Here is a 139,892-nt window from a genome sequence, read left to right as displayed (position 1 = left end):
TTTACCTGGCTGAGGAGGAGACAGGCACCCATCAGTTAACATAACACTCTGTGATAACCAGCCAGTTATTTTAAGTAGCCTATGACACATTAGACTAATGCAGCAAGCTTTTTTCAGGTGTCAAATCCACACTGACAAAACCCTGTAGATAGTTTTGTTGTGAGGTAAGTATGGTTCATGAATGCGCACACATTCTTGAATTTGTTAAGCTCTTCTCAGATGAAGCGCGGTATTTTTAAAGATGAGCAAGTCATCAGATCCTGTGTTATGGATGATGTGAAATGTGCTCACAACAGTTCGAATATGATATTTCAGTCTGCTTCTCTCAAGTCTTATTCTGCAAAATGGTAAGCACCTGTTCATATCAACTCAGCTGTGTTTGATCCTGATGGTTCTTTTGCTTGAGAGTGAAAAATAGGAACACCTGAAACAAATTCTCTTACAAAAATTGTATCAAAGTTTGACCTTGTGACTGCATCGTGATTCTCTCTGAGAAAACGTTCCTCTGCTAGCTAGTCAAATAAGTTCAAACTTCACAAACATAGTAACTTTCAGTTACAGCTGTACAGCTGTTATTCGCATGGCTTTTTAGACAAAGCTGACATTTTATTAAATAGCATTTTGAATCTAATTGAAACGCCCATGAAGATGACATATGACTCAATATATTTAATTTAACAAAAGAATATGACAAGTTTGGGGGTTTAGAGTGGGAAGTGGTGTGAAATGGTGTATTGTGGATTGTCTACTACAGCTGGCCTTCATTCTGCTAAACCCCCTTCAGATTGAGGAGAAATTGGAGCATGTTAATTTGTTCTGTGTTTGTTTATATGCCTTACCCGCATTTTCTTCTTGATTGGACTCAATGTCAGAAACCATCTTTCCAGTCTGGCTTGGTAGATAGTATTTTTTGTTATTCTTTCCTTTCCCCCATCTATACAGCTACATAGTATTGAGATCCTTCCACTTCTTTTTCTGTGGACCTGTCTCTTCGCATAACTTCAGCCAAATCTCATTTGAGCTTTTATTGTACCATGTGTTGCTTTTCAGCTCTTGCAGCATGCTCTTTGCAAGTGTCACAGAGACACATTCTTTCCCCCCAATACAGGTGTTAAATTCAAACTCTGCTTTTATTTCTCTGATCATGCTAATTCTCACTTCAGATCTCAGAGCTGGCTTCTGTGTAGCATCATATTCAATTTAGGACTCTAGTTTCTTCAACACAAGGACACAAATTACTGTCCCTTTTTAAACTTTAAATTTTGATGGTTTGAATTCTAAAGTTAGGGTTTACTATTAAACGTTATTTTTGGTTTGCAACAAAAAGGAGAGGTGTAAAAAACAACCCGAAGATGGCTTGCAATAAAATTTTTCAGAACCAGTAGACCAAGAGATGAGAAAGTTACTGATTTCTGAGGTATATCTGAGTTCAGGGTGGCAAAGTAATGATTTCCTGTGAATCAACAATATTGTAAAATTTGAACATCCAAAATGTACTTATGCTATAATCTTTGTCCATGAGCCCATCTCAGCCTCCTGTCTTCTCCCACTTTATCCCATCACATCTAAAGTTAGACTGTTAGCACTGGAGGAAGAAACCACACCTTTCCCATATCTTTTTTTTTTTTAAGAGCTTAGCCTATTTTTGCTTGCTCTATAAATAAATAATAGCCAGTGTGGTGCCAGGGAGGAAAGGAAAAAGCTACATTAGATCAAAAGGCAAAATAAGAAATCAACAAAAATAAATATTTTCCTTATAAAATGCAACTACTCTTGGGAGAAATCAACGCATTCGGTGTTCTGTCAATGAAATTAATCTCTTTGCTGTAGCACCCCTGTTCCTGACTAAAGAGACTGCTATGATGTGCAAGGACACTTGGGACACCTAAATGACGAAGCAAGCCAGCACTATGGGATGTTCACTGAGCATCACCTTGTGAGGTGTTGGCAGGCAGTGGCTGCAGGTCTAAGGCTGGAGATGCTCCCTGGGCTGCCAGAACTCCAGGCAGGGATCAGCACTGACACCTACCTTCAGCTACTTGTTGCTGTGGTGCCCTTTCCTTGTGCTGAGTTTTGGAAGCAGGATTTGAGCCCCTACGGACTCTGCCAGGGAGAGGGTCGTCACAAGAGGAAAGGGAGGAGCAGAGGAGAGGAGGAGCGGTGGGGCCAGGCTCTGCCCACATCAGCATGACTTTCTGCTTAACATCAGTGTGGTAAGTAGTGGTTGAGCGTCTGTTTGTCTCCAGTGTTAGCCTAAAGTAAACATGTCACCAATATGGTTTTAAAAAACCATTAGTATTCCTTTCCCTTAAGGTATTGGGATTTTCAGCCCATAATCTTGCCTCATGTTTCTAAGCATTCATCTAAGTGTTAGCCGTGCCGCAACGAGTTGTAAAACAACTATTTTTATTTTAATGATGTGCTATCAAATCAACTTGCCTGTTGAGTTTTCACCATGCCTCTTTCCTTCCCATTTAATATCTCCTTTAGCTCCTTTTTGCGGTGTCATATTAACCTTGCCTAAGATTCAATTCTGCTTTTCATTTGGATTATAGTTTTTTTTACAAGGGTTTGAGAAAGCTGGAACACGGTTCTCCATCCGGGATGGATGCTATCTTATTGTGTAAAGGTGTAGATTTCTTGTCTTATCAGTAACAAAATATAGATAAGGAACATGAAGTATGTTGGACTCCTAAGAGAAATATAGGGAGTGAGGAAGTTAAACACCATCTCATGAGATCAGAAGGGAGCGTTGTCATAAATGCCTTTCTTAAATCAAAATGTATGGTGACTTCAGGTACAGCAAGACTCTGTGTATGAGTGTTCTTGGAGCTCCAAAATGCTTTTGCTAGCCTTCTGAGTGGGAAAGGCCAAGAAATGCCGGTCAGTCTCGAGTAACTAAAGGAAGGAACCCACAAGAGAAGTTATGTTTCAGAATCGAGGAGATTTGGAAGCGCAGTGCCAAAACTGTCCGTTGTTTCTGCTGCAGTCATGATTACCAGACATGTTGGACTGTAGTTAATCATTTCTACATCTGTACTCTCAGGATACATTTGGCAGCCAACAGCACTTTTTATCCTATCACAGATTACTGTGCTATATTCACACCAGAGCCATCTCAAAGAGCTTGAGGGACTCTTTCTACCTCTACTGGCATTGGCAGCATCCTGGTATTTCAGTTTTGTGTGGATACCATCAGTGAATCATCCACTTGGACCCTTAGATTCTTCTTTAAGACTTGCTTCTTCACATACAGCAGTAATATTTGCTCAAAGAGGACTCTAAGCAGTCAGTTCATCTTTCTCCAAGCCTTTTCTCACCACAAATTAAGACCGCACCCAAAATGTGTATCTCGTAGCTATGCCAGGTAGTAGCCTTTCTTTTTTTACAGAGTAAAGGACTCTAGAAGTTATGTAACACAGCTGCCTTCTCGCTTCCTTTCTACCCAGACAGATGCAGCTGTTTGTGGTTTTCCTCCCCTCCCAAGTGTGTTAATCTGGTAACACTCCACAAATGCACCTGGTAGGTGTTTCTGAGACTGAGGAGCAAATAGCACTGAACGTGCTCACTGCACTCGTTGAGAAAGAGCACCTGATGTTACTTCAAAATAGCATCTGAAAGTGGCAAAGGCAAATAACCATTCCTGCAACTACAAGTCAAGTTGAAGTCTCTTCTAATTTAACCTAGCTCTGGAGATTTTAGTGGAATCTGTCCCCTAACAGATCCAAGCAGATGGAAGACCTAGCGATCTATGACATCTCTTAACTTTTCAGCAAATACAGCTATTCTGAGCTGCCTATGGACTATACTTTCCTATTAATAATTAAATACACATGTAAAAAAGTGATTTGCTTTCTTGATGCAGAGGACACTGAAGGTTTCTCAGAGTTTCAGACATGATGCATACACAGCACCAGGAGACCCTCCCAGCAAAAGAAAGCCCATGTGTGAGATGGCAGCATGTCAGAGGTGGTGGCTGGAAGCTGCTGAAATGTCAGCTTGAATTTGGCTTCATCTCACAGAGCTTTGCCTTTAGCTCAGGGAGGACTCCTGTTCATAAACTGTGAGTGGTCTTGCATTGGAAGGATATTGTTTTAGAGCGTTAAAAGGTGTTTAGTTATTGCCATTGACCAGGCAGGGCACAGCACAAGAATAACCTGCCTACGTTATTGTAATGTTCTGAGAAATGTGTAATCTAGTGCCCTAATAAGATGACGGGGAGGCCAGTGTCACTGTCACATTTCTTATGCTGGCCTTAAGCAACTGCTGTGGTTCCCTAGTTTCCCCTTGAGCCTGCAAGAAGGAGAGATAAAACCTCAAATGTCTACCTAACCTCTGAAGAGATGAGATCCCCAATGTCAGGACTGCATTTACAGGGTGCTCTTGAAAATGCCCTTTGTAGGTAGGTCAGGGCTGTGTTCTCCTCCCAGGCTGTGTCATGGGGCAGAAGGGAGTAAGGGAATAAGGCTGAGAGGAGCAAGGGAGAAGAAGCTACTTTGAGTTTTCTGCAGGTGTTCTTCTGGGACACTGCTGCAGAGTTCTGCCACTGATAGAGCTTTTATTAGGTCATCCTGTGATTCAAGATACCAGCTTTATCCTTCACCTTGCTTTCCCCAGTGTGTAAAGGGAGAGAATGCTTTTTGCACCTCTTGAAGTGGCTTTTGATAATTAACATTTGAAAATGTATTAAAGATTAAAAATAATTGCAAGAAAGATTTTTAGTTACTAATTACTTTTTTTCTTTACAGAAATAAACTTCTATGGCCAGTGCTTTGCTCCCTTGAATATTAACATAACTGTGGTATATTTCAATATAGTTATATAACTATGTAAGTAGATAAATATTGAGATATATATATCAACATACCTGAAGAATTGTTCTGCAGAAGTCCATTAAATGAGATATTCTAGGTGCCTAATAATTAAAAATGTTCCATTAATTTAAATTCATGCACTTGTCTGAAAAATTTTAATTAATGTATAACCAACTGATTGAAGTTCCGTGTGACCTTCTCTACTCTTCGCCAGTGTCATTTGCAAATTTTGCCACTTTAGAATTCTTTTTTCCAGGCCATTAATTTAAAAGTCCTGTCTGAAAGCTTTGCAATCTTAACTCAATCCAGCTATCCATGTTTTACTGGTAGTTTGGATTGGTTTTTACAGTTTGTAATAGCACGTAAGGCTCCAGCTGTGGAGCATGTCACATCTGTGCCCTGTGCTGAATGTATGCAGAAGCATAGGAAGATGCCTTTGTTGACAGCTCCTCTCTGCAGACTGGTGTGGCTTTGAGGTTTTTTCCATCTCTCTGTTGATTTCTGATTCAAGACAACATTTTTCTTCTTTGTCTGTTGGTGGCTAGTGTCTTCCATAGTCCATTGAGAGCACTTTCTGTCAAAGTCTTTTTCAAAATCCAAGTACATTTTATGAACTAATTCCTTTCTCCTTTTTCTCCCTGTTTCTTTGACAATGTTAGAAAATTGTTGCTCCATCTGACCTTTCTACCTACTGTTTAGTGATGGTTGGGGACTGGAAACGCAATGTCTCAAGGTACCTGGTGTATCAGAGAGGTCCCTTGTAAGAATAGTTATAATCACACAATATTGCACAGTATTACCATGTAAAATGGATAGTTTACACCCTAAGACAAGGTCCATTTTCTTCAGTGGGCCTCCGGGCATGTCAATATGAAAAATGTGGTATGTAAATCCTTATCTTCTCCTTCACAATGTCTCATTTTGGACAGCCTCTGAAGATGTAAGCAGGTAGAGGCAGTGTGGTACCTCTAAAGATGGGAATGACACAAAGCCCTTGATTTCAGTGTACCCTCCAACTTTGTACAAGTTTGAATAAGCACCTTGAGTTTATGACTCAGGTTCCAATCAGTAGTAACTGTAGTAATTGTAGTCCAACAGTAGTAACTGCTATGTTAGAGTGACTCATGGTAATAAAGCCAATGATGTGTATTGACTTACAGAGCTGTATCGAGGAACTACACTTCCTTCTTCTGGTATCTGAACTTTACCAGCAAACAGTCCCAAGCCAGATGTCACTGTGACAACAAATGTTAATCTTCATAACAGATATTACAAAGCTTATTTTTCAGCATGATTTCTCATAATTATACATTTTTAATCCATGTTTTGATCTTTCCCTGCACAATAGGGATGTACAAATAGAGTTGTGTGACAGCTGTAACCTCACTACTTTGAGTGAATGTGTTATATGGAACAGGAAACAAAAAACCTAAAGAAAGAATAAAGCAAAAGTTAATGATATGCTAAAAGTTGTTCCTATATATGCTAGCTGGAGTGCTCAGTAGAACGTATTTCCTATTTATATCTTTTTTCCAAAGTAATTTGCATGCATTCGAAAATTAATCTTCACATCACAATATAAATTTATTTTCCAGGGGGCAACTGAGCCAGGAAAGCAAAAGTACAGACTTGTCACCGTACAGTGACTCATCAGAAAGATTTTGTGTTTATTGTGTCTTTCCAAACCTGGTAGCACAAGAGTCTTCAGTTTGGATGCTTCGGCTGATGACAGCAGAAGTAGCACTGGGAGAGCTGGAGGCTCAAGTCAGCTGCCTGTCAGTCATATGCTGGCAATAAAAGATGCACTTGAAAAGCAGGTTCTTCCATTAAAAAATAACTTCCATTGCTAAATAAGCTCTACGTACACAGCCTTATCTAGAGAACCCTATATTGCCTACACTTTGAGATAACAAAGAAAGAAACTGTAGCCAGGACCACATCTCATGGATAAAACAAGTGCCCTTGTCACAGGTGCTGCACACTCAAGGAGGATCTGCTGTGCATCAAACAGGATCCAGAGCCTGTAAACATGCAGGATGGATAGCTTGTGCGTTCCCTGACATACAGGCAAAATGTCTTTCTGTTCTTCTGGTACTTAGCCCAACCTGCTGGTACTGTGGTCAAAACAGTTGTTTCAGGCAGCTTTCGTCTCCATTCACATATGGAGGAAAAAGGTGGTTTCAATGATTGTTTTATGCCCTTTCATTTTAATGCTGTTAATTCGAAGTCTGACATTCCTTTTTTGCTGAAAGCTTCTGCAGGTCCTAGAACCAGGTATATAGGAAGGCACTCACATGTGTCTAAGCAGAAATATTCCTTGGCACATAAGTCTGAATGGTGGATGTTCATAATTTCTTTCTGGTTGTTTTCCCCATAATACATTAAAGCATGAGTACTTTGTAGGCAAGAGACCCAATTCTGTTCTCTGCTTATTTCAAATTTACACTAGAATTGGAACACATTATATGCAGAATGGATTCATTATATCGGAACTGTCACACTGACTAAATGTGGAGTGAACAAGTGCTGCAACTTAACCCTGGGTTTCCTCTTTCTCCTGTCATCCTCTACATGCTTAGCCCTTGCCTGTTGTTGTCCTAATGTTTGTGGAGGGCAGTGTAGAACTCCCAAGATACTGTTTCAAAATTGAGTCAGCCTTCTCAAAGAATTTAATGTTTCTTGAAGTAATTTGGATAAAATGTATATCCATTTTACAGGGCTTCTTGCTACTGTGAGAGGAAAGGTACTTTCCTTTTTTCCTTGAGGGTGACACACATGTCCGGTTTACACTGCCTCGTTTGCCCTGTGCTAGCAGGAATGACTGTTAGATGCCTACATTGTATTGCTGGTTTAACGATATGATCTGCTTGCCATCACAGACTCCACGTAGTGCTTTGTACACACAAAAAGAAAGTAGTTATGGCTCAGTTTCTGTTGTTCACAGAGGTTGAGAGTTCTTTAGTATAAAACAAAGTCAGACCCTGAGCCAGTTGCTGGTCTTGAGTACATGAAATCACCAATCAGTATAAATAATGCAAGTTCAGTAAGCAATATATGAGGATAAATAAAGTTTTAATATACAAACAGACTAAGATTCTCCTCTTCCCCCTTCTCAAGCAGGAAAATGAGTAGCAGAATACAGAAAGGCACTTTATTTACCTGGAATTTTTGTAGAGAATGAAGCTTCCTTCAGGGGGGTGTTTGCTGGTGATTGACTGCCTTTAAGAGGAATATTATGACCTGCAACAGAGCATGAGCAACTGACAATAGCCCCTGATGAAGGGTTTTCAGTTAAGACTGGGCTTAATAGAAACAGGAATTTTGGTGGTTTATGCCACTGACCAAATGTTCCCAGGCTACCCTTGGTACCTCCCTGTTTCATTATCAAATTACATGTTCTTCTGCATGAGATAAAGGAATAAAATAGATTGAACTCTTTAAAGGTTGGTGGTATGATGTTCTGAGCCATCAGTGACTGCTGCTGCTCCAGCCTCTTTGCGAGCTACTGTGGTTTTCCTGCAGGATGCCACACTGGAATCTATATGCCTTAGTTACAACTTTAGTGTTATGCCCAGAAAACTGATTGTCTTTCCTTCATTTTCAGAATATTTCTCTTCTCTCTTGAGAAGGAATTCATTGGCATAGATTGTTCTGGGAAGAGGAGAACAAGATACCTATGAAATGCTAGAGTAGCTGCCCTTGTGTGGTTGGCTGCTTAAGAGTTTCTATAAAAAGTAAATTGTTCAAAATGTATTGAACTATAACTGCCTAATTATAAGATTTTTCATTTTATACATGTAGAGCTTTAACAAATTGTGTTTGAGCACATACCAAGGAAAAACATTTGATTTAATACTTTTTAGTAGTAGGCACACATGCGGTCTATATATCTTGGCAAGATGACAATTAAGGAAGGGTTTGTTTTTTGTCACATAGACTAAGCCTTCACAGAAAAACTAGCATGTTTAGTTTTGTTAAACTATTTGAGGTACCTGAGCTTTTCATTGAGAACATCAGCATGGAAAATTAATTTCTCCCTGGCTTAATGCCTAAAGCTACAGCCACTGATTTAGTCTTATTTACCCAAGGATTATATCAAGTACCTAATACTTTTCTAGCACACTAAATGCACTAGAAAGACACTCACGTTTCATGAGATAAGATTAAATTCTGTCTACAAAAAGAGAAACTTTTCTCATTGAGAATGATGTTTCCAAAATCTCTGAGGGCTAAAGCAGTTTAGAGCAAACTGAAATGGCAAGGACACAGTAACTACTCCTAAAACAGAATTCTCTGCTTGGGAACCACTTGGACACATAAGGAGAATGATAGAAAAGCTGATGAAAGTATGTTGGCTATAGGTGTCCAAAACAAACTCCAAAGATCCTACCACCGCCCTTCTTGTGAAGGGATAGTGGTAACAAATTTGTTGAACGCAGTGCTTAACATGCATGATGTTTTGACATCTGTCTCCATCAAGCAGGAGTTAAACAGATCACTCAGGGTGAGCTAGAAAAAGCTAATTTGGCTAAATCATTGTCTAGACAAATTAGTTATGTTTTAATCACTGTTATCTACAGTCCTCGCACTTTTTGTCTCTCTTCAGAATTACAGTTATACCCATTACCAAAGATTTGCTAGACAACTCTCTGTGTTCATGGGAATGATGGAATGCTTCTCTGCTAGCTTTGGCCTCCTTGATGACTTAATCTTGTTTGAAGATTTGTCTTTTCTTGGGTTTTATGATATTATTATTTCCTGTTTCCTGCCTCCTTTGTCCATGACTGCTCTCCTTTCCCTTCCCTTGGTTTCTAGGGAAATGTCCCACCATGTTCTGTCTTTGGCCTTCTCACCGTACAGCTAAATGCTTCCTGAGCACTTAGTGCTGTTGCCTCCTGAGCACCATTCTTTACTGTCTAGGTTATGATGTGATCCCTTGATGTGATCCCCCCTTTTAAAGTGCATGACTTTGTATTTGGCTTTGATAAAATGTCCAGCTTGCCAAGGAATTCACATCCTCTAAAATGTGAATTTGCTGCTCTGATGACCTTTGCCTTACTCGTGAGTATAACTATCAACAAAAAAAGTGTGAGTATTGACAGCCCTTTCTGAGACCTCCTCTCACTGCAGATAGGCTGATCCCCAGCAAGTAATGTTTTGCAGTGCAGAGCGTGGTGTGCCCTGTGGTCCCCAATTCACGCAGCAGACTCGGGTGAGATCTCCCAGCCAGGGTAATTTACAGCTGCTGTCATGCTCTTAGGTGTTGTAGGTGAACACTTGGCCTCCAGTTGGTTGACAGATTAAGAACAAGAGACCTGGACAGGCACTTTCTCTCCTGCAATATACCCTAGGTCCTACAGCAGGTACACACAAGTTGCTGGACTCGGGTACCTTCTTTTAGATTGCTTCTCCCTTTGTCTGTATGGATAGACATCCTGGCTCCCTCAAGCCACATGCATGTCTTTGTGCCTTTCTATCTTGGATGTTTCTTCTCTTCCTCTCACAAATTCTTGTGATCTACTGCAGACGTGCCTGGTTACCATTCTTCACGTCTTACCCTGCTGCTTCAACCTTACCTATTTTACAAATTATTTTCCTTAATTGTCTTCAGAATTCCTTCCTACCAGTGTTGTGCTGTTCCTCCGGTGGTGTGTAGTAAAGATCTGTCTGTATACCTATTCCTTTTGTGAATCTAAAGGAACCGTGACCAGTAGGTTATTTTTCTGTGTGTCTTGAATGTGCATGAAATAGAATGGGGGTGGAATGTTAGCCTGATTTAGAAAGAAACACAATGAGTATTTAACATTTTTTTTTATATTTCTTTCATTTTTTACATGATATCTAGATAATTAATTTTATAATCCATAGAATATATAGTGTAATACAGCAATTTCTCAATTAATATGCTTCCATAGCAAAAGAAGGGAAATACTGAGAAGTACAGGGATAAAGATGTAAGACAAAGCAGTAAGATGAAGAGAAAGAAGTTCTTGTATCATCAGTGCAAAACTGTAGATTGTAGGGACAGAAGAGCAAAATTTGAAGGGAGAGAAGTGCACATAAGGAAGGCATTTGTGTTTGTCCTAATCAACTAACTTCCATTTAAAAGGATGGCTATTTGCTTTATTCTTGAATCTCTGCACATTCCTCTTTGCTTCTGTGAAACCATAAATACTGCATTTGACATCAGCTGTTACAGGGAAAAGAAGTTCATTAGTGCTTCAAAACATCCAAATTAGATTATGTGACATACTGAAAGTATAAAACAAACATTAAGTAATGGCAGCCCTGTCAGTTAGAATTACAGTCCTCCATAGTTTTGGGTCTTCTTTTCTAAAGAGATGTGATGTTGCAGTTCAGAAGAGAAAAATGAAGGGAAAAAAATTGCTCTTATTGGTCCCTTACATTGCAGCTGGCTTTGAAAGAGCAACATCAGAGTCCAACTTTTATTTGTGTGAATATTGCAGTACGCTGGTTATGAGCCACCAGGAGGGTACAGGGCAGATCAGGGAGAAAGTGCTGATTAAAAAATAATTAAAAACAGTTTTCTTGCTATGCAGCATGTGGAGTTGGCCAGAAACTATGAGTGAGTAACTGTCTACCCAAGTGTGTTTTGGTTTATTTTTTCCTAATCTTCATACACCTTCTGAATGTCTCAGGACATTTTAAAATTCTACTCATGACTGAAGCCCCTGTTTCTTGAACTTCAGGTTGGTTTTATTTAGGGTATGTGGAGAAATCACAGGGGCTCTGTAATGTATCAGATATCACAATGGACCAGCATTTGTACTGGCAGATAAAAGCAGCTGCAGGTTACTTAAGAGGGTGTGTGCAGTGTAATGGAAGAGAATTCAACCATGGAAAAAAATAGCCTACAATATTCCATCATTAAGAGGAACACATTAAAACAGCTGCAGAATTAATAGACAGGAAATTCTTTCTTTATGATCCATGAAATCTTCAATCTGTATTATCCTATTCTTCCTAACAACTTCTAATTGCGTAACTGAATTTCCCTGTTTATTAATTTTGCAGCATAGCAACTTACAATTGAGAGTAAATTGCCTGAAAGCAAAATTCTGTTTCATTTGACTGAACCATGAGAATTGGAGGACCATGGAGTGAGTAGCATTTCCAGCAATTCTATATTCCTTTCTTGCAGCCAATGGAGAGAGCAGCTATTGAAACCAATGTTTGTGGCCACGGTGGTCAGAGTCCCACAGAGATAGTGGTCGGTTGACACAATGAGCATGCATTTCCTTCAGAACGAAGAGCGCTCACTTGCCATGAGATTGCTCTTTCCTCACTGCTGTGCCATTTTCTAGGCTGTCAGACTCATAACATTTTGTGGGTGGCAAAATGATGTCATTTTACTCAACAGCTTGTAGTAATTTCCACTCCTAACTCTTCATGAGAGGTACAAATTACCAAAGAAAAAGGGCTATAAGCTTACAGATGGCAGTATCTCTTTTCTTTTCCATTGAGATCACAATATCCTTCTTTCTAGCTGAATGACAATTGTGCTGTCACTAAAATTACATAATGCTATGCCCCCTGAGGGGTTATAGTTTGGGATTCAGAGGACAGCTGTCAAAATACAACTTGCTCTATTCTGAGCTTTAAAAGTCTCTTAGGGGGTCGTACATATGAGTTTGTCTTTTTGTGTGTGTGTGGATTATAGATAAACAGTGGAATGTGAGAAAATTCTGTTTACATGGCAAGTTACGTGATACACCTGAGATACAAAAGACATGCTAAAATAACTAGTGTTTGCTGTAAATCATGGGGACCAAAACCAAGGCTAACACAAACAACAGCACTATACTGACTCAGTGGAATTTGGTAGCCTACGGTAAAGCTGCCTTTTCCTTTTATTTTGTTTACTATCACACCATATAATGTGTAGTAAAAGCTGCTCTGATTTTCTGGGTTTTGTCTAATGTCTTGAAGTCAGCTGTGCTCTAATAGCCTCCACTGTTGTACACTGGCTCCAAGTGCCTGCCAGTTACTACGAACAAGCATTAAATCAGAGAGTCTCAGGGCAGTCTTTGAATGTGATTGGAAGGGAAAAACTCATGTAGTTTTAGAAGATTTCCCAAAACAAGAACAAACAAAAAAAAAAAAGAGGAAAAAGGTTGGAAAAAGATTCTTGGTTTGGGTAAGTGTATCCCAGTGGGCAGCTGAGCCCCACACAACTTCTTGCCCACTCCCTTCTAGTGGGTTGGGGGAGAAAATCAGAAGTGTAGAAGTGAGAAAACTGAGGGGTTGAGATAAAGACAGTTTAATGGGTAAAGCAAAAGATGTGTCCACAAACAAAGCAAAATAAGGAATTCATTCACTACTTGCCATTGGCAGGAAGACGTTCAGCCATCTTCAGGAAAATTGGTTTCCATCTTGCGTAAAGATGATTTGGGAAGACAAATGCTATAACTCTGAATGTCCCCTCTTCTTCTTTCTCCAAGCTCTTATTGATGAGTGCAACATCATATGGTGCGTCATATTTCTCTGATCAGTTGGGGTTAGCTGTTCCCAGTGATGTTCCCCTCCCAACCTCTTGTGCACCACCCATCTGCTTGTTGGCAGAGAAGTGTGAGAAGCAGAAAAGGCCTTGACACTGTCTAAATACTGCTCAGCAATAGCTAAAACATCCCTGTGTTACTATAATAACATTGTTTTGGTCACAGAACCAAAACATAGCACCTTAGGAGCTATTATGAAGAAAATTATCTCCATCTCAGCCAAAACCAGTACAATAAGTCAATTATGTATCCATGTTTATATTTGAAGGAATGGAATGGAATGGAGCAATTTTTATGGGGACCACAGCAACTCCTGAAACATTATTTTTATTCTGTCTAAAACTGAGGATAGCAAAGTAGTGTGTACATGCCCTTTTCACAAGGTGAAAAAGATTTAGTTAAAACACTTCTAAATGACAGAAGGCAGCAAAGCTCAACATGGTCAATGCAGGTCTTAGAACAGTAAATCTGGAGACTCAGCTTTTCCTGCTCAAATCACCATGTTAGCTGGGCTAGATGACGTGTCTTGTATTTCTTCCCTGAGGGTCTTGAGCAGCTTCTTGTTTTCCCTTGCTGCTTTCAGATATTAGCAGCCTCTGTTGACACAACTTCAGCTGCTGTTGTAAAATATGTATCAGAAACAGGAAGCTCTTAAGAAAACAAGCCTGGCTCTAGCAAAGTCTTTGAAACAGGGGAAAATGTAAGTGAGGAATGGGAAGCCAAGAAAGACCCAAAGTCCTGCACATGGGTCAAGGCAATCCCAGGCACAAATACAGCCTGGTCAATGAGTGGATTGAGAACAGCCCTGTGGAGAAGGACTTGGGGGTATTGGTGGATGAAAAACTGACTATGAACCAGCAATGTGTGCTCACAGCCCAGAAAGCCAACTGTACCCTGGGTGGCATCAAGAGAAGTGTGGCCAGTAGGTCGAGGGAGGGGATTCTCCCCCTCTACTCTGCTCTGGTGACACCTCACCTGCAGTGCTGTGTCCAGGTCTAGGGCCCCCACCCTTAAGAAGGACATGGGCCTGCTCAAGCAAGGAGTCCAGAGGAGGCCACGCAGATGATCAGGGGCTGGAGAACCTGCCCTGTGAGGACAGGCTGAGAGAGTTGGGGTTGTTCGGCCCAGAGAAGAGAGGGCTCCAGAGATAGTGGCCTTCCAGGCATTAAAGGGGGCCTATAGAAAAGGTGGGGAGCGACTCTTTATTGAGGGAGTATAGTAATAGAAAGAGAGGTAATGGTTTTAAACAGAAAGAGGGTAGATTTATATTAGACATAAGAAAGAAATTCTTCACTGTGAGGGTGGTGGGACACTGGAACAGGTTTCCCAGAGCAGCTGTGCCTGCCCCCTCCCTGGCAGTGTTCAAGGCCAGGTTGGACGGGGCTTTGAGCAACCTGGGCTAGTGGGAGGTGTCCCTGCCCATGGCAGGGGGGCTGGAACTGGATGATCCATCCCAAACCATTCTATGATTCTATGAAAAGTAGAGCAACAAAGCTGCTTCTGAGGGGTCATTTTCCCCACCTGCAAATAGTCCGGTATTACTTGAATAGTATAGAAGAGAAAAAAGTGTGTCACAGCGGTGTTTGTAGAGCACCTATTTCTGGACTCTGTCAAGCAAGGCAGTCACTTGCTGTAGGTTGCTTTGGTTGCCAGTAAGCAAATCACAGTTCAAAAAAAAAAAAAAAACCCGCAAAGAAAATGAATGTGTACATAATATCATCTTTTCACATCAGGGCCACAGAAGGGAAGTAGTTGTCTGTGACATGAATGGAAAGGGAAACATCTGCAAAATAGTCAGACTCTTAGATAAGATGCTAATCCTGTTTTAGGGATGCATTTAACATCAAGGATAAGGCAACTAAGAAGTACAGGCATTAAAACGCATTTGATACTCAGCTGCGTGTGAATGGATGAGAGGATGATTGATTGTTTTTATTTGCCAGTCTGGTTTGCACAGAAGATTTGTGGGATGATACTTGTGAATGAATGGGAGCTGTTGGCTTGCTTAGTCTAGGAGAACAAAAGCCAAGAAGGGATGCCACTGCTACCTCTAAATGCTGTCAGAGCGAAGAGTATTTCATATAAAGGACAATGCTGGCACAGGAATGCTCTGGTATGAATGAGTTATAAATAAATATAGGCTGACTATAAAAAAAGTTCATAATCCTAGGCAAGGACCTAACTTTCAGGGTAGTGTAGACAAAAAGAAAACCCAAAAAAACAACACTTGTTTTAAAATAAAGCTACAGCGGTTTACAAATAAGACTGGCAGAACAAGGACTAAACTCTGTGACCTCTGAGGTCCTTTCCAGTCCTAGGCTCCCTTGGTCCTACATAAGGTTTACATGAGGCCTATGCAATGCACAGCCTCCCTGAGCACACACTGCCCACCAACGACTTTATTTGGCCAAGCATAACATGGGGATAAATAACTTGGTTGCACTGTTTCAGGTCTGCAGGGCAAAGCATCTGCCAGGAATGAGCTGGTGCCTCAGCCAGCTGGAGCTGGTTGCCCAGGGAGTTAAGAGGCAGTGGGCTGGGTTTGGGGTATTGAGATTATTCCTCTGCAAAGATTTTGAGATTAATTGTGCTTCCAGAACTGAGGTCAAGAGCATGGAGGACCTTGGGAGATGCTGTACATGTACAGGGACTACAGGATTCACTTGGAGCCATAATCAGCAGTGACTGTTAACATCTAAGGATGAGACCCTCTTGCTGATAAACAATGTGGGTTAACTGCTGTGCATTGGCAGTTTTCTCTGGAGTACCGTGGTGGTGCTTACCCTGGGACAGGCACCTGGGAAGTTCAGCTCCTGGCTGTCAGTCACTTGTGGCTGGGAGGGAACTGCTACTGACAAGCAAGGACTGATTATCCTTGGGAAAGCATCTGGGGCACAGGAGGCAGAGGCTGGATGGCTGGAGAAGCAGGAGGCCAGGTGAGGTTGGCGTGCTGCATTGGGGGATAGTACGGGTGCAGAAGAAGGGTAAGAGGATTACAAGGTGGAAAATTATAGCGAGAGAAAGGGAATAGGTAAACTGGTGACAGGTTTGGAGTATCACCCCTTATCTGACATGCCTTCACCTTGTGTGACATGAGTACAGCTTGGGTTGTGTGAAACCTCTGTGGGTGTTCTTTGAAGTAAACTTTGAGAGACAGCAGTTGCCACCAGGCTACCTGCGAAGCTACTTCAACTGTGCTTCTCATCCTTGCTGTGTTCCCAGTGCAGTTAATAGAAATAGGAGGATGAGAACTAAAAAGAAAGTTTATCAGCTCCAGAGGCAGAGCGGGCAGGGAACTGGAGTGGGGTGGTGGACAGAGTAATTGAATTTTAGTCAAGATCCAAATCAGCAAGCAGGAAACACTAATTTACATAAGCAATATTAATCTTATTAGCATTTTATGTAGAGGAAAGAGGTATTCTCAGAGAAAGATTTATCCTTATTGGCAGTTCCGACCTAGCAGTACTTCTTGCTAATTGATGAGAGCTTAACTGTAATATGTGACTGTTCATTTTGGGAACGTCGAACCATGATACTCACGTTCCTAATGAAAGTGATGCTGTATTTCTGCCATTTTTATGGTCTGTATCTTAGATGGAAACTTTAAATTCACACATTTATTAAAAAAGATTTCAAAATAGCTTTTAATTAGTCTTTTTTTAATTAATGTAAGAGGATCATTCATTTAATTAAAAAGTCTATTTTAAAATGGTTTAGATGTACAGAGAAAAAAGCAGACCAAAATTACACTTGTATGGAAAAGAAACCAGTTTGCTTAACCGGAGGTATTTTCTGTGGTTAGACAACTCACCTGGTTGTATCGGGATGCTGTTCTTCGAGGTCTGAGAATCATTCTCCTCCTCCCTGATGCTGCCTTTTTCTTTAAGGGGGTTTGTTGGTATTTTTTCGTATGCTGAAGGGAGGAAATAATCTGCTCTTCTTTCTTTTTTTTTTTTCTTTTTTCCATTTGAATTCATGATTAATCTTAATTTGAAGAGCATAGAAATAAACCTTGTTCAAAGAAAAGGCTACTGCTTTGTACTTAAGGTTATTGATGTGTACTTAAATTCTGATTCTGATGATTATCTACTCTTCTGGACAATCTAGGTTTGTCTTTTCCTCTAGCTTGGCAAGAAATGTAGTTTGAGTCTTCTGTAATTGTTTCATAAATGCATAGCAGGGATTTTTGAAAGCCGAGTTTTGAGGTGGATAGTATCTTTCCAGAGTAATTTAAAATTTTCAGAAAAAAGATATCTCTAATTTTTATTTTTGTTTTTATTTTTAAATAAGTGATTCCTGTTGGCTCTAATGATGGCCCTGGCAAAGATGCCTTAGCACAAAAGTGAGCTGAGCAAACAGGCCCAGCATTGGCTGGCTCCTTCCTGGCACTGGTCCTGTGGAAGAGGTAATGTTAGAGGGAAGTGTTCAGAGGTCAGATGATGTGGGGAAGGAGTCTGGAAGACACAGCATGAAGAGAACTGTACCTGTCTGGCCACATTAGTGCACTGGGCTGTTAGCCATGGCTTGTCAGAGACGAACGGTGCCAGGCTGAGCCTGTCTTGCTGGGCGCAAGGCCTGATGTTACAGGAGCACGGATCTCTGCAGAGGTGGACGTGCGAGGTACGAAGGCCACCCTTGCGTGCCTGTGTCTGCGAGTACGTGTGTGTGTGCCGAGTTATTTGGTCGCCCGGCGTTTTCATCAAAATGCACTTTCCTGTTAAATTAGGTGAGCCACTGATTTCTACCCGCTATCCTGACCTCAAGGACTTGCCGTTAAAATCCGAACTGAAACGAGTTAAACTTGGAACACTTACAGGAATACAACCCCCTCTCCCCTGTTAGGTCAGCTTGCAGCTATCTCGTACTGGTTATCTTGTAGTATTATTTGCTACTACTATTTATTGTTATTACTATTTACTGGTTATTGCTCCACCGCTGCGACTCGAGCACCCCCCGTAGTGTGCCAGCCGCCGTCCCGCGGGGCCGCAGAGCCGAGGGACGGGGCCCTGCTCCCGGGTGGGCGCGGGGCGGGACCCCGGGGCGGCGGGGGGCCTCCTCCCGGCGGCACGGCACCGCGGTTAACCGGGCGGGGGCCACCCTGCCTGCCTTGTCATCGATGTAATTCGGGAAAAGCTTCATCGTAGCCTGTGTGTACATGTGTAAACACATACAAGCTATTAATTTTGTAAATTTTAAGTATAAATTGATATGTTAACATAATTAATATATAAGTTTAGATAGTATATGTTATATATCAAGAAAATAAAACATATACTTTATTTATTATTATATATTATTTGATTTTTAGACAAGAACTTTTATTTTTCAGAAGGGAGGGTGCCGGGGGTGCCCGTGTGTGCCGGGGGTGCCCGGGGAAGGGGGGCGGGGAGGCGGGCGGCAGGAGGGGGCGGGGGCCGGGGCCGGGGCCGGAGCCGGCCCGGGCGGGGCGGGGAGGGGCGGGAGGCGGCAGCAGCCGCCCGGGGCTTTGGCCGCTCGCTCTCTCGGCGCTACGATGGCTCCGTTCCGCTCCGGCCCGGCCTGGTGGCGCCTCCTCTCCCTGGCCGTGCTGGGCCCCGTCCTCTGCGGCCGGCCGGGGCGGGCTGAGCCGGAGCCGGGCCCGGACGCGGCCCCGGCGGCGGAGGCGGACCCGGACCCGCACGGGCGGCACCTCTACAGCGCGGAGATGCTGCGGCACGGCGCCGCCGCCGCCCCCCACTTCGTCATGTTCTTCGCCCCGTGGTGGGTATCCGGAGCGGCGGAGCACGGCCCGGCGCGGCGCGGCGCCCTCCTGCCCGCCTCTTCCCCCGTTGACGTGGCGGCGGGAGGCGGCCGAGCCGGGCCGGCGGCCGGGGAGGCCTCGGGGTCGCGCCGCCCTGAGCCCCAACAGCCGGGGCCGGGCCGGGCGCCTTCCCCGGGGGCGGCGCGGGGGGGACACGCGTGAAATGGCAGCCGGGGGCTGCGGAACGCCGGGCCGGGCCGGGCTGGGGGAGCCGGAGCCTCAGCCTCGCGTGTGCCCGGCCCGGGCCTCCGCCGCCGTGCTGGCCGCGTCGGGGGCTTCAGCCGGCCCGCGGTGGCCGCCCCCTTCTCCGAGGGCCCGCGGCAGCGGCACCGAAGCGGCCCCGTGGGCGTGGGCACCTGGCGGGCGAAGTCGCTCCGCCAGGCGGTGGGGAGACGAGCCGGGGCAGCCCCGGCCCCCGGCGGCTCTCCCGGTTCCTCCCCGGGTTCACGTCGTTCCTCAGAGAGACCGAGAGCCACGTGTGGCCCCTGCCAGTGGCAGTGGTTGCAGTTTGGCGGCCGTGTCCCCCCGTGTCCCCCAGTCTCGCAGATACTTTACGTTTGCTTTGCAATCACAAAACGTAAAGATAATTTTGCAGTGAAAGCAGTATAACGGCCGTGCCGTGTCCCCGAGGCTGCAGGTAGCTGTAGCAGAGCTGGAGAGTTCTCAGATTGTAAGAGACCTGCCACGCTATTGTCCTGGACCCGTGCGTTTGACACAAGAATGGTTGAGAGCAGTGGGAGAACAGGGCTGTGCTGGATGGTACAGCTGTCAAGAGGGCAGTACTTCTCATCTCTGGGCCTTTCTAGTGGTTGTTCGTATTCTCCTCGTTCCTTCGCCTCTTCCCCCACCCCTTTTTATCTGACTTACGTATACCCAGTAGAGGTTATTGAAAGTTTTGTTGTTAGGGTTGTTTGTTTGGGGTTTTTTGTTTGTTTTTTTTCTCAAAGTTTTCTTAAATTGAGGTAAAATAAGGGAACAATGTGCAAAAGTCGTGCTTTGATCCTAAGGTATCCATTGGCACACGGTGCCATTTAGGCATACGTGAGTCATGACGCTCTTTGAAATCAACAGCAGCAAAGGATTTCCTTTCAAAACTGAGGAACTACTACTTTTTTTGTTATTAACATCAACTTGTTTATGCAATATGAAAATGTTAAGCAAAAGCTTGAAAGAGCAGATGCCTTCCTTTGTTCTCTGAAGTTCGCAAAGTGGAGGACGCCTCACTTGCTGGTGAAGGGCCTTTGCCTGAGAGTGCTGTAAGGCCTAAGGAATGCCTGTGCAGAGCAAGAGTGCTTCTGCTCTGTTCTGTTTTCAGGTGATAATACCGTGTCTGTTCAAGCTTTGCCTGACTGTTTCACAGGCATCCCTAAAACCAGATGAGCTTTTATCTTGGCACGCTGTTTGTAGGAGACCCTGTGCCAAATGGGCTGTTGCAGAGTCCAGCGTATGTTGCACATCCTCAGCGTGCATCAAAGAGAGCACTGGCCTTGCAAACATGGACCATGCTGTACCCTAGGGAGGGCTGAGGATCTCTGCCCAACTCGAGCGTGAAGGAGCTGCGTCGTTTCCCAAACTTGTTGCAGGTTCTCAAGATGTTCTTCTCGCCTCCTTCAGATCTCTGGGTCTCAGCTTCAGGATCCTTGGCCTGGATTTCTGGCTCCTGACAGGCAGCAACAGGGCCAGGTTCCACGTCCAAAGGGAAAGACAAAAGGAACATCCAGGTGTTTGAGATGCATATATATACCAGTTATTTTATTGTCAATGGTATCAGAATGGCAACCTGACAGCTCAGGAGTCTATATTATAGCCCCTTGCCCTATTGATGTTAATGTGCTAATCTCCTGTTGCTTTTCACAGAGGCATGCGTTTTGGCACTGCTCCCTGTAGTTATAATGGAGAAGCCTAGCAAACAACGCAATGTTCAGCTGGGATCATCTTTCAGATTGGTATGGATGCTGCTGATGTTACAGCATCAATGCTAGCAGTAAGGGTTGGGTTAGAGCCAACACAACTCTTCTTTTCCAGATTCTTGAAACAAATGATGCTAGGGTCTCACTCCCAGACAGCAGCAGTACACGTGAGGTTCTGCATTTGTTTCAGATATTGTGGGCTACTCCAAAAAGAGAGAATTCCAAGTCATTTGCCATCAAATGTCTCAGGTTTTCAGTCATCAGGGGGTCCCCCTTGGTAGCTGCACTTGGCAAAGGACGGAAGCATGATATTCTTAAGATGTTGGCACTGTCAGTTGCGTGTCTACAGAGGAACGAGGTTCCCCTGGTGCTTTAGTTGGAAGGAATCTCAAATAAGTGGTTTCATTGCATTATTTTGACCATTACAGATCTTTTCAATGTATGTGTTCTCTTGGTAAACCTCTGGAAGTCCGTTTGTTGCTGTTGAACTGAACTCTGTTGAGTGGATCGTACGTTAGCTGGATTCTTTTGTCCAGAGCAAGACTGGTCATGTGCTGCTTTTGCCATTATACCTGTCTATCCCAGGGTCTACCAACTTTTTTAACTGGATAGTGATATGTGCTGTATCTTGCTGTGGTGCTGGCCTTGTTAGCTGCAGAGCTCAAGCTCCACTGGTGGCCTCCAGAAGTGTCTGTTCCTTGCTGACTGCAGAGGGCTTGTCAGTACCTGTAGTTTTGACATATATAGCCCTTATGTACCTTTACATCCCTTCTTGTCATGGCCCAGCAAGTCTGCCATCCAGTTTTGTAGATGAGAAGTGCTGATACTGTGGCAGGAGCACTGACTTGTCAGTGTGAGGTAGAGCAACCTGGTACACTATAGATAACTGCCACAGCAAAATAACCTCCAGGCACATAACGTTATTTATGTTAAAGTAAATCTCAGGGGTTTTTGTTTTTTTTGTGGTTTGTTTTTTTTTCTTAATGATATCAGGATACCCAGAAAGGTGTGAATCCATGCAGCTATTCTACAAGTGGACTCAAAACCAGTTGTATAAGTGAAACTGTTTTAAATGGGAGCAACTTCCTTCAAAGTCCTAATGGTGGTTTAATTGTTACTTACAAAGTAGAGTGTCTAGGTCATGCCAAGGGCAATAACAGCTTTCATACTGTCAGGTTGAGAATGTTTTCTGTTAATCCAATTATGTATTTTTAGATGTCTTGGAGGGTTGTCAAAAACAGCCATTAAAGAGAAATGAAAATCCCTTCCTTAAAATTTTTCATCATAGTTACAGGAATAGGATATTGCTATAGACTTGAAAGACTAGGAAAACAGTGAGAAGAATAATAGCCATTTTCTGCTTCTGGGAAGCTGCTGTTATCGCAACTGTATGAGGCCAGTTTTCTGTGTATATGCAGATATAGTTAGTTGATGGTGTGCTGCTGGGGCAAAGCATAGTATGGGAGGATTTTGAAAAACCCTGTTCAGAAATCAGTCCTGATGTGTTTCATGACTTGCAAGTTACAATTCCTGTGACATACACAAGCACAAGTGGCCTTGCAAAAAGGCTAGAAACTGTTATCTTCTTACCGGTTGCTAAAATATACAGTATTTTGAAATGTTAGAGTGGAAAGAAAGCTAGACAGCCTTGCAGGATTTTTCTAGAAAGATGGAAGACTGAGAGTGCTTTTCTTAATAGCCTCACTAAGTTCAGGGGCATTCAGTAGCCTTTGTAATGTAAAAGGGTAGTAGCAAGCAGTTCTCATATCCGGATGATTTTTATGTGAGATGTGTTTGCAGTGTCCTACAGTTCTTAATAGTATTCACTGTTGCTTAGTGTAACAGTGCTCGAGTTTTTGACTTAACTATTTTTAAATTTATTAAAATCTCTGACCGTTCTGCATATGACTTTTCCATAGATTTATTCCCCTCTAAACCTGAGCAACTATTAAGCAAATATCTTGTTCCTTCTCTCGCAGGTGTGGACACTGTCAGCGTCTCCAGCCAACTTGGAACGATTTGGGAGATAAATACAACAACATGGAAAACCCACAGGTCTATGTTGTTAAAGTGGATTGTACTACAGATACTCCACTGTGCTCTGAATTTGGCGTCCGAGGATACCCTACGTAAGTATAAACGGATGTCTGATCCTGTTCTTTCTTTTTTAGTTTTCCATGATCCTCTGCCAATTTGTTGAAACTGACTTCTAAGCTATATTTTTTCGGTGGGTTTCTTTGTAGCCCTTTGGGTCTCAATATGTTCATTTTAAGCCTTTTTATCATGTTGCCAAGTATCATGTGATACATACTACTCTTAGTATTTTTATTTTTTTTTTAAAGAAACTGGTTTATGCTTGGAAGATGTCTGTGTTTAAATGAAGTCCGGAATTGTCCTTTTCTCTGAGAGTATCTCTTTCTCAAGCAACAGTACATTATGCAGCCATGAGATGCGTGATAGAGCTGGTCTCTGGTAACAATGCTTTTAGAAATAACTTGTCACAAGTTTGTCGGTACACTGCACCATTCATAATTAATTTATAGGTGATCGCTTAAATTTTTGCATTAACTTGGTCCTCATAAAATGATAAGTTAATAATATCACTTTGCATAGCAGTGGTAATGTACAGAACTTCAGATTTATTTGGAGTTTAAAGTTGTTAAATTTAGTATGCCTTACTACTTCAGCTTTGACAGATACTCTAGATCATGTTCTGCCTATGAGGTCAGCCTGGATAGTGCTTTTGGGTTAGATACACGTGCTCCCTTTTTAGATGCCAAAAAGGAGCAAGGGGATTTTTTTCACTTGTGTCGTCTTTCAAGCTTCTTGCAAAAATGTATGGGATCATTTCAGCTGCTTTACTGATTACTCATAAGTGGAGAATGTAATCATCTGTACCCCTTCCACAGCCTGTATTTTTCAGTTTCCTTCCCTTTGCTCACTTTGTCTAGCATTACTGCGGACCCAAGCAACAGCCTGAACTTGACATGAGCTCCTGGCTGCACCCGCTTTGACGCAGATGACTGTGACTGAGTAGAAGTTGAGAGTTATAAATAGTAAAGTCCTTGTTGAAATAGCAGTTGTCCTTAAGGGCAGTTTGTGGCTTAGTTCCACTAGAAATACCGAGAGACAATGAATATTACAACTTGTTTTAATATCCCCAAAAGTGAGCATTGATTGTCTTTGCGTATTTGAGCATATTGTGGTGCTGTTCCTTGTAAAATAGAAAGAGTGGCAGAGATTTTGAATAAGGAAAACATGAATGGATGCATAATTGCTTCCCCTGCCTCCCCTTTAAGTCGTTGAATATCTAGGAATAGTTAGTGCTCACTTTCATCTACTTGAAAAGTATAAATGATAAGGCAGTCATCTCCTAGTTAAAGAAATGTAGAGATAAAGAGGAATTCATAATATCAATTCTCTTCCTGTCTGAGTCAGTTTTTAACTAGCCTGTTTTTAAAAACCTCCAGCAAGGGAAATTTCGCTGCTTCCTCAGGCACAGAGGGATTGTTGCAAGTCCAGGATGTGCTGGTCCCTACTCTGCTTTTCCAAACACCCGTCAAAGGAAAGGCTGCATCCCCTTTCCATCCCCCTGAGAGTAAAACTGGCTGAGCAGGTCTCTGCGCTCCTTAGTACCGGTTGTCTCAGGATTATTCGGTGCTGCAAAATACTCTCTCAACTGAAGTAGAGAAAACTTACCCTCATTTGAAGAAAATAAAGGTGCAGATGGCTCTTTAAACTGATACCATTTTTTTTTTTTCTAGTTACTCTTCAAAAGTTTTGCCATGAGGTGCATTTTTGGTGTTCTTCTGTTTCTTTGTTGTTATTTTTTTCTTATTACAAAGTTGCTGGGGTTTTTTCACTCAGAAAAATGTTGACTTTCTATTATCACAAAAAACATTCTAGAATACCTTAAATAGAAAAGACGGTGGGAGCTCTTATCTCTTTTGAATGTATTTGCATTATGTGTTTTTTCAACACTTTCATATGTTCTTTTTTTCCCCTACTGTGGAGCAAGAAGAGAGAGAAAAACATTTAAAGAAAAAGGAAGTACAAAATGACAGCTTGGCAAGGGGAATTGAGGGCTAGGTGACAGTAGTAACTGAAACTAAGATTTGCTTTAAAAAGATAAGACTGGGTCAGAAGTTGATATTGCCCCTTTACCAAATATATTTCCAATTTTAATTTAAATATTTAATAGTAGAAACTTTAGGTAGTTTATGGAAAAGTTTTGATAGCAATTGTTAGATGTTATAATCAATGAAGTCTGGAATCCTTACAAGCAGTCAGTTATCTCCTTGTCCTATTGACTTGTTTTAGCATGTTTTTAATCAGTTTAATACCACGTGAAAAGTCCTACATTCCAAGAGCAGTCAGGGAATGAAATGTGAGAAAGAAATTCCTGGGAAAATAAGCATTGGATGTTTTTCCTTTGGTGATGGAGGGAGGCGAGCAAAACCAAACTGATGCTTTTTGACAAACTGTAGGATTCATAGGCATAATGAATGTCTTACCTTAGAACTGAATGCTGTGATATTTTATTTGCTCTTGCTTATTGATCAAAGTAATATTAGGCTATGTTAATTTTTAACATGGTATTTCTTTTTGCTATTTTAAAAATCTCCTTTAAAAGCTTACATGGGAATGAAGAAGTGTTGTAAGTTCTAGCCGTGACCCTTTAAACTGAAGGAGATGCCTGATGCTAATAGTAAAGAATGCTGTCAATGCAGCTTCAGCTGCATTGCTGTGGATTGGCAAAGCATGTTAGCTTTCCAAGGATGCTTCCTGTGTGAAAATTTTTGCCTCACTCTTTTGTACTTTTTGATCCTTTAGCCTAAAGCTTCTTAAACCAGGACAAGAACCTCTGAAATACCAAGGCCCTAGGGACTTCCAGGCACTGGAAAACTGGATGTTGGAGAAATTAAATGAGGAGCCATCTGTAAGTGAAAAAGAAATATTCCCTCCTGCAGACTTGCTTATCTATCATTTCTATAGGTTAGGTTTCATTTTCCAGGAGGAGATCTGCTCCTGAGAATAAAGGTCAGGTGGCAGTAACAATATGGAACAGCTTCCACATAACTCAGAATGTTAATTAAAGCTGTCAGCCTGTGACCTGCCCTTTGTTTCCTGTATTTATTACTACAGTACATAAAGCAGTTTTTAATGTTTAGCATTTTGACATTTTAAGATACAGTTCTTAGTGTCAATTCAGTTGACACCTGTAGGCCGTAATGTTTCTAGAAAAAGAAAAGCAATTTAGCTATAATACGTTATAAATTGCATTTGTGTTGAGTTTAATTACCTCTTAAAACATGGATGCCATCTTTAGCTCAGTTACTATCTGATAATGTTATAGCCCAAAGAAGGGGTTTAAAATAATCAGTTAGGTAAGTTAAGCTAATACCATCACTATGAAAACCCTTGAGTTTAGGGGTAGACTTACATATAGGAGTCAAGCCTTGCATAAAATTAAATTTGTGATTGCTGTTTCTAATCCAGATAAAGATTTAGTGATTGCTGAACCACAGTTAGAACATGTTATGTTTAAGCAAGCATGGTATTTTTAATAATTAAATGTTAAACTATTTTAAGAAATGTACTTTGAGGTTTTAAAAAAATTCTTTCCAGCTCTGACCTTAGTATCTAGAAAGTAGCTGCTTGCTTTTGCTTAAGTGCCAGTGGGGTTGCTGCAAGTTATAGCTATAAAGTGTTTGCTCTTTTCCCACTGTTGCTGCCTTCATGGAGCCATTAGGTCCCTCTTTCTTGCTTTAGGGGAGCAGAAAATAGCTTTTTCACTAGCTATTTTTAAATAGCCTGAAGACCACTGAAACTGGTGTGATGGCAGATGTGGCTGATGCGTGATGCTATGGAGGAACTGTTATGTAATCTAAGTGTATTAATATACATGGTGATGCGATGAATGCCATAACAGCTACTGTGCTCTGTGACTGTAGTACAGCGTGGTGGAAAACTGTTATTCCCATGACTGATACCTCTTTTCTGTGTGGTAGTCTTTTTCACATTTGGCTTTCAAGTAATTGTTTGTTTGGAAACATTAGATACCTGAATCAAGCTAAATAAGGACATTGCTTTAGGAATTTAAAATTTCAGAGTACAGAATGATGGGATACAGGAATCAAGTATTGTGTATTTACTGTACAAGACAAATAAAAGTTAATTTTTCTCATTAATAGGATCCAGAATCTGATGTGGAACCACCAAAAGCTCCTGAACCTAAGCAGGGAATGTATGAGCTCTCAGCAGATAATTTTAAGATGCACATAGCAGAAGGTAACTGTTTTTTTCATAAGCAAGAGATACTTGCTTAGAGACATCAGTATTGGGGAGTCTGCAACAGAAGTGTTCGTTTTCAAGGTACCTCCCTCCCAATTTCATTTTCCAGTAACTCCTAGTGAAAGAGGATGAAACTATAGACTGTGTAAAAAATGCAGTAGTTTAATTACCTATGGCACACCATATAAGAATGTTTAAGAATGGCCCTCCACTCAGAAAGCAGTAAAACTAAAGCCCCCAATCAAGTAGAAAAAGCTAGTGGGACTTGCGCAACCAAACTACCTTTTTCCCGGAGTTCCTTGCTCAGTCACAGCCTTACTACTCACTTTATGTTTTTGCAAGTCCTGTTTCCTCTTTCCCTAGGTGCTGGTTTGTTCTTACTCCCAGGCTCCTGTTCCTCCTGCTTCCTCCTTACAGCCCCCATCCCACTCCAGTCTGGCCCATTATTTGATGTTGTTTTGCTTCCTTCCTCCAGAATTTAATGTGGGCAAAACACTTTACCTGTTTGTCCATTTTTAAAAATACTTTGTCTGGAAGCTTTAAAATTAATGCCAGGAGTGATACGTAACGTGGGAAATTTCACCCCCTACATGGTGGGGGTTTTTTTAGAGAATGAGCAAAATCTTACATACAGACTTTGGGCTGCCTTAAGAACAGATGATCCTACCATCTCTATCAGTTTTCCTAAAAACAAAGGCTGGAATAAAAACTGTCTGTGCCCATGTGATACCACCAGTGATGTAGATACTGGAGTTTCTCAAAGTAACCATTAACTGATCAGAAATATTTCCAAGTGTAAAAGAGCATTTTGTGCAGCTAACAAAATTTCCCAGCCTCTGTGGCTTAATTCTTCATGGATTCTTCTCTAAGCCATCAGGTAGATGCCAAGCATTAAAAAACTTCACAGCCTGAGAAGATAAGTTAATTTTGTGTATGAGTAAATGTTTTAATATTTTTATTGTAATGTTTTTATTGTGTATCCATTGGCATTCATAGAGGAGACATTCTCATGGTGGTATTCAATGGTTGAGCAGGTTTATGATCATCTGTAAAGCTGTTGCCCTCTTTTGACTTCAGTTACAAGAAGTTCAGTGCTTAAATTCAGCAGGAGATTTAGCAATTCCAGCTGGAAGGTTGACTTTTGTTCTTAAAAATTCTCCCTCTACTTTTTTGGTCCTCTAGGGCAAAAAGAATTTTCTTTTTTTTTCTATCAGGGAGGAGAATACATCAGAGTATGTGGTATAGAATAGCTGATTTTGACTAGATGTTCTTATTCCTTCATGAGAAATTTCAGTTTCCAGTTTACTTGACCAAAGCAAAGCACGTCATATCAGTTTGAAAGTCTTTCATGTGCAGACGAGGCAAGTTAGAGTACATCACTACTCCAGTTTATATTTCTTAGTTATTTTGTGATGTCTTTCTTCTGACCTCCTTTTATGAACAAGCCCTCAAACTAGAAATGAATTCTAGTAATATTAGCTTCAAAGAAGTCTTCAAAGGATTATGAATAATTCTGTTTAAAAGAGCTTTTCTCCAGTTGCTGGCATTTCCCTCAAATTAATTTGATTTTTTTTTTCCTTGTTTTAAGTTCATTTTTATTTTGTATTAACAGAGCCTTGCCTTGATGTGTGCAAAAGCATGCAGCATCTTGAATTAATAGTAATTTAATTGAAGAAAATTACATATCTGATCCTCTGCAAATAAGATTATTCTTTTAAACTAAACATTAGTAGGAGATAGTACAGAGATTCTCCACTATAAAACACAGCAAAAATCTAAAGGCAGCTATTTCTGTATAGTTGACATGAAAATATAAAGAGCAAGGCAGAAGGAGAATGGAAAGCTGAACAAAATTATTTAGGTAGTTCATGGACTTAGTGTAGTGGTGTTTCCTAAGAAATGTTTAAGTTGAAGTCTTAATACTTTCATTTATGCTGTTATAAATACATGTTCCTTGGTGGTTCTTTCTGTTCTGTAATAGGGCAAGTGATTGACATTGTAGAATTAGACATTGTAGCAAATGGATAGGTTAAAAATACCAGTTTTAATATCTGATTTGTTGGCTTGAGTTTGTGAAACTGGATTTTCAGGGAAGTTGGCAACACTGTGGGACTGCACACGGTATTGACAACCTAATTGCTGAAGTGTTCTGTCCTGGCCTTTGATTCACAGCATTTCCTATCTTTAACTCAGGAAATACTGTGATAAATTTGTGGTCTGAAATTAGTACCTACTCTAGTTGCAGCCAAATTCATTCCAAATGAGTTAATTTTTTTTTTTTTTTATTATTTGACTTAAAAGGTAATCACTTTATCAAATTCTTTGCCCCTTGGTGTGGTCATTGCAAGGCTTTGGCCCCGACCTGGGAACAGCTGGCTCAAGCCTTCGAGCATTCGGAAGCTGTTAAGATTGGCAAGGTAGGTGAAGTGCTCTTAGTCTGAAAATGTGTTTTGTGCGAATGAATGTTTCAGCCAAGTATCATGATTTTTGTGCTGTGATTTGCAAATAATTTTGTCACCTGTTAAATCCTTTTATAGTCATAATTTCTATGTTAATTTTGGAATGGTTATTTTTTTTCTCACACATCCAGAGTTGACAGTACACCCTCATTTTAAGAAAGGACTTGTTTAAAACAGATCTAGCTCCCCGTGTTTCAGAGAGAGCTGGGAATAAGTCTAATACTTCAGATGCAGGGAATAATATTTTGAGATTTGTTTTTTATTATGCTTCCCCTTTGACAGAACTTGATAGACTTCAGTATTTATTTTGAGTGGGAATGTGACTTCTAATTTGCTCTTTAGAGCATTGGATTCTTTAGCAAGCTTTAGACCTGCAGGGCTCCTTATGATGAATTATTTCTTGGCTGGTTGTCTTCACCTTAAAAACTGATATCTTGTCTTGCTTCACTGTTTCCCTTAGGGTTGATAACCAGTTTCTGTGGTGTATTTACCATGGGAGCTTGTTAATTGTACGGGGAGTGACTCCTGTGCTGAGGTATGGAGCTGGTCTGGCACTTGCAGTTAGTGACTTTATTTGCTGACCCATACCTCAGTCCAGGTGGCTCATGATGTGAATCCTTCTGTATTTGCCAGTGGTGGAAAACTGGCCAGGCTCGACTTCCATGTCCTTAAGCATTCAGAGTGGTTCCACTGATCTGAAAGACTGCAAAGTTAGCAGTGTTGTCAGCCCTGCAGAGGGACAAAATCTCAGCTATCTCTCCTGCCTCTGCCCTCATAGCACTTTCAGCTGTTACTAGAGGTGATGAGCTTGGCTTCTTTTTAAAAAAAAAAAAAAAAAAAATTTAATGCTTTTAAAAATCTTCTAATTCAGGTACACTGCAGATGTACAGAGCAGGTCAACATAGTTGAACTTTAGAGAAGACATATATATTTATAAATAGCAAATTATGAGACCTGGTGGATATAAAATTAGATTCCTCTGAGAATAAAATATCGGAGGCTATTGCTCCTTTGATGCTGTCAGTACCAAATTTGCATCTGCTGATCTACTTTTTGAGAACCCTGCTTGCTGTCTGATAAAATCTTTGTTTAGCTTAAGTATCTTCTTGAAGTTATCATTCTCTGATACTGAAATGCTGGGGTTTCAACCCCAAGCCCCAAATTAAGGTTGACATATGGGGGATTCCCACAGCCCTTCACAAAGGGGGGGTGAGTTTTCCTTTAGGCTTCCCTCCAGGGTGCAGCGGCCTGGCAGGGAGAGCCATTGGGTAAATGAGCCCCAGATGTCCCACATTAAGTAAACAAGGGTCAGGTGTCCCACTTGGGGATAAGAGCTGGGACCACTTGCAGGCAGGGGCAGTGTCTGTCTGTGAGGTGGATGCCCTGTGCAGAGTTTTCTGTTGGGGAAGGACCTCCTGTCTCCCTGGGACTGGGCTCTAGTCAGGTCTGGCCTTTCGAAACGTGGGCTGTGTAGAGATTCAGTGTGTGGCTTCCTTGGTCTTATGTGTTTGGCTTGTTGACTCAGTTGTCTCCCATCCCTTCTATGGGAGACTGCATTTCACCATTTATTCCACCCGTTGTTGGTCGTGTGGTGTTGTTGTTGGGGTCAGTGGGATTGATATCGATTATGTATAATCTGACTGACTTGTTTGTACCCCCAGCACTCACCCATATGCTGACCCTTTTGTATCAATTACAGTTTGGTTATTGGTTCATCTTTATGCTGGCTGTGTCCTTTATGCTAGGCCTAATAATTGGCAAAACAGACACCTAGCGAAAAATAAATTTAGTGAAATGTGTTTTATTCATTCATCTGTCTTGTTCGTGTTTACTATAACTGATAGTAAGTTGCTAAGATTTGTCCTGATGCCTAGTTAATTTTGTGTAACTCTTTACCTTGTGAAACTATTTGAGAAGTGTCTTGGCTAAGATTCTAAGTCTATAAGTAAACAGGAAACGCAACTGTTTCTAAGAAGGTTGAACCATAACCTTTCCGTAATCTGGGGCAATAGCTTTTAACAGCAATGATACCTACTGGCAGGATGGTGTTTAATCTTTAGAATTGATCTTCAGTGATCTGGAGCAAAGTGTTTCTAATGTAAAATTCAAAATCCAAGGGCTGTGTCGAGCAAAGGCTCCAATGTTTTAAGTGATCCTTTTTTTTTCTTCTTCAAAAAAGATTATAAACCAATAACTTCACAAATTGGTTTATGACATATTAGAATTGAAAGTTGCTATGTACTTGGAGCTTCCTTGAGAGTAAGGAAGCTAGCTCCCGACATGTCTTCTGAAGTCTTTGAAGAGTACCCTTTTAAAAAAAGGATGAGCCAATCACTTGTGTCTTCACTTTAAAGCTCTCTCACGTTAGCGTTTTGTGCCTTACTATCCACGCAGTGGTTTTATTCACTGAGAATACCATGTACTTTTAAATTGGAATATTTAATTATGTCTTTATTGTTCTTTGTAGCTGTTACTACTTCCTTCTATCTGTACCTTCCTCTCCAATACCTCCTAAAAAAAAAATCACTCGCACAGAACCTCCTAATTGTACAACTAAACCACTGTTTGGAAGGCAGACATAATCATTCTAAAGACAGCACTTAGTACTGAGTCTTGCCAAGCCATTTATTGCTTGTTCCTGTATTTTTCTGAGATTTTAAACATAAGGGAGGGTATGATGCTTGTATATTTATGCACTGAATGGCTTATATTTTTTTGGAAAATGTAGGTTGACTGTACCCAGCATTATGAAATCTGCTCCGAAACCCAAGTTCGTGGCTATCCTACACTCCTCTGGTTTAGGAATGGTGAAAAGGTGAGTCTGCAAACTCAGCAAAAGAGCAAACCATTTGTTTCTGAATACTTGGACTGTGCTTGCATCCTGGGAAAAAAAAGATCAAGTGGGCATATGCAAAAGTCTGCTTGAGAGAGCAGTGGGGTACTGCAAGAGCTATACTTCATCCACAGATGAAAGTAGAGTTTTTTGCTCTTTGTGCTCTGCAAAAAAACTGGTATGATGTTCATAAATCTGTAAGCAGCATCTGCAATTATGCTAGTGTTTAATTTATTTTAATCCCTTACCTCCTTTGGAACACAAAAACATAGATGAAATAGAAATAATAAAAAAGTATGTAATTTTCACAGTGTGTATCAGAAGGTTCTCATCTGCAAGAGGTCCCAATTTGATGAGTGATAAGCAATGCAAATTTTCCTTCTTAGAAATCTGAACACTTCATATGACACTGTGAGAGTCCTGTGGGCCCAGCTGACATTTTTCCTTGTAGCAATTCAAGGAATTAAAATATTCCAAAGTTGTTGGGAAGTAAAATATTTATAAATACCATGTACATTCACAGCTGCAAATAAACATATTATAAATAGTAGTGTTACTTATTGTATGTTTCACACTTTCGAGATAAATTAAATGAATATTAAAAATAGGTCTGCAAGCAGAGAACCCAGGACTCCTTTCAGCTCTTACCCACTAAGTATTTGAGGGCTTTGGGATTTTGCTGCATTCAGCTTTCATTCCTTTTTGAATATCTACAGAGATACAAGTTTTGCTACTTGGTCCAGTTTAGTGGCTGTTGCCTTGTCTGCCGCTCTAAAGAGAAGGTGGCCATGAGAATATACCAGTTCAGGTGAGGTTTGGTATAAGCACCCCTATAAGATCAGACACTTCAGGGAATTTAAATGAAGCAGCACCTGGATGTTTGAATCCCAGCCTGATTCACACAGAAAATACCCTGTTACTGCTTGAGCAGCGGTGCCTACCACGTGTCAGAAGCAGAACTGGAAGTTGAGGGAATGCTCAAATCAAATGTGGCGGCATGTCCAAGGTTAGAGGTGTTTTCACTTAATTAAACTTTTGTCTCTATATGGCATGAGTCTGAAGAACAGGGAGTGTTCTGCTGTTTCTCCAGAATGGTTTTCCACTTGCTTGATTTTTATTTTTCAGATAGCTACAGATGGCAAGATACCTTGCCAGAACCATACTATCTTGATCTAGAAAAGTTAGCTGTGCTTTTTCTTGACAAGACAGATTTTTTTTTGACCCTTTATAATTATTGACTTTTGAGTTGCTCAGAGTTACTTGAATCGAGAATGCGATGGATGAAAAAGTCAGATCGCTGCTGTTGTGTTTGGTGAAGCTGAATCTCAGCTGTTAGCCTGAACAATGTATTTTTGTTGACGTCACAATGGCTTTTCTCCATTGGCACTGTGGTATTCCTTGGTGGCATACTGGTACAGAATCGCATGTTCCTTTGTGGGCTGGCACAATATATTTTCAAAAAACACAAAACAACCCCAACAACTTTCCAATAATCTGACCCAGAAATTCCTGGAAATCCTTCTGGTTGTTATTAACCGTTCAGTAAGGGGGGGGGGGGGGGGGGGGAAGAGGAGGACTGCTTCAGCCATCCAGCCTTGTCCATAATAACATCATTGCCTTTGTCACAACTGAAGTCTGGCATCACACCATCCCTCTTGGTTAGATGCAGCAGAAACCCTGGGAGAAATGAATGGGCACTGACCTTGCCCTGCTGAAATGGCTATAAACAAGCAGGTACAGGCTTCTTGCATCACCTTAGATTAATTCCTTTGTGACTTTAGACCCAGTGTGGGGAAAGCGGCTATATATTAGCATTATCAATGACAAAAGCAAAATGTGTAGAAAGAGTTCCAAAGATGTAGGAAAGAGTCGAAGGTGTCTATTCTTCCTTCCAACGTATGGAAGATTATATGCTGTTTCTTGAAGAGTATTCCTCTTCTATGAGAGGAGATATGTCTTGTAGCCCACACCTCATGGGACAAAACTTAAGAATTCTATCCAAAATGTTTATGTCATGTCTGGAAGAGATGACCTCTCTTTTGAACAGAGAATTTTTGCAGGGAGTGGTGAGGGCAGTCGCACAAGAGCCAGTTTAGAGATGGCCAACAGTGGATTTGAGAGTAGGAGCTGCTTAGGGTGCTCTGATTTCTTGTTCTCTGTAGAGTTGTGAAAGTACCTGAGATATGGGGAAGCATCTAAGGCAAACTGTGGCTTCTTGAAGATCTAGCTGTCTGAGGGCTTTATGTGCAGGTTCAAAAATGTGACTTAACTTTTGTGAGCATAGTGCTGTTGGAAATCCTGCCCCACAGCAGGCAGCTTGTCTCTTGCTCCCAGGTGAACTTGGGTGCCCAGAGAGCATTGCCTTACTGTTTGGGTTTTCTGAGGATGTGTGACAAGTGCGTGGGCCAGAGGAGTGACACTGTAGTCAAGCAGCATTTTGTCTTTCAGTCCTGTCAAAGCACTGGACGGAGTAACACAGACCACCACCAAACAGCGATGGGTATTTTACTGTTCCTCGCTTTAGGTTCAAAAAAATGAAACCTTGAAAAAGCTGACTAGGGTGCAAGATAAAGTTAAGATTGGAAAAGTTTCTAAAATTTGCTTTTACATTTCTAGAATACCTTTCATTTCAAGGAAATTTTAGATTGTTCCGTTCTGGTACAGAAGAATCTATGGCAAATGCTGAAGACATGGGGTGAATGGAATGCCATGGAGAGGTTTAAAGAATAGATAGATAATCATATTTATTATGAATATACTTACGCTTGGCAATCTTATGTTTTTCTGGTATTTATTTGTTAATTATTTATTTGCATATAAACACTTGCACGAACTATTTCATAATTGTAGGGTGACCAGTACAAAGGGAAGAGGGATTTTGATTCTTTAAAAGAATATGTGGATTCCCAGCTGCAGAGCTCTGGAAAAGAGCCACCAGCAGATGAACCTGCCAAAACCCCGCAGCCACCTGCAGAGCCTACTCATGTTGAGGTAAGTGCTCCTGCACTCTGCAGTGATATTAAAAGAGTTCAAACTGTTTCAGCAGCCTCTCTGAGTCTTCCGTGGGTTTCTCTGATAGCTTGACAATTTCTAGATGTAAACTGTACCGAATACTTTCCAGGTTATTTTTTTAGTAATTGATGAGTGGAATCAGACCATAAGTCCTAGTGATATTTTTACTAACCTGATGAATTGGAGAAAGAAAAAGAAAACCTGGCTCCTTCTTTATGGTTGCAATAAATTGTTTAGATAGAATGGCATGAATGTGGTCTTTTTTGATCTGTGGAACTGCTGGCACCTCAGTCTCTATGACAGTGTATTTCATTGCTATGGAGAGGAATGTTTCTTGCAAGATTCTCACTTGAACCCAGGAGGATAGCACACACTGCTAAGCCCATAAAAAAAAGCCAGGGTCCTATACTTACAGACTATCTGCAGAAACAACAAACAAACAAACATTATGAAGAATGATCTACATATGGCAAGGTAACAAGAAAACACCTTGGGTTTGGAGGCTTATGCTAATCCTGCTTGTAGGAGCTACAGGGGTTATGAATGTTGGCAGGAATAACTTTATCACCTTTCATAGTTGTACTTCATGTCATTTAGTTTTCTGTCTCTTTTAATCACTTCAGCATTTCATCTGCCATTTTTCTTGTAGCTGAATATAAAATTGAGACATTAAGGATGGTTTTCAAGAATACTTTTTCATGAAATGTGGAAAACATACTTCTGCCTAGAAAAGGGATGGTGATTTATACTCCCTTGTGATATAGAATGAACTTAATTAAAAAGCATCAATATTATTAATATAAATATGGTTTATATGTAGATTCTCACAGGAGAGTATTACCTTTCCCAGTTGACTTTTCCAGCAGTATTACTTATCTTGCATAAATTGGCTTACAAAAACATTATAGACAACATAGATTTGCAGTTTTCATACCCCTCAAATTTATTTTTTAAATTGACCTCATATTTGGAAGATCCTAACAAGCTGGTGTTAGTACAATGCAGAAAATAATTAGTTGTCATTCTATTTTTATAGAAATAACACAAACCACATGTGATGCAAATTCCCACTTATGCCTTGCATGCACCAGCACACATACAAACAGGAAAGGATTGTGCAGGGATATTTCTGCCAAATAATAGTAGACACAGTGTAGGACTCAACATGTCTTTGCAGCTTTACATTGCAGCTTTGGATGTTGCCATTTCTTGTTCATTCATCTTCAGACACCATGGTTCTGGTTTTGTTTTTATGAATTTTGAAACAAGGAGCTGGCCCATGTAGCCAGCAAATTCTGACTGTATTTACCTTCAGCAGTCCACAGCTGGTACCACAGGCAGCAGAAGCAGTGAGTTCTGACTCCAAATTTGTGTCTCAGTGTTTAGTCCCTACGTGGATTACCCCATGTCTTACATGGGCCAAGTACTTGCCAGCCCTTTCTCAGAAGCTGTGCTTTTATGTCCATGAGACTTCTGTCCTGGTAGACATGGCTAAAATTACTCAGATGGATTAAGGTAGAGTGACCAGCAGACGCTCAGATTATGTAATTGCTTAAGATGTCTTTTCTTAAGAAACCAAGCTACAGTTGAGGTCTCTGATACTACAATTTTTTTGTTCACATTGCTATTCTGATAGTTATCTACAGATCTTTAAAATTTGTTTTACTGTGTGGATCGTGGAGAGCATGTTATTTATGGGGTTTTAAGATCCCCGTATCTTAGATTGTAAATGATGTTTGAAACATCTGTTTTAGATATCCATGTAGGAAATCCAGAATAGAAGAATACATACTTACTGCTCATTTTTTCCTCCATTTAATTATTTAATAAGAGAAAGTATAATTTCTAATTTCTAAATAATTCTTTAGAGATAATAACACTTCAACTTAATGAAATAATTTCATGAACTAGCAGTTGTTTACAGAAATGTTTAAAAGTACTGGATAATTTGTCATTTCAAGTTTCTTTTTGACTCCTCTTCATAAAACTCTTACTGGGTTTAAAGTAGAGTGGGTAATACTGTCAGTTGCACCCTTGTTCTTCTTTTGCTTTCATTTGAATTTGAAGCTTTTATAGGCATGAGATTTTTTTTATTTTTAATCCCTCCCACCCTCAAAGGTCTTGCACAAAAAATAAAGTTTGTTACGGTTCTGTGCTCTCATATGAGACTGTCTGTAAGCAATGTGCTATCCTCCCATCACTCCCATGCCATTGCTCCTGATGTTATCAGGAGTAAAAATTCTTCCTGGCATCTGTACAAGCATGGTGTGGTTATGTCCTCTTGACAGGCAAATACGTGTTTTGGGTAACAGTTTTTTCTGTGTATACAATACAGGGATATAGCAGAGGGAGAACAGCTGTCAAGACATCGCTAATATGCTTTAAATACCTCATTAAACTCTCAGATGGCCATGACATGCTTTAAGCCTACTCTTCTCAGAGTTGTTCCTTGAAACATTTGCTTCACAGTCTGTTAAAATGAAGGTGATTTTTTTTTTTTTTCCCAACAACTAAAAATTTGGTTACAGGCAAATCCTCTGAAAATAGTGATGTTTTGTTTCTCCAATTATGGATGAGATTTAGCGTGAAGTGTGCACTTCTCTACATCTCTCTAGGGGAGGAAAGTAGCCAAGGGATAAAAGTGAGATGTTCTGCTGCTACTCTTGCTTATATTATCAATAAATTATCTTTTCCAGCTTGAGTTTCCCTTTCAGGTAGCTAAAAGCTCATTTGCCTGATGTTATATATTCAAAAAGTTTTGATTTTTTTTTTTCTTTTTTAACAGGCTGCAGTTCTCTCTCTCTCTGAAAAAGACTTTGATGCAACCATTGCCAGGGGGATCACCTTTATTAAATTCTATGCTCCGTGGTAAGAAGTTCGCACCTGTTGTCCTGTTGTTGTTCAGGATTATTGATGGTCTAAACTGTCAATGCACTGGTTCCTGTAGGTCTTTTGAGTTGTGTGTACTACTGTAGTCTGGATCTAAAATGTGAATTAACTGAAGAATGTGTGTGTTAGCAAGAGTTACAGCAAAACCAATCTGTTTTAGCTTTTTTGGGATGCCTCTCTCTGGAAAGGCTGACAGAGAAGCTTTACTGTGTCAGCCTCTAGGTAATGTTGGGGAACAAAGAGAGTGAAGCCTTTGCAGGCTTAGCGCGCTTCTGTCCCTTGACTGGGGTAAGGTGGGGGGAGCGTATCACCAGTGCTGAGAAAGGAGAGCATGCTGGCCTTTGGGCCCTATCCTGTCACAACCAGCCTCTCTTGGAAGCCTTATTTGGACACCTGGGAATTGTACAGACTGTAGAGCTATGGATAATTGGCTGTTACTCTTCAAGTAACTGACAAAAAAATAATTTGCACAAGTGACAATTTTGAGATATTCTTAAGAGCATATTCCATGTTATACATTCTTATAGTGACCCCAGGTAGAAATCTCCAGTGCAGATGGTGTAGGTGTAGACACCCAATGGAGAGCACTGGGTGGGGGGGAAAAGTAATGTCCTATCTGGCATCTAATATTACTGGCATATCCAGCAGAGCCTGGGACCCAAGCTGCAGTAAGACTTCAGTGTTACACACTTGTAGAGCAAGTATTTTTTCTTACTATTCCCTTTCTGAGACAAAAAAAGTTTTGTTTCTCTCTCTGGTTTATAGACTTCATCTTATTTGTGCCTGGACTGAATTTTATGAAACTTATATGCCATCTTTCTCATCCACTGCCCGGTCTCTTAGCCAATAAAAGGAAGTCTAGTTTAGGGGGAGAGATTAAAATTAAGCTGTATTTCACTGTATGAAAGATAACACATTTCTGCTTTCATCACTAGCCATCCCATTAACGCAGTATATAAAATATAAAAGTATCTTATTTTGGGGGTGTTAAAAGGTCACCATTACAAAGCAACATAGGCAAATGCAACCCATATTTAAATGTGCTCAGGAGTATCAAAATAATGCAGCTTAACTTTGACAGTAGATAGGAATGTGTTTCTTATTGTAGGCAAGAAGTACCAGGGAGTTTTGTTTTATGTAATCTCAATGATGCAGTCTTTGCCAGTGTTGTCACCCTTTTTACTGCAGTGTGGTTTGCTGCTTGAGAGCCGCTTCTGTGCTCTCCTATGTCTGAAAATATGTGCTTCTGGATGTGGGCAAGTATCTGCCACCACTGTGTTAAGAAATACCCTGCCCGTACACACACATCCCCTTTCACTCCCTTTATCCTCTCTGTTCACTGAGATTGCATCTGTGCCTGTGCTGCTGCTATGCCATCAGCAGAACTGGCTGGTAGATTCAGTTTACACTTGTGTGCAAATCAGCTTCTAGTCTGATTTCTGAACCCAGGGCTTGTTGGCATATGTAGGAGGTCATTATCTGACAAACTTTTTCTGGAAAAGTTTGAGATAAAGAAATGCTGCCTTTTTAATTAACTTTTCTTAATAATACTGCACTTCAACCATCTCCTTATCTTGCGAGATTCTAATGGGGTGCTGCTGGATCTCACAGATGGCACGATCAGTGTTGGATGGCAGGCTGAGCAATGGTGGTTCAGGATGCAGAGAGTCAAGTTCTTCAACCAGTGTGTGCTCCCTGGCTCCAATATTCAGAAAGCCACCGTTGAGGAAAATACTTCCTATATTTATGTAGTTTTATCTCTGAAAGTCAAGTTTATGTATACAGTTGTAGTGCTCTGCATATAAATGACCTTTTTCTCTTCCAAGTGGATTAACTTATGTGGGGCTCAGCAAACACTATTATGTTGCTTGCTAGGTCGGTCTTTCAGTTAGTTTTGGATAAATATTAATGTTGTATAGTAAGCATAAAATCATCCTGTTCTAGTAGGTTTTGTGCATGATCAGAAATGCTTTTGTACTGTCACTGTGTATTAACAAGGTGGTTTAAGTACACACTGGCTTGCATTAAGAAAACTTCTGCAGAGACATCTTTCATTATTTTTGTAAATGCTGTGATCCAGCCTCAAGGCAATTACAGGGCTGTTTTAATAACCCAATTAAGGTGCAGCTGGGTTAGAGTAGAATGAGCAATGCAGCTCTAAAGTCTAAAGTGCTTTGGGAATTCTTCTTGAAGGCAGTAAGAAGTTCAAAATACAAACAAAATTAATACTTCACTGTAGTTCCTGCCATTTTACAGTATCATTTTCTCTCTTGACACTGGTGTTTCATTGTGTGTACTCTGTGGACTGCATTCTCACATTTCTGTAGAGACATAAGGGAATAAAATAGAAACAGGCTTTTTGGTGTTACTGATAATATAACAGGAATGATTCTCTATTTAATGCAAAACAGAATAGGGCCTGATTTTTAAATTTTTTTTTTTTTCCATCTGCTGTTTGACTATCAAGCAATTCCACTGCAGATCCACCTGAAAGTACAGTGGTAATGGTTAAACTTCAGAGTACTTTCAGTGAAAAAGTGCCTTGAACTACTGGGGTGTTTCATAAAAAACAGAATCTGTGTTGACAAATGCCACTATTAAAACTGGGTTTCTAGCATTGGGCGATGCTACATTGGTCAGGGAGGCCATTAAGAACTGGAAGAAATTTAATGTGGAAATAAAAGTCTTATTTAAATAATTAAACTCAGGCTATGTATCTTTAGAATAACTGGCGTATGCTACCTGAAAATGTAATTTCTTCTACAGACATTCTGTGCTTACTTAAAACATGTTTGTTTCTAAGTGATCTTTTTTTTTTTTTTCCCCCCCCATTTAAATATTCTCTGTGCTCATCTTTATTTGGCTTCATATTCCTCTGTAGGGTAAAATGTTAATGCTCTGACATCCAGAATACTATTCCAGCTGAGACTAACAAAGGCCAGAAACTACTTCAGTGCTTAACTAACTTACATAAAATCACTCATTTTCTTTAGCTCATTTACTGACATAATAGTGCAAGGAAGCTGGAGGGCCAAATCATTAGGGGATAGGAAACGCCGCTACTTAAGCTTACAGCTTTTGCAGCAAGACAGTAGAGATAAACTGGAAGGTATATCTGCTAAATAAATCTCTCTCTTTTGTTTCTAGGTGTGGTCACTGTAAGAACTTGGCTCCAACTTGGGAGAACCTTGCCAAAGAGCAATTTCCAGGTTTGACTGATGTCAAAATAGCAGAAGTAGACTGCACTGTGGAACGTAACGTCTGCAACAGATTTTCTGTAAGTGTGGAAGAGCTGAAATGAAGGGGACGGTATTGTGTACCAAATGTTAGTGGCTCCAGCGTGCAGCCAAGCCGGCTGCTGCACTGCGGGTGCCTGGTGACTGTGCAGCTGTGTTCTCCGTTAGCCAAAAAAAAAAAAAAAAGAGGTAGTTCAGAACAGCACCTGGTGACACTGTTTCTTTCATGGACTGTTTGTTGAGGCTTGGCTTTTCTCATTGTTGGATAAAGCTGAAGAAGTCCCCAATTTAAGAAGCCTCCCTCAGTGAAAGCACCAAAGCAGTCTTGTGGTAGCCAATGCTAAGTGCTGTTTGTAGGAGAAAAAAGTCTTTTGGTGCTGGTAGGCAGGCAACCAGAGCCAGAGCTGCCATTCCAAGAGCGTAGAGGAACATGTATTATCCCATTCACTTACAAATGTTCAGAAACTGCAGGTTGGCATTGGAAGTTCTGGTGTGGTGTTTGAATTTGTAATTTGTTGGGTTTTTTTAATTAAAATGGCTTATTGTTTTAGAGGCATTTGGTGGCTTTTCAGAGTCAGGTAAATACAAGTGAAGGATACCAGTGAGTTTGGACATTAGTAACGTTTATTTTTTGTGTGTGTGTGTCTTTTGAAGGTACGTGGCTATCCTACGCTTCTGCTTTTTCGAGGTGGAAAGAAAGTCAGTGAACACAATGGAACAAGAGACCTTGAATCACTGCATAGCTTTGTCTTGCGTCAGGCAAGGGATGAATTGTAATAAAAGTCCAGATGCTCTGTCCCTGGCTGTCTTTGTACAGTAGCTGAGGGATTTCAATCATTGCTAATTTTCAGATAGTGTATGTGGGGGTGGGGGTGGGGATTGGGGCATTTTTTGTTTGTTTTTAGGAAACTGAATGTACTAAGCATTGGTATCTTCCCTGTGTGTGTGTGTGCGCGTGTGTGTTAAAGACATGCTACCCTGTGTGTGAAGGAAAACTAACAAGTAGTTACTGTGCAAATTGAGAATATTTTCAGCATCGGTAGTATTTCTGCGTTCCCGAAATGAAGTGTAAATGGTTTCCTTTCAGACTAAAAATACATTAAGAAAACCAACTTAAGGGTACCAGTAGAATATTTTTGTCTTCAGGTTAGATTTGGTTAAGAAATAATCCTTACAAACTGGCCACCATTACTAGAAAGGTAAAAGCTACAGCTGTGTTGAGTCACTTTTGCCTCTGCAACTGTACTTAAACCCTACTTGTCTTAATATAGCTGCTGGTTAAGAAATGGAAAGTCACAGGAGGCTGAAAACACACACACCTTTGGAAGATACCAGGCCACCATGAGCTGGTTGTTTCTTGTTAATCCTCTCAGCGTGGGAGGTCTAGCCATAATGAAAGTGATGGTACCGTAACATGTGCCTGAACATTACTGATGCCATAGTGTACATGTGTCAAGTGGATTTTTGTAGGCTGCTTTTGTCCAGCTCCAGAGGAGTAATTATGCTCTACTTCTATAGAGCCAAAGTGAATCGGTGCTCTTAGAACTAACTGCTTCGTTAATACTGAATGATCAGTTAGTTAGACTTCAGAGCTGATGACATATGTTTCTTACCCTCACCTGAATTCATACGTTTTTCTGGGCTGCTCCTTATTCAAGTACTTAGAGAACAATAAGTAGTACAATGTTTAATTGTTTTTCTTTTTCCATTCAGCTGTTCTACAGTAGGGTAAAATAGTTCCCCACTCTTCTTGAGCCTTAACCTTTTTTCAAGCTGTAAGCGTTGCTAAGTTTGAATGCTAGGACCATGCACTCTGTGGTGCCTCGGATTATAATATGGGTCTGTTCTTTGGTGTGTAAGATGTTCCATGTTAAACATAATTGAAAGCCAAAGAATTTAGACTGCAGAGACTGTCACGATACAAAGACAAAGCAAACCAAGGACTGAATTTTGTCATCTCGTGTGCACAGAAACTCATGGAATGAGGATGACTACAGGCTAATTTGACTGATCTGTCAAGATGCTGATTTTTGTCCATCATATGGAACAGGTTGTGTGTTTTGTTTTGTTTTTTTTTTTAAAAAAAAGGCAAACACAACAGAAATGAACTTTTAAATCAGTGAATTTCTCCTGGTACTTTGCTCCACTGTCTGTCCAGAACTTTTGATTCTGTTCAATCTGAAAATGTGTAAGAGTGAAAAAGCCACAGTGAAAGCTAAGTGTTTTACTGGCAGATGTATTAGATCAGTGTATATACTTCTGCCTTAAAGGAAGCCTTTATTATCATGTTTTTAACAACTTTCTAGTGAAGCACAATCTCATGAGTTTCTTGTATAAAATCAAAGTGGTACAATTGTTTACACTGAGATTTTTCTAAATAAAAACTTTTTAAAAAAGCAGTCTTTCTATAAATGATACAGCACAATGAATATACAGTGACAAGTGCAATAAATTATAGCTTGTATTTACAAGAAGCTTTTTAAATGCAAGAATTAGAGGTAAGTGCATTTAATACAAGTTTAATATTGATCAAAACAATCTGCTATTAGCTCCTGCTAGACAAACCACGGCTACACTGTGAATGTATCCTTTATAGCAGTTAGTTGCGTGAGTTGAAGGGGAAGGGTTGGCCAAAGACTTGCATATGTTGTTGATATTCTGTCTTCCTGTAAATAAATTGTCCTGGTAGAGAATGAATGGCCCCTAAACTTTTACGTCCGAATTACAGCTGTAGAAATGTCCCGACTTCCTTCCTGGACAAGTGGTAGTAGTTGAGGCAGCTCCACGTGGGGAGTGAAAGGAAGTTGCAGAAGAACAAGTGTATAAAGTTATATTGCTCAATCAAACGGTGAACTGGAAAGACCAGCCAGGGTCTGAGGTCACTCTAGTGTTTCTAAAACAGGGTGCAGCCAAGCCATCTTATGGTTGGAGGATCAGAGTTATGCTCCAAGCACAGTTTAAAAAAACTGGAACATTTGCTTTGGCACGATTTAAGATGCTTACTGTTGTGACAGATTTCAGGGGGAGACTAGCAGTCTAGGTGTAGTAACTGGTCCTTCTAGACAAAAGGCAATTTCCTAACCTTAGGAATTTTTTATTATCTTGTACAAGATGTATGCTCTAAGTCTGAAGTATTAATACCACTGTCTTTGCTCTAGCTTCCCTATCTCTCCCCTCATCTTCCCCCAAACCTCACTTGTTTTGGGTGTTGGGTGCCCATCTGGTAAAACTGCAGCACACATCCAAGCGACTGCTAAGGCCAAGCTGCTACATGAGAACGTCCCAGCCAAGTAAAGCGCGTGTGGGCATGTCGCTGCTTTGCACACCCTGGCTCTGCAGAGCTGAGCAGCCACCGTGGCATAGCATCAGTCTGTAGGAAGTCCAGTGGTTCGGTTTGCTCCTGCCCCAGCATGTAGTCCCCACACCCCTTCCTCCCGCAAGGCACATACATGGTGTTCTAAAAGGTGGTTCATCAATTATTTTTTTTCTCCAAGGTCAGGTAGTTCATGAAAGCGTGGAAGGTAGTATGGAAGTTCATGGTTGAATCACAGAGTCCATGTGATGACTGTTTGTCAGTGACATCCACAAGCTCTTACTACCATATTCCTGTATTTCTTCAAGATTACATTAGAATTATCATCGAAATAAAGAACAGATATGGCATTTAGTTTGGTAGGTGCACAGCATGGTTTGGGAACATAATCAGGATTCATAAGATGAACCTGTTGCCAAAAAGAAAACACAACTGAGACAATGGTAATGACCTCGTTTACAAATTCACCTATTGTTTTGGCATCCATCCTTCTGGAGACTTACCAGAGTCTGTACAATGGCATGATTGGTTGCATTCATATGGGCGTTGAGTGGGAATGAGCACTCCCCATCACAGTAGTTGGCTGCATAGCCCTTTGGAGCGATTATCCAGTCCTTTTTAGGAAACAAAACAGAACGTGATTCAAATGAAAAAGTTGCCAACTTGTACAGACAACTGCATGCAATTAAGAGCAGCTGAAAATTTTCCACTAACTTGTTTCTTGAGGGTGAAAATGTGTTTTCACTGAAACTGTTAGGATTTAGGTTTGGGTTTTTTTTTGCTGTGGACACACTGATTTTAATGTCTGAAGAATGGTGCACATCCATGCACAGCTTACTGCCATGAACTAAAAGAGTTTTATTCCTAAAACTGTTGGTGAGTTGCCTTGTGGGGATTGTGGTTTGGATGCCTTTATGTTCCAATGTTTTCTGCAGGTTAGGCCCTCTGGCTGAACTACCTTTCCCTGGCTGTCACAGCCTCAGCTGGTGTCCCCTCCCAGAGAAAATGATGTATGTGAGTGCACACAAGCACAGTTCAACCAGGGAGCTCCAGACCAGGAACATACAATGCTGGTATGGTGCCTCACAAACACTCTACCTTCTACACTGTTAAAGGGTCACTAAGCTGCTAAGGCCATTGCAGAAAGTTCTAGCAGCAGAATGTCTTTCTCCCCTAAAGGAGGGGCAGGGCAGGCAGCCTGAGCTGCATGTGCAAGCAGGTAGCCCTGGTGACAATCTAAGTGCCATGCTGTTGTGGAAGAAGGCAACTCTTCACCAAAGGACTAATAAAAAGAATACAGCATCTCCGCCACTGACACAAAAGAGTCAAATGTAAATTAAAAGTATCACCAATTAGCAGGACAGATTTTTGCCTCCCTTGGTGTTCTCTGCGCAGGTTGCCCTGCAGAAGGACATACTGGTGCACTTCACGTGCTTGTAATTCTTAAAACAGTTTCACCTTCATGTGACAACAATACCTGGGTTAGCTTGAATTTTGCTACAGCAGGCCTGAGCAGCCAGAGACTTGGCTGCAGTTTTGCTAACATGAGGATGCCTGGGCATAGCAAAACCACCCCTTCGTTTTACTGTACTATCTATCTCACCCATAATTTGCTCCCAGTAAACCAAGCTGGTTTTCATAATACAGTCACTCTCCTGCTACAGAAGCCAGTAGAGACCGTGTAATTAAATTTGTGGTTTAATGTGGTAAAAGAATAAGGAAAATGCTCTGCTAAAAAAATGGATGCTAGAAAATTGATGGATGTTCTGAAGGACATAGCAGTGCCCAGCAACTGCAGGGGGCTGCTGCCTTGCCTCCATCATCTCCCTACAAGTAGGATCTGGATTCTACCTCCTGCAAAGAGCCCTGCTGGTCTGTGGCCTTCCTTTGGCAGCATCTTACCTTGATCAAGCCTTCAACTAGAAAGGTGAAGGCAGTGCCTTCAAGACCATGAACTTCACAACTGGAACACGCTTCCTGCCTGGAAGGGGGGTAGGCGAGCTAAGGAGGAGGTGGAAACTCTGTGCACAAGAGAAAAGCCACTAACAAGTAATGGAGGACAGAGTCATCATGCAGCCACAGTTGTGGACTTGATACAGCTAGTCAACTTCAGGACTGAAGTTGACATAAACTACAAAATATGCTGCTGTCTCATTAGCTGGGAGAGGACTTTCATCTGCAGGGTAATGCAGAAGCAGGGAGGGCAGCTCTGGCATCCTGAATTATAATCCGCTGAAAACATCAGCTGATAAAAATGGGACCTCCCTCACAAAAGTGCTGAATGAAAGAATAAAAAAAAAATATTTTAAAAAGAAGATGAGGGCATTCTTTGAAAAGTGATGTTTGATGACACCATGTCCTAGTGTCATCTAAATAACTACTAATATATAACAGCTAATACTACTAATAAATAACAGCTAAACAATTCTCTGGCCTCGCAGTGTTGCAACTAAACCCAATCTTTGTCTACCTACTGCAGCCAGTGCTAATTGTGGGGCAGGGGTGGAGGACTGCCACACAATGGCCAAAGTTAAAATTAGGCTGATCACTAGAAAAAACTTAATTTGGTTAAAATCACTGCTTAACATCAGATTTTTTTTCTTATCGTTAGAGGTACACAGATATGAGCCTTTGCCCGTACCATGACTCCCATGAGTGACAGGGAATGACTGTATACTTGAATCTCATAAAGTATCAAGCTTCCTCTGGATCTTATCAAATGTCACAACTGTCAATATTTATTTGCCCTTCCCTGTGACTGGTTTTAGTGAGGAGGCACAAGGGACATTTTAAAGCATAATGGCAGCCTCGAGTGGAATTACCGTGACACTGTTTAGATAACATTTCATAACAAAATGTCTAGTTTACCCAGCGAGAAACATCACACACCTGCCATCCCAAGTCTTGGAAGCTAACGTAAAGCTCATGCTTTCTGCACGCCGTTTTTAAGTCACTGCTGTTGTAATCTGTTAAAAGAAAAAGAACAAACCAGAAATTTAGAAAATAAAAAAGGCAGAGCATCCTTGGAGGGCACAACTGGCCAGTTATGTGCTCACTGCAGGCTCATCAGCGAGAAACAGTGAGCTCCCTCAGCAGCCAACAGGATAAGAGTGTTGAGGGACATCCAAAGCAAGGCTGAAGCTTTTAAGATGCCTATGGGAATGGAGGCACTCAAATAACAGTGACTTGGTTATAATTCCTTCAGCTGCCTTTAAAAACTTGACAAGCACTGTTTGTAAAACACCTCCAGTAAAATGACTTCTTAAATCTACTCCTTCAGCCCGACACAGGCTGCATCCCTGCTGGGTGCTCAAACTCGCCCTGCTTCCTCAGCTGTGGTTTCCGATGTGTGCCACCCTAGGTGGCAAACTCAAAACAGACACACCGAGAGAATTAAAACCTCAGAAAGGTTAATCATCACCTTCTGCCCCTGTACCAGTTAGCAGAAGTCCTTAAACAGCTATGATGTCCCATAGGCAGAAAAGACATGTCCCTGTCCCTCTCTCTGCCTTACCCCCAGCCTGCCCCAGACATCACGCACGGCTCCATGAACTACATCTGGTCTTGGACCTTTACAAACCATGCTCTGAAAACAAGTTTCTCCTTCCCATAACCTGCTTATCTGATGATGACACAGGATTTGACACACTCTCAACATTAACTTGCTCCTTAGTGCCCATACTGCACGAAAGAGTGGGGGCGCAGAGCCCTGACCAGAGAGCTTTCCCCTTGCCATGGTGCAATGTATGAGGATGTTTCGACCACTCAGGAGCTGCTCCCAGTGACTCTACAAAATGCAACATTTGACAGCAAGTAGAATTTCCCACTTACATTTGGAAAGAGAGGCAGCTCCTCACGCAAACACCTAGAACCGCAGCAAGCAGAGGAGCTGAGCCATGACAGAGGGGCCTTTCACCCCCGGGTGGCTGCACAAATCCAGCCTTGATGGGTGGTGGCTGATTTTGTCATGCCTTGGGCGGCTGCTGGACCTCAGCACAGCAGCCACAGAAACCACCTTTGCAGCGGGGTGACTTGGACACTGGCTACGGCTGCCAAACCCGTGCTTCATGCCCGATGGGAAGCACATGAGACGAGATGGTGGCAAATTTGGCCGAGCTGTGTGGGAGCCCAGGTCCCCATCCATGCAGTGACACATGTGCGCTTGCCCCAGAGCTGGACCCAGACTGGCCGTGTTTTCCTCTGGTGCCGTACCCCCAGGGGCCCCCTTCTCCTCGCACACGCCTCATTTGTGAGTAAAGGCGCTTCCGTCAGCAGGCAGATGCCACACGCTGATGCGTCTGCCTCCCACTGCCCTGGGCCTTTCAGCTAACCAGCCCCCCGCCGGCGCCCCTAACACGGCTTGAAAGGGCACCCTCCCAGCGTCACTTTCCCCAAATGCAGCAGCTGGGATAGAAAAATATTTTTAGTGACTTTTTCCTTGGCTCTGAATAAGCCTTTCTTTTTCTTTCCTCCATCACCACCCCCACCCCCCCCACCCCCCCCCCAAAGTTTGGGAACTACAAATGCAAATATTTATTCAAAAGAAAAACTATAATACTAAAAGCACATCCAACTGACATTAGGGCAGCACAGCATTACAGCTGGGTACAGTTAATACTACAGTCTGAAAAAAAACCTACACCTCAAACCCAGCCTCCAAACCACCAAAGATTAGAGAGTTGTTTTTAGAAGCAGTTTGGGTTTTAAACTTTAAGGATTGCATTTCAGACTTTCAATAGCTTCACTTCAATCACGGATTTAATCAGGTGAGCGGAGCTGGTTAACAGCCTGCTGCAGCATAAACATTCGCTCTTTCAGGAGCACTCGATAGCAAGGACGGAGGCGAGTCTCTTCTATTCAAGCTTTCAGTTTTCAAACCAGACATACCCAGTAGAAACCAGGGTGTGGTGGGTTTTTTCAGACGAAGCTTTTCAGTCCCTGGCTCAGCCCAGGAGCAAATTTCTAGCATTAGATGTTTCCAAACGATCTGGTCTTAACAAGGGAAAAAAATGAGCAGAAGATACTTTCAGTGGTCAAGGGCTTTCATTTAAGTACCTGAAAACACAACTTCATTGTTCTTCAATAGGAAATACATTGTTTGCTGAGGGGAAAACCATCTGTATTTGATAGGGAGTTACAGTGGAGTTGATTATTCACAACTGAGTAGGCAGAATGATGATATGTTCCAAATCCAGCTACAAGTTACCCAAATCGGCTACAGGAAAGGGGAGAAGGCAAGGGAGGCAGAGAAAACAGGAGTGGGAAGGAAGGCTGTGAGCAATCACAAGTTTAAGAAAACACAGGGGAAAAAAGAGCTGCTTAACAAGCTACATGAAGCAGAACATGTTATGAACATGTCCTCTCTCACACTGCCTGAAATTGGCCCTTAAAAATGCATCTCAGCTCACTGGTTGGAGTCACCCAGTTCACACTCTGCACTGAGCGCTGGCTACTCTCCACCCAAGGTAGATGCAGACAGCTCTATCCCCTCATTTGCCCAAACTCAGCCTTCACTTTTTAAAATGCCAACATACTAAACATCCCCTCTCACACAATTTGCATCTTCCTTTGTTTAACCCTATACCCAAGCTCCCCGACCCCCTATTCTTGTTACATGTTTGTCTACCATGTCTACTTCATGGAATCTAATTTAGCCCAACTTCAGAGACGTTACAAACCTTTAATGAACCTTTAGCAGTGGCTTTCTGAATTGGCAAAAAAAAATGCAGCAGTACATAATAATGATCCATTCCCTATGGTCTGGGGCTTGGCATAAGCCCTAGAACCACGTACATTGGACATTCATCGAATTATGGGCCTGAAAAAGAGGAATCCACACAATAATGGGTTTCTGACAGTGAGCTACTGAAGCTGGGCTCCACGACTTCTTCTCCAAAGCCTGGAAAGCAGTTTCACCTACCCAAGTCGAGCATTCTCAGCCAGTTTAGCCCAAACTGGCATTTGAGGTGGTTCACAGTGCAAGATCCAATTGCCAAAAGGCAACAGGGTCCACGTCCCTTCCTGCCAGCCCTGCAGTAGGGAGCCAGGAGGGCCGAGAGGCAGCCTGCTGTGGGGGGACGCTGCAAACAACCACCGCGGGGCCAGCTTATGCTGCCACAACACAATTTGCAAAGATTGTTTGCCAGAGACCTTCAAAATCTCTGCAAGTTTAGGGAGTTGCTTTGGGAGCTCCTATAGGCTCATTGTGGGTTTAGCAAAATTGTCTCTTTTTTTCTCCTGAATGTACCAATTCAGAAACACTAGCTTGGCATTTACAAGGCACTGCATTTAATCACACTGCAAACTATTTTGTCTAAAACAAAGATTTAAAAAACCCCAAACCCCTAGTTCTGCACTCAAAAATAACTTTCAGGGCAGTGCAGTTAAACCAGCATAGTTAATACGGCTTGTCTCTGTGGCTTGTTTGCATTGAACATTTTCTGCCTTCACCAGAACCCAAGTCTGACTTTCTGTGAGCACAGATGTTTCTCTTAAGGCTGGACACTGGCGTTTGTGTTGCTGAAAGGGGAGAGAGAATAGCCTGACCCTAATGATCTTCCTCCTACAGATACTTATGCACCCACCTTAGATTTCCTATAACCTCTCCCACGTTAAGTGCTGGCAAAGAATATATAAATATTTACTGAGGTCGATCCGTCTGAGAACACCCTTGCTGCTCCCAAGGTGCCAGCTTACCAAATTCCACACGGTAATTAATTGCTTCTGTGATTCAAAATAACTTTGACAGAGGTCTCCAAGGCCAGCCCCTTCTTCTTGGTGTTTGACTTTGGTGATTTGTCTGGATAAAGCCGGTGTAAACTGATCACACAGTTAATAACAGCCCACTTCACACGAAAGCAATCTTCTTGGGTGGGAAGAAGGGAAGATGTCGGGCTGATGTGGACCCGCGTGTGAAGGCCCATACAGACATGCCGGCCACACCACTCTGGTCTGCATCCGAGCACTCTACTAAGGGGAAAGATTGGCTGTGAGATAATGATGTTTATTAACAAGACCCTTGCCACCACGACAGCATTTGGCCTTATTTGTCTTCAGTGCTTGTGCGTGCTGCCCTCTGTAGCATTTGGTTCCTGTATACGTGGGGAAATCTGCCTGGTGCCGTACATGTCTGCTGGAAGGAGAGGCTCCTTGGAGGGCTCCTCCATTTCTCATGGAGCACCAAACCCCACTCCTGGAGGTGGCTGAAGAGAAGGACCCGAAAAGGGGTGTTGCATGAGGTTTCACTCAGAGCAGCAAGTGCAGTCTGAAGTCAGACATTTAAATGCAGTCCTCCATAAGGAGGGGCTGATGGGAAGGGATGTGCCTGAAGGCTGACTCGCAGAAAAGGACAGTTATTGCCACTGGGCAGAGACAGCCCTGTACAGAAACCGCAGCTCACAGAGGAGCTGGCTGTACGGCAGTGTAGGCCTTAGGCTTGAGGGTCACCATCTTTACACTGAAGAGTCCCCATCTCTTCAAGTTAACTGGAGAGTCAGCCCGGAGTCTGAGAGTATGAGCTAAACCCACCACAAGACGTGGCTGAGCTAGGGTCTCCAGATCTTGCAGACAACAGCAAAGAAACACCTGCACGCTCTGCTCCTCCCACCCACCTTGTTCCTTCATATCCTGGGCCAGAGCTGGCATATGATATTCTGTCTCAACAGACGAAAATACTTCCTTTTTTTTCCTGTTCATCCTCCTTCTGCAGAAGGACAGAGCTTGGCTCCAGGAATGCATTGACGCAGGACTCTGTGTCAAAGCCGTTTATAACCATGGGGGTTACTCAGTTCTGCTTTATATAAGCCAGTCATAATTACATGTTTATAATACAGGGAAATGAGCATTCTTGGCAAAAAAATACAGACCATTGAGATTCTTATGCCATAGCCATAACCTTAGCATCTGAGCACTTGGTACTGACTGCAGGACAACTGCACATTAAAGGGAGCACAGCAGGGTCCCAATCCCACACGTAGCAGCATGCCTTCATATAACACCCCCCCCCCAGCTCACCAGATCCAGTACCAGCCCAGCAGCACACTTCACGTGCTCCAAACTGCAAAACTTGAAATGCCTTCTATATTTAGATAGCAAATGGGCTTTTTAAAACATACTGCTCCAACCCAACTCACTGCATCTTTCGGGAAAGGGGTTCATTTTTGGACTGAAGAAAAAAAAAACGTGTGCATTCATTAATATACGGGAAGGAAGGTTCAATCTCCAAAAAAACATCAACACCGGCCAGCTGCCTTGCTCTCCAGGAGAGAAACTGCCCTCAAGCTCTGATAGTGATAATCCTGGTTTGGGAAAGAGCACAGACCAAAAATCTGACAAGAGGTAAGATGCAGTAAGAGAGGAAGATGCACAGGCAGGGAGATGCACAGGAGAGGACCACAGCATCCCAGTTCTGCACCTGCTTTGGGTCCAGATGCATCAGGGCACCCTCAGGAGAGCAAGGTAGCCTTCAGCCTAACCCCCTGGCTCACCTCCTGCTTCATCCTGGGGTGAACACTTCCCCAGCCCTGCCATGCATCATTAGAGCGTGGATGCAGGAACCCACACAACTAAAAAGGAAGAAAGCCCTGTGATCTCTTTAATGCTAAAAACATGTATCAGTCATTGGTGCCTCTTGGGCTATTAAATCAACCACTTCTTAAGCGGTTTAAGAGAACAGAGTCTAAGAGTGTCACACTTAGGAAAATAAGCTGATGTAGTCTCTCATTTCTAAACACAGAAACCAACCAGACATAAATCTTAACTTTAAATTCCCCTCCTTCCCCCTGCCTTAAATCCACAGAGGCTCAACTATACCTTGTTGACTACTAAACTGCCAAGTTCCAGGTTTTAAATTAAAGCTGGCTTTGAGCTAGAAGAGCTCAAAAAAGCCATTGAGACCACCGAATGACCAGCTATTTTTGAGCTTTTTGTCATTTTACAATTTTACAACCTAATGTGTGGTGCAGTCAAGAAAGCAACGATGTAAAAATGGCCCTTTTTGCCCAATATACCTGCTCCCTCTGGAGCTTTGAGTCACATTGCCTGATTTGATAGTAGTAAAAACTTGGTTTTAGCACTGCAAAGCTTGTAGAGCTGGGAGAGAAAGTTGGAACCTATCCTGACTCCACTACCAGAGCAACAGAAGAGCAATGCAGCAAGTGACTTTCCCAAAGTGCTGTGAATACATTAAAAAATTGGCTCTCGTGATGAAGGGAACTGAGCCCACATGAGTGGGAGAATTTCATGCCACCTGTGTAAAAGCTGGGCTTATTGCTTATAACGCCCAGAGGAATAAACTACCCAGGCCCTTGGCAAGCCCATCACATGGGAAAGTAACCCAAGGAGCAGCTGTGATGCCCATCTTTAAAAGTGCAGCTTGGAGGTCCCCAAAGAAAACTAGGGCTGAAGTGCATCCCAGCAATATTAGGACTGACAGACGGCTCCACCTGCGGGGCTGCAGAGGGCTCTCACACCAGATTAGATGGTAACTCCTCCAGCGATGCCATGCTGGCACTGGCCGGCCTCTCTTGGGGAGGTGTGGCTGCATGATCGAGCCACAACTCCAGCTCTTAAAATCCATGAAGTGACAGTTCACACCGAACTGAGTCCCACACTTGCACAGCACAGCCCAGGAACCCACAGCCACTCTGCAGCATGCACCATGAGGACAGGCAACAGCCATTAGTGCCCAACTGCTGCTGGCATGCACTTGCCCAAAGGGCAAGGCCATCACCACACTAGGCTGGAGCACTAGGGCTGCATCGGCACATGTCCATGCCCAAAGGCTGGCTGCCAGCCCTGGTGGGGCTCCCAACCTGGCTCTGGCTGCCTGAAGGCTCCCAGTGCCATGGCCAGCATGGGGCCACCTCGAGTGCAGCACAGTTCACCCACAACCCAAGCATGCAAGATCAGGGGACAGCCTACAGATTCACACTGGCTACGTTTCAACAATGCTGGGTCATCCCCCTGTGCTGTGTCTGGACACAGACTAAAAAAATACAGCTGCCTCTCTTCCTTGGGGTACAGTCATTTCTGGACATGGGAAAAGCAAGGATCCTATTGGAAATGAAGGGGGCAGCATAAGCAAATTAATCAAGTCACTTGGAATGGGCTGTAATGTTTGAGAGGAAAGAAGGTACTAAATGAATGAAGGACTTGTAGCACTGTGATGCAGGGCAGAGTAGCTGGAAAACAGACAAGATTTAGAAGACAGGACACAGTCAATTTTTGTCAAAATGTCAGTTATCCTATTGTCCCACCAGCCCTCAACAGCATTCACAAGGCTGCTGTACAACACCTGCAACACGCAACCTTTCCACAGCAAACAGCAAGCCTCTCTGCCAGCCAGGAAATGTACTTCACCATGTATATGCACTATTGTTTTCGCATAAGGAAAAAAAAAAAAAAAAAGATCTCATGCTGTTCTACCAGAGCTTTTCCAAAGAAAATCGAAAGAGGACTCTGCTGGAAATGCATATGTGCAATACAATAAATCTCAGCGTACACAGGGATGGAATCTTTTAAATATCGCATTTCACATGGCATGATTCTAGGCAAATACTGCATGGTAAGCAACCTACAAGCACAGGAGTCAGGATCAGAACACCTCACCTCCCTGAATTCAATGGCTGTGACTGCACATGGGGGTCTGGACTCCACGCTAGATTCAAGAGGACTCCTGTACGTCTCATTATATGAGACCCCCTCTTCCATCCCCTTGCAGATGTAGCCTGTCCCCCCAAGGAAGAGCATCCCACCTCACAACCACCTTCTTGCTTTTGCACTCCAGAGCAAACAGAAACATTACAAGAAGGCATCCCCGCTTGTGTTGCATGATTACCTGTGACACTAGACACCCTGGAAACATCCTGTGTCTGGGTGGAGCGGTTTCGACTCTGTTGCCTGCGCCTGCTCGTTGCTGACCTAGTGGTCCGTACATGAACTTCACTCACTTTGAAGAAGGCCACCATGAAAGGCTGTTTGTCATAAGGGCCATCTCGGCCTATAAGGCCTGCCTCTCTAGGATTTACACTGAAACCTTCAAACCAAAGAGAAAAGTGAGTGTTAGAGAAATGGTGCAGTTGGAGCACTCCTAGCATTGCTGCATACCCATAAGCAGTGTTTCCTTTCTTCTTGCTCACACTCTTTATTCATTAAACATTCCCCTCCTGCCACCACAACTTATGGACATTTTTACAACAGTACCCCATCCATCCTGGACAAGAGGCCCCACCACAGAACCTGGCTCTTTGGCACCCCTATGGAATCTCTACTCCAGTTTAGGCATTGAAGATACAGATAGATGTATAAGACACAAAGCCCAGATGTGTCACAAATTAGTTCTGCTGCCCATGAAACACAAGAAGCAGAGATGGGATTAGGAGACCTTGAGGGAAAGCAGAGGGCAAAGAGATGGGGTACTTTTGTCAGGAGCACAGGGACAAGCGCTCAGCCCATCTGGGGAGCTGGAGGCTGGCATTAACATTTCCTCAGGGAGAACAGTGGACTGCCCCTCTGGTCTCACTTGGCCCCAAAGGGTACCAAGCCGCAGCATGAAGAAAATATAAGGTTGGAGACTGGTTCCTATAGGACAGGTATCACTGCCATCTTTTTGGTCACCTTCTGCTCATCTAGATCCTCTCCTTCCCTACCGCTTATCTTCTAACACTCAATTTCATGTTCTTTTGTAGTCTCTTCTCTCCTTTTCCCCCTTTCAAAGTTTCTGTGGGCTGTGAAATGCCATCACCACAGCTGCCTTCAGAGGGACCAGCCCCACACAGCAACCACATCACTTCTCCAGCGCAGGGCTCCCACCTCAGGTTCGTTGAGATATGAGCAGCAACGGCAGCTGCACCAGCCAGGAGGGCTGCTGTAAGCCTACATGGGGAGGTGCATACTCATACACCTGCCCTCTTCTCTTCCTCTCACCCCTAAACCTTCCCCCACCTGGGATCCCAGCTCTGTGCCCTCTTCCGTCCCCAACCAAGGAACTGGGGCCCTACCCCAGCCTGCCTCCACCAGCTCATCGTGGTACTGTTCAGGTACGCGTGACCTCACTCATGGAGAAAGACATGTCCATCATGGGACAGCTGAGAAATGACAGCCCTCAATCTGTGCCCTCAGACACCTTATCCATGGTGTTGGCTACAGCTGCCTACAAAGGCAAGGGTGCTCACCCCCCCACATCACATCTGGACTCTGTTAGCATCAATTCTAGACAGCATCCAAGAGACCTGTGAAGTGACTTGCATTAACCAGCCCGTAACCTACCATCCTGGGTCACCACGCTCAGCTGCAGTCCCATGTTGTGCTGAGGGTTCATCACCCACATGTTACTGGTGGCAGTGACATCAAACTCCAGCCAGCCCTCCTCCGAGGCCCACACCGCTCGCGTGTCCAGCAGAAACAGGTCAGAGGCCCTGCAAAGGAGAAGCGTAATGACAAGATTGTAATATCTGGGATTTTCTCCCCTGGCTTTTGCTGTTACAGAAACAAAACCTGAAATCGTTAGAAGTGATGTCAACAGCTAGGAAAAAAACAACACCCAAAATCTGCCTGTTTGTATCCAGAGTTTTGCCATGAGATGCACATGCTTCTGCATGTGAAATTCAGGATTACAAAGGGTTATTTCACCATCTTCTAAGCTGGAGGAAAGCAATCCTACTTCTCAGGTCTGTCCATTTCTCCACCGGCAAGGGAGATCATCTTCTTGAATTGCATAATGCTAGCCCTGGCAGGACAGTGATCAAACTACAGGCACTTCCAGGCATTCAATGGCATCTGTCAAAGGGGTTTCATGGTTTCAGCCCACCTTCCACAACACAAACTTACCACAATTGACCAAACAAAAAATAAAGATCAACTAACAGGCCAAGCATCAAACAGTGAAGGAAAATGAACCTCGAAAGGCCTCTAAAGACATTTTTTGAGGCTTATCAACAGGGATTAGAGCACCTTGTTTCAAGGTGCTTGGTACTGGGTCTGCTTCATGGCTTCACCTTCAGATGCTATTCATGGCTTCACCTTCAGATGCTATCAAGACTATACCTTTTTTCAGCATCAAATGCCCACTGAAACTCACTTCACAGCAATCAGCTGGAGAAGCACCCAGAGAAATTCCATGTACATTTTCTCACTGTATTATAAGTATAATTTTCCTACACAAGAGACCTACAATTCCTATCCTTAAGATGTGACCATCATCACAAAATGGATACCAGGTGTCAATCCCATCTTCATCTGTATTGTCCTCCTGGATTTTTTTTTTCTACCAATAACTCAATGGAAATGAGAGAACAGGGTACCTGTCCCTTCCATCCATCAAAGGTTTAACTTCAGAAAAAAACATTTTGATTGAGTTACATTTTATTTTTGGCCAACTGCTATGTCATACTGCCCAGCAGCTTGGTTTGCATGAGATCACACATGGAAAAATAAGCACTTAAGTATATTAGGGCTCCTAGTGCAGCTATTTTTACAGAGTGAAGGCTTTCCTCTGCCTTGCTGGTAGCCGCACACTCTGTAGTTGACTCAGCAGCCTTTCCCACAGCAGTCTTTGCCACTGCTCCTCCAACGGGAAGAGGATTCAGGAACAACTCTGACCTTCACCTCCAACAGCAGTGAGTGGCTGGGGCTGGTCAGCTGCTACATGTTTTGGAAACCTTGAGGTTGAAAGATTTGGGCTTTCCCAGGCAGGGTATATAAACCAGTGTTGCTTAAAGGAGACTGCTGTTAGCGGCTACAGCTGAGACTACTCTTCCCCTCTTCAGGTTTAAGAGAGGAATGAACTGCTAGATCATTCCAACCTCTGAGTACGACTTACACATTAGTCCTCTCCAATGATCAAAACAGATGATATCTGACCTTTCTCCTGACACCAATTGCTTTTTGATCTCCTGTCCCACCTCCCCTCCTCTAAGCGCCATACTTTCACCAGCACTCACCCGCTCCAGACAATGTCTCACTGGAGCCTCCAGACTAGAGTAAGTTTGGTGTTATGCCCCCCCAGACCAAACACGTCTGGCTGCAGAGTTCCTGGGAGCTCTGTAAGAGCAAACCCTCATGAACACTCAACTACATGGGATTAGTAGGGTCTTCAAAAACATGAAGAGGAGGCTCAGAGTCTATATTCCCATTGCCTTATACTTTGGGAAGACACTGGGACATCAGAGAGCTGTAAAGCCTGAAAGGACCACATGGCATCATTTAGCCCGTTCCCCTGAACTCCAGGCAGGATCATCTACACCCACGTCACTCCTGAGAGATGTTAGCCTGGCCTGAGCTTATAGATTTCCAGCCTCAGGAACTCCACCATCTTTCCAGGAAATTTAATGGGTTTCACTTGAAGCATTTTTATTTTTGTCCATAATATCTAACAAATGCCACAATTTCCCCTTCTTATGAAAACATCATCTTCAGTCTTTCCTTGCAAGCCATGTTTAATAGACACTGACTATTCTCATTGCTCTTTATAGACCCAGCTCACATCAAGATCTCACTGATGCTGAGTACAGTGGAAGGATAATCTTGATGTGTCTCATAAACTATGGCTCTACTCATACATCTCAGAATATGATTTTGGCTTCTTCATAAAATTCTCAGTTCACTTATCTTCACCTTGTGATCCACTATAATCCTTAGATTTTTGCTGCTGAATTGAAAAGGACCCAGTCACTTCCTAGGGTGTATTTACACCATTGATTTTTCATGTTCAAATGCAATTCTTCTTTCTACCAAATCACACCTTTTTCCCCCAGAACCTCCAACATTATTAGATTACTTAAAATACAGACTTGCCTTCCAGTGGGTCTCCCTCATCCTTCACAAATGTAACGAGCAAACTGCCTGACCAAGGTACAATTCTACCAAATAGAATGCTCCACCTTATCCCAGTACGTCACACTCACTGTGGAAAGATTTCAACTCCTTTGTAAAATGCAGAAAATTAACAACTGGGATTTCCATACCAGTTAACTCTTCAGAAAAATTTTCATACAGGACTGGTTTTCAATCAGCTCTGCTATTCAACTGACTTTTGCATTGTTTGATCAGATGAAGCCAGCACTGAAGGTTAACCCCACAGGTATTGTAGGTCATAGTAGTAATGCAAGCAGGTAACACATCCTATTAGTTTCTGTTAAGCCTGTTTTCAATTAATGTTTGTCACCGAAATCTCATCAGGCTGCACAAAACTGCATATAATTTCTTACTGGTTTGGCATGAAGGTTTTAAAAAAAACGTTCAGTCACCTCTTTCCAAAGAGAAAGTTAGGGGAAAAAAAAATTTACTCACATAAAAAAGAATCCCAACTATTTAACTGAGAGTCTTTAACCACTCCTTTATTTTTTCAGAATAGAAATGTTGCATGTCCTTCCTCCTTTAAGAAAATCACCTGAAATCTGGCCAAGCAGTACGTGCTTGAAAATTGCTGCTTACACTGGCACAACAGAGATTTAGAGGTTAGCAACAAAACCCTTTGGACTTTTTGTATACAGGGAACATACTCTCCCCTCCTTTCCCTGTTGGTAAACCAAACACCATGTATCACCTGAGGAGAATCTGCTCTTCCCTGCAGCCACATGGACTAGAATACGTGTCCTTGATACTCCTGAAAAAAAGCAGTACGATGTCTGATCTTGGAATGGAGACTGTGAGATCTCCCAGGCTGGCCCCAGGTGGAAGGAAAAGAGTATCTAATTAGACGGCAATGGGTGAAGGAGTTGCTGCAGTTGTGGGGGTCACATGGACATACAAGGACTAGGTTAAGAGACCTGGATAAAAGGAAAAAGTCTGCAAAGAAAAGGGAGTAGAAAGTACCCATGGCCACCACAACTCTGTGAATCAGGCTCATTATTTCTAATTCAGCATCCCTCTGCTTCTAAAAGTAGCTGGGAAACTACTGGTATCTTCCAGCACCGATGGCTCACAGAAGACTATAACCTGCTACTGCTGCCATTTGCAGCAACACAGCTGCCAACAAACATGGTGACAGATGACAGTGATGTGAATCGCACACTTCCAGTCCTGTCCCAGTTTTCACAGGGAAATGCAGCAACACAACTGGATTTATTTTCTTTCCTCCAGTTCTGCTTTCTGAAGATCGTGAAAAACATTTATGCCATTCCACTCCCATTAGGGCTGCAAAAGACAGACAGGAAGCACAAGAGCTAAAGCTGCTACATAGCCTTATTACCACTCCTGATGGTGGACTGTTGGCTGTTTTTGACATCAGTGTTTGCTTAGCAGGTTCACACTCTATGGCCCTACCTGTTGCAAAAGTTGGAGTACCCACAGCAAATGAGCAGGGGATTCTTGCAAGCCAAAGGGTGGTGCTGGAGAAAGGAAAAAAACATCTGAAAGTGGCAACTAAACCTAGTGGAGACAGTTGACCCTCAACAGTATATGCATCAGCTTCTCATCTGCACAAAGAGAACAACACCACTAGCTTTGCCTTATAGCCATGTCAAAAAACCCAAAGGAACGGTTCAGGAAACAGATAACATACTGAAGAGTGCTACACACAAGTAGCTGCAAGTCCATAGTCAAAGCAAAACCTGAAGAGTGGACAAGAAGGTGAGAAAAGATCATATACTGAGCAAGTTGCATGAATCGGCGTATTGAATTTCTAGTCATTAAGTGATGACATTGATACTGTGCAGTGAGGCGGGTGGTGGCCTTCCAACAGAAAGCATGCACCTGTGTACACGGTCACATTAATGGCAGAATATCCAAACACTTTGGCATTTGAGAATAACAAAGGCAAGAAAGGACCTGAAGGAAACAGGAAGGAAGCATGAAGAATGGGAAAAGCTAGAAAAAGAAAGGGTAGAAGAAATGCATGAACCAGTATCATTGGGCAGAGAGGAAGGAATATCTGCTCTCAGTACAGGCTGAAGAAAGCAGAGTCAGTCTAGAAGTTTCATGCCCAAGCAACCCTGCACGTCAAGGACATCACAGGGCCTCTGGCACCTGCACAGCAGGACTTTCAAATCCAGTGTACAGAAGATAAATTTCACCACCAAAAGAGGCAGTTTCTTAACACCCCCTGTGCCTAAACCTGCCTCTGGGTTTTTATACAGCTACTGTCATGTCATTGTCACCATGGTGCCTGACAGTCTCATCTTTATTTTCAGTGTGCTTAACCACCTGGACGAGTTCAGTTAATGATTTCCTTAATAAGGGTGCTGCAGGTATAATACGCATTAACTTCAGATTATTAAAGGGAAGCAAGTGAACGGGAGAAACTGAGGCAGTGAGCTGAAACAACTTTCCTGAGACAAGAGAGGACATCAAATGGGAAGATGCAAGTTAGAGATTCCCACCTCAAAACAGGAGCTCTGTGTTCTGGATCAGGGCCCTAAAGTGTGGTCTCAAGTCCCAAGAAATAAATGGGAGTGTTTCTATGGCCTTCAGAAGACTCTGAAGAAGGACTGAGAAGCAAAGGTCAACAGAGCAATCACAAGTGGCTGCAATAAACAGAAAAAGTACAGTTTACTGGAGAAATATGGCTTGTGTAATTCAGAAGGCAGGATTCAGCTCCAGTGTCCTCAGAGAAGGAGCTGATTTGTCAGATATAAATATCCAATATAGCTACTATTCTTAACGCCGGCATCCCAACCATGTACTCAGGGCATTTATAGGAGAAACAGCTTGCATTTAAGTTCAGTGCTTTTCCCTCTGCAAGATAAATATTTTGTTAGCTGAAACCTCTGTGTAAACCTTTCAACGAAATGTCTCTGGGTGTTAATTCTCTTTAATTGAACACTAATTAGATTAGAATTTAGTCAAATTAGTAACCAGGTCAAGTGGTTAATCTTAGTTACTATACTTAGTGAAATGTTCACATTAAAGTAATTTCTGTATTCTGGGTACACATTACAACATGGAACTTTGCTACAGGAAAAACACCAAAGCTATAAAAAGCTAAATTTAAAGACGCATCTGTTGAACTAGGTTTTTTACTTTCCCACCCTCCCTGGCTTTCTTTCCCCAACCAGGCAGAAGTTTTACCAGGGAGACAGTGAGAACAAACAGAAATCTCACCTTCAAAATGACCAAGTTAAAGGTCTCTTATTTTAATTACAGATCTTGGAACAACATTTTTGGCCAAACTTCAAAGCTCGCAATTACCCAGGTGTTTAAAGGATTGTTACGCATCAACAGCCATTTACCAAAGCATTAATTACTATAAGTCTCTAAAACTTTCCTTAGCTGAACCTTTGTGTTTACTTTTCTTCAAAGACAAGTTGACATAATAGTCTAGACTGCCTAGCAGCAGTTTCTCAAAAGGGAATTTTGCACAGAGATGTGTGGGATTTACATTTTAATTAACACACTTTCTAAATACTCCTCTTCTGCAGATCTCAGGATTTGAGTCTTCAGTTTGCACTGACATCAACCTTCTGTAAAAATTATCGTGCATATAGCAAGCTAGAAAGATTATTTGCTCTTATCCACTAATGACGGACTAATAACTGCACTCATAACTGACTCAGTCTTACAGAGCTGAACAGAGCTCCACATAGATAAAACTTTGAAATCATAGCCTTTTCAAACTCAGACATCCACCATCTTGCAGTAAATCTAAGTGCTACTTTGAATTTAAAAGTGTTTATTACTTCTAGAACAGACTGTATGTGGAGCTCACGCAGCATGAGGTACTGCCAACAGACGCAGTACAAAACCTTAACAACTTAGCATGTCTAAATGACCATTATTCCAAAGACTTAAAAACACCGTACAAAATTTAATCAATAAGCGCTCACTTGTAGAGAGAGCCTCAGGCGGGGGAATGACAGCACCTGGAATGAGCTGCCACAGAAAGCAAAGCCAATCTCTATCATTTTATGTGATGCAGTAACCTTCTTCAAGACAGTTAAACTGAGCCTATCTGTGGGCCAGTGGACAAGGAGAGACATGCACATCCTGTAAGAGCTCCTTAGAAATGAGGAAGGAAATATCAAGAGTTGTCAACCTACAAATTAAGTTACTTCCAAGGTGAAATAGAAGACCAGCAACTGGGCACTAATTCACAATGGATTGAACTTCACAGCTCTGAGGAATGAACATTTTACCAACAGTGAAAAAATAAAAAATCATCCCAAATCACAGGGATAGGAGATGTATTTCTCATTGCCTTAACTATGATTTAATGAGACTAAGGAGTATTCTAGCTGTAGTGATGGCTACACATCTCAGAGTTTAAATGCAGTTTGACGCATGAAGATGGGGGAGAGGGCAAAGTGGTAGTATCTTTGTCCTTTAAGAAAAGAAATAAGACACTGATATGGTATTCTTTAGTTTTGGTAGAAAAAGCCAGCTGGTTATGGAACTACTGAGTTTCATCCAGAGTAACTTTGACTTTTAAACTACTAAAAAGAAACCACCCTAAACCACAACAAATCACATACCCACAGTGGGAGTTGAACTGAAATGTGGACAGACACTTCTCTATAGCATCATGGAAACAGCTCTATCATATACAAATATATGCACACTATATACAAATCTGACCCCAACTTGAAACAGATTGATGCTAGCTTTGTCATTTGTATTACACAACCCATTCCAAAACCCAGTTGCGGACGGTTATTTATTTTCTAAGCTATAAACACTGCCGGCAAATCAATTTGCCCTTTAGATTAGAAGCTCGGATCGCATTTGTATAAATATCCTGTTGCAAAGAGGAAGACTTTATTACCACTATAACTGGCAGCTGAAAACCAACGAGTGCCTTAACCCTTATGGAATTGTGTTCAGTAGAAGAACATACTCCCCAGGCAGTCACTCTGCAGGGCATACCTATGTCCACACATGTCTTATCATGTAGGAGGAATTTTTCTGCATATCAAGGCCTCATATTTCATCCTGGGTGTAAACGAAACTGTTTAATAAACTTTGACCATTAAGGTACCATATCTTCCTTTGATCACTAACACAGGCCACTGTTTTTCATAGATCAGTTGTTTGGATAGTGTAGGAGTGTTTTGAGGTCTGCATTAGCAGGATATTTACACTTGAAAACATACTGATGATCCAAACCAAGGACTAACATCTTTGATCAACCATAAACTGCCTTACCTAGTCTTGACCTGACACCTCTCTGGGTGACAGCAAGAAAGTTTTGAGAAAGAAAGAGAAATTAATGAGCCGTTTCCGGAGGCAAATTCATTTCTTCTCTTCCTTTGCGAAGGTCTCACTTACGTGGCAATCCACTCCCAAGAAGTTTCAGAAATCACAGAGGACGTTGGGAACGAGCCCACGTCCACTGAAGGGAGGAAAGTTGAGGCTGTGCAGCTCCTGCCTGCTGAAACTAAATGCCCCCTCACATATGGCCAAGGTGGGACAAGTACCTCGAAGCTGACACCACTTGTCTTCCTAAACTGGTGCTTTGGCAAATCTCCCCACTTTCTGCACATACCAAAGGAAAAAAAAGAAAAAAAAAATCTCACCCTAGCCTCCAAACAGCACAGTCTCTTAAACTTTGTGGGGGGTCAAAAGCTGAAGGGCAGCAGCATCCGGCAGACACATCCCCCATTCCCTCTCCCACCATCAGCCCCTACAGCCCACAGCCTGTTTCAAAACCCAGAGTCATCCCCCTCAGAGCACACCAGACGTCACCCCAGCCCTGTTTGGCGAAGCCTCTTCTCCACACAATCCAAAATGCGTACCGCTGCAGCTGGCCACAGGCTTGACCCATCCTGAGAATTTCATTAATCAATTCGTAGTATCCCACTGACAACATCAGCAGTTTGTGTTATGACAAAATGTGACCGTTAACTGCAGTTTGGTTAGAAAACAAAAGTCTAGTTTCTAGGCACTATTTTTTTACCTTATGAAAGGGTGGAAGGAATGGGGAGATGAAAATATTACTGACACAAGTGAGTCAGTATTAAAAATGTTTTCTTTTTTAAGAGAGAATGTACTTAGCCCACACTGTCCTCAACGTGCATTTCACTGCCTGGAGTGTCCACAAGTATCATTTTCATATTTCTGATGGCTTTGAAGAAAGAGAGGGTTAAATTTCTCCCCAGAGGTTTTATGCTATTTCAGTGGCATCGATCTCTGATCGTTCGCAGTCTATCACATACACCCATGTCTAGGAGACAGTCTTGAAAGGGCCCATATAATCCTCGCTTTTAGCTTTGTCTATCATAGAAATTTAAACCTCAGGCTTGGTTTTGGTTTAGCCATCAGGGAACAGCCAGCAGTGCCTTGCGATTCCATGCAGCAGTGCGCACATCTGGGCTGGGAGGCACACATTCATGCTGTTACTGTCCAGATGAGCTTTTTATTTTTTATTTTGTTCAAGTAATACTGAATTTAGCCACTTCATTACACTTAGTTGGAGCCAAGACATACTTTCAAACACTGAGCCTTGGTGAAGATCTGTGTTTACTGAAGCTTTCTCTTATCTCCTGCACTCTCAAACTCATCTCTTTGAGAGGAGCAGGCAGGTTTCTTTTTCTACACATTTTTCCCTCAGAGGTGCATGCTGCCTTTCTCTTGCAGACTGCTGGTTTAAATCCATACATGCCAGCTGCCCTGTTAAGAATTATTTCAGTCTGAAAGTATTTTATTAGCTACCAATAATCGCCTCAGACAACTGTTAACCTAGTCTTTGAACTTTCTCTGGAAATTGCCAATGTTGACTGCAGAAGCATCTTCTGTGGCCTTCAGAGATTAATTTTTCTGACCAGAAGGAATACTTGTCAGGAGAACAAAATGAAAAAAGGTACTATGTCAACTTCTGTTTCACCTGCTAGTTCACCAGCTAGACTTCAAGACCTGTACAGACTCTTCCTTATGCAATAAAATGTCATAAAACATCAGGAAATATCAGGCTGTTATTCAAACCATTAGTCCAAAGGAAGTGTGACACAACTTTTTTTAGTTTGTTTTTTTTTTAAGTCAAAGGCAGCTGTTATTTTCTGGCTCATAAGATGTCTGCTAAAATGCAACAGAAGCCTTACAAATATTTAGCAAGTTCCTTCAAAAAATAGTGCTTTTTTTCTTGTAATTTAACCTTCCAGTGTTCTCAACAGGGAAAGAAAACATCATATTCCAAATTAATCCACTCAGACAAAAGGGGGGGATAAAAGCACTTTGGATTACCCCCCCCCCCAGTAAAAGTAAGTAAGCATATTGCTGATCAAAAACCAAAGCCACTCAATGAATACAGCTCTTTAAGGCATACCAGAAGAATCTGAGGCATTTTTCCCTTCCATGCAGAGACATTAGTGAACAGCTAAATACTGCTTTTCAGTGTTTGTTTTCAAGAATGTTTACAGACCAAAGTCCACCCAGGTCACCAAGGTGGCTGCATGTTTGAAACTGTAGCAGCAGTAGCCGGAGTCAGAACCTCAACTGAAGGTAACACTGATGAGTGGTAAGCAGCTTCTAGTGTCTTATTTTAACTTCAAACATCTGCGTATTTTTAATATATAGGGGACAATTACTATAGCTGACAATTAATATATATACACTTTTATATACAAATACATACAGAGAATATGTACATATGCACATTTATACACACACGTGTTTTCATATGTGCTTTTATATTTTACATGTAGATGAAAGAGTCCTTTAAGCTGACAGGAAAAAGGGTGGAAAAGGGTACGTCCCTTTTACAGCTCCAAGAATCTGTGAGCCACATCTTGCTCACCTCTGCACAGATGTGACAAGTCCTGCAGACTCATCTGAAGCACAAGTTTCTTTAGCCAAACATCTCCCTCCTTCCCACCAGTAAAAATAAATAAATAAAGAAGAAAAAGAAACAAAAAGGGAGCTTTGAGGGACTGGATGAGTCAGAGGTTAGTAATGAACTACAGACACTCATCCCTGGGTCAGCGGTTCACGCCTAGCCCATGTCAGGAGGGACGGTGAATTGCTGGCAGTCTGGACCTAGAGGAAGCCTTTTTATGATTCCCAGTCCCAACGGGGGGATCCTCTCAGCACGGCCGCCAGCAGCGGCAGGAGGAACATGATGGAAGAGAACAGTAAGACCCAAAATACTCTCCAGCTCTGGAGAGAGACCACCCTGGTGATCCCCACCCGAGCTGCTGTCTCTGCTCTGTCTGTAGGGAGGTCTCTAGCACCCAGAGATGCTCAGCATGTGCAGATGCCAATGTGCCCTGTGCCAGAGGACACGTGCCACAGCTCCACAGCACAATCTGATTTTGGCATGGTATTTGAAACAAAGATACAAGGTGCCAGCATCATTGCTGCACATAGCCACTTTCAGAATAAAGAGTCTGCAAATTGGTTAGGAACAGGCTATGTTAGGGGCCATATCCTGTACTCTATTCTCTTTCCCACAATGCTTTACTTGCTTACTCAGTTTACTCTTAAAAAATGTTATATACACATAGAAGTTGATCGTTCTACTCTGTGCCCTGCTTTGGTGACTGTTACAGAGCAGCGTATCAGTTGTTTCCATAGATACTTGGCAGAGGTCTTCCTCCACCTAGGAAGTGGGATCTCTACTTGTGAAATCTAAACCAGACCAGCACTCACCATTTTTCATTCAGTGTGGCTCTAAATGAACAATACAGCTAACATGTATGAGTCTCCATGACCCTCTGGACTTCCATCAGCTCTTCAAGTGAGCACTGATGTCACATCCTAACCAGCAAGCACGTTACCCCAGGAGGCACTCGAGAAACCCACAATTCAAAGCACAAGGGGAACACTAATCTAAAACTAACTTCTTCCCCATTACCTATATACCCAAATACTTCCGTTCATTTTCCTAGAGGCCACACTCCCCACAGAACAACTAGCTATCTGATGTTGCCCTCACAACAGCAAATCATCATAGGCATGTCCACCCAAGTGGTATCAACAGAAGGACTGGCGAAAGAAGGACCAGAAAGGAAAACACCCAGGAAACCTTCACAGAGAAAAGAAATGGAGCTTTTTTTCAACACTGTGATTTCTGATTTCTTTTTCTCTGCCTGCAGCAGAGGAACAGTTACAGTCTTGACACATTTCAGCAGAAGTAATGAAACACGTTTGTACCACAGCATTACTCTGACATTTAATTGACCATGTATTTCCATCTTTTAGCCTTACGTGATTCCCCCATCTGAAACACTACCCTTTTAAAATTAATCACTCCATTTACACTTGTTTGGATTCTTGTGTCACAGTTTCTACCCTGCCCCTCTCTTTTGCCTCTCTCATTGCCACTGAAAGCCCAGGAGTGATTTTGTACCTGTGGTCAGCATGCTGAATTTTCTTCTGCTTTATCTACTTTAAGCTCAGCTGAGAGCAGGTCAAGTCTGCACTAATTACCAGTATTTTTCAAACAGGCTATGCTTTTTATGCTGGTAGTTATTAAGTTGAAAGGGGATACATATATTTCAGTATACAAGAGCAATGCCAGCATAATAAGTTTAAAAATCTACTACCTCACATCAGATTCCTGCTCTATTTAGAGACAACACAAAGGTTGCAGCTATGTGACACCCCCGGCTACAATGCTGTGGACTTTCTCCAGCTGAGGTCCATTTTGCACTCTACTGTACCCATTTCCCAACAAGGAAAGGACCATGCAATAACATAATGCCATTAATGTGAACAAAACCAATATTTGTTGAGCAGTCCTCTAAACATGAATGCGTGAGCTCAGCCTTCCCCAGGACACCAGCTGGTGGCATGGAGCAAGCCCCCTCTTGAGTACCTGTTTTGATGTTCCTGCAGCACTTGGTAAATGCTAATAAGGAAGGTTTGGTTTTTAAAGCTCCCCACAACGCAGTCCTTGTAGATCCGAAACTCGGCGGCTGTGACGGCCTCGCCCTCAGGAATCTGAGACAAATTAAATTTGAACTCCTTGTGGTGCCGCTGGTGAGGCGTGAACTCCTTGTCATACTCAACTGCAGATGGGAAAAGGAAAGAAAAGAAGGAACCATGACTAAAATTTAACAATAAAAGGTTTCCACATGCTGCCACCTGTTCCTTAAAAAACCCCCAAGAATTCTATTTTTTTCTCCAAAGATAGTCTTGGCAAGTTCCAGGAAAGCTTATGCAGCTAAAGCCTTTCAAATACAATACTAAGAGAAGATGAATGTTCCTCTTCTCTAGTCAATGCCTTTGAGATTTCCTATTTTTTAAAGAAAAGCCAGCTTTGACAGGTGAAATATGACCATGCATTTTGCTCCTGTGTAAAACTCCAAAGCTGTGACCGCCCACAGCATTTTCTACCTGTGGACCTTCATGTTCTTTACAGCATTTCCTTAAGCCTCACACCCCTCTTCCAACAGAAAAGACAGCTAGTTCCATTTTGCCTTAGCGCAGACAGAACTAAGTGTTAGCACCGGGTCAACCAAATCCTTAACTGTCCTAAAAACTACTGAGTTTTTGTGTTAGTTATTGGACTGCCTTGTGAGCAGAGTAAGATTAAGCATGACATTTATTTCAAGGGTTAAAGTTAAGCAGAGCTCCCCTTCATTTTACAGAAGCTTGGCTGAGAATGAGAGAGCTGAGGAGTGACCCTTTTTGCTTTCTGGTTTTAGCCCTCCTCAGGTAAGCTATCGGGTATAGGGTTTGAGACAGACACAAACCCGAACCCCTCCTCCTTCAGGCCTCAAGATTTGCATTTTCTCTGTTGGAGGCTTACTTTGCAAACTTTACTTCTACTCCCACTCTTGTACTACTTGATTACATATTGGTTTAGTCTGACTTTGATTTATTGTTTGTTATTTCTTCTAATTTTCTATTAGAAATTGCTTAAAACATTAACATATTATATAAACATACAAAATTACATCTTTAAAGCCCTGAGGGGAAAAAAAACAAAAACAAAAAAACTGTCCCCACAAGTGCAACTGAAGGAGTATATGTCAATGATGAATAAGTCACCACTGTATTATCATTAGGGACATGACTACATTCAGAGAAAGCGATGAGGGAAATACAGATCCCTTTTCACATTTGTCTTTGTGCTCACTTTTGTAGCCCACCCCCCACCCCCCCCCCTTAATACATGAAATTGCGAAGGCGTTCATGATCCTACCCTCACAACATCCCATGAGGTCAGCAGCAATACCCATTTTACAGCTGGGATACTGAGTCACCAGGAGAGTGACTTGTCCAAGGACAGGCAACAGAGGCTCGTGGCACAGCCAGGAACGATGGCCAACGTGCTTGACATTTGTTGCTTTACCCACAGGTTACCTCTCCAGAGATCAAATTTGTCTTCTGGCAGCTGGAAACAGCCCATGGGGATTTTCCCCTCTACCTTTCCCAACTGCCTGTTCCTCCTCAGCCCCCAGTCTCAGTTTCGTCTGTGTCCTCTCCCTTTCCTTTGGCAGCCCTTGCATGCAAGCTGCCTCATCTGGCTGGGTCCACGTCCTGGCTCCCTGTGAGACAGTTAGTCACATCCTTCTCTTTGAAGCTCGCCTGGAAATCTTTTCACCTCCGCATGACTGCTGCCGAGCATTTTGTGGGACACCACACTTGGAGATGCTGCATTAAGAGCTGTCACGGGGTGAACAGGCAAACTCACAAACTGCTGCCAGAGTTGGATGCTGCTGACAATTCTGACAGTCTCACATTGCATCTGTCTGAGCAGTTTAGATGTCAAACGACCGACAAACACAGGTGACTGGACCCTATGGCTTCCAGAGATGAGGTGGTGATGCCCAACATCTCCATCAGAGATTGCACCAAGGCTAATGACGGTACTGCTCACTTCCAGTGCCACCTAGGAATTACCTCGCTGGCCATCAGCTATTGGTGATTTGGACTTCCCTTTGAAGAACCTGCCCCTGCTTTTAACTGGGAACAACTCTGTCAATACTGACTGGTTGGTGTCACTTGCATGTACGCCCTCCAAGAAGAGACCCAATCTGCCCAGTTACTCCCCATCCCAAGGCGAGCTCCGCAGGATGCACCTCCCAAAACAGAGTGGTCACGTACTTTCAGAAACTTGCAAGCATCCAACCAACAAGAAACCATGTTCAGCTGCTTGCAGCAGGATGACATGCCCAACTTGGCCTTTTTACTTGCTGCTACAAGATGAAAGGATGTAATTAATGGTGAGGGAATGTCTATATCCACGGGTTTGGAGAGACAAGCATATGAAGCAACGATTCTCAATTTAGAACTTGCTTAGTCCTTGCTTGCGGGTGCAATGACCGGCTGAAACCCAGGTCCCTCCCGTGCTGTCTCAGGGACAAGCTGACCTGCAGGCAAGATGCAGTGAGGTGGCTTCCCCCCGGGCTCACAGCTAGGGACAATAAAGGAGGATGAGGAAGAGCAAGGGGAAGGACACAACCAGGATGAGCAGCAGAACTCCATCAGGGTAACAGAAAACTAAAATTACACTGAAAAGAAACAGCAAAGGGAATATTCAATGCTTCCTGCCAGATACAGCCCCACATCAAGACATGACGTGGCACGGAGCTGTCCCACCTGGCAGGGGGCTCAAAATGAGCCCAAACATCACTTTCTGTGTTCCTTTCCAACCTCAAGTCAGCTACGGTGGCCTGACCTCCACGCACCTCAACTACAAAATACGCAGTTTAAAGTGATATAGACAGACTCTAGTCTAGTCCTTTAAATCAGTGTTTTCTTATACCCCACTTCTAAGAAGTCAAACACAAGCCACAAGAAGAAGAAAAACCCAGCAAAACATCTACCAGAGAGCACCAAAAGTAGCAGCAGGTATGATGCTTGACTGCGAGTACCCTTTCACAATTTATAACTTGCCTGATATAGTTACAATAGTATTTTCCTGTTTTTTAAAACTTTCTTCCTTTATCCCTGCCCTTGTCCGAATACCCTACACAATCACAGAAGCTGACTAAACTGATTACAGGGGAAACATTCAGACTGATTTCGTTATCAGGCTTGGCAGAATAAACAACCTGAAAAACACAAACAAGGAAACCTTTTTTTAATCCTTCAGATTAAGTAATTTATCTTTTTCTGTTGTAAGAAAGGCACGTTCAGAAAGAAATACTTGTAAGTTGATGGTGTCCTCCTTAGCTGCATTCAGAAGGGTCCCTACAGCATCACAGGATGGAAAAAAGCCTACATTAAGCTTGTATGAAGCAAGTATAAAAGTTTAACGAGTTGGAAAGTTTTTCTGGCTATGTATCTTCCCATGATACAATGGAGGGTGTTTTTTTTTCCTTTGTGGGAGTGGTGAGATATTTAAGTTCTATATACTCATTGTCACCCCATCAAGTTAATAATCAACTGTTTTCATTCAGCAAGACAGCTTAAAAATATAAAATGCCAACAGTTCTTCTCTGGGGGATTTTTACCCCCTAGAAACTGTTCATTTTTAACAAAGAAGTCGTCAAGTTTTAGAACAGTAAAATTTGAAAAGGCAAGATCTGAGCTGCCGGTTCCCAGGATTACTCAGTCTGTATTGCTATCACATTACAAGGCATCAGATGACCTCGTGTTCAAAATGCAGACAGGACATGCCAAAATGCAAGGCAACAGCAAAAAAGATAAATCATTTCTCGAACTGCTTTCCAATTATTATTTTTTTCATGTTAATTCATTCAGGGCCATCTGATTAGTGAAATGTGAAATCCAAAGCTAATTTCCATCTGAAGATGGACACATGCACGTCCCAACTGCGCAAAGTCCTTGCAAGAAAAATCAGGAAGCTTACAGCCAGGGCAGGTTGAAAGCAAGCAGCCCTGAGCAGTGCTGGTGTCCCACAACCTCGCCCCAATGCTGGCTGGAACATCAGGACCAAGCCAGGCAAAACCAGGGACCGTAGAGTCATGACACAAATTATAGCCATATAAAATTCATCCTCATGCTCAGACTCTATTATCCTGAACATCACTACTCATTTGCTGGAGTAGCTCCTTGGAGATTACAGATCCAGGCATGCACATAGCAGAGCGAGTTGGGAAAGGAGATTACAAACAGAGGTTTTAGCCCATCACGGGTGTACATCCTCTGAGCCAAAGGGACAGTCTGCTCCACCATGCAGGTCATTGCCCCCATCCTGGCAGGGGCTTTGGCTGCTCCTTCACTTGCAACACAAAGGAGGGTCTGAGCTGTGGACACCTGGAGCACTTTCCTCCGAATTTTCATTACAGCTCATTTCTGAGCAGAGCAGCTGAGCATGCACAAACAGTTAACAGAGAAGTCTGCCAGTAGCTCTTTAAGTTCCCCTTAACAAATATTTTTAAATACTATGCAAACATAACACTATTGTTGAGCAGTTAAAAAGGAAAGAATGGCAAAATTAGGGTTACTGTGGCTTTGAATTTTGTGTATTCTAATTCTAACTCAGTGTTGCAATAGCCAATTTCAGCACAAAATGTCCTTGGTTTAAAAATAACATATGACTTACAATACTTGTTACTTTAAAAACAATGCACAAAAAAAAATTAATTGAGAAATTAACACAATACATCTATTTTGGTAACTATCCCATCCTATTTCCATTTGACTGTGTCACATATACCTTGGATCAAAGGAAATGTAACCCTAATGACAGTCATGGCAATAAATTCTTGTCATGCGTAGGAATTTTCAGCATTTCTTTTTGGATCTAAAGTAAATGGTATACAGAAATAACAGGATGACAGTTTTTCCCAAGCAAACACAATTTTCACTCAGAACAGCAGCACCAAGTATCATGATATTTGGTGGCTTTCTCCAGTTGAGCTGTTGAGAAAAGTGTTAGGTCAGGTGCTCAGGTGAGAATCTCAGTGGTCTCTAGCTCATACTCTAGGAGCTAAAGCCAAAAATACTAACATGTATATTCATAACCTATAAAGGCCCATAAATAATTTTTTTAAATTAAATTGTCTATATAAATAATTATAATTTCCATGTCAACCTGGCTCCTTAGAGGGGGCAGAGAAGGAGTGGGGTTGCAAATGAACGAGATATGATTATTTTGGAAGGGACATTCTTCATCTGTCCTGTCTCCAGTAAGGCTGAAATTTCTGAATAATCTTTTGCACCCCAGGATCTTCAATGATGACTTGGTTTTGCAGGACCACTGCAAGCACACTCCAGCAAAAGCAACCAGTATTCATAGCTTGCTTACGTAAAGTGAGTTTTGCATGAGTGTTCATTAATTCAGTTTAAGTACAAACATAAGCCATTCCTACGCATTTCTTCTCAGCCTTCATGCATGACCCCCTCCTTAATAAAATAAGAAAGCCCCTGAAAAGTGGAGTTGTTAACAGGAGATTCACCACCACAGCTACATAATAAGCACAGAGGCAATTTCTCTGTCTTACATCACCGATTTCTGCATTAAGTCAACAGCATTTATCACATCTGGAGCAATGAAGCAGTGGATTAGGCCTCAAATACTTTAAGCATTACCACAGCTCCAACAGTCCCCTCTAATAAAAGGACCATGTACATATGTGACTGATCTACTGCTGCAACCTTATAGCTGCATTACCAAAATTTCTTCAATAAGAGCTGTCAATAGTTTGCACAGGAAAAAGTTTACGTAAGCTTAAAAAAAACCTCAACCTTGATCACAGTTGCTGTAAAAAGAAGTAAAAGGCAGTAAAAATCAAAGTATAGGGCAGAATTAACATAGAATTTAGTAGTACTTTTAAAAGACTTACTGACATACAGTGTGGAGGACAGAAGACGAGCTTTCAGGCATTTTCAAGCCTTTCATACATCCAAGCTGAGGGATGTCCAACTTCATTCAGTGCAAGACTCAGACATCATTCGGGTATTACAATTTGCCACCTATTTCACAAAAAGGGCTTATCTAAACCATCGGACACAGGGATCAACGTGGATGAGACCTGCAGCACATCCTTTTTACTGTGGAGATGCCAAGGATATGTCTGAAGCTGTCTCTGTATTTTCCAAATCAAATAGGACAATCTAAAAAAAGACACCAAGTATCCCAAACAGTCCTGCTTCACTGGCAGGCAATCACAACTGTAGAAGCAGTGTTACTGTTAAAGATTAAAGCTGACCTTTATTACTAAAAGAAGCAGTATTTCCTGAATACTGTGTAAAAAAGAGCAAAGAGTACAACCCAAAGTTGTACTGAGTGGACTGCAGGTGCAACAGCAGGCCAGCAGCAAAAACAGATGGCTCCTGGAAGCAGTGAGGATGCATCAGGGAAAGGGTCGCTACTGTCAAGTTTTCTCCCACATAGTACATGTCACTGTCAGCCAGACATCTGGCTAAAGAGATGTGCAGTCTAACTCACTGCAACAGCATCCTAAGTCCACTACTGCTTAGAGATAGGACTTTCTCTTTACAGTAAGGACCCAAAAGAAAGTAAAACCTTCCCATCCTCCAAACTAAGATTTATTAGCATGACATTTTACGAGTAGTGAGCAAGAAAATTCTTTAAAATAGAAGAAACACAGGCGAGACATTAAAATAAAAAGTCTGAAAGCAAATCCTCTCCCATCCAACATGCACAAAGGTGGGGGAGATCCTTTCTTCCCACCTTGCTCTCAGTTGAGTGACTTCAAATAACTTCCGTGATCACAGCAACTTGACACAGCCCCTCAGGATCTCAAAGACTGTTTCTTTCTATCACCTTGATCATGGTGACAGATCCATTCCCTACAACAAGCAGGTTGCCTACTGCTCTTGCTGCTACTCTCCTAGGTGCCAGGTCTTCCAAGACCCCTTCCTTTCTGAAAAGCAAAATGAGCAAAAATAACTCACTTCAAAAAAAGAGCAGTCCCTCTGCTTCCCAGACATCTCCCCTGGATTTGCAGTACAGCATCCCCAATGAACAGACCAAGGTTTGTTGCTATAGATAAGAGCACGTGAAAGCTCACCAGACATCAGTAATGAACTTTTCCTGCTTGCACTCTTGCTGATAAAAAGCAGGTTTTAAACAGAAGAAAAGTCAAGGTACTTATGATTGAATCTGGCATTGTACCTTTTGCTGATCCCTCTGGGTCCAGCTGAGGTGGTCTAGAGACAACGGCTAGCTGTGCTACCACAAATGTAATGCAATTGGAAGTTAATGCCTAGACAGCTTAAAAATAAGAAGATTCAATGCCAACAAAATCCAAAAGGATACTTTCTTCGAAACAGCTATAATATCACATCTGGGTTGCCACAATATAAAGTGGAATTATTCCACTAGCTTCAGTGGAGCAATGCCAGTTTACATCTGATGAAGACCTGGCTTTATGCTCAATGGCTGTGAGTGCCAGAAAATAATGACTCAGAAAAATAACCCATCATTAATCCAATCCCAATGTAATTATGGAGATTAAATTTAAACAATAGCAAATCACTCTCTAAACATAACACTCTACAGAAGTTCTTCAAAGGAGGAGGGCCTTTTACTTTTGGACAAAAAATACAACTGAGCACTTCTTTGTTTCTTTGTGCTGGGAATCAAGCTGGAATCGGCTTGTAAAATCAGATTAAAACGGTTGCACAACAGCTTCCTTTCAGGATTCTTGAACCAAAGGCAGTCTAAAAATCAAAATAATGCAGTAACCAAATATATAATACCCACGGGACACGGGAAAGTACTAAAAGGCATTTTCACAGTATCCACAAAGATTCCTACTGTATGGCCAGTAAAGCTTTTCCACTCTGCACTGTGAGGCAGGCAGCGGCAGGGACAAGCCTCACTTCAGCCCATGATGAGAAGACCTAAAGCAAAGGTGAGGAGGAGGAGAGCCCTTGGGAAAGCACTCCAGGGGGACCTAAGTCCAGGAGGCTGACTGCAGGCCACTGGCATCTCTACCACCAGCACTCACTTCTGGGCTTCCTGTGCTGTCCCCTAGCAATAACAGAGATCAATTTGCAACCGCAAAGGCAGCCGCCTCCATCGTCCTCCTCCCCACAGCTTCTGAACACAGATGTTAACAAAACCAGTATTTTCTTTCCATATGCTGGCACACACGGCAGGTCCCTACACTGAAAACAGTGTTGTATCTTAGGAAAACAAAACATCTTTCTGCTTAAGAGATGCCAAATTGCTTTATCAAAGGCACTACTGTTTGCATTTTTGTGGCAATATTAATGCAGTTCCCACTGAGAAGTTGATAAAGACCCTGACTGTAAAAACACCCCTCTGGAAGAAGTGATCTGAAGCTATTTCTGTATTGCATTTCCAAATAATTTATGATTAAAATAATATTATGCTTTCCAAAACCCATTTCTACTTCACAGCCAGGTTTCATACACAGAGACCCAGCGTTCGGGGAAGAAGGCGATGCTGTCAGCCTGGTGGCAGGGACACACGACAGGAAATGCTTCGCAGTTATGCACATGGAGGGAAGAGGATGCTCCTACCACTCCGGTTTGCTCCCTTGGCTTTATGTTTGCTCCTGCGTCCATGCCCACACAGTAACTGCCTGGGACACTTAAGAGCCAGCCACTCGTGGAAATCTTCTGCTTGCAGCGTTTCCCACCCTCCAGGCTCACCACAGGTCACGCCGCATTTCCTGCTGGCATGGCCAATGGCACACAGTTCCCTGGAAGCGCACAGCTGCCCTGGGTGCACTGACTGGGTCTGCAAACATTTTCAGGTTTTTTTAAATGGTGTAGCAGTTGCCTGGCTTATCTCGCATCATCTCTCAAAATTATCTGCCCTTCCGCAGGAATTTAAATCAGTCTAAACCAATTCACTTGCATGGTTGAACTATTTCAAAATAGAGGTTGTGCAAAGTGGGAAAGCTTTTTTAATTTATGGGCATTTCCCTCTTTGCCTGAATAAAAGCAGAGGGTTTATGTTTATCAGTAAGACTGCAAATCAACCAGCAGCAAGTAGGAAAACATAAAAACGTCTGCAAGTTAGGTTGCACACTTTCATTTTGTTGAGCACTCATCTCTGAGCATCACAGGCAGGTTTCAACTTTTCACATAATAGCCCAGCTGAGAAAGATATCTCCTGAACAAAATGCAATCAATCCCTGTAAAAATACTGCCCAGAAGGTTTTATAAATTATTGAAAAGGTTTCATCCACCACTCGAGACACTGATACACAAAAAATCAGCCACACTTCAGAGCTTGTCATGCTGTCCCAAAGCCTACACCACCACACGATAATGGCAGCATTGCTGACATGGCTTTTCACTCCAGCAAACTCCATGAAAAGCTGTGTGTCACTTATTATCTAGTGTTTAGTATTTTACACAGGGCTCTAATTTCAAATGACTGCATTAAGCAGCATCCAGCCAAAGGACTACCAAAGAGCACGGGCTTTGGGGAACTGGCAAGGTGCTCTGTACGAGGGCACAAAAGACACCAGATATGGTATCAGCCAGAGAAAAGAGAGGATATGAGAAAGGAGGAAGCCCTGCACCTAAGGAAGGCTAAAAGTGACAGTAGGGATAAAGAGTAAAATCATGGTCTGCAGATGCCACAAGTTCCCAACGTTCAACATGACTACAGAGCAAACGCTCTCCGGGAGAGTCAAGGTGAGAAGATGCCACAGCTCCAAAGACTGAAGAGAGCAAATGTGTGAAGTGCTTGAAAAAACATGAAGTGTTTTAAAGATTATTAGTCCTGGCCATGTATATTTGTCTCAGGAGCAGTGTGGTTTGGAAGGAAACCCTGTCTCATTGCCCCCATTTACTGTGTGCCGGCTCAGCACGCCAGTCTGGAGGAAGCAGCTCCAACATGTCACCAGGATGGGAGGCTCCCAACCACCGCTGGGGTTGGGCATCACCATGGCACCAGGACAACCTCCATGCCGAGAATGGAAGACCTGAAGCCTTGGAAGACATTGAGCTACACAGGAACACCAGGGCACCCTTGCTAAACCTGCTATTTGTCTTGCTGCCCTGATTTCTCACCCCTTTCTCCCTGTCCTTCTGCTTTGGCCACCCTGCCGGGCTCCCTGAAGGCTCAGGAGAGGCTCCCTCAGGCACGGGGTGAGGGGGAGCATGCTGAGCTGAGGGCTCATGCCCTAGCTGTGACTCATCTTGGTTCCTGCTCGGTAACACATGATGAGGCCTCACAGGGGCAATGGCAGCAGAGCCCCTGGCAGGCACACGCCGCCACCACCATGTGAGGAAGCCCAGTGAGTGGCATGGCACCCACTGAGGAGCCCTGGGGCACCTGTAGTCCCAGCAGCACGGGTCTGTCTGAAACTCTTCATCACATCTGGCCCTGGGGACTGGAGGAGACACGAGGCAAAGCAAACCCTCTTTAATGGAGATATACGAAGCCCCAGCTCTAACCACCCTGATTCCTCCTCCTCTGCCAAATCACCTGTGAAGGCAGACATGGCCTCCATCCCCCATGGGTAACGAGAAGCCTGGTTGCCCGCACCATGTGCCTAACCCTGCTCCCCAGCATGCTCTTCTTGTAGGGCCAAATTAAAGAGCTGAGAAGGAGAGTGAAGAACAAGAAATAGCGATGGAAGAAGGAAAAGGAAAGTCTCACCATTTCCACAGCCTTCTCCAGCAAAGGCAGAGAGGCCATGAAGCCCCTCAGGGCTCTCACTGTGCAACCCTAGTACATCTGGGAAGTGCTTAAGATATGCACCCATGAAAATTGAAGAAAACAAGAGACAGAAATCCCAGAATATTTTACAGCAATTACAGCGATGTGAGGTAACTGTTCCTTTTTCTAAGGCAGTAACATCTTGCAAAGCACTCTCCTCACACTTGCCCTATGTCACGTTTTGTCCCCACCATGCACACTTCCCCCCCTGAGGCAGGTGGTGGCCTTGCTCCGTACCCTGTACAGCCCCAAGTTCACACTCCTCCATGAGAGCCATGTTATATGGAACCAGCCATGCCTGCTCCAAGCTCCCTGCCACCTGTCTCACATCTTCCAGAAGCAGATGCCTGTGGAAAAGCAGAAGAGGGCAAGCCTACCCTCAGTATGTACCCAGAGCCTTCTCCTAGCAAGCACCATGGTGTAAGCCCTGAAGCACATGGACCTCAGTTTAGACAAGATGAGCTCTGGCCCCATTCATCCTCCATGCAACCCACAGGAGGGATGAAGCCATAGTCAACCAGAGGGAGCTCCTGGCACGCTTTGATTGTAAAAACCGAGGCCTCCTGCCCTACCAAACCATTGAAATCCCATTTTTAATCTACCCACTGGCCATGCCAGAAGGGTGCGATTTGGGAGGTGATTTTTTTTACTTCTGAAATCTCATCTGATGTCAACCAATGTAACAATGCTGCAGAGAGCCAAGCAGCCGTCAGACATTTAAAAATTTGCAGTCACTGTAGGCGGTTGGAGCAGAGGTCACAAAATGGTCATTAATAGTTTTACCTAACCTGCAGCCTTTCAGCTTCTCAAAACAGGGCTTTAAAAAGAAAAGAAAATGACATCACACAGCTTTAACGATCTGCGTAGGGGTAAAGAATTTCACCCTTTAAAAAAAAAAAAAGTTAAAATAAGGAAAAAAAACTTGACAAAAAGCCCCGGTTTGCCTAACAGCTTTTCTCTAAGCCTTCCTTTTTCATTATTTTTTATATTCCCATATCCCCCAGTGACCAGAAGCATACTTGGAATGTCTCTGTCCATCTGATAAAGCCATCAGCAACTGCAACCCCGGACTGGGCTCATGGGGGACACAGCTCCTCTTCCCAGCTGCGGAACACGGTGCCCAGCACGGTCAAAAGCCAGGGAGATGCAATGCTTTGGAAAAGATGGAAGAGTCCCAGTCAGGGTGGGAAATCCTAGGGAAAAAGTAAGACTTGAGGAAAAACACCATTAAAAGAACTATTAAAAGAGGATTTGTGGAATAATCCTTAGTTCCACATAGTTGGCCTGACTTTAATACAGTAGCATAGCTGGGTAGTTCACCTGAAAAACATCCAGCAGGAAAAAGAACAGCCTCTGCCAAGTTCTACTTTTTTTTTTTTTTTTTTCCTTCTTTTTTTCCCCCCTCTAACTTTCACCAAATACACAAAGCACTCCTTGGGCTCTAGGCATTTGAAAATCAAAGTTACATACAAATGGTCTTAAAGTAACAGCACATAAATTCATTCCAAAAGTTCTCAGGTTAACAAATAGGAAATTAATAAACTTCACTGGTTTAAAAACCAACCCAGTATGTAGGCATTTCTGGCTTTCAGTTTATCATGACCCTTTTCCTTAAATTATCAGGTTTCTGGAGACAGAATTTGAGATGAACAAAATAGAAGGTGTTAAAATTCTCAGCAGAGCTGCTTGCCCACAAATTAATTTTTAGATGTTTGGCTTCCATATCTTCACTCTTTGCAATTCATGTCCCGGCTGTTTGACTATCCCAGCATTTCTCTGCCCCACCCAATCCAGCCTTGTCATCACTGATTTTATTTTTCCTCTCCTTTTCTCTTAGTAATGCCCTCCTCTCTTGCCTTGACTGGTCTCATGCCATCCTTGGAGAAAAACATCAAGACTCTTCCAACTTTTAATGAAGATAAATATATAGAGAGAGATCGGTTTAAAGAAATACCCACAACTGATTTCAAATTTTGGTCTTCAAATGCATGTTTTATCTTTTGTCATCCCTGAAGTGTTCTTAATGTTGTCAACAGCCAAATTGTCCAGACACAGATTTTAGTTTATGACTCAGTGATGAGCACAAAAAGTCTTTTAACATCTTTTTTTTCCTTTTTTAAAGTTACTGCAGCGTGGTAATGCTATAGATCTGACAGTGTTAGCAAGACTCCAGGGAGATAGCTGCCATACCTAGTTGGTTTTTGTTTGTGTTTTAGTAAGAAAACCACCAACCATTAGAAAGTTTGGATCAGGCTAGCACCTCAACACACTGTTTACAAACATATAGACAGTAGGGTGATCTGACAAGGAACCCCCTTTTTAATGTACATTTACTAAATCATTTTTAAATCTGCACACTAAACCACCCTAACAAGTGGAGTTGTGGCTCGGATGAGTGAATGTTTTTACTGCCGTTCTCATTCAGGGACAGCAAGGCTTTATATAATGCTTGCATGCAGAAAAAAGGCAATTAATTATATGGCAAGTCCTAATAAAGAACTTCCTCCAGTCAAAATAGAAGAGCAGGAACCTAAATGTTGTATAATTGATGTTATTAGCTGCAGCTGCTATCATACTTGGAGAAATCTCTAACTCGGACACAGCAGTGATGAAGCACTCCAAGATGAGTAATAATATGCTTGAAATTAAGGGAGGGGGACATAAAAGATTCTAAAAAATGTGCTCTCTGGTACAATAACAGTCTCTCAGAGAATTGCCAGGCAGAAAACACTGCGGGATACCAAAAGAAAAACACACCATATTTAAAGTGTTGTCTCTATCAAACTGAAATTGAGTGGGGGGAGAAGTGGGTAGAGAGGAAACCCCTTGTATTTACCTAACCTACGTGCATGCTAATGCTCACATGTGTGTTGTAACAAGATTGGGGACTTTGAAAGCTCTAATCAGTAGGTGCATGAGCAAATATTTATTCTGATCCATTCCAACTCTCTGTGGTTTGTAAATCCGCAAGAAAAAAAAAAATCTGCAGAACAAACCAGTCTAGACCACAGATTTTGACTAATTTATGCTAGTTAGAAAATTATAGGAAATAGGCCAACTCCAAGGAGGGTTTTTTGATGACCTTTTTTGTTTGTTTTCTGAAGACCTGTGACTACCTGATGTACGTGCACTTGTTTGGGTAGCTGAGCAGAATTCTTTCAGGCATTCTTTAAAGCATAATCACTGCAATATAGAATTCCACATGCTTGATGTCTCAGCGAGGTGTTGATGTATATAACCTCACAGACTCTTTCTGACCCACGCTTTTCATCCAAAGACATTAAAAAAGAAAAAAAAAAAACCCACAACCCAAATAATAATGCTTTTGTATTTCAAAATCCTGAAGAGTTTCTAGCAACATTATTTCTCACCCTGTTACCCAAACGCATGGAAAGAATCACTCAATATCTTTCCATCAGAGGAAAGTCTGAGCTGGAAAATATTTTAGATAGAAGGTTTATCTTATTGGGGATAGCATCCATTCAGAGTGTTAGAAGATCTTTCCATCCAGCACTAGGAAACCTTTTCTATGGGACGAAGACAAGGTTTCTGCCTTTACCATGTGGAAAAAATCAAAAGCTTGAGCAACTCTGTTTTAGGCTGAGCCAGAAAGAGTCTGGGTGAAACAGAACTCTCAGCCCCTACTGTAGGCACCGAGATAAGGCCAGGGACTTGAAAAAATATTAGTAAATACAATATATTTTCTAATAAGTATTTTCATTAGAAATGCTTTTCTCATAATTATGCTCTTAATATTTCAGATTTTGGGTGGTTTGGTTTGTTTTTTTTTCAATTAGGGAAAACAAAAAACCCACAATGACGTATTTTTAGTGGGAAAAAATATTTATGTTAAAAGACAAGATTTTATTATAAGTACAAAAGAGCTGATGGTCAACAACAGCAAAACTGATACAAACCTTCTTCAGTATGGATTTTAGCCTCATATTTCTGGCTCAATTTTATTAAAAGTTTTTTTCCTCTGCCATTGCCTTTCTGCTGTTTATTCATAGCTGTGCATGGTGGCAAGAGCAGCACTTACGCAGCAACAGCAGCTGGGATGGTTACCCTGCATCCAATGCATTGTTTGCCATAGGAGCTACCTGAGTTGCATCTCACTGAAAAAGGCACTTGGACATGGGCAGTGGTCTGACAACTGACAGCCTGAGCAACCTGAGATAAGGTTATTACTACCTGTGATTTACCACAGTCATATAGTTGATTTGGCTCAGTGTGTCACAAATAAATCCTGTTTGGGATTACCAAGTGTAAACATCAAGGTCTTCAGACAGGTATCTACAGCAGTATGACTATTTAGTTTAAAAAAAGTCAACCGTCTTCTGTAGACAGAAGAAAGTGTGATGGAAAGCCTTTGAAGAGACACCCAAATCTGAATTCTGGCATGGGAGCTCCCCTTCCCTGTCTCTTGATTCCCTTCAAGAGGGGAACCATCTCAGCACAGACTGATGCTGCTCAGCACCTTCCAAGGAAACAACTTTCCCATGGGGAGTCAGACAATTTGAATGCTCTGCAAATTAAACAACCCTCTGTTTGTTTTCCTTATTCAATACAAAGTTACCAAGCCCCTAGGGCAAGTCCCAGCACCCAGCGCTGCCCTTCAGGATGTCGTCTTCACTTTCACTCTGCAGCGGGGCCAGACCCTGAAAACACTATTCGAATCTCAGTGTTTTCCAAAGCCCATGGTCGCTGGTGTAAAGGCACCTTGGAAAGCCCACTCCAACACTTTTTGGGATAAAGTCCAAAGGAATAGAGTGAAGGAAGACTCTCTTCTCACCTCCTTTTTCTAGTATTTTACTTGTGGCAGCTTTACAGTTAAGTTCGCAAGGGATCTCCAAAAAACCCAAGATTTTGCCCCCTCCTCCCAGTTAAAAGCTATTTTAAAAATCACATTGCTTTCAGAATTGATGGAATAAAGAAAAGACAAATAGGAGCTGGTCTATCCATAAATAAATACAAGTTTAGAAGGATTTGTTAAAGCCCTTTATTTCTTTCTGCACTGTTAACAGCAAAACTTGCACTGATAAACTTTCCAAACTAATACATACATAAGGGTGGAATCAAGTACAAATTGATTAACTTTGAATAAAAAGCAGTTTTGCTATTGTAAAATAAAATATCTCTATATATTGCCTCTGTGCAAACAACTTCACCTGCATTACAGCAGGACCTCAGGAGTTTATGAAAACAGAAGCAAAACAGCTAAATGGATGCAAAGTAAAACTGAGAAAAATTAACATAATAGTTAAATGCCTTAACATTTACTATCTGCTGACACACAAACAGCCAGCTCTCAAGTTAACATTCTGTGCTCCACATTGGTGGTGTCCTACATGCAGAACAAGAGAAGAGACTAAGGTTGCATTTTTGTATGGCTCAGGTAAGGCTGTGGGGTTTATTTTCATTATATCCTTCTCAGAGACTTGTATTTCTTGTACACACAGCTTTAATGTTGTATTTTCCGATGTGGATTAGTTTTTTTCTTAAAACTGAATGTTCTTTAAAGGATGCACACTCTTAAATAACCAGTATGGGCTGAATCAAAAGTCTCTTGGACAGATACATGTTCTATTCGGAATACAGCAAATATTACTTCTTTCCCCACTCTGCATTCCTTGTCCAAGGAGATACACCTTACAAGCTCAAAGTTACCAGCATTAAGCAACAGCAAGAAACTGTCTCTCAGAATCCCTTCCAATGCAGACACCTTTGCTAGGAAAGTTATGGTCTTGCTTTATTTCCACATTACTAGAAAACAGAGCTTCAGTAGGGAATATTACTGAATAAGCAGTACAAATTTCTTATTTTTCTTCCTCTTAGAAATGCTTTACAAACTTTATGAATGCCATCATGGCTTAGATGTCTTACAGGCAAGCATTAAAGGCTGAAGCTTACAGGAACACAACTACTGATCTTCAAAAGTCTGGGATTATGATAGGGCTAGAAATAGAGCTTGCATTTCCAAAACATCAACACTTCTGGGTGGATGCTGTGTAAGATCAGGCTAGAACCAAAGCATTGTGAAATTAAGCTACTCAACCAAAATTACTGAAATTATGTTTCACTGAAGCAAGACATTTTATGCTAACAGTACATAAAAACTCAAACTTGCAAGAAAACAGAAATCATTAGGTGAAAAGATACAAATGCCTAATTTCACCTCAATTCTGAAGTTGAATAACCTTTTTTTTTTTTTTTTTTTAGTGAAATCATCTTGCTCCTGAGAAATACTTCTGTTTCAAACTGAAGTGTATTTTTTCAGCAGAAAACAAAATTTTGTCCCCAAATGCCCACCCAATCCCATCTGCAACCCTAGCTGCAGTGCTGGGTGCTCTCTTGGGCTGCTCTCCACCTGTCCAACCCCCACAGGGAGAGCAGGTCAGCAGAGGGGAAGAGTGATCTAGGGGTTGGTTCCTCCAAAACAGCACCAATCTCTTGTCCAAAAAGCTTAACAGCACTGGGCTGTATGGTGGTACCACTGTACTTTCAAGGTACTGATATCACAACAGGTAGAAATACCATCACCACCACTAAGACAGGTTAGTCCTCCACATGGAGTTGCATGGAGCACCATGTGTATTTCCTCTTATGGAAACACTCAAAAGCGTCCTTTCCAGAGACACAGGTGGGGTTTGTCCAGCAATTTAAGCCCATCTTTATGCAAACCCTAGGTGATACGGGGCTGATTGCAGCACTTGCATCGTGCTGCATGAAACTGCCCATAAGAGAGGTCAGAGCATGCAAAGAGAAAGAGCTCAGGGAAACCTGTCTGTTTTCAAAGGCTGCTGCTTTATCAGATAGAATCCAAAAGTTCACTTAAGCCATTTCAGGTAATTCACAAAGAGCTCAGCTGAGCTGAAACAGTTACCAGAAACATAGGTCTTGCCTCTGCTTGGGCAAGAAAGCTCCAGCAAAATCATACCTGACACTCTGAAATACTGCAGTCAAAACAGTCCCTCAACTAAAAGCCCCGTAGGACAAGTTACTTAACTGATGTAATAGCCACACCTTTCACAAACCTGCAACAGGTAGGTTAAGAGGCTTGTGAAAACCCCTTTCCACAAAGCAACCTCTCTCCAAGTTGTTTGACCAATTGCAGGTATTTGCTTCTGACATAAAAACAAACACAAGTCTATTTGCTTTGGGTTTTTTTAAAAAACACCCTGGAAAGACCTTGGGAAACTAGAATATAAAATATTTTGCAGCTTCCCTCACAATGCTTTTCTCTCTACAAGATGAAATATTTTGCTGGCATCCGTAACAAATCTATATTTTTAATACCAGTAGCATGCTGGACAAGCAAGGCAATTTAATGCTGGAAAATATTCTACTTGATTTTCCTCATTTCCCAATAAAATTGGCTGAACTTTATTTGGCTGTTCACCTCCACCAAGTAAAGACTGACATCTGCTTTTTGGTCTATGTAGGTAATAGAAAGTTTCCATTTATTTAGAGTTCATTTTGCATTCCTACAGATAGCAGAAAACTGTAACAAAATTTTGCATTTGCAGGAAATAGCATTCACATCACAAGGTACAGGAGTTGACGTTCAGAAAGACTAGAGAATACATGATCAAATACTGCATAATCTGTTTAGTTCAAAATCTATTTAACCTCTTAAAAATCTGCTCTCCACTGCTTCTAGTATACATGCATGAACTTGCTACACTTTTCATCTGTTACAAGTGTTAACAGTGTAAAAAACGTGTTTTCAGACCATTTCCTGATTTTTATTGTATAGGTAACTGAGTTTTATAACTAGGAAAGAGCTCAGAAGCAGACGGTATCATCAAGTATCGGTGTAGGTGCACTAATAAAGGAATGAAACCCTCCCTCTCATTTGATCACCATATGCAACAGTATACCCACAGATGAACTGTGACTCCACATTTCCTGCTGCACCTTTGCCACGACTCGAAACACTGTGTACACAGGTGACTGCCTTCCCTCACACAACCTGCCTGGAGTTAGAGCTCTCCCTGCTGCCCCCAGGGCACAGGTGAACCAGCACTTGGTTCCAGTGTGGGAAATGCCACAAATACTTGTAGGTCCCTTACAAGCACCACGGGTACCATCCTCACCAAAACGAGCTGTTTGAAGCACAACTGAAGTGCCTTCAACACTTTCCAGATAATCCTCACCTTTCCACTTCCCTTCTTTTGGACAGGACCTATGACCATGTTTGTCCGTGTAAGCAGACGTTCACGCTCCTGCCTGTAAATTCTTATCTCAGTGGACCTTTTCGCATGTGGTTCTTGTACCCTCCAACTGAGCTGCTTCTTCACAAGTGTGCTGTCCCTTGCTCTCTCACACACTCACTAAACCAACAGTAGTGGGATGGCTTATGTTCATTTTGGTGATGAGAAACTGGTAATAGGTATGTCTACACAGATGCTCAAATTCACTATTTTCTGGCATGTCGAGTTTGCATCCACATCATAAAGCTCTTAGGTCCTCCATACCACCAGTTATTATCTAGGGAGGGACATGGCTTTGCATCCAGCTAACACTAACAGTGCCATACTAACTCCAGGCAACACACACTTGCCTCCATCATGAAGTAGGAAGCATCTCTGTGCCAGATATACCCCATCCACTTCTCTTACCTCTTCAAATAAGAGATTAAGACAGTTGTTTAAAAATTAAATTTACATGAAGTTAAAACTTCCCTTGCTTCTTGTTACATGCATCAGATCGTTTGTATACCTCATTGGTGAGATAGAGAGAAGATTTTGTGTGCCCCTCTCTCTCGCACCCCGTAAAGTCAGAGAGGAAAACAGTTACTTGTTCCCTGCTCACCCCCAGTGCATTCACCTGCAGCACCAGGAAAGAGAGGGCAAGGTCCTGACTTTTTCTTACCAAGCACAGAGGTTCTTCAATGGAATGAGAGTTTTGGAAACATTAAATACTTCTGCACATTAGACTTAGCTTTGAACAGTTGGACAAGCAGAAAAGATTTTTAACATTATATAAAGCCAACTGAAAAGCACACCAAACAGAATCAGTAGAGCTGTGAAAAGCTTCCGAGAGCAAAAATGGGAATTTTGGCTTCTTTTACAGGTGGTCAAGGCTAATGAGATGTCTGATGGAAGAGTCTGTTTCCAGAAGCTTGACCGGCCACACCACTGTTCGTGCAAGCTCAGAGTGACAGGCAGGTGCTCATGCTCTGCCAACCTTGTGTCACCCTGTGGCATGCTGTGAGTGCCAGGACACGGGCTGGGGCCACTGGCCCAGTTCCAAGGGGGTCAGAGCTCAACCAACCTCTGAATGCAAGTTTTAAGTGAGTTAGACACACACTTCTACATACTGTGTTGGAGCTGAACAGGGTTAAAGCCACCTGCCTAGACATAGCCAACTATGCTTTGAAATAAAGCCTTTTAAGAGTGAGACTATTCAGTACAGCATTTTCAAAACTTTATGCTACTGTACTCCAAGAGCTAGTGAGGAGTGAAAATAGAGAAGACAAAACTCCATCAGGGCAGCTGAATCCAAGGTTTAGGTCTGCAAATAGTTTAAATCCCTAGGAAGAGCTTGTGAATGCCCAGCATAAATTCCCCATTCTTTGCCTATTGAACCTTTTCCTACTATTTCCACTCTCTCCCAGCCCAGATTCAGCCTCAAGTTCAGATATAAACCCAACTCACCAGCTGCAAAAGCTTAAAAGAGATACAATAAATCACCCCTCAGGAAAAAGATAAAAATCTCTTGCCATGAGCTTGCTTATGGATTCTGAAAATCCCTAATGGGTGGTGAGTGGGATGTGGTCAGTGGTCAGCAGTGTGTCCTGCACATACACGCTTTCTGTGCAGTTCTCCAAGGAGAACAGCAGTTGTCTGCATTTGATTTCCGAACCACATTTTCATCCTTTTCTGCTTGCACCCAACCACAAAGAAAAACAACATCCATGCTGTGCATTCTTTTCCCAACTTGAGAGCTACTCTTCCACTCCTCCTCAGGACAGCTCATCTGCTACAAAGCACTTCATCTCACAGCCTAGCAAGATAAGCTGGGATGCAAAGTCAGGACCGCAAACCTTTTTCTGGGGACTGACAGCCAAATTAGCGCTTGTGGAGACGCTGATCTATTTCTGTCTTCAAAGGGTTATACACTGAAACCACTTCTGGCAGCTCAAGTTAAACTGCAAAGAGGAGGAGGGTTGGGATGGGGTAGGGGGCAAAGCCCTTCCCAATCTATGGATCAAAGATGATAGTGTATATCCTGTCATTGTTTGAAAACACTGTATTTTTTGCCAGATTCTGTGTGGTTTTCAAAAGAAACTACTCTATGCTTTCTTTACGGTCTCAAGATTTCAGAAGTTTAAGGAAGCATCAGGAATAATGAGAAGCGGGTGACGCTGGTTACTGTGGTTCAGCCAATTGTCCAATTCTTCCCGTCTCTCAAAGTAAATAAAAATAGACAACTCTAGTGCTGGCAGTGAGGGGGAAATATCAACATCTTTCTTAGCCTTTCTGTTTCCTACAAACAAATGTTCAATTAAAAAAAAAACCAAAAAAACCCCACCAAAATTTCAAAACGTGGCTTCAGCTTCAAGACACTGAAAAGGTCCCCAAAATAACAATTTATGAGATTCATAATCCCATTTTAGAAACACTCCTCCTTTGAGCCTTGCTGATCAGAATACTTCCTCTGGTACTCAACATAAGAACACCAAAAGCCATGAGAGGACCTTGACAGATAATACATCTGGAAGAATGTTAATCTTAAATCTAAAGACATTTAACTAATCGTGCTTCCTTTTACTAAACCATACAAAAAGTAAGCCACAAATCAATATACACTAATTTAACTCATCATCCCACTGCTTTATATAGCCACAGAACTCAATGATGACATTATCTATGCCTTTCTAAAATAAACGTGCCAGTAGTCTGGGTTAAGAAAAAGGTCTGAATGAAGAATGTTACCACTAGAAAAAATTGTTCCTCTTATACTGCAGAGACTGTTGCATTCCCTTAAAATTATGACTAAGGCAAATTGTCTTCATGCCACTCCAAAAAAGGCAGCATATTAAGCAGTTTCTTAGCCAGTCTCTTCTGAATTATTAATACTCACCAAGGCATAATAAACTACCACAAAAGTAACATTGCTGACAAGATACAAGAACACACCAATTTCTTCTTAGATAGTAATTTTAGACATCCACCACTACAGTTACAATGTCAAAAGTCACCAGAGACACTCTGTGGTATGTCGGAAAACTTCATCAAGTGTTTGTAAGCCGTGGACATTAGGAAGGCATTCTGTCCACTAATTTTTGCCACAAAAATTGCAAGAATATGGGGTAGAAATCTCTGCCCTTCTGGATAAGGGCTTTTTTGGGGTTTGGTTTTGGTTTGTTTGTTGGGGGTTTTTTTTGTTTGTTTGGGGTCTTGGGTTTTTTTAAAGTTTTGGTATGCGATATGAGGCATGTGGAAGGTAAAGTCAGAAATGGGTAACTGCTGGGGGGAAAATAGCAGCACTTCCTTGCTTGACCTAGATTGGACACTTGCTCTCCTCTCATAGTCCAAGACTGACATGTTTGTGTAACATAATTCATCCTGGCAATCTTTGAGGATGCAAGAGCACAGATTGCCAGAACCTCTCTGTGAAGAACAATAGGGTTTGAGAAAAATATGTTCCTCTGGTTTTGCTTCAGCTCTCCATTGCCAGTACTAATGGCACACTGTATTCCTTGAAATGGGTGAATATCAGAGAGTTCCAATCACAGACATCCACAGGGTTAATTCTGTATTCTCAAGGACTCAAGTTTAAAATGTATTAAACATTAATCGTTTGCAGCGCTTCAAGCCATAGTGCTGACCTGACCCATTAAAACAGAGCAATCCCTATGGGTGAAAAGCGTGTAGTCTTTTTAACCTGACACTTCACACTTCAGCAGTAATGAGACTAAAACCCAAATGAAGTCATGTGTCGCTTTGACTGGAGATAAACAGAGCTAACTCTGCTTTACTTGATGACCTCCCATAGTGTGGGAAGGCTCAGCCTGAAATTTTTCACATACATATCTAAGGCATTGAAGCTTTTGCGACATTTTTCATTGTACAGTATTTTAGGCTCTCATTTGAGTCCTTTGATGATCCTCTCAGGATTTTATTTTGCCTTAAATGGTTCTGCAAGTTCCTTTTTGAAACAAAGACTGCTAAACCCACTGTTGATGCCACGTTTGTTTTCTTTCGTCATAATGAAGTATCAAGTAATTGATTCAGAGTCATTCTCTTCACATGAAGACTTCAGCATGACCCTCACTGGGAAATATCTGGTTTCATTCCAGAGTATCTGATGCATCTGCACAATTAAAATGTCATCTATTTTGAACTATTTAAACCAGAGATAAGCTATAAGAAAAGGAACCTGTGTAATGCAAAAAATATTAGCATCTCAATGTCTGAACTGTGCAAAATTATCATAGTGAAACAGTTAAATCCAGTCTCCTATTCAACCTAATTACTGCCCAGATTACAATCTCACCTGTGCTGAATGGATGCAGAGTCCTCATACCTGTATATCAGTATATGATTTCATAATCCAGAAAACACGAGGCATGAACTATGCATTGTTAGAGACATTTACAATGAACTCACTTGTAGCAGTTCCACACACCAAGGCCAAGTGAGTTAGCATCTGACAAAGGCTGGTTTGTTATAAAGGAAAATATACATTTCTCCCTTCCTGATTGCAAAGCAAGAACAGAAAAGGGCATTAAACGCCACAGATGTTTTAACAAACATGAAGTTTTTACAGTCACCATAGAAAGAAAGAAAAAAATACAGAAAAACCCTCAGTGACAGCTTCCACCACAGCAATCACCCTAACATCCATGTTGACCTTTACAGAAGTGATGAAGGAAACAAATCTGGTTACTGTGCTTCTGATCAATTAATGAAAAACTGCAAAATATTAAAAAACAATGCTTTTGAATGATACAAATAGCTGCATGTTGCATAGTACAGACCACATGCAAAAAGCTTTCCACTGTATTTTTGTTTCTTTCAAATGAAGCAAGGGAGACAGATGTTCTGCTCTCCTCCTGGTACAGGGAGGAGTTTCAGGATGCTCAGTGGGTGATAACAGGGCCCCCTGCACTGGACATCACATGTTTTCCCAGGGTGCAGGAAAACAATACCAATCCTCCCTCCATTACTCCAAAAGGTTTTATTCCTTACGTGACATTAGCTAAGTAGGCTTTGAACTCACTCAGACTTTAGACCAGCAAGACTGATGCACAAAAATGAGGGAGGCAAAAACTTTGTTGTGACAGAAACAAGATAAATCTTTCAGATGAATGAATGAATCTTCCCCCATTGTTCTGCAAAATCCTCTGAAGACAGAGCAGCCGGTTCCACAATCCGATGGCAAACAAGAATAGCTTCCAGGATTTGAACAGGAAAGCCAGCAGAGGCATGAGCCAAGAACCACAGGTTCAAAGGGCAAGGCCCCTTATGTTTCTTAGGGGAGATTACATGATTTACATAAGGTCAGAAGGGAGCCAAGGTTTGAGCCATGATCCAAATTCAGATGTTTTTGGAAGCCTCGTTTTTTGACACAGTTTAGAGTGTCTCATCTTATCAGAAGAGAGCCTGGGAGCCTGCCTTGATGTTCCCAAATTAAAAAGTGCTCAGCTAACCATATGCCCTGCAATTCTTCTTTTCCTTCTCTCTTCAGGGCTTTCAGGGACAAGTTTTTCCCAGGACCCTCAATCCTAGCCAGCAATAAACAAAGCAGGAATGGTACCAATCTACTGCACCCTGGGAAATCACAGAGTAACCAACTGTGGGGGGAGTCTGTAGCCCACATCATGTCCCTAAGCTTCCCCCCAGCACCAGCCCAGTATTAGCACACCCAGGCTCTGCCATAAATTCACCTGCTAGTCTCTTCATGCCAAAATGGGAAGACAGGTTCCTACAACAGCCACCCACAGCTGCAGCAGCACAGGGGACACCTCCACATCAGCACTGAAAATGCAGTGTGAAAGAAGTCCTCCTCCTTCTGAAATGCTGTCTTTGACGGTCCAAGCAAAGACTATTTGCCACAGGTCTGCAGAGCTATAAGTATCCAGTCCTGGGGAGCATGAATTTTACCCATGTGCTAAGGGCTAGTTGCATTTTTACAACCCTGATGTATTGAACATTGGAAAGATTTCTTTTTTTCCTTGGGACTTTTTTTGGGTGGGAGGAGGAAAGAGCGCTTGCTCTTAGGAAAAAGTCTGTAAGAGATTTTTGATGTAAAAGACTCTCAAGCATTTAATAAAGTGGAAAGTTAGGCTTTTTTTGGGAAAAAAAAAAATTAACATTTATAGCCTTCACAGTGTCTACACCAAAGCCAGACCTCTTCAGAAGTAAACTCAGTGTCCATCAAGCAAAGATTAGTAGATTATAGGGAGGAGTAGGGCAGAGATTATTCATTACATCTATTGATTATTATACAGCTAGTACAGATCAGTGTTTACTAATGTTAATTATACAGATCATGCCTGAGCACAGCAGTAGACATGAATGCCATCCCCAGCATGGGGCCAGTACACAGAAGGGGAGGCATGGGTGTCCTGCAGCATTTTCTTCTCAACCTGCAGAATATAATCTGCAAATGAAGGCAACAATTTTATCCCCCTACTCAGTCTGCATTCTGCCCCAGGTCTGAAAAATCCAACCACATCAGTGGAGAAACCCCCTGCAAGGTGCTATTAACCATCACTAAGAAGTGGAAGGTACAGCAGATGCCAGAGGAGAGCATCACATGGGGTATGAGGAGGTACCATGCCAGAAGCCCAGAGACATGACCCAATATTCTTGTTTCAAAATGCCCCATACAACACACACAAACACACTAAAACCCACTTCAGCTCTCAGCTAGATCAAAGCAAGACAAACTTTTTGGCACAATAAAAGAGAAAGCAAGCAGACTTTATCATATGATTTCAATCACAGACAAGAGGCCTTTCAGCCCTCCAGAGATTAGCTTGAATGAGCAGCGTAGGTTTGGGGTGGAATAACTCTCCATTTCTTAGGAAGTTAATCTGTCTAAGTTTGGAGGGGGGTAGTGAGGGGGCTCTCCTCCTCAGGAGATAAGCTGCTTTTATAGTCTTGGAAATTCTTACAGCTGCCAGGGGTATTAACAAGCCTCATACACACAGCGTGATGTTCGCTGCTTTCTGTAAGAGCAAACTTAGAGCTGCTGGCAGCCCTCTTTACAGCCATCTCCTGACAGGCAACAATTGGGTCACGCCACTGACAAACAGGTTCCCAAAGCATTACCAGATTGTTTGCATTAGTTTACAGGAGACTTCCATTTGTGGGTTGTTTTGGGGTTTTTTTTTAATAGAAAGCAAGGAAAGTTTCAGCATTTCCCTCAAGCATAACTATGCTTCTGACATGTTAATTGCTACTCAGAAAGCCTGCAATTAGCCAAGCCTAACATCATTGCTCTCCATGTCTATCACCAAAATCATCATTTCAAGCCAATTAAAGAAGCCCCTCACCCACCTGATGAATCGGGTCAGACTCTTTCAACACACAAAAACCTTTTGTGGTGGATACAATTACTTGAAGGACGATACTGGCCCTTTCACCAGTTGGAACAAGGCTCTTTCTTGAATAAAAGTTTATGGACAGAGAAGATCTGCTTCCTGCCCCCAACAGAAAGAATATAAAACTAAACTACTCTGGGACCATCTTTGAATGCTGTCCATCCCACTTTCTGACTGGCTATGCCTCACAGCTCTGTTTATGAACAAAATCCATCAGTTTGCACTTGCATCAGAAAGGCTACTCACATTGGAACCTCCCCACGTGATTTGTGTCTTGTCATGCTCCTCATCATCATCTCTCATTTGCTGGTGACCTACTATTTTGGCCACAACCTAATGATACAATCTCCAAACCATGGGCATTAGAGACAGCAGCAACAAGCAGGTCCCTGAGCCCACCAACTTCACATGCCTTCTCTGAACAAAAACTTAAGAAGGTGCGTGTTGCTGCACAATCAAATGCTTTTGCCTCCTGCAAATTTTCAGCAGTATCTCTTGACCAAGATTAAGATAATCTTCCAACTAGATAAGGGTTTTCTTAAACTGCTGTCAAAATACATAGGGATTATTTTCAGTGACATTATCACTGTGTAATTTGGTTGCTGTATCTGCCAGGGAGAAAATAAGTTTCCTGAACAAACCACCTCCATAAATTCTGTCTGCAAACTGGAAGTCACTCCATGGAAGGTTAATATAAGTTTTATTTCTTCATTACTGCTGCTGATATGCAGCGCAACTGTGGAAGGGAAGTGAGGCACAAAGTCCTACTATTTATTTTGGCTCTTCCAAAATACGTGTAGTGTTTTTTTCTAAATTGCCTGAACAACAGCAGCCTAACAATAAACTTACATTATGGCTTTGTGCTGGTCCTTTTCAGCCATTTCTTAAAACTATTGAAGGGTATGTTAGAAAAATGAATATGTAGACTACACATATTGATTACAAGACTTGGCAAAATCCATTTCTATCCTTTCTCAGTATTTAATCCTAGTAGATCACAGCATCAAATCCCAAGTTTTGCCCGCCCCCCTTTGCCACAGGGATAGTTGTAAAGGTGCATCTGAAGGTGAAAATTATTCCTAAAATATTGGTGAAGGGGAAACAACCTTCCCCTCACCTGGACTTGTTTCCCCTTAAGAAGCATTCGGACCCAATCAGGCAAAAACCAACTTCACAGTGAAAATTCTCATAGGTATCTCTCTATCAGGTTTCAACATATCAAAAACCGATGACAAAGAGCTCAATTTAGGTCTAGCAACATAACAATAAAAAATAAAACTTTTAAGGATTTAAGAAAACAAAACCCAAAGCGTTCCATAGCAATTGCAACATAGGTTTGAAAAGCACAGATGTCTGACCATTTTGATATAGGGAAAAGTAAGAAGGATGCCAAGGCGCAGCCTTAGTCAAGGTACACACTTTCTCTCTGGAAGTGGTGGCAGTCTGACCTATGAGAAAAAATGCTTCTAAAACAAGAGACTGTTATGGTCAAGGCAAAGGAAAAATTATCCCAGTAACTACACCATTGCTCTGAAAACCCAGGTTTGGCTGCTGTCCCAACCATGACGGCTGGGAACAAGCATGGCATGGCAGGCACAAGTACAGGAGAGCAGTGGGAGGAGCGGACCTTCCCACCTGCTCTGGGTGACACTAACAGCAACAAGCCCAAGCTTCTCTTCTTCCCCTCGTACCACCTTCCTCTGTCAGGGATAGCCAGATACCCATCCATCACTGGGGTGGGGGTGGCAAAATTCAGCAAAAAAAGCAAACTCAACAGTTTCATGAAGAAAGACATGAAGAGTCTTTAGCTAAAAGGTGACAAAAGAATTACCACTTAACTATATTTGGTGTGAATTGAAGAAGTCTTTTTTTTTTCTTTTTCCCTCCTCCTCTGAAGGCTTGTAAGTGGAAAGGAGAAAACCTACGAGTTAGTTAAAGGCAGCATGCTTCTGTACAAAATGCAGCTGGTAGCCCACCAGGTGTTAGCCTGGGGGTATTCCTTTCCCTGAGCCTTGCAGCTGAACCACAGGGTATGCTGTGCCAAGGATGACTTCTTCAGTTCACCGGAGAAGCCTAAGCAGAAAATACCACTGTTTAATCACGCTCTTTCCTATACATGACACACCTCCTTCCTCCTGTGACTAATCCCCTTTTCTGTTGCGGAAATATCTGGTTATGAAGACAGCGTGGGCACAGAGAGGCGGCTAACAGGCTACAGCACTTGCCACCAGTCCATAAACATGGCTAGTAATGGGAAGACCAGTAAGAACAAATAATACTGTTCTTCAGCGCCAGCATGATTAAGTACCAGCTGCAAAACACAGAGCCTAACCCAGTGAACGCCAACAAAATGAACGGAAGCTTTTCCAGCCAAAAACACAGACATGATTAATATCAAAGCCTTAGCAAGGGCTTCGCTACAAACACCTGGGCTGTCTCCCCACCAGCAGTACTGCTCGCAAGCCCCACCATGACCAAGGATGGTCACAGGAGCCCAGCACATCCTTGAGTCAAGCCATGCAGGCTCAGTTTCTGGTTCTCTAAAATCTCACTCTGCAGAGAGTCTCATCTGGACTTAGGATAAGCAGAGCAAAGCAAAGGAGCACCCATCTGTCTGCAAGCTTGCTGCAGTCACGGAGAGCCTGGGAGTGAAACAGTTTCATGACAAATCACACTGCTTTCTAGATTTCTGTTACACACAGAGGGAAGAAGCATTTTGCAGGATTGTTTATGGGTGGGATTTTTAAGAGCACCCGAAGCCTTTTCAAGGAGGTCCCTGTGATCCCAGGTGACAGGGGCATTCATTAGTCCTCATCTGTTCATGTTCTACGTCAATCAAGTCCTCACTTATTCATGGGTGTAAGTCAAGACACTGACTTCAATGCTCATGAAAGCATATATGAACACATCACACACAATGCAACACAAAGACAGAGGCTAAAGAAAGTTATACTCTAACTTGCTCTGCCTAATGAATGTGTGTATAAAAAGCTCTCTGACCAGACAGTCAGGATGATAAAAAAAGCACACTTAACACACCAAGAAAAAAAAAAAAAAAAAAAAAAAAAGCAGTCACAAAAGAAACACCACAATTTTTGCCTTTGGTTTCTTTTAGTATTGTTAAAATGTGCTTACGCTGGTCTTTAAATATTTTTCTGATCTCCAATTACTGCCTGGAGGCATCTCTCTTAAAAAGAGAGTTCTTTCCTCCCTGTCCCTAGTAATATCCTACATTAAAATGTGGGGGTTTTTAAGCAGCCAAGATTGAATATAAGATTTAGTTCATATGTCTGGAGTTTCAAGCAATTTCTTTCTTTTCTTAATGACAGTAAGTTCATTGTGACACAGGTGTGCTGCTGAAACAGTGATGTTTCCAGCAGTTTCCACAAAGATTTCTCCTTACTACCACTGCTGCACTGAAGCGTGCCCTGAACGAATAAACTCCTGTTGAAATGTTTGTAACCACTCACAAGGGGAACAGTGATGGGAAGGGAAGTGGTTGTTCACAGTCCAGGTTCTAGAAGAAATGTCAACATCTGGAAGCCATCTCAGATGGAGTCCCTTCTGCCAACCCCTGCAGAAAGGCTTCTTAATAGACAATGCAGCCATCATCTTCACAGGTGGGGGAGAAAGGACACCAGTGGAACAGTGTGGCAAAGCGTGTATTGCTGCTGCCCATCCCAAATCTGCCTTGCAGGGCTGCTAAGGAGGGCCAGGCAGTGGTTCAGCCCTCCTGCTTTACAAGGGCGTAACTTCATTTTTCCAAGAGGGCTCACTCCTGACAGTGCCATGAGTTGCAACTTCATTTTAATAAGGCAGAGGGAGGACCAGTAGCAACCTGGAATCATCAACAGGTCAAGGCATATAATAAATGCCTGGTCCAGGATGCCCAGTGGGAGTGCTATTAATGCAAAGACTTATATTAGAGCTCTGCCTGTTTCTTTGCAGACTGAGCTGATGACAGTTGAGGCTGCAGTATTTAGGTCCAAGACTCCAGCAGAGGGGTCTCCTTCATCTTTGCACTTTTTCAGGATATCACCAGGAGATCTTTCTACCATTGTAACCTTCATCTGAACATAGTTGTATAAATCCAACTGTGAAAGAATACAAAGTGTACCAGCAAAACAAATACCTTAAAATACTGCTTTCATACTTTTGGTATGAATTTAAATATGAATCTGGAAGCAACAAAACCCACCAAGATTTACTATTTCCCTCTTCCCATTTCCTTCTGGCTTTTAGGTAAAAATACTTATTGCATCTAGTCTTAATTAGACTGTAAACTCTCCTAGGCAAAGATCGATCCTTATGGAGAGTGCCTTGCACAATAGGAGAGGACCAATTCAGAAGTCTTCCAGATGTCACCATAACACAAACAAAACAGTATGTTCATAAATGTCAATGCTTGCCCTGATATGGAGTAGCTCTTAAGGTGTAGAAGGTCATTTGTGTACGTACTTTCTTCACATATTCAGCCAGGAAAACTACACTTCCAGTAGTAAGCCCCATAAAAGCAAAGGTATTCCCTGAGAATTGCTTGAAGACTCAGGAGTGGCAAGATACACATTCATAATTTTACAGCTGTCAACTGACGTTTTCTTAGCTAATTAGGACACATACAACCAACATAAATCAAAGACACTAGAGCATACATCAAATTTTAATAAGCTTTTGGAATCAAACCATTTGGAAATGTAGCTTCCAAGTTCATATTTAATATACTATAATGTTTCCAAGAGGGAATAATATTTTCTGCTCTAATTCTATTATGTAAAAATATGCTTTCTCTGCCAGTAAAACATATGGGACAGTTTTTCTGTTGTTAATAACTGAAGTCATGCAGTACAAATTTTCACATTTAGTATTCTGAAACTAAGCCCTTTTTGGTAAAAAAACTTGGCCAAAAATAATCCTGAACAGAAGTGAAATTAATTGCTTTCCCATCATCTTTTCTAAGGGTGAATTTACGTGTAGTATTTTTTTAATAGTTACTAAAATGCAACAGTCATGGACAACAAACATTCTTAGTGTAGATCTTCCACTGAAGTCAGTCAGTAACACTCTGCATGAGGAGGGCTTGAAGAAAAGAGGCTTTCAGGAAGATACATGGTTATTCTCAAGCCAAACAGAACAAAGCAGTGCTCTCAATCAGTTGAACCTAAATTCAAATTTCTGTTTCATCAGTCCATGAATGTCTCAGTCTCCAAACTGTTTTTCATGTGCATGATTCTTCAAGTTGTATAAATTCCACACAAACTTTAAGGAGTCTCCTCTGAGTACACAGGTTTAAACACCAGCTTAAGCTTTTGTGGAATTCAAATCTAAATCAGAAGGAAGTAGTTTTTAAAGATCAAGAGGAGTTCTTGATCTTTAGCATCTAGGCAGGACTGGTAGGTCTACGTGAATTGAAAAAAGAAAGCAGACCTCTTATTTATTAGGAATAAAGGTGCCTCACTTTAGGCTATAAAAAAAATCCCAACTCTTATTGCTTAATAAACCTTAACAAGTGGTTTTGTCCTAAAGAACATCTTTACAAATATGAAAGCCAAATACACCTTTCTAGCCTTATAATGGTTTTCATAGCACATTTCCTAATACTGCAAATGCCATAATAGTGAAGAAATTACAGGAAAAACATGCCACATAATTTCTTTGCTGTTGCCAAACTGCCTCTCACCACCCTAACTCTGAAGAGTTTACTTCAACAGCAGATAAGCTCTGAAACAAACCAACTGCTGTAGCTTTTGTCTGACAACAGAAGAGAAACAAAGAGTTCAAAGCTACTGCCAAAAACCCAAAGTATGGAAGTGAGGTAACTACCAAGTACCATCCCTGGTTTTGGCCCTACTGACTCTGCAGGCAAAGAAATTACATTTTATTTTGCACAACACCATGCAGTTCTGGCATGTTCAGCTTGAACCCACTTAATATGTCATGGGAGATGCAGATGCAAAGTGATGCAAAGGGGAGTCCTAACAGAAGTGATGCATCTCAAATGCCAACAAAAAGCAAGATGCAGAAGGAAAGAAAAATTAAACCGAAGAGCTGGTCAAGACAACATATATCTCCTGTAATTCATTTATCGTGTCAAGGCAAGCTAATGATTTTCTAAATATCTTCCTCAGCTCCATAAGGCTTTGGAAACTGCTCAGATCTTGCTGGCATACAGAAAAGACCTAAAAGCATCACCCTAGTCAGAGCCTTTTGCCCTACAACACTGTATCCCCTAAATATTTGTTAAATCTCAACTGTGTGCCCCTCAGCAAATGCAGATAACTAATGTCTGTGGTCAGAGAGAACAGGCACTACCTGACATCCTCCATTTTCAGGACATCTGAAATTGCCAGCATTGTTTTTATTTCTTTACCTGGAAAGTTAAGAAGTTGATGTTTTGACCCTCCCAGCTCCAACTGGACCTATCTATCTAAACCGTTATTACGGTTTGTTTATATGCTTCAAGAGCTAAGCTGAAAAATGTTTCAAACGGGAATTCACCACCATCCATGCTAAAACTTGGGGACCTCCAACCACTTGCAAAGAGGTAGGCTGCTCATCAAGTGGAAGAGGGAACTGTCCATCTCTGATCCAACCATGTGACAAAACTGGGTAACAGGTGCTCCACTGTGGAGGAAAGGGGTGGGGATGTCTTCTCAGTGATTACCTACACACCCTTCTCTTCCATGAGCACTCTGACCCCAGACCAGAGGGTGGGTGCTGCCATGTTCCTGCCTCAACCCTCCTAGCAGGGACCCCTGCAACTCTCTGGCTTCCCTACTGCACAAGCGCACACACACACATTTAACAACAACCCAAACCACCCGATCCCACACATTTCTCCCCTGCCTTTGGACAGGCAGGACCCCCAGCAGGGTTGCTGCCCTCCAGCCCTGCTGCTCCTCTGCCACAGGCAACCTCTGCTGCAGTCGCCCTCCGCTGCTGTCTCTACTGAGGATCACCACAAAGAAGTTAAAGATGAAGAGCAGCCTTCAGGCTCCCTGTCACTCCTCTCCAGGTCAAGGAGCTCCCCGCCAGCTTGTGTAACATTTATTCTATTCAAATTCAGTTTCTCAGTGTTTTTTCCTTCCATGACAGTGCTGCCCCCACTCCATGCACTCTGAAAGAAGCCAGAGCATGGTGGCCATTTATTAAAAGAGAATTGCAGCATCTTGCACACAGTTTTGCAAGACCATGCGGTTAATTTAACTCAACATGAAGGCCAACCAGTTGAGCCCTTCTACAAAAGAATCACACAAAATGTAAAGTCATTTTATCACTCATTTCTTTATGCAGAATACCCTTTGGTTTGGCATCCAACCTTCCAGCTGCCGCTCCAAGAATCTGCACTGAAAAAAATAACCTTATTTCTCAGAGTTGCAAAGTTGTCACAAGTAATTATCTGCCTAGCTCAGACCTGAAAATGCGATGATGAAAGCTGCCAGGCTCTTAGAGTTAACAAAGCCGGACCTGACCCTCAACAAACCGACTCCCCGAGCATCCTCTGGTCCAGGCGGCATTTGAAACCTGCCATTATAAAACTTGAAACCTTGTTTAGAAAAAAAGCAGCCCTGGGTTTATTGGCCTCGCACAACAGAAGCAAACAGGGCTGCAACAACCCTAGAGCCCGCTGGCAGCATTCGCTTGCCTTGCGCTCCTTCAAAAGCAAGGAACTGCTGTAAAGAAAATATAAAAAGAAAAACAGGACGGAGCATATTCATGATTTTGTGAACAACTTAAGAAACAAACAACTTTGTTAAAGAACGGGTGGAGAAAGATTCATCTTCGGACCTTCCCCTCTTAAAACAATCCACAGAAATCTGTCTGCTGAAAGGGAATATGAATGGGAAAAAATCCAGTTTATGAGCCAAGGATTGAATCGCAAATGCCTGGGGATTTTTGTCAGTTGGCCAAATAGGGTGCTCTGGCTTGTTTTCATTCTTCCTGTTTCCCATTACCTGCGATCAAAACATTTTATATCGGTACAGGACAAACCTCAGCACATCAGGGAACACTGGGGGTTGACAGCAGCAGCAGGTGAGTGAGTGTATACTCTCCTCTGGGATGACAGGAAATCTGCCTTGATATTTTAATCCATGGAGTTCATTTAAGCACCAGAAGCAGGGCAAAAGCTATTTGAATGGTGTGTCCTCAAGCTAAAGCATTGCTCTGGCCACCATAGAGAGGTCCCAGCACAACTGACTCTTGTCTCAAGCACCTTTCCATCTTTTTCCCAGGTCATTTTAGGAAAAGCTGTAGGTATGTTGGCTTGTCCGCACAGGGCCCCTGTGCCCTGGCTCGCTGCAACATGCTGCAGTAGCAGGTGCTGCCTGGGGGTCTGCCCTGGGGCCCTGGAGAAGGCTTTCACTGAGGGAGCCCCTGCCAGGGTTGTGAGCCATCAGCCTTCCTCAGGGACTTGATAAATAAAGGAAAAACAGACGAAAGAAGGAAAAAGCAGCTGTTTGGAAATGAACTGTAAAAACATCTGTAGTGCACCACTGACCGCCTCTGGCTGTGGTCATGGAGGGTTTTAAAGGGCCATGATGTTGCAGCAGAGGACTAAGACTTTGCAGCCGCCCTAACTAGATGCACATTGGCACCAAACAGCATCCTAAAGCAAAACAAATAAAGAAAAACAGAGGAAAACTGAGTTGTGCCACCACAGCGAGTCCTCTGTTTTGGGGGTCATGCAAAAGACTGAAAGAGGAATTAAACTGTAAATGAGGAAAAGTCCTTAATAACACTGTACTAAACCTCTGACAGCCTCTCACAGGTGATGCTTTTTTGGTGAGTGGCATCGAGGGGAGGTTTAAAGAGAGCTTTGCAACATTTTAATTTACTGCTGGAAGGCTGGCGGCTGCACTACTGGAAGTGGTTAGTTCACACACAGATGAACTCCGTCGCTGCCTGCACTTGACTAGCTGACAGCATACCAAAGAAACATTAAAATCAATCTATTTGGCTTCAGTGCATATCATTCCAACACAATTTTATGCATTTGCTTCAGACTTAGCTGGGGGGGGGGGGGGGGGGGAAGAGAAGGTTCAAGGGTCTAAGTAGCTCAATTTATTTTTCAGTAACTAAGTTACCAGAGACTTGTAGGGAGATTGTATTTATTTTCTGAAGGAGGCTCCAAGTTGGCAGAGAGGTCCTTGGAAGTACATATTTCTTCACGTTCTCTTGATCTCAGTGTGTGGAGATTCACTTAACAGCTGTTTTATGTGCAAATGTTTTTTCAGGCATGTCCTCCCCAACCATAAACAGATTTTTAAAGGAAACCGTCTTAAAAGAAGTTAAGAGAACACAAATCTCTGAGCCTATTCTCACCCAGACCTGGAGATGAGATGTGAGCAAAGCCTGGAGGGTCTTCACACCACAGAAGGTTGGGGTGGGCTTGGTTTTGTTTTTTTTTTTCTTTTTTCTTTTTCTTAATGTATCAATACTGTAGTGGCCCTTCCAACAGAAAAAACAATGCTCTACCCTCTGTACAGCTGTACTTCATTCCTTTTTTTTTACACATACATGCATTCATACAAAGTCATTTGTGCAATATCTATATTAGGTCTAACTACATTTAATCTGAAAATAACAAAACAACAAGTTTTTTTGGCAAAGCAGAAAAGCAAGAGAGACAGTCATCTTACATGAGCTGCAGTGAAATCATGTAACCATTTGGCTTCCACACAAACTAAGCATATCTGTAGGTGTGCATACGTGTATGCATACAGGCAGGGATGGGGAATTCTGGAGGGGGGGAGGCCATCACTTCCTACCATTTTCTGGGGCACAGATTTAATAGAGAACACCTGGGGTTACTGGTTATGAACCCATCTCAGAATCAAGGTTGTACGAAAAACACTTAAATGTTCTACATCGTACTATTAAATCATTTATGTTAACTTCTTCAGTTTCATTAGAACAAAAGAGGACCTGTAGGCTGGGCTTAAAAAAAAAAAAAAAAAAAAAGTAAATTTTGCCTCTAATGCTAAACTGTCAAGAATTCCAGCAAGAAATAAAACATGTAAAACTGTTATGAAGCACCAAAAGGAAAAAAAAGCAAAAACAGAGGAAGAGAGGAAGAAGGAAAGACAAGCTGTACTTTGAAGGGAGTAACAGCCAGCACCAGAAGCAGCACCTCTGAGGCCACCTGGAGAGCCAGGACAGCAAATCCTAGCTCTGAGAGGGGAGTCCCACACCCAACATCCTTTGGTGGCAAAGACCTCTAAACTGTCTCTGCCTTTCTGCTTCCAGAATGACATTCTAGACATCTCCTCATCCCCAATGGCTGTTGTTGGCCCCTCATTGTGCTGAGCGAAGTGTCTGTGGAGCCAAGCTCCAGGTCAGATCTGCAAAATGATCTAGTTAATAAAACAGAGGGAAAGGGGTTGAAAATCAGTATTAATGCTGATGCTGTGGTTTGCTAGTATGGTGAATCCAGCTTTTAAGCTTCTACTACCAAATCAAAAAAATGTGATAAAGAACCAAGATACAGTAAAAATTTCCTCTGGTGGTTTAAGCTTGCTCCACTCTTTACTACCTATTCGACTTTGTAGTGGCAGGCCCCTGGCCAAGTCATCTGTCAGTCTGTGCCTCCCACAGGCAACATAAAGCCAACATAAAAGCACTGAGGTAGCATTAAATCCTATGTCATCTGTTCACAGCTGATCCAGATCACATCCGTACTGCAGAGTGATCCAGTTCGAGGCAGGGACCTGGGGCCGGACCATGGATCCACAGCTGAGTCATTGCCTCACATGAATGAGTAGACAGGACAGTTGACAAAGCACTGATTAAATCTGCTTCCTGCATTTTACAGTGCCATTACCTCTTCTGTCCTGAGCTGTCAGCCAGTAATTAGGATCTTGCAGGTTGTTTCCATTAGGAGATGAAATCGGAGCCAGGTATAGAGCTGGCGAAAAAAGAGGCTTTCCAGTTGTCAGGAAACTTTCATTTCTTTTGAATATGGTTTTGGACTAAATGGGATGTACTTTTTCTGTATCTGGGGACCATGGTTAAGATCCTCCAGTTATACCTACACTGAAACTGGAGACCAAAACTCCCAGTACCTCCCACCACAGGGGAGGGCTGCCACATGCAACATGTTTCTCCTGGACTCTGGATTCAGCAGCAGCTCAGTAACCCAAGATATTTCAAGTGAAACAATCTAGATTAAGCTACCAGCATTTCCTCCTTGCTCTTGACATGTATTTCCTCAAGCTAACACACCTGATTTACAGAGGATTTATCCATATGCAAAGTCCTACTCCCCCAAATACAGCAGAGGGCTCTGCCAAGTTCTCCAAAACACCCTTCACATCACCCAAACTGCAAACCAAACCTGTATCATCTATGTTCTGAACACACAGAAGTAATAAATGATCACAATAAAATTCAATACCTTAGATATATTGTCAGGAACACCCAAGAGAAGTGTATGGAAGAGGCAAATGCTGACTCTTGGAAACCCACTGGCCCAGAGAGTAAAGAGAAAGGAAGTAGTCTTGGCTGCAGATATCTCCCCAGGTGAACCAGGGAGGGTGAGGGTGATACATATCACACTCACTTTTCCTGAAAGTTGCTATGAAAACTGTCTTTTAGAATTTTAACTTATGAAGAAAAAAAAGGTCTTAAACTAATGGTCTTTATTTAGTTTGAAGTGCTTCCCCCCACCCACTGCTTCGTTCTCAGAGTTACTAATCCTACATGAATTCAACCAACCAAAAGATGTTACTCCTTTTGTCAGTCTCCACTTGCCAGTTGTCTTATGCGTAGCACCAGCAACATGGACATTTTCTCAGGCTTCTGGAGAGGGATGTTTCTTTCTCCTGTTTAGGTCTAATAGTTTTCTAATACAAACACTTTCTAATTCAAAATTCCCTTTTTATTATGCCATATTCAGGCAACTTTTAACCCCTTCACCAACATCCCTGCCAATGTATTCACTTGTTTGCAGACAACAACATAGAAGGAGGCACAAATACAGTTAAACAAATTTATTTTACAAGAACAAGTATCTGTGATATTTTTTTTATTTGCCCAACTCCATGTCCTTCTATTTAATTGTTGTCAGTATAATTAAAAGGCACTCCTATTACTAATAGCTAGCATCAACATGATTCACATTTTCCAAGACAAATATTTAGAATCCAGGTCCCAGTAACACAAGTATTACTATCTGTCTCTCATGTAGGTAGATTCCCAATTGTCTGCATGCTTGCCCCCCCTAAAAACCCCACAAAACAAGTAAATTCTTGCAGGATCCAAAAAACACACAAAACCACAGCATCGTCCCCAAAACACAACACACAGCGCATGGACCGGGGCCAGTCAAAACAACCCTGTTGCAGGACTGCCACTCAGCAAAGATGGCAGGACAGCACGGTGCGGGTGGGGGCTCAGCTGCTCAGCTCTCATGTCTGCTCCCTATCCATGGGTCAGTGATGTCCGTGGGTACCATTACAGTTTGTGCTGGCACTCGCTTTCTGAGTCATTTCAGGACTAAGTCAGTTGTAAGATCTCCCTCCGGCCTTGAACCAGAACTTGGCATGAAAAAACCCTGAACTAAGACTGGATACTTTTATTCAAAACAAAACCTTGAAACAGCTGTTTGCACTTTTTTTTTTCCTAATTGTAGGTATGTCCAAACCAAACAATCTTGCCTCAAAAGGTTACCGCTTGTGTGTGTTCTCATAACATAAATACCATATTAATAGTAGGTTTACTTTTTTTATAGGTCTATAGTCTACAACTTGGGTATACACTCAAGAACCTTTAACAAACAGGTCTAGAACTGAAGTGGAGGTCACTGGTACCTACATATTTCTCATCACCATAACACACAACACCTGGTGCAAAATCTGTCCAGAGGACCAACAGGAAGGAATTGCCACAGTGCAGCTGATGCCCTTGTACATCAATACTGCACTTCACCCGATTCCCAAACTGAGAAGTTTTATCATGTCTCGTAATACACTTATATTTGTTTTCACATATTCAAAATCCTTGAGCCAGCCACTAAACTAAGACCAACTCCTTTTAGTATTAAATTAGATATATAATAGTATCTTTCTAGGCTTCTGCAAGAAAACTCAGAAGAAAAAACAAAACCCAAAAGCAAAGAACAACAATATTAAACATCTTGTTCTTTTCAGCCAAGACAACAACCTAAGGAGTCTGATCTTTGTTGCGCATTTCTGCTCTAGAAATACACACAAAAGAAAGGCTGGCAATCCCACTCCCTGCAGTTTTCATGTGGGAAAAGGCTGATGGGGGCAAAATCACATAGAGCTGTGGCTGTGTGCCCATGGCAGTCTGCTCACAAGTTCCTATCCTGACTCGGGCTGCTCTAAGGCAATGCCTGAGTGAAGCCTCTCAGGAAAGACCAACAACACGAGAGTGAAGGGACAATTTCCAATAAAGTGTCCTGGCGCTCCTCTATCACAAGCTAAAAAGCTGAAGGTTCTGCATCCATTTCAATTGCTTAATGAAAATAAACAGTCACCAAAGGTGGCTGAAGGGCTGAGGCTCATTCGTTGGTCTGCGACGTGACACTGAGTAAGTCATGCTTATTTACTCACATGCCTCAGCTTAGCTCTGTGCAGAGTGAACAGCCACTTCTTGGGCCTTCTTGGTCTCTGGTAATCTGTAAAGTGCTTTGGAGAGAAGGTACAGCCAAAAACGATTAATCACCTCTGTCAAGCACTGAAATGGTTCATTATCAAACAGGTAAGACACACAAGAGCTAAATCCTTCCCTCATGTGCACGATGAATTCACTGAGGACACAAGTAAACATCCTTTTAGGTGTAATTTCAGAGCCTATGCTAGGTTGAAAAACGTCCTTTTTTTCACCTGGTGGTTATCTCTGTTCTTCATCTTTTAAAAGTATGAACTCTGCAATCATGAAGCCAAGGAAAAGGTAGCATTTCCCCATGGGTTTCCACCATTGTACTGCTAACCAGACAATGTCAGATTCATGAGATCATAGAAACAGCTTTAATGGACCAAACTGAAGACTGAGGCAGCCCAGCATCTTGTCTCCAAGGGTGGCCAGTAAGAAATGTTTCAGGACAAACACAAGACAAGAGATGACACAGAAGGATCTGTACCCTGGCACGCAGTTTTCCAGCCATCAGAAGCTTAGCAGCTTCCTGGGAAATGAGGATCATCACATTTATCAGTTACCAACAGATCTATTACCTCCATCCTTTTTCAAATCATTCATACCTCTGGCCTCCACAACATCCTTTAGCAATGGCTTCCATAATAAAACACTGATGCACTACAAAAGGAGTCTCTTGAGGGACGGGGGAAGAAATCGCACTTACAGAACAAACCAAACAGGGACTGCTAATAAGATACATGCAGCCCGCAGATAGACTGTAAGCTAACCAAAAGTTGGTAAAACAATGAATGCATAAGAACAAAATTAATGACAAAACCACATGTTCTGAGATAAAATCTGAGAAAGACAGCAAAGGAATTTTTTAAGTACTGTGCAAGAAAAAGTTACGAAAAAGCAAGATCAACACTGTGAAAGAAATACTTATGCATGACTGTATGAAAGACTGATTTTTCAATTATTTGTAACGGGAAGCAAAAAATTTGCTCCAAAGTATATCGACCTGGTTATTTTCTTTGCACTCTATAAGCTAACCTTTGAGAGATTTTACTTTTTCACCCTGGTGTTTTTCACGTGCATAAAATGCACATTTTCTGCATAATTTGTCTGGAGTAAACAATTTAATCTATGCTCACTCTGTATCTTTTGGCTGGTTCTCTTATTATAATTCTACTCTTGCAAAAAAAAGAAGAGAACAACTGTTAAGCAGAGATCCACTAACAAGAATGGATTCAAGAGACCAACTACATACCTCCAGCTGGTAAACTGAGCTCATAACAAGAAAAGCCCTCCAAAATGAAGTAAAAGAAAAATGAGATTTTCCATATTTAAAAAATTTTCTCCAAGAAAAAATGGCTGGGGGCTCTTAAAAAAAGGAAAGAAACTTTTACAAATATCCACCACATATGCCAGTAAAAGGATGGAAAAAAGAATCTTTCCTAATGGAAAAGACACTCTATTTTTTTTTTTCATTTTCTTCCCCTTCCCTTTTTCATTTCCATTTCAATAGAAAAGTGAATAATGTCCTTAAAAAGCCCAAACCATAACACTTTAGGTCTTTTGTTAAAAAAAGCTAAAATGTTAATTTTATAAAAAATTGACCAACAATAATGCTGAAAACCAGCAATGCAGCTCATGACAAGTCATCCTTATGCAACACCAAAATCAGTATTTATCAGAACTAATCAGAAAGACACCTCTCACCTCTGAAGGTGAGAAGTAGGAGGGTTACTTTCAAGCCAAATTGCATCATCTCACTGGTGTAGCTACTGCCAGCTCGGACCCCAAAACCACTACAAGCTGATGGCTCCCAGCACTTGCAGAAGAGGAGGCAAGGAAAGGCCCTGCTCAGCCCTCCCCCTCCATCAGATATGCTGCAGAATGGTTTGAAATAACTTAATACTTGTGGCAGAGATGCTTAGGCTGGTGCTGGGAAGTGGAGGGAACCAAGCTGGCACCCAACTCATCCCTCAAGGAGGACTGGCCAAGGAGAGGACAAAATACAACCTGCATCAGGAACTCTGGCACCCAGACCCCAAAAGCCTTTACCCCTTCTTGCAGGTGTGGTTGAGACTTAGGTCAGAGCACCATGAAAGTCAACAGCAGCAAAATTACAGCAACTTGCTTTGCAAACTTGTCTGCTCCTGCAAAACGTTGCTCGTAGGGTAATTCAGCATCTCTCAGCTCTTAAGAACGCTCTTTCAATTTCTTTAACGTCACCATTTAACATCGCTTCCACAAAAAGCATTGCATTTCTGCAATGCTGTCCCAGCCACTGCCAGAAGCACAGCAGCAACCTTGCATGCAGCCTTGAAACCCAACCTGCTCACACAACATGCCGGTAAGCCACCTCACTTGCCCCTTTGCTCACTTACTCACCCGCCCAGGGATCTGTGCAGAAATGTTCTTGCCTTCCACTCACCAACTCACTCATTTTACCAGCCCCATGTGTCTCTTCCCTCCATCCTTCACCAATGTGAGCACTTGCCCCCAGCCTCTGGCCACTTTTTCCATCCCAGCCTGGCTTACCACTGGTCTCTTCTCACCACCATTGGCCAGGGGCCCAATTTACCACCTGAATTCCTCACTGCCACGTATTTCAGAGTAGCCTATAAGCATCCACATTCACCCTGGCATCCACCGTCTCTCACCCACAAGGGTCAGCAGTTCATGAGTGCAAACCACAGGGTGTACGAAGCCAGCCTAGAGAGCACATCATGAATGCAGCTGGACTGCGGTGGAGGTGGCTGCCTTCTTCAGAGTGAAGAACAGGAAGCCCCAGAAATTAAGCCCTAAGAATAAAACCTCAATGTCTATGTAATCAGCAAAGAGGAGACTGAAATGGTAAAACCCAAGAGAGTAAGGGTGCAACGTGGCGCACAGCCTCCCACACTCATCCACAAAAATGTGACCATCTCAGAATTACTTGATCAAATTACGAGTCATTGCATAGTTGAACAGACAATGTTCCTCCACTGGGGCATGGACTGTCTTCAATTGCTGCAGATAGTCCATAGCAAAGAAACTCAGAGCTGAGACAAACATCAGCTTTACTGTAAGAAATGGGGACACTTTTTTATTTCTGATTTCCTTGGGCAACTTTTGTCCATTGCTCACCCCATCTGGTCTCAGTGATTTCACAGTGTGGATATCAAAATGACTAGTCATAGAAGGAAGGTGAGAAAGTCTATCTAGCAGATATAGGAAGAATGTGCTCCTCACTTACAGGAAGTCCATAAGCTACCCTGCAGAATATACCACCAAACGCAAAGCCATCCCTATGACCTCTGAAGATGTGCACAGCAAACAGTGTGGGCAGGAAATGGCAGGTTACCTTTACCTTAGTGACTCCTTAGTGTCACGCACCCCACATGAACTCTTGACATCCTCCCAAAGTATAAGGAGAAGGTTCCTTTCTGTTCGTGCTTGGGCTTTGCACTGAAATAGATTTGTCCACTCTCCTCCTGTTCATTTGACCAACCTGAGTCCCTACACCCATGCTCTCCAAAAAGGTGATTCTGTATATTCTGCTGAGATCAGCCATCAATACAGGTCCATTATTTCATAACAGAATTGATCCATCTGCTCTCCACTGAGCAGAGAGCTTAAAATATCCCTTCCTGATCAGACATTCAAATTCTAAACCTGAACATCACCAATGCCTCATTTTTTGTTGCAGTTTCACCAACCTAAAAATGATTTCCATGTACACATGCCTCCTAGGGACATGGAAGCATGAGCAGGTACAAAAGACTACTCTGCATATACACACATAAACTTTGTCCAATCCTTACTTGTCCTTAAAGAGAAAAAACCCATGTAGATCTCCAAAGGTGATATGAAATACTGTAAAATGCATGTTCCTGCATAATTGATACATAACACACTGTATTTCAGATAATTTGTTTAACTGTGGGTAGCCGCATATTTATCTGTTAATCTCTGTGCATTTTGTTACTCTGTCCTCCACCCCTTTTGTTAGTCCTATCATCCCATCAAATCCTTTTAGCTGTCAAGGGCAGAGCTGCCTTCGCTGTTATGTATTGGTACAACGCCCAGCACAGATTTCTCATCACGAACTCCAAGCCCCGCTGTAAAAGAAATAGCAATTAAACCCATGAATAAATAGATAAATTTCTGAAGAGAATGTACAATTTACATAGTGACACAAATTCACAAAAATGCTGCTTTCGTGTCGGTCAGCACTGCAAACACCAACTCCCTTGAGAACCTCCATATTTTATAGGGCTTTTTATGGTGCGCTGGGACCGAAGTGAGAAGATGACAGCCTAAAGCCAGCTCCTAATCAAATGCAGATTTACCTATGGAGCACAGACCGATGATTAGTGAGTTACATTAGAAGACAGCTGGGGAACCAAAAATGAGCCCTGGTGCTAACTAAACTCCAGCTCACCTGAATTTAAAATAAAATTCTTGAAGAAAAGACTCTTCAGTTAGCCATCTTTTTTTATTACCGGTATGTGGGACACTCCCTGCTACAAATTCCTGCTTCTCTGGGTGGAGACTGATCGCTTCTGAGCCATTTCTTCACTGAGTCTGAACCACCCACATCTACCAGGAAAATTTATTGTGATGAATAGACCTATTAATACCAGCTTCACCCCACCCTATACTGCTTCAGAGTATGGAAACTCGATGGATGTATCTGGTTTTGGTTAATATGCCATGACTCTCAAGTTTTACAATGGGAAGGCGGAGGAAACACATTATGTATTTTATTGTAGTATTTTGGCACATTCTCCATAAAATGGAAAATTCAACCTATCAGGGATCCAATTTGCAGTCTTTGCTTACCAAACCTTACATCCTTCTTTGCCTTTTTTCATAAAAATTATTTTCTCTTTCATTCCTCACCTCCCTGCCAGAAGGAGCCAAGAGCAAGCTTTAGGTCCTCCCAAGCGCAGGTAGAAACCACATCCAAAAGGGCAAGGAGGGAACAACAGCATGCAAGGCGTTACATGGGAAAATCTTTCAGAAGCAGTTCTGAATGTGGCACAGACTTGCTCTCACCTTGCCTTTAAAAGCCTGGCCACTGCTAACACCTATCAACTTCAGAAATTAAATGCTGATTTAAAAATCGAGGTTACTGCAACCTGAGAAAAACCCTAGACAGGTGTCACTCAGACACCCACACAAAGGCAGTGGCTTAGACTGTTGCAAGCTATCCTGCAATTACAGAACTTGAATTATGGAGCAATGGAAATAAAAGTAAACGAGACAGGACAACTGTGGTAACAACAGAGCCAAGTCCAGGCAGCAGGAAGGGGGAGATACTGAACTGCTTTGGTTATAAGGCTAAGGGTAGGCCCACTAAACCTAAGAGGAAAGAAAGAAAATGCAACAGGTTTTCAAACCATATACACTTTGTTTAAAGACCAGCTCCTCAGGAAAACCAAAGAGTGAACTTCCTCCTCCATGGATCAGCTGATGGTGCTACAAGACAGGAGTCCAACACCACTTCCAGCAGCACTTCACCAGCATGGCTTCTGAACAGGGATGCCCAAACTACAGGGCCCCATATAGGGGTGGGCTCTGTACAGAAATCCTGTCATCATAGTTACTTGTCTGCCTCCAAGCTGCTAGAAAAACAAAAATCGTACTTTTCTACGTTTCCTGGCACTTCAGGGGATGTCTGAAGGGCACAGGGACTTCCTGGCAACACATTCCAGAACAGCTTCATTTTCACCATTACTAGTGTGACTGGGTCCCACCTCTCCTGCCCAGTGAAGCGACTTCCTAACTTCTTCAGCAACTCTTGCTCCTTCAGGTAGGAGGCAGTGAACACCAAATGCAGGGAAGGTCAGGAGGAGCGACCAGTGCTCCATCGTACGTTTCAGAGCCACAGACACTGGCCAGGACCCCAGCTAGGGGGAGAAGCAGCATTGCAGTGACTCCACTTTCTCTAGCTCATCTGATAGTGTCATTAGCACAACTGGCTCCCAGCCACTGAAGTGAGAAAAAGAGCAACTGGATGCTTGTGAGGAATGATCAAATGAAGATTTAACATCTGCATAAACAGAACAAAGCATCTGGCAGGACAATTGTGGTCCCGCCACACGTACCGATGGCACCAGCAAGAGCCCCAGTGCTGTTCAGCATCACTGCAGTGGGGAGAAGCCTCAAGCTCAGGCTGGTTCCAAAACAGACCCTGTAAACAGTTTTGGGCCGCTTCTTGGCAGAGCTCTTCAATTTATTTTAGACCGCCGGCACTCGCCAGAGGGAACTATTGGGAGGCCCATAAAAACTGAGTTTCCTCTCCTAGTGTCAACTGATGAAGTAGTCTTTGCTTCCTGACCTCAGTCATTGTACAGTGCTACCTCCTGCTGTTACAGAAAGTTGCTGTGTGACAGTAAGCAAGCTGACACCTAATTGTTAAATTTGACCAAGTGTTTTAATTAAGGGAAGAGTGTCTTTAAAATAAACTCTTAGAAGGCTTTGGCCCACGTTCAGGAAAGCACTTAAGTACAAGCCTTAGACTGTCCCTATTCAGGAAAGCACGTGCTTAAGTGCTTTCCTGAATGCAGATATATTCCTGTCCTGGGGCCTTAAAAGTACACTAAACAATAAAATTTATCGCAATTTGACTTCGCTATTTTCTTGAAATATTTATTTAGCTGCTCCTCTATTAAGAGTAGAGTCATTTAAATTTTGTATCTATTTAACAACCCTTACTGCTTGCTGATTGCATTCCAAGAGTCAAACAATCTGTTAATGCTGTTTCCGTTAAACTCTAGTTTTTACCCCCATTACCATGAACTGTCTGATTTTCTTGAAAAAGATCCCAATTAAACCAGTTATCCTGATACAGGGTACCTACTGTTCGAACAATGACTTTTAGTTATTGCTTCTACAATCATTAATGCACGTGTTATTATACCAGCATAGATGTCACAAGTCAGACCAAAAAAGCCGAATTTCAACAAAAACAGATCCTTCCCCCCAGCCAATACACAGTACCTGTGTTTTACATCTCTCACAAGCTACCTCCAACACCTTCTTGCTGCAAATTTTTAGATTTTCCTAAGAGAAGGCTGACAATATTGAGCAGATGGGGAAGAGAGCATGAACACAGCATACACACCTTCATGTGAAAAACTGGGGGAAGAGCTGGGGTGTGATTTGTCCTACTTAACCACTGCTCCTGCAGCTCCTGAAATGGGAACCTGAAACTTGGGAAATGAGGCCAGAAGTGTCAAATTTATCAGTACTGCCTGAGTGCAAGGAAGTGGGAGGTGATCGTGGTTCCTCCCATGTTTGTTTGGCCCACAGTTATACCATATTAGTCCCATGTTTCATGACTTACATCAACAGTCTGAGCCCTTTTTGCTGCAGTCCTGTGAAGCATCAGATATTGACCCCAGCTAGAGAAAGAGCTTCAGCACCTCTTGTGGGGTAAAAGTCTGCTGGGATCCAATTACTGAGTTACTGACAATCTCTCACACAAAGAGAACACCTGCAAAGGTTCAGACGAGCGAGGAAATCTTCCTCAAATCAAAGTAACAGGGAGAGTTTGTGTATTAGGAATTTTCTCTTCCCTCTGTAACACTGAGGACAGTCCATGTCACACCTGGGAACATCCCTCAGCAGCTGCTCCACTGCTGTGAGGACCCAAGACATCAGTGACACTTGATCTCTCCTGCTTGGGGAACATCTCCCCTGGCAGCTTACAGCTGTAGATGCTGGTCTTTACTACTTTGTTCTTCATTTTTTTCCAGGGCAGCTGGCAGGAGTTCTGTGACTTGTGAGCCATGAGGGAAAACTGGGAAGGATTTTTGTGGTGCTTCCTGGACAAAATTCCTGTAACTTCATCACCTGCAATGGCCCTGAGGGTCCTTTGCTAGTCCCAATGTCAATTTACCTTTCTTCTTCAGATTTGGGCTTTTTGCGTGCACCACCATTGCTACTGAAAGTACCAACCGTTGTATCTTATTTTACTACCTCTGCACTCCAAGCACACACAGAAATGCCAAAGCCATGGAAAAACAGAACATTTAAGTGTATTCACATAATCTGCACAATACCCAAAAAATGTTTTCAAAGTCTGGAAAAAAATCTGCAAGCTGAATTGTCCTCTGGCTACATAGAGAAGCAGGTAAAAATATAGGTGTCCCCACTGTGACCAGCAGGTACATAATTAAGAAAACACCACATGATGACAGGCACTTAATTTGTTCGGGTGGCAAGGTTAACAAAATAAGCTCAGAGAATGAACGCAGCACAAGCAGAATGACTTCAAAATGAAGAAAAAGCCGGTCAAGATGAATCACGCGTCTCAGTCAAATAAAGGAAAGTCTGCTTGCTTTAAACTCGACTGTAATTGGTTTCCCCTCACCTTCCAAAAATGTATTTAAAAAGGAAAACAGTGTTTATGGCGCAAGCTAAACCACAACCATTTTATTCATCTGCTGTTTCAGTTTTTCCTTAAAGCTTGCGTTTACAGACAACCCAAAACAGCCTACTCTCAGCAGCCTTTTAACACATACTGCATTTACCAAGAAAGAATGAAGAACATTACGATCAGGTTTCCTAGGAGAGGACATCGCAAGAAAAGCAGAACAGCATCATTTCCTCAGACTTCCCTCTCGGGCACTGCCAGGCAGAGCCAGCTCAGCCCTTGCTCCAGCAGCTGCATGGGGAGCTTCACAGGACACCACCCAAGGATGCTCATGGGATCTCACGGTCAAAAAGGCTTTTAGGATAGAGACTGTGCCTGTCTTCTCAGCTCAACTGATTGATCTAGTAAAGACGGTAAATCTCTTGCCCTTGTGAGCAAGACCTCTTCCATGCAGCTCTGCTCTCACAGCAATGAGGTGCCATTACTAGCGCTTACACAGGTCTGAATCATGCAAACTAGGAAAGATGGAATAAGAGGTAAAATAATCAAAAGCTGCATCAGCAAGAGCTGCGGTTTCATCCAGCTGAAAATACTATTTTTAGAAAACTGGAATCTCTTAGGCACCATCCCTCAGATTCACTTGTCTGCACAGGCAAGAGCAAGGACCTGCACACATACCCCTCTTGCTGGTCCAGTTCATTCCTCCTGCCCCCAGCATCTCTCCTTAACTCTGTGCCCATGAAGTCAGGTGTGTGTAGCCAGCCCAAGTGCTGGACACGAACCATCCATGACCAATGGCAGCATTTGCTTCAACACTGGTAGAGTCTTTCAAATTTTGCTTGTGATTGTATGCAACACTTTAAGGTTTTCTGTTTCAGGGGTTTTCCCCTGTTGTGCTTCACATTAACTTCAGCCTCAGCTAACCAAGGCAGCTTTCACAGCCCATCCACCTCAGACTCCGACTTCTTTTCTCCTTGAGTACAGCTTGGGTTTATTCAACCAGAAAAAGCAGAACTAGCAATGTGTGCCCTTCATGCCACACATAGCAGCAGGCAAATACCCTGCAACCCAGCCAAGGAGACGGTTTGAATTGCTGGATAATTGACTTAAAACCTTGAACTAAAATCCGGGTTAGCAGATTGCATGTGATTCTGCTGAGGATTCCCTTCTTCCTCTACCTTGCTTCTTTGCATCCCAGTTAGCCAGAATACACCCACGTGCTCGGCCTGCTGCAGAGGACAAGGTAAAACCAATGGACAACTCTGATACGGCAGCTCCAACACTGAGCACGTGGCAGGTAGTGATAAGACAGCACTAAGGCGAATCCCACCCAGCAGACTGTGGCAGAGCAATGACAAGATGTTTTTCAGATTCAGGAACAAGTTCTTGTCTGCATTCATTTCTGAAGTGACTTTTCCCACGTTATCTTTAGGAACTGATACCGACCTCAGGTAACTTCCCACAGGCAAGCGGGTGATGGGGAAAGAAAACAAGTGACGTGGAGACAAGCCATGAATCCCAGGAAGCAGAGCGAGCATCTCCTTCCAGGCCACTACAACCTGAGCTTAGTACACAATCCCTAACGCCAGCTTTGGTTTTGTTTTTACTTGCTAAGGGCAGGTTTTGCTGCCAAATAGCATCAGTGAAATCTCAGGGACTCTTTGGAGACTACAGCCTTTTCTCTGGATAACTGCTGCCTCTGAATCTAGCACAAAGCTGTACTTTCAGCCGGAGAAACACATTAGAAAGCCACTGTTTGATATCAAAGCCTTCAAAGATACTTAATATTCTTCTGTAGAATTTTAGAAAAGTTTGCTAATTTAAAAATAATGTGTTTATTTAACCATGATATCTATCTCTCTCTTTTTAATTGCTGAGAGGATCTGTAGTACAAATCCAAATTTTCTTCCATCTTAAACTGGTACAGTCCAAAGCCAAGAATACATATGTTGCTAGCTGGAAAATAAAGCGCCCTTGATTCCTAACTTTATTTTGGACAGTCCCCTCCAAGTTATTAAAAGCCAAATTCAGTAGTGAGAAAATATATATAGCTTCAGCTGTTTTGTGTGGGTTTAAAGTAGTATTTGCTTTATGAGTAAGAGATTCAATAATGCATATATTTACATAAAAATAGTTTTGACATTTAAGTTAACTTCTTGCCAAGCTGGTGCAAAAATGGAAATGTAAAAAGCATAAGTACAGAAATAAGCCCCTATGCTGTAAGTCTGCTATTTACAGGTAATTTTTTTTTTTCTTGGCAATAAGACCTGAACAGTATGTTTTATAGCCCTAAACCTAGCCACTCTGAGTCAATTTAGTGTTTATGGAAAATGCCAGACTGACAGTTCAAGATGTAAACTCTCCATATTAGCGTGTAGTTGAGCTGGGGTAGCAGCAAGGATCGTTTCCAGAACCTGGGCCACTGATGGACCCAGGTCACATTCTGCAGACACGACAAAATTCACGGTAGCACAGTCCGGCACACAGCAATGTGAATACCCAATTATTTCTCAAGCCCCAAGAGGCTTCTGAAGAGGGCGGCACCACCATGTGCTGTGGGAGAGCATGCAGTCAAGCACCTAGCACAATTCAAATCCCCAGATGGCTATGAAACGTCCAAAACTCTCAAACCGAACCTGTTTAAAAGACCGAGTCTATCTCATAGATTTTAATATTACAAAGCAGACACAGATTTGCAGCAGAAGATAACCTTCCACTCTCAGGGCTTCTAGGTCCCTGCGACAGGACAAACAGTGGAGAACCAGGAGCTCACAGACCACCTGCCTTGCAACTGCAGAGCCCAAAGCAAACTGCAGAGGAGCCACAACATCTGTCTCAGCTTCACAACCTCCCAGCAACACATGTGCAATCAAGTTGGCCAAGGACCAGGCAAATTGTCTTGCAAAAAGCCTTCACAGATACCACCAAGATCTGTCAGAAGTGAACCATCACGTGGAGCATGGAGGCCTTGCTACCTCCACCATTCTCAACACACAACATACATACATACATACAAGTATGTTGTACTGAAGGATTCCCTAACAACAACTCCTCTGATAAATCATACATGGTGATAAATATTCTGTCTCATCTATTCTCTGCTACTTTCCACCTGAACTATCTAGCTCCTTTAGCCTTCTCTTTCCTCAAAGCCAAGGAGGAAAAAGAAATCTCTTTAATGCTCAGTTAGGATAAGTGATGCGCAATACAACGTCAAGCGCATTACTTAACTGCATTGTGGCAAGCCATAGGAGCCCTACTCTGCTAGATCTGGGGATGACCATGCAGCAGCCACTAAATAATTGATGTGATGGACAGAAGAGGTGGGAAGCCCTCTTTTCTACTGCAGTAACCAAGACTGTTCTTTACTTCTTTTTTTCCCCAGAGCAATTAGTCAGCTCAGGGATATCAAAACATATAACTGGGCCACAAGACAAATTGCAGTGTAAGTGCTGCTGCTTTGCCAAGAACCTAGCAGGCTTGGCCCTAAGGTTTCTCATGTTTGAAGCCTCATGCCCATTGTTCAGTATTGCCATACTTCTAAAGACATCTTAATAAAAATGAAATGACACACAAACCTACCTGCATGGATCCTTCATATATATATATATATATATATATATATAAACAAATAACAGCAAATCCCAGATGACCAAACTGATGACATATTGGTATGGAAAAGAGAAACATAAAATACGTACATATACATCCATTAAGCCTTTGGTCACTGATTCAGACCCTTCTGCACAAGTTCATGACAACTGGCTCATCAATGCTTACTACTGTGTCTCAGCTGAATGGTTTGGCAATTAAAAAAAACATATTTTTATTCTAGTTACCCTACAGCATCATAAATACATGAAAATATATAAACAGAAGCAATTAATCAGAGCTGAGGATACTCTTGATCCTTACTGCAGCCTCATATGTTACATATTTTTTTCTGCTGTGATCTCACTAGCAATGCATCACTGTTTTTAACCACTCTGAGCACTGATTCTACACTCAGCAGCTGTGTTTGTTTACAGGGGTAGAAATTAGCACAGGACAAATGGACTTCATCCAACTGAAATTTTTTTTGGCATTTTCCACTACACTTCACAATATATTGGTCCTCATAGTCCAATTAGGTATTTGCCACTGATGCTGGCCAAGGAGAGTGCATCAGCAAAGATGGTGCTCACTAATACTGCACTGGGATGCTTTTTATTTCTCCAGACACAGGCTCCCTAATTACTAAGCATGCATCAGACACTTGTAGCCAGGAAAGCTGACTACTGTATTGTCCATACTTTTTTCACTAGAAACGTAAAGAGTGTCATCATAATCCATCCTGCGCTTTGCACTCTGCTAGTTCAGTAAGAGTGATGAAACACAATGATATTTTATACCTAAAGGGACCCACCAGCGCCCTTCACACTTGTAACTGAGCTCCCAAAGGCAATTCCAAAAGACTGTAAACCAAATTCAGAGAAGTCAGCTCTAAAATTGTTTTCCATTTCAATATCCATATGCTTTTTCCTGGACACTTATCTAAAAGCAAATAAAAGAGCCGCACCATGCCCCTAGGTACTTTTAATCTCCTTGACCATTTCCTTAGCACAGATTTGGGGGGTGCTTTGTTTTTCCCTATCCCCTTTTAGAACAAACAATTACAGAGGGGTTACTGATTTCACCGAGATGTGGCAGCAAACATTCCTGCCCTAGTTCTCACATACACAGGTAAATATAATCTTAAATGTTTGCCATAATTACTCACAATATTTTTGTAAGTGACCCCTTATTTATTCTAGAACTCGCATAACAGACAAACAGAGCATGCATTAAGTTGTAGTTTACACACTGTTTATCTCTTCCACGCTGCTAAAAATACTTTGGTTCCATCTTATAAACTGAATATACAGAAACTACCAAACAGCCTCCTGGGCAGCTGCTGAATCCTGGTATTCAAACAATTTCCCCATTAAAATATCCACAACTGTCCGTTAATTCCCCAGTAAACCCTAATCAGGCACCTCTCTGGAGAGAACAAGGTTAAAAAAACTATGCAAACTGTTCAAATATATGTTCTCCTGGGGACAGAAAAAGCCCTTTTCTAGGAACATTTGTAGGGCACTGTGTTTCTGAGGGACGGCCTCTCCTATTTTTAACTTTGTTTTGTGCAACAAAGTCCCTATTCCTCTGATAATTTCAAATAATAGCAATGATGTTGTTCTGACATCACAAGATGCATGAAGAATCCTGTCAAAGTAATATATTGCACTTTGCTGTGTAATTATGTTATGTTGGAGCAGAGCGTTGGAAAACTTAGTATAATCATTAGCTGAGCACTGAATGTTTTGATTGTCAGACAGGTTGTATATGATGCAAATATATGACTCAGAAATGATTTCACATAAACATTTTGGTAACAGTAATCTGACTCATAACCTCCAACATAGAAAATAACAAGCTGCACAAAACATCTGTGCGCTCCGAGCAACCCCAGCTTGTAGCAACCTTCACAAGTCTCACAGCACAAAGAAACCAGAGGGTCCCATCCCTGAGGACTCGCAGACATGAGGTGCTGAAATCTACTTTCCCAAAAAGAGTCAAAGCAGGAGTAAAAATGGCCATCGTTCCCACCAGGGATCCCTGCCAAAGAGCTATGATAGTTTATGCCATTTGATAGTCTGCCCGGTGGGCATTGCTTGGTTTAGGTCCACATTTAACAGGGGTAAGATGGGAGGAAAGGTTTGTTGTTATTCCACCCCAAAGCTTCACCATGTCAAGTATGACACAATGCACAATTCTTCTTCTATTTATTTTCTCATTCATTAGGAGATGGACAGCTTCTTTCACGGCCCCTTTCCGAAGACAAATGTGCAGTCTTGAATGACAAGGAGGATTTACTGTCTGTTATTTCAGAGGAGGTTTGCCATGTTTATTCTGGAAAGTGCCATGAATTAATGAACTATCTCTTCAAGCCTCAGTGAGTCGGAGCTGCCAGCTCTCTGGCTGCCAGAAGCAACAGACTGTTTTGGGACCCCATAAAATTGTTTTTACTGAGACTAGTGATAGCAAAAGTATCAGGCAGACCCAAGCCCAATACCTCCTGAAACATAAAGGAGTCATTATACTGACTTCAGCCTCTACACTGCATTTTTATTCGTAGTTTCTCAACAAAACTATCAGTTAACTCAGAAGAACATCTACTATTAGCTTCCCTGCAGTATGGACATTATCAAAAGACATTACAGCTCTGCTGCATGGACATTACCACCCTGCAGCATGGACTCTACCAACAGTCATTTGACATTTCAGTCTCTCACACCCTGCAGCATGGACTCTACCAAAAGTCAACCAAGCCTTTACTCGGCTCTCCAACAATTTCAAGTGAAAAACGTGCTAGCTCGTGACTGCTTTCATTTCTCCTATTCAGCTCCTCATGGACGCCAGCTTACGTTCCTGTACAAGAGTTGCACTTCCACACATGCACAAAACCAGAACCTGCCTGCATGCTCATGCTAACACTCACTGCACCCAGGGATCTCCTGTGCCATTTGATCAGAGACCCAAAAGGAAGAGCTGCTCTCTTGCAAAAGCCATCACTTAGGAAAAATGGTAGACATCGTATACAAATGGACGTCTGGTGGATATTTGTGTTCAGGTAGCACCCACAGAGATCTTGGGTGTGACTGATCTTGAGCTGTTTGCAAGCATGTCTGAGAAGCCATGTCCCTAACGGAGCGTGGTTGCAGAAGGCAGAGACGGTGCAACATGGATGAGCAAGGTTCACAAGTAGGAAAGACTAAAGCCAAAGCCAAGTGAGAACCTGTGGTCTCCAGCTGACTGATGTTGCAACCTGAAGAATGGCATGTTTCACCGAATGAGACCCTACTGTATCAACTCCATGAGCCACGTGGGGACCTGCCAGAATGGTAATGCAGCACAGAGTTTCACAGTTTGATCACAGGACTGTAAGCAAGAATTTCAGAGACCTCATCACAGCTCTGGTCCAGTCATGCCCTCCAAGCCTCAGCTTAGCCATTTAGAAAATGAGTATAGTAGCGATTTACGTTCATCAGAACACACTGTGAGACTTCAACACTTATGAAGTGTTTTGAGGTCCTGAATAAGAGACAGAGCAGTATCCTTACGTGGTCTAGTAAGTAACGAGCATTACACATCCTGCAGAATGGAACATTTTCAGACAGGACAGCTGCTGCAATCATTAAAGTGTGAAAACTATCACATGCAAGAGACAAGACACAGACATCTCAAAGTGAAAAGCTCTATTGTAGTGTGTTAAACAAATGTATTTTCTCTCCATCTATCTTTCATAGTGTAATTATTTGGAACGTCCTTAAATATGAGAACTTTTTTTACATCTCTCTTTTTTCTTCAATCCCTTCCCCCCCCCCTTTTTTTTTTTTTTTTTTTTTTTGTGGGTTAAAAAAAAAAAGAAATTGAAAGGGCAAGCCAAGAGATTCACAATCACTAAAGCCTGCAGAACATACAGTGAATTTTGGCAGGACATGCATGTTTATCCTTTTCATATGCTGTTTAAATTATTTTTATAAACAAGTCATTATCTTGCATAGCCACTGCTTGGTCCCTTTCATGTTGAAGACGTTTGATGTTACAATAATTAAGCAAAAGGGTCTGCATGCTTGAAATGTAGTCTCAGGATGATGGTTTGTGGGCAAGAGAGACTGATGCTTTTCTAAAATGAAGGGTTTCTTCTCGAAGCTTTGTTGTTTAAGTTGAGTACCTGGATTCTGTACTTGCAGATCAAATCTTTGTGCGGATATTCAAATACCAGTTTCATACCAGGCATAAATTTTAGAACTACGTTCCCACTATTTTGCTGCAAAATTGCGTACACAGGACAAGGTTTGTGGAGAAGAGTCTCACTGGTTACATGCAAACGTGTTGAGAAACCAGCTTGGCAATGTGATGAAGACACAGGTAAATTAAAAGCTTGTAAGGTCTCTTCCCACACCAAGAAGTGTGTTTATCATGGCTGAGCTGGACCATGCCTCCAGCGTGGGCATAAAAAGAGAAGAAACTCGAATGGGAAGCCTCTTGTAAGTAACAGAGAAACGCTTCCTCCTTTTCTGCTGCAGAGCATCCGGTGATTAAAGACTGTCACTTTGACTTCTGCTCATCTGTATTCATCCAGAGGGAGCTTGTGCCTCTGCGACACAAGGAATTAAAGCTCCGACCACTTCTTTATTCCCTAATACAGAGCCTTAATCCAGATACTTTTAATGGAGTTTGAAAAATATGGAAGTTAGGCTTCAGTAAGTGTTCATGTCCAAACAAATTTTATTACAGAGTTTACAAAGCCAGAGGCAGACAAGTCTTTCGCATCTTGTAGATGCTTGTTAAATTTCAACATTTTTTCCAACTGATTTGGACAATTTTATTCCTTGTAAAAGGACTGGTATTGACTGCTTAATGCTTTACTCTCCCAGATTTCTCCCTCAAATGGTCTGGAAAGCCCAGGAGACAAAAGGATGCAAAAAGGCACCTCTGTTTCACACCAAAACTGCAGATCCTTTCCTTCCTCTAAAACCTCTTGCCTTATGGACGCAACTATCACAACCTGCCCACAAGCTCTAATCTGTTCTCATTTTTTAAAGTGCTTTTTGTTGCGTGATGTGGAGCTAAATGCCTGTGCTTCAATAGACATTATGTCACCCCTTAGCCCTTGTACAAACAGAGTGTCTAATACCTTGACCATATACACCACAGGAACACAGTACAGTGACAAGATAAGAATACTGCATCTGCGCCCGTATACAGTAGTACGCCTCACCGTGAACATCTGTGTACGCGCTTTGGACATGGCATATTTTACAGCCTGCACTTGATAAAAGACATTGTGACTCTCCATTTGCCACCAGTAAGATTTTGGGTTGATCAAATATATCTTCTTTAAAAGGAGGCTTCAAATAGCTGATTCATAAGTCTCTCATACTGCAAATGACCATTAAAATACACAGAATAACACATCTTTGGAATACTGTTTGAAAAACACTTTCTCATTTATTATTGGAAATTTGACTTCTTCGGAACAAGTGTTAACACTGTCTTGATTAATTTGTAAAGCCATTCAAGCCATGAAGTACATCTGCATGCTGAGTATATTTCAGATACTGTGCTTCTGTTTTCATTTTCAAAATGTTTTTATTTATACACTAATATTTGACCTATGAATATCCCAAGTTTATATGGAGCCAGCTGTTCTGAATTCTGGTTATACTGAGCATTCGTGCAAAACATCAGGTGATATCATTGGATATTTTTAAGGGGAAAGTTCATAGGAAAGCAGTTATGTATTCTTGTGATTAACACCACATTGGATCAAAACAGTCATGTCTAGCTCTCTGAAAATACAGCTACTGTTTTAGTTAGAAGAACACTTCGGCTCTGTCTACGTTATCCTTTTTTGCCAAAAATTCCCACTGTTGCTACCACTGATTCAATTCTGTCATTGTGCTATGATGAACATTGCAACGTAAAATAAAAAGAGCTGCAGGCAGAGCTGTCAAAATCTTTGTGCCCTTAACAACAAAACAAAAAATCTCTCATGCCATCACCAAATAAAAAAAACAAAAACCAAACAAACAAAAAACCCCACCCCCAAAATCTACCGAACCCTACAAGGCTGTTTCTTAGCCTGGAAGCCTAAGTAACTCAAAGTTCATGAAATACCAGCCCCGAATCATAGCAGGTTTCAGAAATCCAAGTTCAGTATGATGTATTAAATGCCCCTGCAATCCCACAAGGGCTCAGTTTATTTAATTAAGCCTTTTTCTCCTGCAACAACCCTGCAGCAGCTGCAGCCCTGTGCCCTTCCCAAAGCCACCACCTTGGAAACCTGCTCCTGGTGCAAAGCAGGGGGCTGCAGGGCTCCCCGCGGAGCAGACACCCCGTCAGAGTGCTGGTGCTGGCCACCCCTGCTGCAAGTGCTGCAGCCAAGCAGGAGGCGGCAGGAGGCACCACTCCTCATCCTCTGCCAGCCGTGACTGGAAAAAAGGTGGAAAGAAACAACCTGCTAAAGTGTTTTCACACATGTCCCCTCACTCTTGGCATATCACAGCTGGAGAATCCCAGTCCCAAACACGCCCTCCACACTTAGAATCACAGGTGGCTTGGGCTGGAAGAGGTCTTCGAAAACCATCCAGTTCACCCCCCCTGCCACAAGCAGGGACATCATTCACTAGATCAGGTTGCTCAAAGCTCCATCCAACCTGACTTTGAATGCTTCCAAGCACAGGGCATCCACAGCTTCTCTGGGCAACCTCCTCCAGCATCCCACCGCTCTCACCGTAAAAAATTTCTTCCCTCTATCCAATCTAAACCTACCCTCTTTCAGTTTAAAACCGCTGCCTCATCAGACAGGGAACCTAGGTGTGACCCAACATCAACCTCCAAGAATCAGGTGAATGAAAGAAGACTTTCTAGTCCTTAACCTCAGTCTCCCAGGCTCTGCAGTCTGATGCCTGCTGAAGCAAATGGGAATCTCAATCACAAGCCATTTTCCCATTCAGTCAACAGCATTTGCTCCCTGATTCACATTGGTATATAAATGATCAAACAGAAATGCTAAACGATTAGGTCTGCACTTAACAGCATAACTGTGCATCTGCTGGGATACAGCAGAAACACACGACGGGACTGTTTATGTCCCGAGTAACTTGTACCTTCCTCTAACCCCCCCACAAGTTAGCAATGAGGCAAGATGACTTAAGAAGAATCATGCCTCCACAGCATGGAAAGTCTAAACACTGCCTTCCTTCCTCCTAAATCGCAAACATCACTTAGAAGTTTATATTTAAAACTATGAGAGAGTGTCACTGCCACGATGCGTCAGGCCCAGCAAGGATCCGCAGCTCCTCAGTGGAGGTGCAAGCCTGCAGCAAGAAGTCCCTGCAGAGCTCAGCACAAGACACGCACAACAGAGCTGCCCAAGTGGGGGCACTTCTGATGAAGCCACGTTCAGCTGGAAGAAAAATGTTTAATAAAACCCCTTTTTATAAGAATCGGTTTACTATCAACTTTGTTCGAGGAAAAGAACTAGGGAGTGCTGCTTTTATTTTTTCCAAAAATTCCAAAACAACCACCCTCACACCTGGGTTTGTATATCAAAATTAACTTTTTCATTATTTATACATACAAAATCTGATGCAAATCAATCAAGACCGCTTTGGCAATACTAACTTTTTCCAATCACAAACACTTTTTATTGTTGTAAGACTTCAACACTTTACCCAAATTTAAGACAGTGTAAATTTTCAAGTTCTGAAAAGTTTTCACAAGACAGAGAATAGTCCTGCTAATGCCACGTGGTCTGGTTCCAGCAGCTTAGTCCAGATTACACTTAGACCTGGATAAACTACTTACACAAATGTGACCCTCCACTAATTTCAACAATGTAGGTTTCAAACAGCAGCTTCCCTGGGAGCCACATATCCTCCAGGGCTCCTGGCCAAAGGCAGAAGGATGATTTGCAGTCCCTCAAATTCAGAGTCCGGCCGCGCTGAGGACTTCTAAAAGACTGCTTGCCCTTTCTTTAATCTTGTCATCAGGCAGCTGCACGCTAGCAGGCAGCTCATAAGCAACGACTACTTCAAGGAGATGACATAAATGAGGAACTTGAGCTGCATCGGTTGAACAGCAAATGTAGGCTGCTCTCCGACACTTGGGATCTGTCTTGGCATCAAGATTAGATGGGTCAGCTACCATGTAGCCTCCCAGTATACAAGGCTTGGCAGAAGTCAGTAAAGTCATTCCCATCATCAGCTTCATGATTTCTAATACTGGCCTGCTCTGGACACACATGGAGGACGCTGCTCACACGCCGGGAGCGCGAGGCTGTACACAGCCAGCTGGCTGCACAGCCAGATCCACAGCATCACACACTCCAGTTATTCCCTGTGAGTAGATGTCTTGACCCTTACAACATGTGGCCAAGAGCATAAACAGATGGGATGACAGTATGAACGGTACGGTCCCGTCAGTATAATCATGCAACGTCCCTGATACATCTTGGTTGCCTAATTTCATATCCCCTGACAGCAAGAATGATACTGAGAAAAAGACAGGTGGGCTGGTCAAATCCTTCAGAAGAAAAAATTCACCTGCTTTAGAAATGCACATGATGATGCTGGAGCACCGCTTCCCTCCTGTGAAAAGCCATGTGGAGCGAAGGCATATTGCTTGCGCCTAAGTACTTGCCATGGATTTGTGCAAGATCATTCCTAGAAGGAAATCTGGTAGGCGATGTCTGCCAAAAAGATGAAAAGCCTGTTTGGAAGACATCACATCCATAAGTTGCTGCTTTATAGGCAAAGGATGAGAGAGTATTCATACAGCAAGCCCTACACTAACCTCTGAGCAGCTCCCTTGCACTGAAAGGCAGCACCCTTGCCCCAGCACAGACTTGAAGTCTTGCAGGCAGAAAGGGGATTGCTTGGGGTTTTGGGATTCAAAGAGGCTTTTCACCACGGTCCCAACTCAAATCACATGGAAAAGCTTCAGGGCTGCCTGCAGGACTGCCGGGCAAACAGCTGGATTTCCCTGCATGCTTTTGCCTGAAGACCTCCCAAAAGGTCTTGTGATGAAGGGGAAAATCCTCCCTCCAAAAGCACAGTGTTGCAGTGAATCCAAGCTGTTAGTCTGCTAGAAAAAGGCAGGAAACTGTGGATAACCAGGTACCACACCCCAAAAGCACGTTTTTTTACCATCTTTATCTCCAGAGAGTTTGATGGGTTCAGACTTTTCCTGCACAGCTATATAGCTGTCAACAGCCCCAGATTTGGGTCATAGCAGAAACCCACAGAGACTGTCACTGGATTTCTTGGGGGAAGCATGTGGCTTTTTCCCTCAGTGTGGATGCCAGGATAGGAAGGCATGAGTGAGGACCCGAAAACTTCTTACCCATTTTGACACAGGATTGCTCCACAGCACCTTTCATTATACAGGGAATAATTCTGGCCACAGTTAAAGCAGCAAAGTCTTCAAGAGCTTGTTTCTGCTGCTACATGTGGTACACACTACTCTCTGAAGTCATCAGCCAGTGAAACAGGGGCTGGAAAGCAGCTCCTCTTCTTCACATCAGCACTGATGAGCCAGAGGAGACCACAGAATCACAGAATCATCTAGGTTGGAAAGGACCCTGGAGATCATCTAGTCCAACCGTTCGCCTAGCACAGTTCCCACCTACAGCATATCCTTAAGCTCCAAATCGACCCTGCTCTTGAACACCTCCAGGGATGGGGACTCCACCACCTCCCTGGGCAGCCCATTCCAATGCCTAACAACCTGTTCTGGAAAGAAACGCTTCCTAATATCTAGTCTAAACCTTCCCTGGCGCAACTTGAGGCCATTACCTCTTGTCCTGTTGCTTTCTACTAGGCTAAAGAGGCTCATCCGCAGCTCTCTGCAACCTCCTTTCAGGTAGCTGTAGAGGGCGATGAGGTCTCCCCTCAGCCTCCTCTTCTCCAGACTAAACACCCCCAGTTCCCTCAGCCACTCCTCATAGGACATGTGATCCAGACCCTTGACCAGCTTTGTAGCCCTTCTCTGGACACACTCGAGTCATTCAATGTCCTTTTTGGAGTGAGGGGCCCAAAACTGAACATAGGAATCAAGGTGTGGCCTCACCAGCGCCGAGTACAGGGGTCAGATCCCTTCCCTGTCCCTGCTGGCCACGCTACTGCTGACACAAGCCAGGATGCCATTGGCCTTCTTGGCCACCTGAGCACACTGCTGGCTCATATTCAGCCGGCTGTCAATCAACCCCCCCAGGTCCCTCTCTGACTGGCAGCTCTCCAGCCACTCCTCCCCAAGCCTGTAGCGCTGCTGGGGGTTGTTGTGGCCCAAGTGCAGCCCCCGGCATTTGGCCTTATGGAAACTCCTCCAGTTGGCCTCAGCCCATGGCTCCAGCCTGTCCAGGTCTCTCTGCAGAGCCTCCCTACCCTCGAGCAGATCAACACTCCCACCCAACTTGGTGTCACCTGCAAACTGACTGAGGGTGCACTCGATCCCCTCGTCTCAATCATCAATAAAGATGTTAAACAGGAGTGGCCCCAAAACCGAGCCCTGGGGGACACCACTCGTGACCGGCTGCCAACTGGATTTAACTCCGTTCACCACAACTCTCTGGGCCCGGACATCCAGCCAGTTTTTTACCCAGCAAAGTGTGCGATTGTCCAAACCTCGAGCAGCCAGTTTTGCCAGGAGAATGATGCGGGAAACGGTGTCAAAGGCCTTACTAAAGTCCAGGTAAATTATATCCACAGCCTTTCCCTCATCCAATAAGCAGCTCACTCTGTCATAGAGGGAGATCAGGTTTGTCAGGCAGGACCTGCCTTTCATAAACCCATGCTGACTGGGCCTGAGCATCTGGTTGTCCCTCATGTGTTGCATGATGGTGTTTAGGACGAGCAGCTCCATCAGCTTCCCGGGCACCAAAGTCAAGCTAACAGGCCTGTAATCTCCCGGATCATCCTTCCGACCCTTCTTATAGATGGGCGTCACACTGGCCAATTTCCAATCAGTTGGGACCTCCCCGGTCAGCCAGGACTGCTCGTAAATGATAGAAAGTGGCTTTAGATCTGTCACAGCCCCCAGCCCAACTCTGCAGTCTGGTTTGAGCTGTGACACCCTCTCCCCTCATCTCCCCACACTGTGGGAGAAAGGGTTTGTTGTGAGGAACTCGGTACATCTCTCACTAAAACAGTCTTGGCAGCAAAATACAGGGATGTTTGCCTGAATTCAGCCATCAATCCAGCATCACTGCCTCAAAGAGGGATCTCTATACCAACCCCAGGTTGTTTTGCGAGGAGAAAGAGGAGATAACCCTATTTGGTGCCCTGAGGAAGGTACATTAGACAAATAAGAAATGTTAATAGATGCTATTTTCCCAACAGTGCTGTGACAAGACATGCCAGTGCTACATTTATATCAAGGATGTTCCTACAGGAAGAGCTGAACCCACAATGTCGTCCCCCCCCCCAGCACCACAACTCTGCTGTACAGCCACTCACCTGGCACAGAGGGTTGCTACCCTCCTTGGTCTCAAAAATCCCAAATAGAGCGATCTAATATGCAGGTGTTTCCCTCTGTGCTAGATATCCAGACTTCCCATGTGGGAAACTGAAAGAAACAGGCACTTTTTGGGTGCCTCATCCTAGTGAAAATGCCTGAAATAAGACACTTTTAGGATCATCTTCCCAAAATAGGGATCAGGTTTACCGAGGGTAGACTATATTTTCTGTCAAATTATTTTTTGGTATCTAACTTGATAAATTAAATTTATTATCTAAATTATCTGAACTGGTTTATATCTTATGTGTGTTTTTACTTGTAATGGGAATAAACACTTATTTCTACTCCCTGATACTGCTCTCCAGGTGCTTTATAAAACAAAGACTAAGTATCTCCTGGAAATCCTGGATACTCAAAGTTCCCCTATAGTCAGCCCCTCTGGGAATCATCATCCACACCTTGCAAGTCTATACTACAGCGCAGACATCACCAGGTAGGCAGGATAAATCCCAGACTCTACACTTTGAAGGCTGGTATCTCTTGTCCTCCCTGTAAGACAGCAACTCCCTGCACCTGGAGAACCTCCACTCCTCTGTGTCCCCTTTTTTTCACTGTTTCGTTGGGGGGGTTTTTTAAATAAATTGTCTCCCAGGACATCATCTTTGAACCTGGGACATGCCTGCACTGCTTGAATAATCCAAGACCTCACCAAAGTCCCTCAGCTTTGCAAGACCTCGACAAGGAGCATACAGAAACATAACCTTCCCCAGGCAGAAAACACATCTGCTGTACCCCCAGACTGAAGGAGTATATGTGTTGGTCAGGAAGGGCTGGACCACTGCACCTTTAAAATCAGCAGCTGACTACAAGCCACTGACTCTTTTTGGGCTACAGGGCTGGAAAAATTAAATGCACTTTTAAAAGAACATCAACACCTGCAAACTTTCAGGACAAAGCAGGACTTCTCTGCACAGCTGACTTAAATGACGGCTCTCCAGAACATCAAGATGCATCATCAGATGTTTGTCTGGTTCTGGGCTGTAGTTGAAGCAATATCAGCACCTGAAGGCAGGTCACCACGGCCACCCACACTGCCGCACATGTCTTCAGGGCAACTTGCATCAGGTACACCTGTGCAATACCATACACTCCTGATCCTGAGAGAACAGCCAGGGCCCCTCACACCTCTTTGGTAGCTGCCCCTTCAGTAATGGAAAGGGAAGTCAAACAGACAAAGCTCTTCAGAAGCCAATTTTAACCAAGCAGAAGTTATTATAGGTCTGCTCACATACAGGAAACCCCAAATAAAATAATTCTGGCAGTGCCTGCTTATAAGGGGACACCAGCTGTGAGTTTTCAGGGTTGCTTGGAATACACTTCATTGGAATAGTCAGTGTCCTTAAGGCCAGGAAGTCTTCCAAACTTTCTGCTGTGATCCCACCATGTTTTGCTGCATTTTCTAGACTACATCAGATAAGCCACGTGGATAGATCGCAGGCTGGCTTTCTCCCCTCACACCTTCGATTTCTATCCTGCAATATAACCTTAGGCTTCCCCTAGTTTTCTGGCATGAATTATTGTTTAGTGGAAAAGTAAATGTCAGTACATATGTGAAAGACCCCCTCAAAATCCCCGACATGTCAGAGGAGCTACAGAAAACAGCCAAACAGCTGTTCGGTCTCAGCCCGTCGATTTGCCAACACTCTGGTAACAAACAATCACGTTAAATGACATTATGGTTTATGACTCGGAACTTGGAAGTTGATGAGAAATTTCTGCAGTTGATTCATACTTCCTGAGACTCATAACTAACATTTCAATTGCGCTATTTTACTACATTACATGAATAATTTTCCTTGTTGTTACATAAGTGTCTAGATCCAAATTATCAGAACTGATTTGAATCATATGAATGGGTTTTTTCTCTTATTTTCAAAAAAACCACGTACTTTCAGGTCCACCATCTAATACTGCTCTCCTGGTGCTTCATAAAGCAGGCAGCTAAATACCTTCCAAAACACCACATGCTCACGTTTCTCCCTGAAAATCAGTTCCTCTGGGAACCACCCAGCCCCTTGCAAGCACCTTGCTCTGCATCCTTTGAATAAAAGTGCCATGGGGATTGCTTACAGCCAGCTACAGCTGACACCACGCTGCTTAAACTCACAGCTCCAGGTATACAGGTCCTGAAAGTCCCCAAGGCAGAGAACAGAGACAGTGGCAGCAGCTCTGTGTATTCCAAGGATGGAGAAGTTTGGGGAGGCTGGGAGGAGAGAAGCACAAAAGCAGCTGCCCTTTGGACTCGAAACCCGTACAGTGTTCCCGCTTCTCCTGGTCCGAGCTAGACACAAACCACGCTGGCTTCATTGACGGATGATTTCAGGATGTCTCAGTCAAAAGCATCAGAGCTCTGAGACAGAAGCACCACCTAAACAGCCCTGGACTAATTTTAAAGGAGAAGGCTGAGACCCTGACAGGTACAGCCGCAGTATGTGGAGCCCGGGGGGCTGCACTGCTCTGGAAGGGCTGAACACCCTGGCAGCTCAGCTGTGCCTGCTGGACTTGCAGTCACCTCGATTTCAACGTAGACAAATCCTCCAATAACCATCTGCAGCGCAAGGGGGGCGCTTCTGACCTACTACGGGATTTTCATAGGGTACAACAATTACCCTGCTCTTGCTCTAAACACATATGCCATGGTACAAAGCTTTTGAACACATCTAGCGGTGCTGGGAGCACTGAGATTTCCTGCTGCAGGGACATACCACTGCTCTAGATGAGGAAACATACCACAACTTGTATTTTTTTTTTTAAACAGGTGTCGTTGTTCTGGTGTGAAAAGACAGAGTTTTCAGCTGACTCGCTAAGACACTCGAGCTTTGCAGGAATTCCCTAAAAAAAGGAACTGCAGTTTGCCAACTGAAATATTTTCATTCTCCACATCAGGCTGAATCTAATTACACTGTTTCCTTACAATTGCAGTCTAGTATTCTGAGCTCCTTCAAGTAAAAAGCTTGATGGCTTTCCCACTGAAATGCCCACCTCGAAGCCCTTTCACATCAGTAACACGCTGACAGCATGATTTGTCTGAAGAACAGCTTGACATCTAACAGAACTTGAAATAAGTGATAAAAATTTGCATCACTTTCCCGGGCTCAGTCACATATTCGTCACCCCGCTAGCTCAGATCCCTCAAAAAAAAGAGGAGACGGAGACACCACGGAGCAGTATGGGGACACCAGAGAATAGCATGGGACGTACTTTGCTCCAGCCCCAAAGGCATCCCCGGAGCCTTGCGGGACCTTGCACGGAGTGAATGAACTTGCGCTCCGGCTCCAGTGCCCAGGAACCAGAGCGGCGTTGGGTTTAATCCCGAACGGCAGGCTCCGACCGCTATCATCATAGAGAGGACAAAAAGACTATTTAAAAATAATAATACACTCTTCTTTTTTTGTCCGGGTTTTGCGTTCTTGGGCTGTCGGGTTTTGGTGGGGGTTTTTTTGGGGGGTGGGGGTGTTTACCGTTTGCAGAGGGATGGGAGGTTTTGCCCTTCGCCGAAGTAAGCTGCCCCCCAGAGCGAAGCCCGCGCAGCCCAAGGCGGGCGCCGTCCCGCAGGCCCCCCCGCCGCCGTCCCCGGGACCCGGGTGTCCGCGCACCCCGGCACTCACCCAGGTTGACGAAGCTCATGACCATGTCGGCGTCGTTGAGGAAGGCGCTGTCCTGCGAGCTGGGCAGCGGCGGCGGGGCGGGGGGGGGCGGCGGGCGGCCGCTCCGCTCCGCGCCCGCGCTGCCCTCCGCGCCCTCGGCCAGGGCGTGGTAGAGGTCCAGCATGAAGCGCGGCGCCGCCGTCAGGCGCCCCGGCGGCGGGGCCGGCGGCTCCCGCGGCAGCGGCCGGGGGCGGTGGGGCAGCCCCAGCACCGAGAGGATCTCCCGCTGCATCTCCCGCTTCTCGTGCGACTTCAGCCGCCGGTACAGGAAGCCCGAGGCGGCGGCGGGCGGCGGCGGCTCCGCGCCCTCCGCGGGCAGCGCGGGCTCCGCGGGGCGGCAGGCGCCGCTCAGCAGCGCCCAGCAGCAGCACAGCCAGGCCAGCCGCCGCGGCATGGCGCTCGGCCGGGCGGAGGCAGGCGACGTCCCCGCTTCCCCCTCTCCCCGGGGGCTCCCCGCCGCCCTCCAGCCCTGCCCCCCCGCGGCGGCGGCTACCGCCCGGGCCGGCGGGGGGCTGCCAGGCCAGAGGGGCTCAGCGCTCGCCCCCCCCGCCGCCGCCGCCGCCGCGCATGGCCGCCCGCGGGGCAGCCCCCCCCTGCCCCCCTCCCTCCTTTCCTCCCTCCTCCCCCGCCGCCGCTCAGGTGCGGCGGGGCCGCCCCCGACCCGGCCCGGCCGCTCAGTTCGCCATGGCCCTGCCCGGGGAAGCCGCGCCGGGCCGCGGGGTCTGCGTCTGTGGGGCGAGAAGGAGGAGGAGGAGGTGGAGGTGGAGGTGGAAGGAGAAGAGGAGCAGCAGCAAACTTTCCCCCCCCCGCCAGGGAGAGAGCGAGCGAGCGGCTCCTGCGGCTGCAGCCCCGGTCCCCGCGGGCTGGCCGGAGCGGGGCTGCTGGCGGCGAAGGCAAATCACCAGCGCGCCCGCCTCTCGACGGGGCGGGCGGCCGCTCCTCCGGGGCGGGGAGCGGGCGAGGGCGCAGGTAGCGCGGCCCCGCGGAGGGAGGGGGGGCCGGCCGGGGGTTGGGGGGGCGAGCGGAGGACTGGGGAGCAGGTTAAGAAGCGCCGGCCTCGTCGGTTGTCACCGGTTTGCGGCGCTCCGCAAACGAGCGGGGCGGCCGCCTTAAGCCTTGCGCCTCTGCGGGCTCGTTTCTTTCTAAAAGAAGGGTTTCGGCCACCTCCTCCTGCTCCCGGCCCTTAGAGGATATAGGTTATTTGTCCTGAAAATAGATGAAGTGCTGCCTATCCTAAATCTGCCGAAGCCTTTACAGTTCATCTTAGGGGGATGCAGCATCCTACAGCTTTTCTGGAATACCTTGCAAAACGGAGCACGGAGCGTTGGTAAACGGCTGGTGGGGGGTACCCCCGCCAGCCCTGATCCATGAAGCACCAGTGTACATGCTGTGAAACGGGTTACGCTGCTCTAAAAGAACATACCCGGTCCTACGGTAGGGGTCTAAGGTTGCAGCTCTGATTTCAGCCCTTTCATAAAAGAGAAAAAAACCACACCGTCCAGCACTCTATAATAACGGCAATGAGGTTGAGCGAGGAGCAGCTCTTCCATATGCTGATCTCTGACTTCATGGATCTTGCTCGGGTTGGATGAGTAAATCCAGGCTAGCCCCGCTGAAATCAGTGCAATTACTCTAGGTTTGAACTGGGATAATTTCATAGGAGTTGGCCCTGAGAATAATATCTGGACCATTTGAAGTCACTGGCAAAATTTCCATTAACTTTATTAGAATCAGAATCTGGCAATAAGCTCATATTCAGTTTCCCAGAGACACAGCTGAGAATATTCAAGACGCAGTATGTTATTTTCAGAAGTGGAGGTTACAGCAAGCGTTCACTTATGTGAAAGCAAGGTTACAGATGGGTGTTTTAACTGCACTGGTCAAGGAACACCATAATACCGGGTATTTAAAATCTTGTTTTGGAAGGAAAAAGAGGCATCTTTAAGGAGATTTTAGCATAGATATCATGGGGTTGGGAGGAAAGAGTATGGAAGTTGCTTTTGCAACATTCTCCCTTTTTTTTTTTTTTTTTTTCAGTTTGTGAAGATACGCAGAATTTGAAAGCGAGGGTGCATGTGACAGCCTGGACCCAACACTCTCCTCCTTTTGCTGTGCTGGACCCCATTACCTTCATGAACAAAGCCTGTGTCATTCCCTAAGGACTGGGGAAGGCAATGTCGAGGGAAACTTTTGTACTGCTGATTCGTTTATCCACTTTTCTCAGTTTAGAGCAATGGGGCTGGTTTAATTAAAATGGGGAGAGGAGGGCTCACTCCCAGAGAGTAGGTGAGCAACACCCCTCTCCTTCTGCAAGTCGGTGTGGGATCCCACTGGGAAAACCCAGGCTCCTGGGAGGACAGCCCGGTGTGGAAGCTGTCCCGTGTCCCTCTCAGCCCACCAAGGAGGTATTTTATAGTTGCCTTAGGAGGGACATTTGGAGGCTGGGAGGAAGTGCAGAAGCCCTCATGTCAGTGAGGGAGATTTCCCAGACAGGTACTTATCCCGCAGGTGGTGAGGGAAGGGAGCAGCCGCTTCTGCGCCATTCACTTCCCAGTCTCTGAGCCTGTTTGGATGTAGTTCATGTCGCTGTCTCCAGCTATCTTTGTAGCCTCCGCTTCTTCCTGTTATGACAGCAACAGAGGGAAGTGTCCCATTATACTGTTATCTCTGAAGAATGAACCCTTCACTCCAAAGTGTCCCCTGCTCCTCCTGAAGTCGGGCAGAGATGGTGGACATTTAACAACAGAGAGCATTAAACTCCAGGGCAGCAGTTGGGTGTTTCTGCTTCTTTGATGCTCAAATGTGTATCACCTATACGTTTTTATTCTGAAAGAAAAATATTTGAAATACTGCCATTTGCATAGGACTTACTGCAATAAATAGCAGCTGTAGTAACGGCAGCATTTGTGCATCTGAATTTGATGCAGTCTGGGGACAGGGACACAAACCAAACCTTCCAGTACTTCCCTGTTAAGTTACCTTATTCTTAAGGTAAGTTCCCATCTGTAGCTAAGAAGCTAACACCCTCCTTAGGTGGAGGGTGCACCTTTTGTTAAGCTTAAATTGAGTCTTTCACTTTCTTTTCAGCAGGGCTTCCCAGGGGTGTACGCTGCTTATCCCTGGAAATGCGTCTTGCCTGCAGATGCAAATGCTTTACC

The 139,892-nt window shown here is 43.0% G+C and overlaps 2 protein-coding genes across 4 annotated transcripts; one reads left to right on the top strand and one right to left on the bottom strand.

Moving 5' to 3' along the window:
• Nucleotides 1-18,795: 18,795 nt before the first annotated feature.
• Nucleotides 18,796-42,543, top strand: TXNDC5 (thioredoxin domain containing 5). Its single transcript, XM_074899653.1, has 10 exons — nucleotides 18,796-19,072; nucleotides 23,002-23,151; nucleotides 25,856-25,961; nucleotides 27,217-27,313; nucleotides 29,618-29,733; nucleotides 32,504-32,590; nucleotides 35,459-35,599; nucleotides 38,406-38,488; nucleotides 41,657-41,786; nucleotides 42,400-42,543. Exons 1-10 carry the CDS (start codon nucleotides 18,846-18,848, stop codon nucleotides 42,520-42,522), a joined length of 1,260 nt encoding a protein of 419 aa, XP_074755754.1. The 5' UTR covers nucleotides 18,796-18,845; the 3' UTR covers nucleotides 42,523-42,543.
• On the bottom strand, nucleotides 42,400-137,207 carry BMP6 (bone morphogenetic protein 6). 3 transcript variants are annotated; one of them, XM_074899650.1, is made up of 8 exons: nucleotides 136,696-137,204; nucleotides 69,741-69,933; nucleotides 57,326-57,474; nucleotides 55,896-56,093; nucleotides 54,067-54,069; nucleotides 47,948-48,024; nucleotides 45,562-45,672; nucleotides 42,400-45,467 (listed from the first exon to the last, which is right to left on the bottom strand). In XM_074899650.1, exons 1-8 carry the CDS (start codon nucleotides 137,126-137,128, stop codon nucleotides 45,318-45,320), a joined length of 1,314 nt encoding a protein of 437 aa, XP_074755751.1. In that variant the 5' UTR covers nucleotides 137,129-137,204; the 3' UTR covers nucleotides 42,400-45,317. The 3 variants fall into 3 exon arrangements, with proteins under 3 accessions (XP_074755751.1, XP_074755750.1, XP_074755753.1); XM_074899649.1 differs by lacking the exon at nucleotides 54,067-54,069 and having other exon boundaries at nucleotides 136,696-137,201; XM_074899652.1 differs by lacking the exons at nucleotides 45,562-45,672; nucleotides 54,067-54,069 and having other exon boundaries at nucleotides 136,696-137,207.
• Nucleotides 137,208-139,892: the final 2,685 nt, after the last annotated feature.

This window comes from Athene noctua, chromosome 2 (genome assembly GCF_965140245.1).
Source record: "Athene noctua chromosome 2, bAthNoc1.hap1.1, whole genome shotgun sequence".
Lineage (NCBI taxonomy): Eukaryota > Metazoa > Chordata > Aves > Strigiformes > Strigidae > Athene > Athene noctua.
Note: the sequence above shows the minus strand (reverse complement) of the source record. Positions and strands in the feature narration are given on the sequence as shown.

Coding starts and splice junctions, on each gene's coding strand:
- TXNDC5 (XM_074899653.1), top strand. CDS start 18,846: ATGGCTCCGTTCCGCTCCGGCCCGGCCTGGTGGCGCCTCCTCTCCCTG. Junction 27,314..29,617: donor TAAGATGCACATAGCAGAAG/GTAACTGTTTTT, acceptor TTGACTTAAAAG/GTAATCACTTTATCAAATTC. Junction 41,787..42,399: donor ACGTCTGCAACAGATTTTCT/GTAAGTGTGGAA, acceptor TGTCTTTTGAAG/GTACGTGGCTATCCTACGCT.
- BMP6 (XM_074899650.1), bottom strand. CDS start 137,128: ATGCCGCGGCGGCTGGCCTGGCTGTGCTGCTGCTGGGCGCTGCTGAGC. Junction 45,673..47,947: donor TCCAAGACTTGGGATGGCAG/GTGTGTGATGTT, acceptor TTTCCTAAAAAG/GACTGGATAATCGCTCCAAA. Junction 45,468..45,561: donor ATGCCATTGTACAGACTCTG/GTAAGTCTCCAG, acceptor TTTTGGCAACAG/GTTCATCTTATGAATCCTGA.